General features: G+C 44.6%; 1 protein-coding gene across 1 annotated transcript; it reads left to right on the forward strand.

Annotated features, from left to right (window-relative positions):
- Nucleotides 1–21,550: 21,550 nt before the first annotated feature.
- LOC131481464 (MAGUK p55 subfamily member 7-like) lies at nt 21,551–106,472 on the forward strand. Its single transcript, XM_058670452.1, has 6 exons — nt 21,551–21,687; nt 40,107–40,225; nt 80,587–80,664; nt 83,055–83,135; nt 92,200–92,331; nt 106,344–106,472. Exons 1-6 carry the CDS (start codon nt 21,651–21,653, stop codon nt 106,470–106,472), a joined length of 576 nt encoding a protein of 191 aa, XP_058526435.1. The 5' UTR covers nt 21,551–21,650.
- The last annotated feature ends 37,707 nt before the right edge of the window (nt 106,473–144,179 follow it).

Consider the following 144,179-nt stretch of genomic DNA (forward strand, 5'->3'; position numbering starts at 1 on the left):
AAGGACAAGCCACAGCCTGGAAAGCAGGACCCACACCCAAGGACAAGCTGCCACCTCCCATCTAGACCAGCACTCAAAGACAAGCCTCCACCTCCCTAGCTGGATCCCGCACAAAAAGGCAAGCCGTCACCTCCCCAGCTGACCCTGCTCCCAAGGAAAAGCCGCTGCCTCCACAGCTGAACTGGCACACAAGGACAAGCCACTCCCTCCCAAGCTGGACTCGAACCCAACAACAAGCCGCCACCTCCCCAGGTGACCCTGCACCTAAGGACAAGCCACCTCCTCCCCAGCTGGATCCCGCACGCAAAGGGCAAGCCACCTCCTCGCCAGCTGGACCCCACACCCAAGGATAAGCTGCAAACTCCCCAGAAGGACCCGCAAACAACCACAAGCTAACTTCTTCCCAGCTGAACACAGCACCCAAGAACAAGCTGCCACCTCCCATCTAGACCAGCACCCAATGAAAAAACTGCCGCCTCCAAAGCTGGACACGGCATCCAAGGGGAAGCCACTGTCTCCCTAGCTGGACCTGCATCTAAGGACAAGCCGCCGCCTTACCAGCTGGACCCCACACCCAAGGACAAGCCACCTCCTCCCCAAGCGGTGTGTGTTTCTTTAGACATTCCAACAGCTATACATCCAGCTGCCTCTGAAGACCCCATCTCTCTCACAGGACACCTAGGCAGCACAAACGTACCTTCAGGGTCTCTGAAGCCCCTAGACAACAAAACTGAGAGGAGAGGAGCTCAGACTCACCCAGTGCTCCCACGTGACCCCCTGCCCTCTCTGGAGGACTGGTACTCCTGTAATAACCTCAACATGGGTGAGGCTGCACCATTACTCTGACTGCATCCCACTCATAGTCCCAGGCCCACCCTATCAGGGTCCATCCTGGGTTCTGGTGCACTGAAGGCTCAGGCCGGTTTCAAGGGCTTTCAAGGGCTGGAAGGTCCCTGCCTCTCTGGATTACCCCTCATTCCCAACACACAAAGAGCTACAGGTCCTCCCTAACCCTGCCTGAGTCCTGTTTAAAAGCTCTACAGCTGACCCAGGGCTTGGCACTTCTCTTTCCTGGGAGCATGGGGCCCTCCACATGCTAGGTAAGCAGAAAACCACTTTTCCTGTCAAGGACTGTGTCTCAAAGGAGGCCCCTTCTCATTACAGCTGAAGCCTCTCCCAACTGTGACTTCTCCCTTTGCCTTAGGCCTCTCTATATCCTGCTATTTCCTATAGTAACAAGGAAGTGTGATTCCAACAGTCCATATGTAGCAACCCCCCCCCCCCCACACACACACCTGGTTAAGATCCTGTTCTGGAGTTGGTTCCTTGGTGGTGGTGTCCAGGATGTTAGTGTCAGGAAGGGACCACAGCTTTGCACCCCAGCCCCCCTGGCTTCAGATCCCTCAGACTGACCTCTAAGCAGTACTCGAACCAGATCAGGGCTCTGCTACAACCGCTGCCGCTGTTGGCTGCATTGGGATCCTCTGCCCGCTCTAGGAAGTGGGCTGTTCACAGATGTTTGTCTCAATGAATGTGTGTCACTGTTGAAGAAACAAAAAATAATAGCAAACATGAATAATACCATAAGCATGGAGATGTAGAAAACTACAAGCAAAAAAGCAGAATAAGAAAGAAAAAAGGCATTTTCTCCATGAAGTTCTGTGAAGGGACTCTGTGTGTATGTGTCTCAGTTTGGGCCGGCTGGGTCGTCTCTGACCCTCCCCCCACCGTCAGTGCTTCCCAGGAACTCCTGAGTTGGCCTGGGGGGCCTGGGAAGTCCCCTGGGCAGGAGGGAGGCGGGACAAGAAAGCTACAGGATTTCTCACCAGGCCTGTGGAACAGATTCTCCCAAGGCTGTCAGATACAACCTGAGTCCACGCTGTGGTCACAGACAGTCCTGGCTGCTGGCTTCAGCATGCCAGTTTGACTGTGGGCCGGGGCCAGGGTCTGGGTGTTAGCCCAGATCCATAGTCCCAGATTCTCACATAGCCTCCCTCACCGTCGGTTTTTGTAAATATTCTGACATCCTTTGTCTCCATACACATGTAATTAATGAATAAATTTAATTTAAAAAAATGTATTACATAAAAAAATGACTTATTTACCTTTATATGGCTGTGTGTGAACCTAAGAAACTGCAAGCTTGGCCTTAACAGTCTTCACTTACATTGCTTTTGTTGTTATGATTTAATCCTTTCCTTTTTGTGAAAGGCATATTTAGGTATCTGTTTCAGAAAGTATTAAAACAATGGCAATCAATTTGTATTGTTTTGTTTTTAATATAAAATATAAATGTATATGCCATGGGTACATCTAAACACATGTAGGATTATCCACACATATAGTTTTACATTCCATATTTTATTGTGACCCAGAGATGTAAAACAAGGACCTACTGACAGATGATTAGGTAACTACACAAGTATGTATCGTCACAGTGGAATATTCTCCAGCAGTAAACAGAACAGAGGGGCATGGGGAGAAAAGGAGAAAGGGAAGAGGAGGAAGGAAAGAGAAAGAAGAAAATGAGAAAGAAAATGCAATGAGAACAATTTCTGCAAACTTCTTTGGTGATATTACCTGTGTGTGTGTGTGTGTGTGTGTGTGTGTGTGTGTGTGTGAGAGAGAGAGAAAGATTGTGGTGCCAGTGTGTGTGTGTGTGTGTGTGTGTGTGTGTGTGTGGCATTTTGGTACCAGGCTGTGTGTGGGGATGGGCAGTCATTGTGTGTGTATGTGTGTGTGTTTGAGGCATTATGGTGCCACAGTGTGTGTGTGTGTGTGTGTGTGTGTGTTAGGTTTTGTGGTGCCAGTGTGTGGGGGGAACATCACTGTGGTGTTGGGGTGTGTGTGCTTGGGCAGAGGCAGGCAGAGTGATACCAATGTGTGTGGAGGTGCAGTCACTGTGTGTGTGTCTGTGTGTGTGTGTGTGTGTGTGTGACGCAGTGTGGTACCAGGATGTGTGTGGGGGGCAGACATTGTGGTGCCTTGGTGTGTGAGTCTGTAGCAGGAATTTTGGTGTCACAGTGTGTATGTTTGTGGCATTTGGTGCCTGGATGTAAAGGGGGAGGCACTGCATTGCCAGGGTGTGTGTCAGGGGCAATCATTGTGGTGCGAGGATGTGTATTTCTAAGTGTTTATGTGGCACTGTGCTGCCTGGGGGTGTGTGTGTGAAGGACTGTGGTGCCAGGGTGTGTGTATGTGTATGTGCAACTGGAATTGTTATGCCAGTGTGTGTGTGTGTGTGTGTCTATGTTTGCATGTGCATGTGTATGTGTGTAGAACGTATCGTGGTGCCAGTGTGTGTGTGTTTCAGGCACTGTGGTGCCAGAGTGTTTGTGAGTGTGTCAGGCTTTGTGGTACACGTGGTGTGTGTGTGTGTGTGCTTGTACGTGTGTAACAGGCATTGTGGTACCAGGGTGTGTGTGTGCATCTGTGTATGTGTATGTGTATGTGTCTGTGTATGTGTGGCATGGTGGTGCCAGAGTGTGGGTGGGGAGGGCTGGCACTGCGATGCCAGGGTGTTTGTGTGTGTCTTTGTGTAGCAGGCATTTTTGAACCAGGGTATGTATGTGTGTTCAAGGCACTGTGGCGCCATTGTGTGTGTGTGTGTGTGTTCAAGGCATTGTGATGCCAGTGCTAGGGGTAAGGCATTGTGGTGCCAGGATGTGTGTCTATGTTTGAGTGTTTGAGTGTGCATGTATGTATAGAACTCACTGTGGTGCCAGGTTTTTTTTTGTGTGTGTATAGCAGGCATTGTGATGCCAGGGTGAAAGTGTGTGTGTGTCTGTATGTGTGCAACATGCATTGTGGTACCAGAGTATGTGTGTGGTCTGCATTGTGGTGCCACTGTATGTATGTGTGTGTGCTATTGTGTTACCAGGATGTGTGTGGGGAGGACTGACATTGCAATGCCAGGGTGTTTGTGTGTGTCTTTGTGTAGCAGGCATTGTCAAACCAGGGTATGTGTGTTCAAGGCATTGTGGCGCCACTGTGTGTGTATGTGTGTTCGAGGCATTGTGGTGCCAGAGTGTGTGTGTGTGTGTGTCTGTGTGTGTGTGTGTTCAAGGCCTTGTGATGCCAGGGAGTGTGCTCGCGTCAGTGTGGCTTACTGTGTGTGTTTGTGTGTGCGTGTTGTGTGTGGCATTGTGGTGCCAAAATGTGTATGTGTGTGTGGCATTGTGGTTCAGGGTGTGTGGGGAGGAGCAGGCATTGTAGTGCCAGGGTGTTTGTGTGTCTGTGTGTAGTAGGCATTGTTGAACCAGAGTGTGTATGTGTGGTGGAGGCACTGTGGTGCCAGGGTGTGTGAGTGTGTGTTCAAGGCATTGTAGTGCCAGGCTGTGTGTGTGTGAGGCTTTGTAATGCCAGGGTGTATGTGTGTGTGACTGGCATTATGGGGCCAGGCTGTGTGTGTGTGTATGTATGTGTGTGTGTGGCATTGTGTTGCCATTGTGCGTGGGGGGAACAGGTATCTTGGTGCCAGGGTGTGTGGGTGGCAGGCATTACATTGTCAGGGTGTGTGTGTGTGTTTGCAGGAACCTTGTGGTGCCAGGGTTTGTGTATGGCAGTGTTGTCAGTGCATGTGTGTGGCATTGTGGTGCCAGGTTTTTCTTGTGTGTACATCTGTATGTGAATGTGGCAGACATTCTGGTGCCTGTGAGTGTGTGTGTGAGTGGGAGTTTGCCAGGAATTGTGGTGCCAGGACTAAGCCACCAACTGTGATCTCCATATCCCATGCTGGTATGCCTGGGATGCAGCCCCAGCTCTACCTCTGAACCTGCTTTTTGCCATTGCACAAGTGGGAGGTAGCAGGTGATGGCTAAGTACTCTGGTCCCTGCCACCCAAATAGGGCACCAGAATGGAGTCACAGGCCCCTGGCTCTGGCCTGGTCCAGACCTGACTTTTCATGTGAGGAATGAAAAGGCTGTATATGCTTCTCTTGCTCTGTCTTTCAAATAAGTAAACAAAAACAAATTTTAAAACGGCAAGTTTCCAAAGAAAAATATATAGTACATCTTAGATTTTTAATGTTTGTGTACCTTCTGAAATTGATGCAGAAAATTAATAGTTAATGTGATAGAGCATGAGGATTTTTACCCACTTGGTGATAGTAATACTCTGTCTAATAAAAGACAGTTGATGTGGTTGGCATCATGGCTTAACCGGCTAACCTTTCACCTTCAATTGCTTACAACACATTTGGGCATTGATTGGTGTTCTGGCTGTACTTCTTATAGATCTCCTTATTCAAGGCATGACAAAGCAATAGAGGAATGCCTAAATCCTTGGGTTCCTGAGCCCATGTGAGAAACCTGGAAGAAACTCCTAGCTCCTAGCTTCAGATCAGCCTATCTCCATTTTTGAGAAATTTTGCGAGTGAACCAGAGATATAAAGATCTGTCCCTCTATATCTCTGAAAATCTAGATTTCCAACAAAAAAGTACATTTTTACCAAAACAGGGTACATTTATTGAACATTTGCACCTTTTGCCCTTACCCCTCTCTACCATCATGGCCTGGCACAGTAGCCTGGCAGATAAAGTCCTTGCCTGGCACACGTCAGGATCCCATATGGGCGCCGCTTTTAATCCTGGCTGCCCCGCTTCCCATACAGCTCCCTGCTTGTGCCCTGGGAAAACAGTGGAGAATGGTCCAAAGGCTTGAGACTCTGCATTCCCATGAGGGACTAGGAAGAGGCTCCAGGCTCCTGGCTTCAGATTGGCTCTGCTTCAGGCTTTGGGGCTGCATGGGAGATGAAGCAATGCATGGAAGATCTTTCTTTCTGCTTCTCATCCTCTTTGAATATGTGACTTTCTAATAAAATGAAATAAACCTTTAAAACTATCCCTTATTTAATGCTATCCCTTGACCTTCATCTGTATAAACACCTAACGTTATCTTTTAACTCCTACATATTTTTGCCATTAACTTCACGTTAGTTCCTTGTTTTCCACAGCCTCACAAATCAGCAGATAGAAGATCTTTCTGTCTCTCCTTCTCTCTGCAAATCTGCTTTCCCAACAAAAGCAAATAAATCTTTTTAAACATGGAGAAGTGAGATGGACATTGAAAATTCAGCCTTTATCTATATTCCTAAAGAACATTAGGTTCTTATCTTGGTTTTGTTTTCTATTTTCTAGCTGTTGAGAGTAGTATAGCTGACTGAGAAGTGAACTCAAACTATGCCATTCTAAAAATCTGTGAAAGAAAACAGTTGGGAGGGAGGAAGGAGAACACAGCAGGAGGGTCATGGGGAAAGTATCATGACGCTTCTGAAACTGTGCTGTGACATCTGCAGCATTTGTTCTGTTGATATGAATGAAATCATTTTTAAAAACCAGAAATGGAGAAAAACAACTCTTTCCACAAATGCCTACAAACGTAGAAAGACAAGAAAGAAAGAGACGACATAACTCCTCTAAAGGAACATGTCAATATCAGGATGTGAAAATTTAGAGACTGATGAAATACCTCAAAATAGGGCTCGGCAGCATGGCCTAGTGGCTAGGGTCCTTGCCTTAATCCCATATGGCCACTGTTTAATCCCGGCAGCTCCACTTCCTCTCTGTCTCTCCTCCTCTCAGTATATCTGACTTTGTAATAAAAATAAAAATAATAGATCTTTAAAAAAAAAAAAAGAAATACCTCAAAATAACTTCGGGGAAAAAAAAAAAAACCACTGAAACAATCCCGGGAAAAAGCCAGGTACATTCAACAAATGCTGTTGGTACAACTGGATAGCAGCTTGCAGAATTAAGAAGCAAGACTCGCACTGTCACACTGTACAAAAAATCAGCTCTAAATGGATCAAAGACTGAGATCTGCACTCAGAAACCAGCACACGGTTAAAGGAAAGTATAGGAAGCACTCTCCTAGAAATAGGAATGGGGAAAGACTTCTTAGAAAAGACAGCAAGGGCCTGGCATGATAGCTTAGCAGCTGAAGCCCTCGCCTTGCACACACCTGAATCCCATATGGGCACTGGATCCAATCTGACAGCCATGCTTCCCATCCAGCTCCCTGCTTGTGGCTGGGGAAAGCAGTGGAGAACAGACCAAGGTCTTAGGACCCTGTACTCACGTGAATGATCCAGAAGTCTTCTGACTCCTGGGCTTTTGATTGGCTTAGCTCCAGTCTTTGGCCACTTGCGGAGTGAATCAACGGATGGAACATCTTCTTCTCTATCTCTTCTCTTCTCTGTAGATCTGACTGTCAAAGAAAACAAAATAAAATAAACCTTCCAGAAACAGAAAAGATGCCAAAAGCACAGGCAGTCAAGGCCAAAATCAAAAAATCAGACAACATCAAACTAAAAACCTTCTGTAAAGAAAAGGGAACGAGTTAAAAAGTGAAGAAGCAACCAACAGAATGGGAGAAATTTTTTGCATCCTACACAAGTGATAGGGGACTAATACCCAGAATTTATAAAGAGCTTCAGAAATCCAGGGAAGAGAAAAAAACTACTTGTTAAAAATGGGCAAAGGAAATGGACAAGCATTTTTCAAAAGAATATATTCAAATGACTCACAGACATGTGAAAGGTCAGTTGTTGACCTTATTTCGTGGCTTCTCATTTAAGGGGATGTATAGTGATGGAGTAATATAGGCTACCATACCCAGATGTGGGGATACAACGCAATATGCATCCCTGCTTCCCAATCAAAGGTGGACTCCCAATGAAATTGCTGGAAATGTGTAAACAATGGGATGTTGGACTGTCTGGCATAGTCTGTACCAGCAATGTCAGGGAACACTTCAATAACAGACTGATGGAATGATGACTCCTTGTGAAAGACTATACTATGGAGGCAACAAGAGGAAAATCAGTCGGGGAGTGGGATTTGGGGGAAGGCGACGCCCAGTCTCCAGAAAATCATACCATTAAAATTCAAATGCTTAAAATAAAAATTCAGCAAAAAAATTTTAAAACATATGTTGACAGGGCCCAGCGGCGTGGCTTAGCGGCTAAAGTCCTTGCCTTGAAAGCCCCGGGATCCCATATGGACGCCGGTTCTAATCCCGGCAGCTCCACTTCCCATCCAGCTCCCTGCTTGTGGCCTGGGAAAGCAGTCGAGGATAGCCCAATGCATTGGGACACTGCACCCGCGTGGGAGACCCGGAAGAGGTTCCAGGTTCCCGGCTTCAGATCGGCGTGTATCGGCCCGTTGCAGCTCACTTGGGGAGTGAATCATTGGACGGAACATCTTCCTCTCTGTCTCTCCTCCTCTGTGTATATCTGCCTGTAATAAAATGAATAAATCTTTAAAAAAAACATATGTTGACAACAGGAAGCTGGACTGACATTATTACTATAATGTCAAGATAAATTTAAACAGCAGAATGCTGTACTTAGGACTTTTTGAACAACTACACTAAAACAATATAGGAAAATCCAATCAGGGCAGGGAATTTGAGGAGAGGAAACTAAAGGACACAGCTTATGGAACTGTATTAGTAAATACATTTTTAAAAAGTTTTCTACTAAAAAGAAGTTAAATGGAGCGTATCCTCCTAGATCAGCTTTCAAAACCAAACCAAAAAAGTCAAAGATGGAAAGACAGAAAACAGAAAGGGAAGTACACAACAATATGTCTTCTGAACACAGATGCAAAGTACAAAGATCCTCAACAATCTACTAGCTAATAAAATCCACCATCATGGGCTCACACAGTAGCCTAGCAGATAAAGTCCTTGCCTGGCACACGTCAGGATCCCATATGGGCACCGCTTCTAATCCTGGCAGCCCCGCTTCCCATACAGCTCCCTGCTTGTGCCCTGGGAAAACAGTGGAGAATGGTCCAAAGGCTTGAGACTCTGCATTCCCATGAGGGAGTAGGAAGAGGCTCCAGGCTCCTGGCTTCAGATTGGCTCTGCTTCAGGCATTGGGGCTGCATGGGAGATGAAGCAATGCATGGAAGATCTTTCTTTCTGCTTCTCATCCTCTTTGAATATCTGACTTTCTAATAAAATGATACAAATCTTTAAACAATAAATAATAAATAAAATCTAACATAATTCCCCTGGACCAAGGGATGGTTTAAAATAGCAATTTAATAAATGTGATACACAGCACTGATAAATGGAAGAATAAACACCATATGATTATCTCATCAGATGCAGAGATTGAATAATTTAAAACACAACATCCTTTCATTATAAAAACTTCATGTAAACTAGGTATGAAAAGAACACTCCTCCACACAAGACAAAATACAAAACTCCAAAACCATTACCATTCTGAATGGGAAACTATTGGAAGCAACTCCACTTAGATCTGGAACCAGCTAAGGGTGCCTACTTTCACACCATTATTATGCACAAGTTCTAGAGGTTGTAGAGAGAGCCATAAGGCAAGAAAAATACACGAGAATGTACATGCTTTTCCTTGCCATCTGAAAGAACACAAGAAAGACATGTAGATTGAACTCCACGGAACAATCACGTCACAGATGAACTCAGAGTGCCATTTCCACACCTTAAATGGGAACGCTAGAAGGTGGGAGGGCTTCCAGTGCCATAAAACGATAAAGGATGAAGAAAACCAAGTGAGCCTCTAACAGCCAGTTAGCCCTGCATATGGACTGAAATGTGGACAGTTTCCAAAGCAAAAGTCATGACTCAATCCACACATTTTTGTCTCCAACCACATCCTTCCCCATCGGAATGCTGCCAAGAATATGGTATAAAAATAGGTGTAGTTGCTAGATTGACACAAATTTAAAAGACGGTGAAACAGCAGTCTCTGATAATAATGAAAAACCCCTGGAATTCTCATTCACAGTCTGTGGGAATATAAAACTGTATGACTATGTGGTGAAATAGTTTGGCAGTTAAACATTTAAAATGTAAGCCACTCTCTCTGCTCTATTACCCAAGATGAATGAACAAATAAATGTCCTCACACAGACTTGGACACTCTGCTCGAAAGCTGAGTCAGTGTATTATGTATGTTTGTGTGGTGAACTGAATCAAAATGTCAACATGATTTGAAAATAAATAATTGTATCTGCAAGATTAAAGGCATAGAACCTAGTGCTTAAGTAAGTGGTTAGAATTCTGCATCCCATGAGGAATGTCTAAGTTTGCACGCTGCTTTGGATCCTGACTTTGCCTTCTTAGTGATGATAACCTTAGAGGAAGTAAACAATGACTCATAAAATCAAATCTCTACCAAACACATGGATGACCTGGATTGAGATCTCAGTTCCCCAGTTTGGCATGGCCCAGACCTGGACATTTTGGGCAATTGGGGTGTGAATCAATAGTAGGGAGTGCTTACTCTCTCTTGCTTTCTCCTACTATTTTTTAAGCAATGCAAGATCACAGATCCAGGCACTGATGCTGGAATTCTCTTTTTAATGCTAGATCACAAAAACCATGCGAGAAGTCAACCTAATGAAAGGTTTATATTGAACATGCTCCAGCTTAATTCAGTTCTAAGAGATGAGACATTCACCAGATAAAGAACAGGCTTATTATTTTTTTTGAAAGTAAAACAGCACAACACCTTAAAAGCTTCCATATTCAATGTTTGCAATGTACTAAAAATACACCCTTGGAGACAGTAAGCAATGGCTCAATACTTGGGAGCCTGACAATCACGTGGTAGACCTATTTGGGTTGTACACTACTAGACCAACACTGAGCATTCCAAGAACTAAAGGCAGTAAATCACAGAAGAAGGCCTCTCTCCCTCGCTCTCACATGCGCTCTCGAAATCGATCTTATTCTCTCTCATTTCCCTCCCCCTACACACACAGACACACACACACGTCCCAAACACACTAAAAAAGGAAATAAAAATTTCAAAAATTTAGAAACTATATGAAGACCTATGAATTATGCTCAAAAGACAGAAGGGTAGAAGTGGATATTTGGTACAGCAGCAAAGGTGTTAGCTCTGATGTTCACAAAACATATCAGACTGCCTGAATTCAAACTCCTGTATTGCTTTCAGTGCTAACATCCTAGTAACATGCACTTGGGGAAGAAGTAGGCAATGTCTTAAGGGGGCCCGGCGGCGTGGCCTAGCGGCTAAGGTCCTCGCCTTGAAAGCCCCGGGATCCCATATGGGCACCGGTTCTAATCCCAGCAGCTCCACTTCCCATCCAGCTCCCTGCTTGTGGCCTGGGAAAGCAGTCGAGGACGGCCCAATGCGTTGGGACCCTGCACCCGCGTGGGAGACCCAGAAGAGGTTCCAGGTTCCCGGGTTCGGATCGGCGCGCACGGGCCCGTTGTGGCTCACCTGGGGAGTGAAACATCGGATGGAAGATCTTCCTCTCTGTCTCTCCTCCTCTGTGTATATCTGGCTGTAATAAAATGAATAAATCTTTAAAAAAAAAAAAATAACTTGTGTACTGACACTCACATGGGAGAGCTGCACTAAGTTCCTGGCTCCCAGACTGTGCCTGACCCTGCCTTAAAAGATACAGAACAGATGAACAGAATAATAGTAATAATAATAATTAAAAAAAGACCCAGCTCTTTCTATGCACAAATAATACTCCTTACCAACAAACATGCCACAGATGGAAAGTGAAACGAGGGGAAATAAGATATTTCACGCTTAACTGATAGTGAAAACAAAACAGTGTAGCCATAAAATAAAGTGCAACACTCACTGTGCTCAGGGCAGGTACCTCCCTTATAAGCTGGTCCGGATCTTCTTCGTCCTGCGCAGCTCCAAGATCCGCAGGGCTGTTGCCTCCCAGCTCCAAGGCCGTCTGCACCGGCCAGCACTTCAGAGCTGAAGGCGCCAGGCAGACAGCGTGCGCTGGTCCGGAGAGTCTCTGTCTTCTTCCCGCACAGCTCCCGCACCAGCCGCCCCTCCGAGCTGAACGCGCCAACGCGCCAGGCAGACGGCCATGGCGCTGGTCCGGAGAGTCTTCTTCCTGCGCAGCTCCGCGGCCGTCTGCACTGGCCAGCCCCTCCGAGCTGAAGGCGCCAGGCAGATGGCCATGGCGCTGGCCCGGAGAGTCTTCCTCCTCCGCAGCTCCATGGCCGTCTGCACCGGCCAGCCCCTCCGAGCTGAAGGCGCCAGGCAGACGGCCACGGCGCTGGTCTGGAGAGTCTTCTTCCTGTGCAGCTCCGCGGCCGTTTGCACCGGCCAGCAACTCAGAACTGAAAGCGCCAAACAGGAAGCAGCTTGGGCGAGGAGCTTCCGTTCTGCAGCCTATCGGTTTAAACTAACTGACCAATCAGGACCACGGAGAAGGCGGGACTAATCTTTCTACCTACGGGTCTTCCCAGTGCCCATTCTTACCGCTGGCCTAGCCTCGCCTGGCCAGCTTTAGTGTGTGTTCCTGTGATAGGTGGACCACTGTGAGCGGGAAAGGTTAGTCCCGCCTCCTCTGTGGCTCTGATTGGTCAGGCAGCTTCAACCAGGGCTGCTGACAGGAAGCTCCTCATCTACGCTGCTTCCTGCCTGGCGCCTTCAGTCCCGAGGTGCTGGCCAGTGCAGACGGCCACAGAGCTGGGAAAGAAGGTCCAGACTCTCCGGACCAGCGCACGCTGCCGTCTGCCTGGCGCCTTCAGTCCTGAGGTCCTGGCCAGTGCAGACGGCCATGGAGCTGGGAAGCAACGGCCCTGAGGATTCTGGAGCTGTGCGGGAGAAGATCCAGACCAGCGTACGCTGCCATCTGCCTGGCACCTTCAGTCCTGAGGTGCTGGCCTGTGCAGACGGCCATGGAGCTGGGGAGGCAACGGCCCTGAGGATCATGCTGGAGCCCCACAGGAGGAGGTGATCCGGACCAGCCTGCAAGGGAAGTCCCTGCCCTAAGCACAGTAAGTGCCCTGCTTGTGGTTTTTCTGCGCTGTTCCAAGCTGAGTCCCTGGGGGTCCTTCCCTCTGATGTGCTTTTTGGGGTCCCTGACCAGTCCTCCTCACTCCGTGCCCACAGAACAGGGTCTACCCTCATGTGCTTGGTGTGTGAGCGTCCTGACCCAGCGTGGAGTCTGGCCCACACGTGGTCGTGGTATTTGGAGTCAGAGTCACTAGCTGAGGGACATGGTGTACTGTTAAGCATTGCTTTGGCTGGAGCTTGTTGGATTGCGGTGGGTTTGGCATCACTGGTAGAATAAAGCAGCCAGAGGGGTCACAGGGCAACTGTAGCTGTTTTGTGGAGCTTGAAAAGGCCTCCCCCTGGGGCCCTTTGTTCCAACTGTGGGGGTGCACCTGAGGGGCGTATGTGTGACTTGTATCTGCTACTTTTCTCCTTCGGATCCATCTTCAGAGGCAGATGCGTAGCTGTTTGGTTTTGATGTTTTGCCTGTTGCACTGTCTAGCAGGTTCCCCTATGCAGAAAGTTAGCTAGTTGATCCATTTTGGGTTAGTTTCAAAGGTGAAAAGTAGAGGGACGTGTTTAGCTTCAATGTTTCTAGCACCAGCTGTTAAAGAGTTAGTCATTTCCACTTGGCACCACAAAATTCTTTGCTGTAAGAAGCTGTCTCAAAAAAAAAAAAAAATCCTGTTTCTAATAATCTTGAGTTGGTGACAATGAAAGTGTGTCCAAAACGTACAAATGTCCATGGAGAGGCAAAATTTCCCCATTTTAAAATCAATTTGTGCAGTAAAATACAAATTTATATATATATATATATTAGGTTTAATATTATATTAAATCAAATTATTGAATCCATAGGTTTCTGTGTTGTCGTCTTCAAACATTAGTTACTGTGTAGGAAATGCTGGGTCCATGACTTAGAAAATGGCAGTAACATGGAGGGAAATAGAGTGTGAGGGGAAAATGGGGAGGAAGGAATTGGAGGTGGAGGTGGGTAATTTGTGTTAGAAAATCCATATCATGGAAATAGTGTAAATTAAAGAGTAACACACATCCCCACCCAGAAAAAAAAGATTATAAAGAAGAATTGCTGCTGATGGCACAAAACTAAGTTGCCTACCTCTATGTGGTTCTCAGGACTTAAGTGATAGAGTAAAATTTTAAAGCTTTCTGAATGATGAAGCTCAGAAATTGCCAAGAAAATCAGATGCTCTAGCTGGTACTTTTCAAACAGTGAGTTGTTACTGTTTCAGATGCTTGCTCTATGCAAAATTTGACAATGTACCCATCAAAAAGTAATAGACTAATGACAGAAAATAAAATTATTCTTAATGATTAAACATGTTTTCCCTTAAATATTGACTGAAATAAATATTTATATTGACTAAAAAAATCAGATAGTTTCTACTAGTGAGATAAGTTCTATACCAATATTCATATCTTTTCTAAATGGTAGAAATGATGTATTTCTGGATTGTAAGTATTTCATATACGTGTATCCGGTGAGGTATAAAATGATAGAAAAAAGAAAAGGGATGATATGTTGAGTAGAATATAGAAAGAACTAGCATTTAACTTCTGAGAAAATTCTGAATGAGGGGAGTAAGCCGTTGAAGAGAAATTGGTGAGGATAAAAATCTTTCCACTTCTCAAAGAGGTAATAGAAAATGCCAAAACCCTGAAACAAAAATGAGCCAGGTTTGTGGTGGAGATGGCAAATGACATGAACATGCCTGCTGAATAAGTAAAGGGAATTACATTAATTATCAATGAAGTACTGTTACATTTCGTGTGTTTCAACTATCATGCAGCCAACATTTTAATCAAGGCTCTAATAGATATTACATCCTTAAAAGAAAAATAAGTCTATTTACTTGTCTTTCAAAGGGAGATTTTTACAGAGAGAAAAGGAAAGATGCAAAGAGATGTTTTATCTGCCGACTTACCACACAAATGGCCAAAACAGCCACAGCTGAGCTGATCCAAAGCTGGGAGCCAGGAGCTTCTTCTGGGGCTCCCACATGGGTGCAGGGGCCCAAACAATTGGACATTTCTCTTCTTTCCCAGACCATAAACTGAGAGGTGAATGAGAAGTAGAGCACAAAAAATCAGAAAAAAGGCATTATAATTAGCATTAAATTTTAAATTTATGTTGGTGCTGAATGGGTGATGGATCGTGTCTACCTCAACAAGATCAGAGACAAATAACAAGGCTTAGAGTTCTATAGCACGAAGGATGATAGTGTCGCCTATAAAGTTGGACCTTTTTTGTCTTTTGCAAAGAAATGTATGTTTTTGTGTAATATGAAAAAATCTGATTATCTGTTATCTCGGTGGTTTCTGTGTCTTTGCTGTTAATGTTTTTAAATGAATCATTTATAATTAGATATATTTAAAATTTTTAGTGTGCAGGATTGAGTTTCACTCATTGGTGTCGTATGCACTTAACTCTGACAGAGTTAATTCCTCTGGTGTTTTTTATAAAGTAGGTCTTCAAGTCATAAATGTTCAGTCTTCATCTGTCTGTGTGTTTATTTTGAGGTTACTTTTGAAAGATGAGTTTCTGTATTGTTGGTGGACAATTTTTGTTGTTTTCTTTCAGTGTTTTTGATAGGACACCCTGTATTGTGTCCTCCATTACTCATGAGAAATCAGGTGTTAATCTGACTTGTGTTGAGAAGTCATTTTTTCTCTTGATACTTTCAGTATTGTCTCCTTGTCTTTGATTTCAAATCTTCAACTAGGATATGTATCTTTGTTTTTATCCTGTTGCAGTTTGTTGAATTTCTTGCAATGTGTGAAATTCTTCACATAACTCAAAATGATTTTGCCCTTTATGCTTTTTTTTATTCTGCCTCATTCTATCATGTCTCTCATGTTGCAATTGTGATGATACCTATGTCGTTTTGCCCGATTACTTTCCCTAAATTGTTGAGACATTCATTTTATTTTATTTTTTACATCTCAGATAAATGTCATGGTTTCTCTATATTTTTACAAATTTTGATCATATAAACTATTGTGTTCTGCATAAGGTTTTGGTTTCTGTTATTTTCAGTTGAAGAGCACATATTTGCTGAAATAATAATCCCTGTCCCTTTATTAATAGTTCATGATAATACCATTTTTCTTATTTAATAATTCTTTTGGTACTTTAAACATATTGACAAAATCTGATTTAAAGTGTTTGGATAAATCCATTAGCTGAATACCTTCCTTCAAAAGGATGCTTCTGTTGCTTACACATTTACTCACTGTCTGAATAATACATACTTTAACATGATATTCCCTACCTTTGAAAAGACTATTTATGTGAAAGGAAAGTGCATACAAAGAGATGGCTTGTTTACTTTCTAATGCTTCCGACACTAAGGGTGGGCCAGAAGAAGTCAAGACCTGGGAACTTTATCCGTGTCTCCCATGTGACTCTCAGGTACTCGGGTGTCTGGGTGTTTGTCAGCAGGTTTTGCAGGTGTGTGAACAGGATGTCGGATTAGAGGCACAGTGCCAGGACTCAAACAGGAACTCTGACATGGAAAGTGGGCATTGTAAGCAGTAACTTAATTCATAATACCACGTAACCCGCTACTGTTTAATAATTACAGACACACTAAATTATGTGTGTTACGAATCTCAAATGTGATCCCACTCTCAAGAACTTGTTGTGGTTCATTTATATTTTATATTTGTATGTTATATGTTAATTGTTCATTACAACTTTTGTGCATTTGTTTTGTCTACATAGTGTACAGAATTTGAAACATGTGCATACACATGTACATTTGTACAAACACATGTATGCCTGTGTTTTCAAGCCATCAAAAGTTAGTGATCATCCAGTGGTAGGTCAGAAGTTATGCTTTGGATAAACTTCCCATACTCTCCCAGAAGATCTCCATGTGCCTTTAGTTTGAATTTAGATGTTGAGCGTCTGCAAATTTTTTTGAAAGTGTTCCTTGTGCAATGATTCATAAATTCCCTTTTCTGTCGCTCGTTTCTGGACATAGTTCTGCAGAGGTACACAGTCTTTTATATGTACTTAACTAGGGATAATTGGAATCTTAACAGAGTACTTAGGACTATGTCTCCTTTCATTTCTGTCTGGCCTACTGTTTTGTTATATATTACTCCTCCAGTGTGTGAGTTAGGCTCCACTGGTTGATGGGTTCTGTGATTTACTGTTTTCAGTAATACTCCTAGAAGAATGTTTTATATTTGCTGCAAATAAAAGCAACTCTTTAACTATACATTTAGTTGGCTGCCTTTCACGGTGTGCACCAGCATACCTCTGCATCCTGGAGCTTGGAGCGATGGGAGCTGCAGGTTCTTCTTGGAGATTCAGCCGTGCTGTGTAGAACTTGTGTACCTTGTGGAGGAAGGTGTTAGTTTACCATGAAAATGTCAGATGATCTCACTGTTTTACTGAGGTTAAGAATATTATCCTGGTTAAGAATATTATCCCATATTAATAGGCCTATTGTTCAATTCCCAAGAATGTAAGTGGCTGAGTTTTTCTTTCATTTTATCTGATTTGGCCTCTGATTCTCTGAAGGAAAAACTTGCCAAATGCATCACAGAACAGTGCAAAGACTCTGAAACATACTTTGTCTAGTTGTAATGCACATAAATTTAAAATGCATAACACCAAAATGGCCATGCATTTAGTTGCATGTAATGTCCATTAAGTTTCTTTGGGGGTTTTAGTTCTGTAAAATATAACGTTTATGGTAGAAACATCTTCACTCCTTACTTCCATGGATTGCAGCATTTTTTTAAAAATATTTTTGCTAAATTTAGTATCTCTCTCATTAATGAAAGCAACCACCTAATCTATGAAGTTACTGTAAGCTTAATGATTTTCTTAAGCTGATAAAATGTTTAGTTTTAAATGTAAATAAATGTACTTATGTTAAAATAAAAAAAAAGAGTTAGTCATTTCTCCCAGTATTGATTTTGACTCCCTCGTAAAAGATTAGCTTAATGTAGATAGGTGGATTCATTTGTGGACTACCTAATCCATTGATCTACATGTTTTTGTGCCATTAGAGTTATGTTTTTTTTCATACCTTTTTTCTGTATGTTTAACACTCTATTATGTGATAGTATCCACAGATGCCAATTAGAAAGAATAAATTGTATCAAATGATGGAGAAAAAATAAGCAGACCAAAATTTGTAAAAAAAATTCTTGTTTTCATTAGGTGTGTAAGTAAAGGCTGCACACGTTATTCAGATCGCTGAGTTCCTCTCTCATATCTATAGATTGCTTTTTATGATAACTCTGAATTAATTCCCACATATTATGGCAGATATATAGTGTCGTTTGGAGACTATCTTTTCTCACAATGCATAATGGTTCCCAATTACTTCCACTGAGTTGTAAGTGACCAGATTTCATCCCTTGATTAATTTATTTTTAATGCTTAGTAGTCTTCCACAATGTTTATGCACAACATTTTCTTTTACCAGTCATCTCTTGGTGGATCTCTATGTTGATCCCATGGCTTAGCTGTTTCACCAGTCATCTGTTGGTGGATATCTGTTTTGGTTCCATGGCTTAGCTGTTGTGGGTTCAGCTGCTTTAAACTTGGTGTCACAGATATGCTGATTTCATTTAGTTTGGATAAATGCCCTGGAGTGGGATGTCTGGATCATAGGCTAGCTCTGTTTTCAGCTCTGGCCATTGCTGCCACTTGGGGAGTGAACCAGTGGATGGAAGACATTTCTTTCTGTCACTCTTTTTCTCTGCATCTCTTTTTGTCCGTCTCTTTATATAACTCTGCCATTCAGCTAAAAATTAAATCTTTTTTAAAGTTTTTGCTTTAATTAGCCAGGTGCCCTGGTATTATGTGTATGTATACACCTACTATATTCATATGTGCTGTTTGATTCCTTACTCATCACAAAGTCCTTCTTTGTTTCTTTTAAAAGTTTTTATGTTAGGGCCCGGTGGCATGGCCTAGCAGCTAAAGTCCTCACCTTGAAAGCCCCGGGATCCCATATGGGCACCGGTTCTAATCCCAGCAGCTCCACTTCCCATCCAGCTCCCTGCTTGTGGCCTGGGAAAGCAGTTGAGGACGGCCCAATGCATTGGGACCCTGCACCCATGTGGGAGACCTGGAGGAGGTTCCAGGTTCCCGGCTTCAGATCGGCGCGTATCGGCCTGTTGCGGCTCACTTGGGGAGTGAATCATCAGACGGAAGATCTTCCTCTCTGTCTCTCCTCCTCTGTCTATATCTGGCTCTAATAAAATGAATAAATCTTTAAAAAAAAGTTTTTATGTTACACTTTATTTTATTTGATATTAGGTTGGGCACCCTATTTTGTTTTCACTTTCTGTTAGCATGAAATATCTTATTTCCCCTCGTTTCACTTTCTATCTGTGGTATGTTTGTTGGTAAGGTGTATTATTTGTGCATAGAAAGAGCTGGGTCTTTTATTATTATTGTTATTATTATTATTACTATTGTTCTGTTCATCAGTTCTGTATCTTTTAAATCTAGAATTTAATCCACTTATATTCAAGGTTATTATTGATATGTAACAACTTGGTCTTACCATTTCTTGGAACGTATTCTTTTGTTTACTTTGGATTATCTTTGGACTTTTCCAAGCACATTGCACGCATTCACGGTCCTTGATAATAATGACTATCATCTGTTTCTGTGTGTAGCACATCCTTAAGAATCATTTGCAAGTCTGGACATGTGGTGACATTCTTTCCATTTCTGCTTGTTTTGGAAGGTTTTTCTTTCACCTTGCTCCATAGATGAGAACTTTGCAGGACACAATATTCTGAGTTAACTGTTTCTCTTTTCTTTTTCAAATAAGCATTTATTGATTTATTTGGTGTTGAGCTGGTCCAAAGTAAGGAGCTAGGAGTTTCTTCTTAGTCTTCTGCATTGTTGTCCAAGCCCATGCACCTCAGCCGCCTTCTGCTTCTTTTCCCTGGACGTTATCACAGAAGTGGATCAGAAAGTGGAGCAGCTGGGACTCAAACTGGATCAGGTTTAATGTCATCATCTCAGGCGACAGCTTGACCTGCTGTGCCACTACCCAAGTCCCAGCTGTCTCCTTTAGGGCTTCAACTATGTCTCTTGGTTGTCTTTGGTGTGGAACGGCCACCCTTTCGCGGGCCTGCTCTGCGGCTGGGTTTGCCTGTATGGCCTTCGGCAGGCTGCGAAAGCTGGGCTGCCACAGCGCAGTGCCTGGCCCAGGACAGGCCATTCCCGCAGCCCCCTGGGCAGGCAGAAAGCTAACTCAGAGGGCCTCCACAGAATCTGAGTCTGCAGTGTATTTACCTATTTGTTTGTTTGTTTTTCCCCCAAGCCTGGGTTGGTCTGCTCACTTTTCTTTTTTCTGTGAAGGGAACCGGCGACTTGCAGGCTGGGGGAACTGCTGCAGGCCAGCGTGCCCATGCAGGCTGCGTCTGCTTTCCTGCTAATGGGTGTCACAGGGTGCCTGCAGACTGCTGCTTTCACTGTGCTCAGATCTGGGGGCAGACCATTAGAGAGTGAACTTAAAGACTGTGTGGTTCTTGGCTTTTTTTTTTTTTTTTTTTGGAAAAACGGAGTGGATTTTCCGTTATTAGGCAGCAGAAAACCAAATTTAAAACACATGGCCGCCTTCTAGGTGTTAGGCTAATGTAAATTTTCATCTTGCCCCTTTCTCTTCTGTTTTTGTTTCATAATCTCATTACCCATATTTTGAAAATCCCAGGCGTCGAGCGAGGAGTTTTGGGTACTTGAAGTTTTGTTCTTGCACAGGCTATTGGTTACGAGTGTGCTCCAAGTGCAGAGAACTTGTCTCTCCGTATCCTTACATGCGCGTCTTTGGGTTGTTCAAGAAAACTTCTTTTTTAAAAATCCTGGTGCTACTAGCCAGTGGTAATTGCTTAGTTGCTGTGTGCTGCCCAATCTGCCGTATGCCTCACTTGCTGTTCTGAAGCAGTCTGAGTTCCTGGGCCCGCTGCTTGGGGGCAGGGATCTCGAGTGTTTAATGGTTTTATAACACCCTAACACTAACAGGATCAGAGCTGAGCCAGGTCCTCACTGCCTGAAGCTGATGGCTTTGAGATAAGCATTCGTCAGCATAGTAAATATATATAGTATATAGTAGTTACTATGCATTTTATATATATATATATATATATATATATATATATATATATATATATATATATAATTTAAACTCTCTGAGACACAGCAAAGGTTTGTTTTTCTGGCAAGACTAGACTTTGGAGTATCAACTTGCATCGTCAGGTGTCACTCGGCTGACTAGGACACGTGTGAATCTGGGATTCCATCCTGCTGCTTCTGCAGGTTCCTCCGTTAGAGACCTCTGCCACGCCCCGGAAACACGCCCAGCCCGTCCTGCGTGCTGCTGGCCGACGGCCGTCAGGGGCCTTGCTCTGCAGTGAGGAGTGTGGCTCAGCAACGGGGCGCTAATGGCAGGGAAAAGACTCCGAGACAGCACGGACTGTCCAGAAGCTCTTTCGGGTTCCCCAGCCCAGTCATCAGTCCCCAACCTTGCAGGAGGCCTGGGTACCCAGCGCAAGGTGCGGTTAGGGTTCCTGCGAGAAGTGCACATGTCAGTAGCAGAAGCTCTTCCATTCATTGAACTCTCAGCCTGCAGCCTGTAGGAAAGAAAATAGAAAGAGAAGAGACTGTGAGGGCCCAGGTGGTGTGTTGAAATTGGAACGGCGAATTTGTTACACAATGTCCTCTTAGCCATAACAGTTGTTAATGTAAATCTTTCTTTGCTTTCTAGCATCAGCTTCCAAGATCCGTGAGTCTTGGCAGCCGGCGTGGCTGTGGGCCGTGCATTGGACCCCGTGTGGCTCACTGAGGCTGGTGGGTGGAGCAGTGGCATCATGCCAGCCTTGGCCATGGGATCTGGCAGTGACACAGGTATGCAAGCCCCTTGACTGAAATTTCCTTCCACTGGAACGAGTGTTGTGTTGAGCACGTGTAGCCAGGGGTCCAGATTGTCTCGGTGTGGCTAATGGGAGGGCTGGGAGCTCAGCTGGACCTGCCCTGTGGATACTCCCTGCCCCCCTGGAGTCCCCCAGTGCTCTGGGGCACCTGCTGTCCCACCAAGCTGGGATGATGGTGTGTGTTTGAAGGGCAACACTTGAGTGTCTGCTCATGCAGAGCAGTGTGGCAGTTACTGTAACATGCACACGAGACCCGTTCCCTGCACATGTGGCAGTTACTTGTAACACGCACACGATCTGTATCTCCAGGCCTGAAAACTCTGCAGAAATGAATGTGGGCCATGAAGGGAGTCAGTTACAACTGAGCGACAGACTCAGAGATGCTGAGACTGAGTATTTCCAGAAGGGGGTGTTGTCCCGCACTTGCACACACACGTTGAGTGTGCATGGAGTCTCCTGCTGGGGCGGGGTGGGGAGAGACAGGTTGACTGGCTGTGTGGCCGGAGTTGGGCCAGGTGGAAGCCAGAAGCTGGAAGCTTCATCTGGGTCTCCTATATGGGTTCAGGGTCCAAGTACTTGGACCACCATCCATTGACCACCTAGGTACATTAGCAGGGAGCTGGATCGGAAGTGGAGCAGCCAGGACTGCAACCCACAGCCACATGGAAGGCTGGCTCATAGCAGCGGCTTTACCCACTATGCCCAGCACCAGCCACGATTCCCTTTCTACCAAGTTCTTGAGGAACCCTCTTCATAAGTCCAGACTTGGTAACACATAGGGAATGGTCTTCTTTTCAGCAAGGGAGTAGCTCTTATTTTTATTCTGGTATAATGCTGTGCTGCTGGTAATCTGATGGTGGACTGATTCCCTTCCCATACAAATGCCTCTTTTTAGTTTTATAATTTCATTAGGTATGATTTTTTCAAACATCATATAATGTGAAACATAATACTTGTGCAGAAACGCCTGTAAATTTTTTGTAAGCACGGTTTTGAAAGTGGTTGTAACACCCATGTCCAGGTGACCACCGCCTGGCCGAAGAATCAAACACCCTGAAAGCTACCCCGTTTTCCTTCTCAGTTACTACCTCTGCACCCCTTATAGGGGTAGCAAGGGCAGAAAAAGCGATTCTGGGGCCAATGCTGTGGCACAGTGGCTTAAGCCACCACCTGCAGCACAGCTATCCTGTATGGAAGGTTTGACACCCAGCTGCTGAGCTTCCAATTCAGCTCCCTGATAATGCACTTGGGATGGCTAAAGAAGGTGGTCCAGCTGCTTGGGTTCTGGTGGGGACCTGGGAGGAGCTCCTGGCTCTTGGCTTCAGCCTGTTCCTGCTTCAGTTATTGGGAACATCCGGGTAGTGAGCCAGCAGATGGAAGATCTCGCTCTGTCACTGTCACTCTTTTTGTCTCTCTGCCTTTAATGTAAACAACATGACCATGCAGTGACGCTTAATCTAGTTAGCATTTTGTAAGCATTGTTTTTTTTTAAGATCTGTTTATTTATTGTTTTATTGCAAAGTCAGATATATAGAAAGGAGGAGAGACAGAGAGAAGTGTCTTCCATCTGCTGATTTACTCCCCAAGCAGCTGCAACAGCCGGAGTTGAATCAGTCTGAAGCCAGGAGTCAGGAACTTCTTCTGGGTCTCCCACATGGGTGCAGGGTCCCAAGGCTTTGGGCCACCCTCCACTGCTTTCCCAGGCCACAAGCAGGGAGCTGGATGGGAGATGGGGTGGGGCCACTGGGATTAGAACCGGCGCCCACATGGGATCCTGGTGCATGCAAGGTGAGGATTTTAGCTGCTGAGCTACTGTGTTGAGCCCAGATTTTGTAAGCATTTTTAAGCAGAATACTTTAGCTTTGTTTGTTGTTGTACTTTATAAATAGAAATCCACCCATCTTTTTAATGTTTAAGTTGAATGGTTACTCTTTTTGTTTTGTTTATTTTGCACTTTTCATTTGTTTCTTTAGGAGAGAGCAAGAATGCGAAGTCTTGTGTGTGCTGGTTCAGTCTCCACATGCTCCGGGCAGTTAGGGTTGGTGTAAGCCAAAGCTGAGCACTGAGAACTCACTGAGAACTCAGTCCTGTGGTGTGGTCTAGAGTGTGTACCCACCGAAGCAGCAGTGGCATTTGACGAGGTGTGAGAGAAGAGTCCTCTGCCTGTGGAGTCATAGCTTTCAGGGAACAGTGCATGTTGGCTACCCCTTGTCTACCTGGCCCCTGTGCTGGGTGCAGCCCCTGGTCAACTCCATGGGCTGCTGTAGGGCTGCTGTAGTGGACTGGAAACTTCCCAGAAGATGCCTAGCAGCAATTTAAACACAGAACTCAGCAACTCTCTAACTCTAAGCCTCAAATCACCCGTCCTTAACTGGGCTCCCTGCTCACTGCCAGCAGCCCGTATTCTCAGCATGGTCCTCTGTAACTTTCCCCGCCCACAAGTTGCTGTTCCCTGTCCCCCCAGCATCTTTTTCCTTTGGGATTAGAGAGTTGGGCGTTTTGTTCCTGAAACATTTCCTTAGCTTGTGGTCGTGAAGGTCTTCCTTTTTGCCTTTTCTGTATTCTTTTTTTTTTTTTCTTCTTAAAATATTCTCCGGTAGGTTTTGTGTGAGATGTGGGCCAGGGTTCCACATTCATGTTTTCCCATGCCAACATCTGGTTGTTCCCCGTGGCATTGGGTAATGCCAGTCAGTTCCCCGGCTTGTGCCACCCCCCCGGGGCCTGAATGCCAAGGGAGGCAGTGGGCATCCTTGGTTTGGATCTCAAAGTCATTGTTTCAGCATTTCCTTCTTGTCCTGTTTGCTCTGGTTTTCCCCATTTATCTTCTTTATGAGGAAAGGTTTCCTGGACTCCTTGTTGTCTGTTTCCTCATCTCCCACTCCCCCTTTATGCTAAGTGCGTAGTCTTTAGCCTGTAAATCTTAATCAAGTGCATGTTTCAGGTGGCCATCCCCTTGGCTTCCCATCAGCCCCCTGACCCAGTAAGCTGCACTCATGTGTGTACCTTAAGCCAGCTCACCCCATTGGGTTGCAGTCCTGCACTGTTGTTTGTGGAGACTGCTCTGTTCTGTTGGGGATTGGTGCTGTGTTCATCAGTGAGTTCTAGCCTGCTTCCCACCGTTTTTCGCAAAGTGTGGTGAGCCTCTTCCCCTGTGTCGGGGAGAGGTCTTTCTTCCTCCATGAGCTACCTGGGCCTGGAAGTTTTTCTTTTTGGCAAGATTTTTGGCAACCAGTTCATTTAGTTTAAATATTCTTCTAAGATCACATTCTGTTTCTTCCTGAAGTCAGTTTTGATGATGTGTATTTTTCTTTTCTTTCCTTTTTTTTTTTTTTAAAGATTTTTATTGTTATCGGAAAGGCGGATATACACAGAGGAGGAGAGACAGAGAGGAAGATCTTCTGTCCGATGATTCACTCCCCAAGTGAGCTGCAACAGGCCGGTGCGCTCCGATCCGATGCCGGGAACCAGGAACCTGTTCCAGGTCTCCCACGCGGGTGCAGGGTCCCAAAGCTTTGGGCCGTCCTCGACTGCTTTCCCAGGCCACAAGCAGGGAGCTGGATGGGAAGCAGGGCTGTTGGGACTAGAACCTGCGCCCATATGGGATCCCGAGGCGTTTAAGGCGAGGACTTTAGCCGCTAGGCCACGCCGCCGGGCCCAGATGATGTGTATTTTTCAAAGACTCAGTTCATTTCATCCAAAATTGTAACTTTGTGGTGAAATAATTGCTCCCAGAATTTGTTATGTCCGTAGTTCCCACACTGTTTCTTTTTGGTTGGGGTCAGTGTGGATGGTTTTGCCTCCTCCTCTCAATTAGTTTTGTTATGGGTTAGTCTTTGTGTGTACAACTTTTAGTTTTATCAGTTTCTCTACTGTGCATGTATTTTTATGTCATTAATTTTTTGCCATTCTGTAATTCTTTGAAATACTGTTTTTCATAAATATGCAGTTTGTTTCCTCTTTTCACATTTAGGTATTTCAAAATTTTGTGTTGTGTCAGTTCATAATGTTTCTGATTTCGTTTAGTTTTTGCCCTATTTCATAGTTAATTAGCAATTGGATATTTGGGATGTTTTAAAATATCCAAATAAGGCTTGGAAGAATTTTGTTTGTTACTGATTTGTGCTTTAGTTGCTTTCCGTTCAGAAACTGTATTAGTATGATTTTAGTTCTTTGAAATTTTTGTGGACGGATTTTTTTTGCCAAGTATTCTGTATGTGTTTAATAATAGGTCTGTGAGAATGCTTCAGGAAGTTCACAGAAAACGTAATTAAGATTATTTTGTTGCAATTTAAAAAAATATTTATTTATTTGAAGGTGAGAGTGAGTGACGGAGCAAGAGCGGGAGTGAGAGTGAGAGCCAGGAGCCAGGCGCTCCTTCTTGGCGTCGAAGCACTTGGATTATCTTCACCGCCTTCCCAGGCACATGAGCAAGGAGCTGGATTGCAAGCAGAGCAGCCAGGACTTGAACTGGCACTCTGACAAGTGAAGATGCCTTGTGTGCATGGATTTCACTTTTTTTTTTTTGATACCAGAATAATCTTAGCCCTTAATTTAACTTTTTCACAGTTTTGCAACTTTGTAATGTTCTTGAGTTGGTCAGTGTAATTTCTGTCTGTATGTATCTGGGCATTTCTGTTTAATTGGATCATCTAAGAACATGTTTTTATTGTTTGTTGGTGTTGTTTCTGCCTGTTCTTTAGATTACCAAGAAGCATTAACCCTCCCCAAACAAACAAACAAACAAACCCCAAGACAAAAAACCTTGGTAATTGTGGATTTGTCTTGTGATTTTACCTGCTATGGGTTTTCATTTGTGATTTGCTGTGGAATTAGGGTTTTTGTTTTGTTTTGTTTTTTGTTTTTTGTTTTTTATGTGTGAGCTCACCTTTTTGTGTGAGCGCCATCTGTCCTGTCTCTCTGTCTTCCTATTGGGAGTAACTTGCTCCAGGGCACTGTGTGACTGAGTCTCCTCATAGGGATGGTTCTCTTTGTGCTGATGGTCTCTCTCCCTAGCCCCTCCTGTCTGTGTTGTGTGTATTTAGTGTGGTTTGCACCAGGGTTTTCCTCCCGCACATTGTCTTGGCATTATGGTAGTGGTCATCTGAGGCAAGGCCATGCAGAGTCTTCATTGAGACCCATTATTAACCATTTCCTTCTGCCCGCTCTCCTGGAACTGGAGCAGGCTTGCACCCCTCCTGCCCCCAGCCCACATGCAGCTGTGAGAGCTCTGACTCCTCTCTCTGGAAAGGCATCCTGGTACAGCTTTCTGCAGTCCGAGTGTCTGGTTCTGTACTTGTCTCCATCATGTTTGTGCTTGTTTCTCATTCCGTTTTTGTAGGGCAGCATTTTTATCACAGTTTTTTTCCCTCTGTCTTGAGTAAAAAGATCCTTTGCTATCAGACTGTCCCTGATGCTGGCTATCTGAACATGCGATCTGCTTTCCTTTCTGAACATTGCGTATAGCACGTCAGAAGCCGGAGGCAGTGTAGTTCTATATTCGGAGCTGCTTAGCGCACAAAGCTGTGTTTCCCTTGCTGCACTGGCCGCCTGAGACAATGAGGTTCCATACCCAGGGCTGCGGGTTCAAAGTCAGCTGTCCTTTCTCTGGATATGTAAGTTTTGTTTTGTGTTTTTTATTTGTCTATCTATTTATTTACTTCCGTGTTTCCGCAGTTGTACTTTGATGAACTAGTGCCCGTATGGGATGCTGGTCTTGAGAAGGTGGAGGGTTAGCCAGTTGAACCATCGCACAGTCCCTTGCTGGTGACTTTCATTCAGTGTACAGTATCTGCGTTGCATTTTGATGTTCATTTTCTTGTCTTTTTTTTCAAATGTCATGACTTCTATTTTTGCTGTAACCAATGCAACCTTTATTGATGTTTATGTAGTTTACCTTCCAATTAAATTTTAAACATTGCGCTCGCACTCTCTCTCTCTCTATTTATATATATGTTATACAGTTTGCCATTTTAGCCGTTTCTAAGCAGACAACTCAGGAGCATTGCTCACTCTTTTGACAGTGTCACCATTCTCTTTTCCAGAAGCTCTTGCTGTCCCAGGACAAGCATTGCATCTGTTAGGAGTCCCTCTTGCCTTGCCTGCAGCCCCTGGCAGGCACTGCTCTGAGCTGTCTGCAGATGTGGTCTGCTGCAGGCACTGGTGAAGTGCAGTCTTGTGACTCCTGTCCCTCATGTGGGCCGACTTGCACCACTTTGTGTATTTGGGAGGTTCCACCCAGGTGGTGTGTAGCCTGTGGTGTGAGAAAGTGGGTCCTGTTTCTGCTTAGAGAGTGCCCCGTGGTCTGTCCCATCCTGCTTTTAGTGTGTCCGTGCTTCTGCGACGGACATGTGGATGTTTTCCTCTTCGGGCCACTGTGGATGGCCCTACAGTGGACCTGGCTGCGCGAGTGCCCGATCAAGTCCTTGATACAGCTTGTTTGAGCCATAAACCCGGAGCTGCAGCTTCTTGGCCATTTGGGCATTCTGAGGTTAGAATTGGCATACTCTGAAATTTAGCATTTCTACAAGCAGTGTCTTTGCATTCTCATAAACATTCTTTTATTTCCCATTTCTTTCTAATGGTGTCCATTCTAGTAGGTACAACATGGGCCTGCATTTCCTTGGTGACCAACCACAGTGCATGTCTTTTCATGTACTTGCTGGGTGTTTGTCTTCGTTCTTTGGAGAAATGTCTGTTCAAGTCCTTTCTCCATTTTTAAAATAGAGTTGTCTTCTTGATACTGAGTTTTAGGAATTGTGTGTCTCTTACAGATATTAAAAGTCACATTTATAATTTGTTAGCATTTTCTCTCATTCTGTAGGCTTTTATTTTCTTGATGTTGTCCTTTGATGCACAAAAGCTTTTAATTTAGTGAAGCTTTGCTTGTTATTTTCATGTATTGCTTCTTATCTCATGTCTCAGGATCCATTACCAAACCCAAGGTCCTACTTAGCGTCCTCTGTGTTTTCCTCTGTTTCCTGGTTCTTACTCTCAGACGTTTAGATTGTTGGTCCAGTTTGAATTCCTGTTTGTGTGCAGTGTGAGGAAGGGGTCCAGCTTTTCAACCCCTGGACATCCTGTGTTCCATTCCCCTTCTGTAGTGCTCAGCTCTGTTCAGTGACAACTTAGAGGGCATTTACTGGTGTTTTACCTGAGGCTGTTTGCAGAGCCTTCAGGATCCTTTCTTTAGAATCACCAGAAAGTTTTTGTGGGCTTATGCCACTGTTGGTCAGCGATTTTTCACTAGCAGAGCTCTGCAGATAGTGGAAAACTGGTGGTCAGGTTAAATGAAACCTTATGCTCACTGTTGTGTTTTCTGTTTTTTACTGCTTTGGTAGTCTTTCGGTTGATGAGATGTGCTTCTGTTTCTACTTTTCCCAGTACAGGTAGATCCATACTGTGTTTCAAGGTTAGGGTCTTTGGCAGGTGTTTAGGTAGTGGCTGAGACCTTGTCTTGGAGGCCAGCGCAGTGGCACAGCACGCTTATCCTCCAACCTGTCTGTGGCACTGAATCCCATATGGGCACTAAATTGCATTCCAGATGCTCCGCTTCTTTTTCTTCTTTCTTTCTTTTTCTCTCTCTTTTATAAAGATTTATTTATTTTTATCTGAAAGATTTACAGAGAGAAGGAGAGACAGAAAGATTTGCTATCTACTGGTTCACTGCTCCACAACACCCAGAGCTGAGCTGTTCTGATCCAGCTGCCCGCTTGTGGCCTAGGAAAGCAGCGGAGAACGCCCTACTGCTTGGACCCTGCACCCACACGGGGGACCCAGCAAAAGTTCCTGGCTCCTAGTCTGGGGTCAGCTTAGCTCTGGCCGTTTCAGCCATGTGGGAAGTGAACCAGCAGATGGAAGGTATTTATATTTGTCTCTGTCTCTCCTCTCTTTGTAAAATCTGCCTTTTGCATAAAAATAGATAAATCTTTTTTGTATCCAAGCGCCTGGGCTCAGTATCCAGCCTAGTTCCCAGTTCTCGCTTCCTGCTAGTGTAGACTCATGGGGGCAGCAGTGATGGCTCACGTACTTGACTTCCTGCCATCCACACGGACACCAGAAGTTAGTTCCTGGCTCCTAGCTTTGGCCTGGCCCACCTCCAGCCTGGTGGTCATTTGGAGAGTGGACCAGTGGATGGAAGGTTCTCATTGCCTGCCTCCTGAGTGAATTACGAAGTTCATTACAAAAGCAGTGTCAACTTCAGTAGTTCTAATCATTTTCTCCTTTCATTGGTGCTCTCAGTTGGAGGCCCATGTTGTCTAATGAATTTGGATAACAGGAAGGGCTAAAGCACATGAAACAGGTTAGGTGAGCCTAGAAAATGAGGGGAGAAAATGAGGGGAGAACCATCAGCACTTCATCCAGATAAAGGAAGCAAAAATGTGATTGCGTTTTTAATTTAAATGGGATAGTTTTAGGTTATGGTTTCAACTCTGTGCTAAGAAGATACAGAGTGGGTGAAGAATGAAGAATGGTAAACTGTGTAAGCCGCTGTCATTTGTGTCCTTCCTCCTCCCTGCCTCCCTCCCTCCTGCTTGCTTTCTTTCTTGATTTATCTTTGTTGGAAAGGCAGACTTACAGAGAAAGGAAAGACAGAGGGAAAGATTTTATATCCCTTAGTTCACCCCACAAATGACCACAATGACTGGAGCTGAGCGGATCTAAATCCAGAAGCTGGGAGATTCGTCTAGCGGTTGCAGGGTCCCAAGGCTTTGGCCCATCCTCAACTGCTTCCCCACACCACAAGCAGGAAGCTGGATGGGAAGTGAAGTAGCTGGGATACGAACCAGCACCCACATGAGATCCCGTGCTTGAAGGGGTGGGATCAGCCAGCTGGAGCCATCGCACAGGGCCCCAACATTTTCTAGTAGCACTTTGGTTGGCTTCTCTGGCAATAATGGAATTTGTCTTTTAACGAAATCATTTGGAGACCTTGGTTTCTCTAGTTCTGCTAACTTTGGTATTCACAGTATTTCTCTTTCGAAGAGCAGTATGTTGTAAAGCCAGGTAGTTTTTTTCCTTGCTTAGTTAACTGGCCAAGCTCTTTCATAGACTAATTTGTCATCTTTATTTTTGCTTATGTTTGGAATTTTTTCAGCAGTGTTTTTTTTAAAGATTGATTTATTTTTATTTGAAAGGCATATTTATGTAGAGAGGAGAGACAGAGAGAGAGAGAGAGACAGAGAGAGAGAGAGAGAGAGAGCAGTCTTCCATCTGCTGGTTCACTCCCCAGATGGCTACAATGGCCAGAGCAAGACTGGTCTGAAGCCAAGAGTTGCTTTCAGAGTGGCACATGGGTCCACGCACTTGGGCCATCCTCTGCTGCTTTCCTAGGCACATTAGCAGGGAACTGGATTAGAAGTGAAGCAGCCGGGACTTGAGCCGGCACCCATATGGGATGTCAGTATTGCAAGCAAAGGCTTAACTTGTTATGTCATCATGTTGGCCACTTCAGCTTTGTGTGTGGCATCCCAGATAAGACTATGATGTTAGTGTAGTGGACCAGACTTCCATGGAACAAAATGATTGAGAGAGACCTCACATTTGAGCTGCCTAGGAAGTGAAGCAGCTAGGACTTGAACTAGAGCTCCTATGGGATGCCAGAGTTGTAGATGGTGGCTTAACCCACTGCGCCACAACACCAGCTTCTGTAATTTTTTTTTTCAGTAGATTGTTCTTTGTCATTGAAAAGACATGACTATTTTTCCTTCTAGAAGAGAACTCTAGGGTCACAGCAGGAGCTGTTCCAGTGACACTGGAGATCGGGGCTCTAGAGTGATTTAGTTCAGTAGCTGTTGTTCAGCTGGCAATGATCTGGTGACAAATCAAAGTATACTTGAGAACATTCACATTAAGGATTCATGTGAATGCTCTTGAATCTGTAAGAGTTCTTAAAAATCAGTTTATGTACTTGGGTCCCAGAAGCAGAGGGGGAGAGGGAGAGACAAAGAGAGAGAGAGAGAGAGAGAGAGAGAGAGAGAAGTAGAGAGAGAGAGGAGACAGACAGACTGACCTTTCTTCCTTTCATGTGGCCCGAGTGCTAGTTTACTGCCCAGATGTCAACAGCTGGGGCTGGGGCAAGCCACAGCTAAGAGCTCTGTTCGCATGGGTGGCAGGACTGCAGCCATTGGAGCCTTCATCTTGTGCCTCCCAGCCATGTGTGTGAGCAGGAAGCCAGCTCAGAAGCAGAGCTGTGGGCTCTTCACACTCCCGTATGAGATGCCAGCGCTGGCTACACTCATCATTCTTTGTATTGATTGTTGTTGCAGTCCTGGGGGAAGCTCTGTTCCCCTGTAGCGTGGTGTGCCGCCAGAAGGCTGCTGCGTGCTTCTGTGACATGGTTGCCGTTAATGTGTTACTTCCCACGTGACCCACCGTGAGCTCCAGGTTGCTCCCTGCAACGTCACAGCAGATCTAGATTCACTTTTCATCTGATCCAACTGCAAGATGTGCCAGATTTTAAACATGTAATGAAAATGGAGAAAAATGGAAATAAGTCTCAACTTACTGCTTACTGCCATAAGGCAAGTACAGTGTGTTTTTATTTGTTTGCTTTTTCTAGCCAAATATCAAGTCTAGTTAGTTCTAGAATTGATTTAATGTAGCATAAATGGAATCAGCTTTTGGGAAAGACAGCTCTAGGCCATCATTTGTTTGTAAGGATTTTAGGAATAGTTTTCTCTCTGCTGTGACTTTATTTTTGAGATGAGGACTGCTGAATACTAATATTCCGTCATACATTTGATAATTGCTTTTTGTCCCCTCCTCTCGAAAAAAAGCAAGCTAGACTAGTTGATTACAAATTGGAACTGATGTTTAAAACTCAGAGATGAAAATGAAAGTCACACCCAGGTATATCCACTTGCCTTCTCTTAACTCATTCTGATTTTATAGACTTTAAGGCACTTGTATAATGTGTCATTAAGCCAACTGCACTATTTATTTCAGTGATTTTGCACATTTCCCAACCCCACTTGCGAAGTGCTTTCACAAGCCGTTTGCTGTGGAGGGATGGTGTGAGACAAATGGTGCTTCTGTTGGGAGTATAGCTTCATTTGGAAGCCAGTCGGGCTTTAAATGAGAAAAAGCAAAGCTTGCTAGGAATGGCACTGAATACTGCTGATTATTTTACCTTTGACAAAGTGGAAAATTGAAAGCTTGCTGTATCCCGTTTTATTAATATAACAAAGTTTTATAGTGTTGTTCTGGGCTTCAATATATGTTCTGTAGTGTTTATTAGCTCTAGGTTACAGTAAAGTGTTTGGGCCCTAGGGCTGTCTGCATTGTACAGAACCTGAGTAACAGTAACAAAAAATCAGAAAAAGCTTCAGTAAATACCTTTTGATTTTTCAGCTTCTGGAGCCTCTTCCTCCGTCGTCTCTAAGTATTTGGTCGCTTGTGCTATCTAACGTGATTGAATGCAGACAGCGTCTTGTTTTATCATTGAGCACAGGTTTATGGCTTCCCCAGACTTGTCCTAATAACGAAGCTATGAGGGTTATGACAAGAAAGGTGGTATTCAGTTTCTCTAGACTTGCGGTAAGTTTTTCCATTCTGCTGTCAGGAATGTGGGGCATCCGGGATCTGCAGGCTGAGGAGTGTGCCTGCCTGTGGGGACACAGACTTTCCCAGGAGCAGCTCCTCTCTTTCTGTACGGTACCCTGGGCTTTGGGGCTTTGTTTTTGAAGCAGTTTTCTAAAATTGGAAAACTTTCTTCGCTCTTTTTGTGCTTCTGTATCTTGTTTGTTTGTTTGTTTTAGTGCTGTTGTATATTAAGTAGGTTTGGAGGAATTAATATCATAGGCATTATTTTCATTTCCCTAGATTCGATACCAATTTCCGTTTGCCCAGATACAGTGATAAAACAGAGAAAAGCAAGCTTTCTAACCAGAAGTTTCTTGTAACCCGTGTAAGTGGATACGCGGTCTTTGCTGACCATCTTCCCCCTTGGGTTTTCGGAGGAGGTACGTGTTGATGTGTGCACAAGGATGGGTTTCTTCGGAAAGGACAGTGGGGGTAAAGAGAGGGGAGTGGGTGCCGTTCCATGCTGTCCGTTAGTTTTGGTTAAAATATTCTTGGACTTGCATACTGCCTCATGTGAGTTTAAGTATAAGCTGGCATCTGTATCTGTGCCCTTTGACCCGAGTCTAGGCACCTAACTCTGGGGCTAAGGAGGGGTTTCCAGCACCCCCATGGGCACTGCCTCATGTCCTCACTGCTTCCCTCTGGGTATGGCCGTCCCTACCTTGGGCGAACCGTCTCTGCCATCCTCCAGAGCCCAGCAACCTGGTCACTTTCCCGGCGCCCCCGCCCCCCTCCTGCCCCACCTCGGATGCTTTTCAGAGTTCTGCCTTTGCAGTTCTGCTTGCGCTTCCTAATGCCTGTTCTGTCCCCTCCTCTCAGCACTGCCCCCCCCCCCCCCCCAGTCTCTCATGGTGCCCGGCACAGGGCCGGTACTGCAGGCAGAAACAAGGCTGGCTGGGAAGCATAGAGATCAGGGGTGCCAGCTTCCTGTGTGCACAGTGTGGTGTGTTATCCGGTGTGCTCAGCCTCAGGCCGGACTTGGGACAAGTCTGTTGGTTGTCTTTGGGGTCATCCCATGGGGTCCCAAAGGAGCAGCAGGCTGTGGCAGCTGAGGGGAAGCTGGTTGACGCCTCAGGGAATGCCTGGATGGGAAAGCTCTGAGTTGTGCTGTTGGAAAAGGGTTTATACCCAGTTAGGACCCTCCCTGCCAGAGTCATGTTAAAGTGATCAAAGTATTGTTTTAAATTGTATAGAAATGTGCAGCAACATTGTGTTCTGTCGCTTTGGGCTTCTGGATAAAACATAGCTAACTCTTGGGTGTCACACCTGCTGTGGGAGCACGTGGTTGGCACACAGTGCTGAAGCCTCCTGAGTTCCAGCTCTGCCCCTGACAGTTTCCAGCGTCCTGCCTATGGCTGCTGCGTACCTTGGGAGGCAGCAGACAGGGCGCAGGCACTCCAGTCTCTCCTCTCTTAAGTGGCTGGCCTGTGCTTTCTTCCTGGCCTGGCTCTCCTGGCACGCTCCCTCCTGATCTACTGCCTTCCTGCCTGACACCCAGGTGAGCTGCTGTGCTTTTTGTCCCGGTTGCACCTGCTTCCACCCTCCTGCCTGCCAAGGGGCAACTCTCCAGATCCACCCTCTGCCCCACACGTTCAGAGTTGCATCCTTGTGTTTGTATACTGATTTCTTGTTGTCTTCAGGAAGTGGCTTTCCCTGACTCCCTAGAGAAGTTTGCTTTCACACCAGAACTGCTGTGAGAGTTGGCTGTATTCTCCATCTCTCTTTGTGTCTCTTCCATGTAGTCTTCTGCACCTCTCCCTCTTCGCAAGTTAAATATACCCATTGAGTTTTCTCAGGACTTGGGGTACTTGCCTCACTTATCGTGTGGCATCATTGCCGTAGACCCATCACTCTTCCCTAACACCCCTAGTATCTAGGGCATCCCTATCACCTCCAAGAGGGCAGTGGTCCCTCCTCCAGTACTTAGCAGGGTCCAAAGCTAGGAGGCAGGAGCTTCATCCAGGTCTCCCACTTGGGTGAAGGCACCCAAACACTTGGTCCATTTTCCGTTGCTTTCCCAGGTAGATTAACAGAGTTGGGTTAGATGTGCTGTAGCCAGGACTTGAACTGGCACCCATATAGGATGCCAGTGCTTCAGGCAATGGCTTAACTCATTATACCACCAAATCAATCCCTAATCTGTTCTTCAGGATGGAACCCTCAGGCCAGTTACCTTTCCACGGTCCCCACCTGCCTGCACCGCTGTGTTAGGGTGAACTTTGGGCATATGCACTCCCACCCTCATACAGCCTTAAGCCATTTGCTCCAAGTTTTTCAAAGCCTTTCCCCAGCACGCTGTTCTTTGCAGCACTTCCCCCCAGCCTTGCCTGAGTGTGCTGTAGTGGCTGTTGTGCATCTGTGTGCACTGGCCTTGTGAAGTGTGTGCTCTTGTGGACAGGCCCCAGGGCTGCCTTGTCTTACTGAGTCCCGAGTTTGACTAGTACTCAGTCATCTCTGTCGGTTTCACCAGCTTAAAGGACTGACAGGACAATGGGGAGCTAGGTAGCTTAGGGCAAAACTCTAACAATATCCCTGGCTATCTAAACTCCCATTATTTGCATTTGCAAGTTGGATTTTCTGGTCCAGTTCACTGTTGGAAATGGAGAAATGGAATCTCAAAGAGTTTGAAAGCGCACGGCCCATTTTCTTGACTGGACTGTGGGGACTTTCAGAGCCTCTCTGATCTTTGTGTTGAAGTGGCTGCCCGGGGGGTCCCTACACTGTGGCTGTATGCCCCGCTAGCCTGATGGCTCTTGTAAACCATTTTGGTCATCACCAGTGGGCACAGTCCTCTGGCGACCTCAAACAGAGCTCCAGATGTGGCAGCTGAAGGGCAGGACCGCTACTGTTCCTAGAAGGCCGATCTGTAGTGGCTAATAAGTTAGGACTGCCTCAGAGTACTGCAAACTTAGGTTTGTGAGTGACCAGTGGCAAGAAAATCATTTTAGAAAGTTTAAAACCTACAAGGCTGCTTTGAGATTTTTCTGGAAAAGTCGAATTAAAAGGCTTATTTTGTTACAAAGCTCTTGAAATGCGTGTGTACTTTTTTACTTTCCCATAAGCATTTTGAAGACCCTCATGTGCAGGTTGCCCTTGCAGTAATGCTTATTCTCAGCAAGTGTAAGCAACACTTGGGGGAAGTTACCGCTTTCCGCATGTCAAGACGAGGGAGGGTAGCGTGGGTTATTTCAAAGTGTGGTGTTGGATCCACCAAAATGAGGGTGGCGTGCGTTACTCCGCAGTGTGGTGTTGTATCCAGTGGCGATGCATAGCTGTGCTACTGCATTGATATTGAGTCCTTGCAGTCAAGTGCTGTATTTGTTACCAAGGAAGTGGTATTAGGCAAAGGATAGCATAGCAGGACTTCTCACTGAGCTCCTGCCCAGGGTTGGCCTGGTGCTTGGCGCCATGTGGATATCCCGTTGGACTTACAAACAGCCGAATTCCTCTCAGATCCTGCTTTTACACCAGGACTTCTTCCCAGATCCCAGTGAGTCCCACACTGTGTGCGACCCTCCACAGAGAGGAGCAGTGTTGGGCTGTGGGCTGATCCTGCACCTCCCAGCTGGTATCCCATGTGGGCGCTGGTTCTGGCTGCTCTGCTTCCCATGCAGCTCCTTGTCTGTGGCCTGGGAAAGCAACAGTTTATGGCCCAAAGCCCTGCTCCCATGTAGAAGATCTGGCTCCTGGTTTTGGTTCAGCTAAGCTTCAGCCTTTTCGGCTGTTTGGCAAGTGAACCAGCAAATGGGGGACCTTTCTCCAGGTTTCTCCTTTTCTATAAGATCTGCCTTTCCAGTAAAACAACTAAATATTAAAAAAACAATAATACAGAAAAACCTTGCGTGGCGTTTTCTGCCTCCTGTGACAGGGACTTCTCAGGTGGCTGTCATGTAGAGTCACAACTGGGGAGCTATCGGCAGTGCCGAGCCCTGGGGTTCAAGGTGGCCTTCGGGACATTCACCTGCTGCAGCCCCTAGCATCGCAGCATGTCAGAAAGTGGGATCCCGTGAATGATGACTGGCTAACAGGGCTCCCCACTGCCTGCCTCAGTGAGGTCACAGTGGTGGCTCAGCGGTGGACTCTCCGGCGGCAGAGTCAGCTCTGCTTGTACCTTTTCTTGCTGGCTTCCCTGTGCTCCTGCTCCCTGCCATGGATGGTACAGGACACGGCCCTCATCAGCTGTGCCTTTAATGTGGGGCTTCCCACCTTGGAGACCCGTGAGCCACTTAGGCTTCTATTGTTAGTAAGGGATCTGTTCTGTGATACTCTGCTGTAGCTGCTTAGCACGTACTGCGTATGGCCCTCATTCAGATTCACCAGCTTTCTGTGTACTTATTGTGTGTATGCTTGCGTGTGTGCACTTAAAGTTCTTTCTTTAAAAAGATGTATTTTATGTATTTGAAAGTCAGAGTTAGAGAAGGATGGAGGGATGGAGTGTGGGAGAGAGAGAGAGAGAGAGAATTGAGAGATTGATTGATTAATTGAGAAATCTTCCATCTGCTAGTTTGTTAGCTGCTTATATGGCCACAACAGCCACAGCCTGGCCAGACCAATGCCAGGAATTTCCTCTAGGTCTCTTAAATATGTGCCAGACTCCAAGCTCTTGGGCCATCTCCCACTGCCTTCTGAGGTGCAGGGAACTACTCAGATGCAGAGCATCCAGGACTCAAACCTGCACCCATGTGGCATGCTGACATCGTAGGTAAAGGCTGTGCCACAGCACTGGCCCCTATATTTAAAATTCAGTGCAGTTTTACAATAAGTGTATGTTACCACTTCTTTTTCTTAAAAAAATGTTTAATTTTTTTTGGAAAGTCAGATATACAGAGAGGAGAGACAGAGAGGAAGATCTTCCATCCGCTAATTCACTGTCCAAGTGGCTGCAGTGGTTGGAGTTGAGCCGATCTGAAGCCAGGAGCCAGGAGCTTCTTCCGAGTCTCCCACATCAGCGCAGGATTCCAAGGCCTTGGACCATCCTCAGTTGCTTTCCCAGGCCACAGTCAGGGTGCTAGATGGGAAGTGGAGCTGCTGGAATATGAACCGGCACCTATATGGGATCCTGGTGTGTGCAGGGCAAAGACTTTAGCCACTAGACTATTGTGCCAGGCCCTACCACTTCTTTTTTAAATATGTGAGAGAGGCAAGGCTTGGATAAGTTTCATGCGGTGCTCTTTGTGTAGCTCTGACCCAAGTTTTTAACTTTTTAGTAAAAACATGATTAATAGCAATACTAATTAAAAACAGCATCTGAAACTCTCCAAGTTACATATATCAAGAACTTACCCTGTGGCTGGTACCACAATAATTTATCGATTCATTTAAGTCCACCCAGTATGTGTTCCATGGACACATTATGTCGCAGTTGAATTAGTCTCTTTAATTAAGCTCACATATTGCCAAGAAATAAGTCATTATCGTTACAGCTCCTTGAATCAGCTATAAAATGCTGAACCTCCAGTCTCTTTGTGCACAATTTCATGTTTTGAACCTTTGGCCTGTATCACTGATCTTGGCAGTTGTTGATAACTTTTGTTTATATAAAAATATAATGCATGATTACAGATGGAGTTAGGTAGAGATCACTTAAAAATAGCTTTATGAAGTTGTAAATGAGAGTGGACATGGGCAGACGGCCAGGAGGACTGGAGCGTGTGATTGGGGGACATTTGCATGTTGGTGGTTGTGGGGAGCTCAGTGCAGTGCCCAGGACTGAATCTCCCAAGCTGTGTGTCTCACTTTGATTGTGGCACCTAACATGTTTGGTGGCGACTAAGCAGCGATTAGCACAGCAGTAGAATTTACTCCTGGGGAAGATCACTGTGCAGCCAGAAGCCGGTAATTTGCCCTTCTCTGCTTGCAAAACCTCTTGTAAGGCTGTCCCTTGGGTGGACAGCAGTGTTCATTCTGATGGGACCCTCAGCACTACCAGAGTTCTGGTGTTTTCCTTGACAGCAGACTGAAAACAGAAGGAGTTCTGTTCTCAGTACCTCATGTGATCCTGCTGGGAAATGAAACACATGTTCGGAGTGGCTAGGACTCCCTGCAAGCCACCTGCTCTCAGAGTCTCAGGTAGCACACTGGCCTGGAGGCTGGTGGCATCAGTGGACACAGCTGGCTTAGGTGGCTGCTGCTGTGTGCCGGTGCACCCTTGTATGCCCCAGGGCACCTTGGCGGAGTAGAGGAGGAGCCCTGCCAGGGCCTCATAGCTGTCCTTCGACTCTTTAGGAGTACGCTGTTCAGGCCAGGCCAGCCTCACAGTGCGTGCGTGTGTTACCACTGCATGTCGATGGCTCGCTGTGTGTGTGGCTGACTTCAGCCAGCCATTCCATCGCGTGGATGTTTTTGGAGCTGCGTGTTCTGGGGAACTCTCTGGAAGCTACTCAGCCCTTTCCTGGACTACTCTATTGCATCTCTATTCTTCTGAGGAAGATTTTTCCTACTTATGACTCATTTTACTCTTTGGCTAATGCGGTGGGACATGTAATAACGATCAGGGGGAAGGAATGTCCGCGCCCCTCTTGTTTTGAAAACCTGTGCACCACTTTGTCTGTCTTGGGTTATGTAAACTTGGACGACCGCAGCATGTTGACAACTATGAAAAGTTAAAAAAAAAAAATCCCTTGAATGCACAGTTCTCTGGAATTTGCAAATCGAAAAGGCTTCCTTGGCGCTTCGGAGAAGGGTTTCATGTGGTGACTTCCAAGTGCGAATCCAGGAAAAACGGTGGGCTCCTGCCATCATGGCCACACACGTCCAGCGAGTTGAACGGGGTCCCTCTGTGATGACGCTCTGTGTTTTGTTTTCATTTTATAGGTCTGTATGAGCTGCTGGCTGTGCTGCCAGCACAGCTGCAGCCACACGTGGACAGCCAGGAAGACCTGACCTTCCTCTGGGACGTGTTTGGTGAAAAGAGCCTGCATTCACTGGTCAAGGTAAAGCCCTACCGATGTCAGATACTGTTTACACTAGCAAGCAATGTGGAAAAACACTGTGAGCGCCATCAAGTCAACCCGAGGTGGAACTGTCACTCTGCACACAGCCCAGCCCTGTTGCTCTCCCACGGGCAGGACACCATTCAGGAATCTCCCAAAAAGACCGAGAGGAGCCCACTTAGTGTGAGGCTGGGGGTCTGACTGTGCAGCAAGCCTGGATCACTTTGGTTTAGGGAAAGCCGCTGAAGGAGTCGAGCCCCTGGTAGGTCAGTGTTCATGAGCTGGGATCCAGCTTCCATAAATAAGTGTTCATGGCACAAATGAGAAGGAATATATTTTTTGAGGTCAAGAATGGCAGCAGTTCAGGAGCCACATTCATTTAAAATAATTTCCTTTAACAAAGTCAACTGAAATCCTAGCATGCTGCTCCTTTCCTTGGCACAACTCTCCTGAAATGGTGTTTTGTAGATAAATGACACCAAAGTGAAGGCTGAAGAAGAAAAAACTTTTTTTTTTTTTTAGACAGTGGTGAGCGAGCCTCATGCTTGGGTATGATCAGTCACCAGGAACCAGATCTGGGAGTCATCAGGCCTGTTATAGTAAAACGAGAACCAGCAGCTCCTCTTGCTTCTGGAAATAGGACCGTGTGGCTTTTCTTTCACTCAGGCTGCTTCCTGGGGCCCCTCTTGGGCACATGCCTCAGCCTCAGGCATCTTTGGGTTTGGGCTGAATTCAGCTCAGTTTGCGGTGGCTCAGGGCCTGCCCTTGAGCTGTAGCTGTAGTGTTGGAGAGTGAGCAAGTTCCAAGTCAGCAGAATAAGGGAATTCTTTCCCTCCTTTTTTCCTTGTTGTCAGGCTTTCTGAACTCCACGCGTCATGACATTTATCTGCAAGTGAAAGCGTCAAGCACAGGGGCCTTCCTAGTGTAACACACGGAGCGGCAGCGCGGTTGCCACCTGGCCAGTTGCTCATTTTGCCGTGATGGTGGAGTTGCCAGGGTGCTCTGTGCCTTGAGTGCTTTTAAACCATGAGTTGCTGTCTGGGGGTTGGAGTTGTCTGTAATGATGCTGGTGACCCGTGAGGTCAGCCCCGAAAGCAGTCCTGGGAAGAATGTTGAGAAGGTCCACAGCCATGGACTTATTTATCATGATTTGAGGTTTTGAGAAGAGGAATGAAGTTATGTGAATGGCTGCTGTCATCCTTCAGCCACCCCCTTCCCGCCCACATAGCAGATGCATGGTTGTTTGAATTAGCTACAGCACGGCTACTGCCTCAGTTTTCTTACTTGTAAAGTGGGAAGTTGTAATACCCCTCAGCAACATTGCTGGTGAGTTTAACAGAAAACAAGAAAAGATCTGAATTCTTTCCCCGTTACATGAGTTCAGAAAAGTTTAAGCCTCATTAAGTGTTGAAAATGGCTTGAAAATGCAGAAATGGTTGTTCTTATTCAGTGAATTCATTCCCCAGCTACACTGGCTGTTTCTCTCAGTGTGTCAGTGATATGTGGGTGGGACGTGAGTTGGAGGGTGTTGCTGTCTAGCTTCTTACAAGCTACAAAGCACATCAGTCGATGTTTCCAGGAGTTAGAGAATACACTAATATCCACCTGAATGTTTCCCTGTAGTTACCAACAAGTGTACTTGGAACGCTAGTTTATTACAGGCCACTAGTGCAGCCTTAGCTTTGATCAGAGATGCATATCAAGTGCATCTTGATTAACCCGTCTGTTAGTTTCAAATACGTGGAGTCTGAATGTGTATAGGAAGCAAGATTGGATTGCAGCGTGAAATAGCTGGAACAAGCCACTTAGCAGTAGTCCAGATGTCTCTACTTAAGGCTGAAGGATAGAAACCTTTAGGCTTCTGTGCATAAATCTTGTTGTAGAGCAGTATGACTTTGTTGGAGAAGACTTGAGTTAGAAATGTGCTTCAGTTCTAGGCCCTCCTGCCTGTGCCAGAAGCTGGGATATAGAACTGCGTGTGCAGATGCAGCCCTGGGTTTTAGGCTAGCACACATTTTCCATAGCCATCATATGGCTTCATTTGTATTTATGAAAAAGCAAATCATGAATTATCACTCAGTCTTAAGAAGTACTCTTCACGTAACATGAGATATGCTCAAAAAAGGCATTTGTGTGTGATGGTCAGGGTAACGGAGACAGGTGCACGGAATGCTTCCACTCAGGGCAACTCTGTCAAGGAATTGTGTAGCATACAAGGCTGCCAGTGGAAAGCAATGAGGAATGGGATTATCCTATAGGGTATTATCTGAGGATATTTTTTTAAAAGGAAACATTTCAGATTAAAAAATTGAAGCCTTTGAGAAGATTTTGGAAGTATCAGTGCTGAGAAAAAATTTTAAAAGTACATAACCATCAGTTGACGGAGGACAGAGAAGGTCGATCAGCCACCTCAGCTATGTGTTGGCAATGTAAGAGCTGGGCAAATGGAGACTCTATGATGGACTATGTCAATCAGTGGATTCTCCAGCGACTGCATTGTGCTTGGAGTGGTGAGACTGGCAGCAATTCAGATCCTTTGAAATGTCAAAAACACTCTACCAGCTCTACCTTCAGACCAGAGATGGTCTCTCCTAGGAACTGATGAACTTCTCTGGACAATAAGATGCTGGACTTTATGCCTGGTAGATGCTTGCAATGAAAGAATCTCAGCTGAATTTGAACTGTGGTAACGCAACAGGGTGGAGGAGTCCACCATGGGGGAGAGGCTGGAGGGTTTGAGGAGGGGTGGGGGGAATCCCACTGCCTATTAAACTGTGTCACATAATGCAATGTAACCAATTAAAAAAAAAAAAGTACATACTGGCAGGGCCCGGCACAGTGGCCTTTAAAAAAAAAAAAAAGTACATACTGGTGCATCTTTCGCGAACCTACAGGCCCATAACACATAGATTTGTATCAGTTCAGCCTCTACTTGTGCTTGTCCCTGCTGAGATTGCCTGATTTATATTTTATTTTGCTTGGTTGTGGGATAAATCTAGTGCATGGATTTCAAAATTTTTCATAGCAGAAATAAACTTACTGTTTTATTTTTCCCGTGACTTTTTTTTAAAGATTTGTTTATTTATTTGTTTGTTTATTAAGATTTATTAATTTTTATTACAAAGTCAGATATACAGAGAGGAGGAGAGACAGAGAGGAAGATCTTCCATTCAATGTTTCACTCCCCAAGTGAGCCGCAACAGCCGGTGCTGCGCAGATCCGAAGTGGGAACCTGGAACCTCTTCCAGGTCTCCCACGCGGGTGCAGGGTCCCAAGGCTTTGGGCCATCCTCAACTGCTTTCCCAGGCCACAAGCAGGGAGCTGGATGGGAAGTGGGGCTGCCAGGATTAGAACCGGCGCCCATATGGGATCCTGGCGCGTTCGAGGTGAAGACTTTAGCCGCTGGGCCACTGTGCCGGGGCCTTCCCATGACTTTTTAAAGTCTGTTTGTGTTTCCTTTTTTGTAACCTGGTTTAAACTTGTTTTAGAATAAGATGTGGCATAATGACTTGCTTAAATAATGAAGAGATGGTTCTGTTTGTGCAAGAAGCTTTTGTTGTGAACCCGCCGTTGTGTTGGATTTCTAGCATAAGACTATGAAACTGTTAGTAGGTGCTAAGTAGTTGTGTGTGTTTTCTACCTTGTACATACTTTTATCTGTGTTTGAGGATAGGAAAAGAAAAATAGTAAGCTGATTTTTTTATTTTTTGAATTTTTTAAGTATCTACACAAACAAAATTGATATTTTTGAGAGAATATTTCTCTTACGATTGAATTATTGTTTCCTTTGTGAGGTCTTCAAGCAGTAAATACTAATTGATTTGTGTAGCATTTGTTGCTCCCTGTACTGTTACTGACTGGAACCCTACAGCTAAAATGTGCAACATGGTAGGTTCAGTTCTGTGCCTTGTATGGTCTCCAGTTCCCTGGATGGAGGGAGCTGGGACATATTTAGAGCTGTTTGTGAGAGGCACGCACTGCCCCATCTGGGGCCTGTGATTCTGTTGTCTGCCTAGAACCTGACTGTGTAATGGATGGGACTGGGGGAGATACATAGGAATGAGCACAGTGTCTTCCTGGCAAAGGCACGCAGATTCTGGGGGCTGCTGTGTGCAGTGGGGAGGGCTACGGGCAGCAGAGTCTAGCAGGGAAGGTGAGCAAACAGCAGCCCTTCAGTGACACACAAGCTGCATTACAGGCACAGACTTAATCCTAAGAGAGAGGATGGCATTGGAGTGGAGGGCGTAGAGCAAGGGAGTGAAGAGAGCAGTTTTCCCTGTAGAAGTCAGTTGACTTGCTATCTCCTCTAGGGGCGTGAGCTGTCCAGGTCAGAGTGTTGGGGCAGGGGAGTTGGTTTGAGCTTGAGAGAGGGGCTCCGATCTTCAACCTGGGTTCATCAGTGTGTGTGTGATGATTATGAACATGTTGAACCACCTTGTGCTGGGAGAACCAGCTGGTGGTTGTGGGAAGCTGCTGGTAGTGAAGAGGGGGCTCCACAGAGACCCCAGAAGTCCCAGGGTTCCAGCTTCCCTGTGCTGACTCTGAGCAGAGGAGAGGACGGGTGACTTTAGTTTTCCTTATGTGTGTTTGTGATCTGGAGCATGAGTGAGTAGCCTGCTATGTAGTTGGATAAATCAGTCTTGAACTGAGTGTGATTATGTCCTAGGTTAGAGATAATGAACTCAGGAATAGGACTGCCAGGGGAAATATAGGGCATCCACTTGAATTGGAATTTCAGACACATGAGTTTTTTTAAGTGTAAGTATGAACTGCAAAATTGCTGTTATATTTTCAATATCAGATTTCAACTGTTCATTGCTGGTATATAGGGAGTCAATTGACTACTTTTTGAAAAAGATTTTATTTTTATCGGAAACTCACATATACAGAGAGGAGAGACAGAGAAAAAGAACTTCCATCCCCCCAAATGGCTGCAACGGCTGGAGCTGAGCTGATCTGAAGCCAGGAACCTGGAGCCTCTTCCAGGTCTCCTACGTGGGTGCAGGATCCCAAGGCCTTGGGCCGTCCTTGACTGCTTCCCCGTCCACAAGCAAGTAGCTGGATGGGAAGCGGGGCTACCGGGGTTAGGACTGGTGCCTATATGGGATCCTGGCATGTGCAAGGTGAGGACTTCAGGCACTAGGCTACCATGCCGGACCCAACTGACTTTTTAAAACAGATTCCATTCACTCCATAGGCACAGTTCGAAAAAAATAATCCTGTTTCCCTTGCTCTCCTGCTTCTTCCCCATGGCCTCCACCCTTCTTTCTCTTCTGTATTTACACAGTCATCATTTTTTAAAAAGTAATTAATTGATTTATTTTATGGTATAGATCCATAACTTTAGCATTTCTCCTTCCTCATCCACAGACCCCCTCCCCACCACTGATTTTCCCTATATTGTTGCAATAGTGTAGTTCTTCATAAACAGTCATAAACCCATCATTATGGACAATGACAGTCAGTCCAACATCCTATTTTCAAGATATATTTAACAGTTTCATTGGGAGTCCATCTTTGATTCAGAAGTAGAGATGCCTACCTCGTTATATCTTAACATCTGGATATGATAGTCCCTATTACACAGTTACTGTACATCCTATTCAATGAAAAGTCATAAAACAATCAACAGGAAGAAAAAGAAAATTTACAACATGAAGTTAAATGACATGCTACTGTGTGACCAATGTGTCACTGAATAAATGGAAAAAAAAAACATAATGATCAAAGGATCCATTCGGCAAGAAAAGATCACCACAGTAAATGTATATACGCCAAATGCCAAGGCGTATAGCTGTGTAATGGAGAAGTAAACTCCAGTACAATAATAGTGGGGGACTTTAATACCCCTTTAACATCAGTGGACAGATAGACAAGACAGAAACTCAGCAAAGAAACAACACAACTCACCTAGACTTAGTTGATATCTACTGAACCTTTCATCCTGCACACAGAGAAAACACTTTTTTTTCATCAGTACATGGAATGTTCTCCAGAACTGATCATGTCTTAGGCCACAAAATAAGCCTCAGCAGTTTTTTTTTTTTTAATCGTAATTATACCATGCATCTTCTCAGACCATCATGGAGTATAACTAGAGACCAAAAAGTCAAAAACACCTGGAAGACAGGTAAGCACATGGAGACTGAGTAACACGTTAGTAAATGAGCAGCTTGGCTGGAGCTGGCCTCCGGCACCAATGCCAGGATCATACTAAATGGGGAAAGAGTGGAAGCTTTTCCACTAAAATCTGGAACTAGACTGGATGTCCACTGTCACCATTACTCTTCAATATAGTATTGGAAGTCCTTGCCAGAGCTATTAGGCAAGAAAAAGGAATTAAAAGAATTCAAATTGGAAACGAGGAACTGAAATTGCCTGTATTTGCAGATGACATGATTCTCTACATAGGAGAACCAAAAGACTCAGTCAAAAGACTACTGGAACTCATAAGAGACTTTGGCAGGGTAGCAGTATACAAATTAATGAACACAAATTGATGACACTAGTGTACATAAATATTTCCATGGCTGAGAAAGAAATTTTAAGTACAGTCCCCTTTAAAATCGTGGAGAGGAATCTTAAATACCTAGCAATTATGCTAACTAAATATATGGAAGACCCCTATTAAAAAAACTATAAAGAATTAAAAAAAGAAATAGAAGAAGATACTGAAAAATGGAAAAACTTATCATATTCCTATATTAGCACGATCAACATCACCAAAATGTCAGTATTATCAAAAGTAATATACAGATTCAGTGCAATTCCAATCATAATCCCAACAACATTGTCAGAAATAGAAAAGAAGATACAGAAGTTCATCTGGAAACACAAGAGACCACAAATAGCCAATGCTATCCTGAAGAATAAAAACCAAGCTGGAGGAATCACAATTCCAGACCTCAAGACATAGTACAAAGCAGTGAGGTTCAAAATACTCTGGTACAGAAACAGAGAACAAGCTCAGTGGAACAGAATAGAAACACCAGAAGGGAGCCCGCACATGTATAGACAAGTAATCTTTGACAAGAAAACTGAAAATGATCCAGGGAAAAAGCCCGATCTCGTCAACCAAAGCTGTTGGAACAACTGGATAACAGCTTGCAGAATTAAGAAGCAAGACCTGCACCTGTCACAGTATGCAAAAATCAGCTCTAAATGGTTCAAGGACCTAAATCTAAACCCAGAAACCATCAAACTATTAAAGGAAAACATAGGAAGCACTCTCCAAGAACTAGGAGTGGGGAAAGACTTCTTAGATGCCAGAAGCACAGGCAAAGACAGAATGAACAAATGAGACTGCATCAAACTAAAAAGCTTTTGTACAGCAAAGGAAACTAAGTGAAGAAGCAACCAGTGGTAACAAGGAGTGATAAAAATCACAGCAAAATAAAATAGAATTGAAAGTATAAAACTAAAACTTCTGACAAGAAACAGCCTTTTTTTTAAGAAGATGAGCAAAACAAGATTTTTGCCAGACAAGCAAAGAAAAGCAAGAGAAAAAAAAAAAGTAAAATTAGAAATGAAAAAAAAAAAAAAGAACATCATAAGAGACTAGTATGGCAATCTCCTCTTGCTGAATGGATCCTTTGATATTGTGTGGTGTCCTTCAGCTCTCTGAAAATTTTCCACATCAAACTGATATAAGAATGACTACAGCAACTTGTTTTTCTTTTCCATTAGCCTGGAATATTTTTCCATCATTTGACTTTCAGTTTCTGCATATCTCTTTTGGTGTGGTGTATCTCCTGTTGGTAACACATCAGTGGGTTTTGTGTTTTGATCCAGTCAGCTAATCTGTGAAGCTTAATTGATGAGTTTAAACCATTTACATTCAGGGTTAATGTTGATAGGACCTATGATTTTAGCAATGGGTTGTTCATTGTTTGAATTAGTCTTTTTTTTTTTTTAAATTGGGTTGTTCGCCATGTCTGCCTTTGGTTTTGGTAGGTACTATTCAATTTGTCTATAAATAGAACAGCTTTTTTTTGTTTTTTAAGCATCATTTGTAGGGCAGGTCAGAAAGAGGCAAATTATTTGAGCTTTTATTCACTGTGTAATAGTTTTATTTTATTTTTGAAGACAAAGGAAAGCTTTGCTGGTAATTTATTCTGGGCTGACAATATTTTTTTTCTCTTAGAATCTGGAATATATCATTCCATTCTCTTCTGGCCTGTAGAGTTTCCTGAGAGGGCTACAGTGAGTCTGTTTGCCGTTCCTCTATATGTTAATTGATATTTTTTTACATGCTTTTAAGGTTATATTCCTGTGTTCAACTGAAGAGGCTTGAGTATCATTATCTGCGTGCCTCCCATATTTTGTTTCCCAGTTCTTTCTCCAAATTAGGGAAGTTTTCCTTTATTCCGTTGAATACATTTTAAACCCAGCTTCTCTTTCTGTGCCTCTGGAACTCCCATAACACTTACATTTGGCCTTTTAATAGTGTCCCTTAGTTCTTGAATACTTTTCTTAGCTTGACTCAGTTCCTATACCAGCCTTTTGATTTCTCCCCCCATTGTTAAAGGAAATGTCTTCCAATTCTGAGATTCTTTGTTCTACCTTGTTCATTCTATTTTTGAATTTTTAATTGGCTCTATTTGGCTTGGTTTTGTTTCAGTGTTGCTATTTCCTGTGTGACATATTCCTGAAATTCCTTGAACTCCTGTATGTTCTTCTTATTTGTTTGTTTATTTGTTTATGATGATCTTTACATAGTTGATTAGGGTGTAAAAGATCAAGGGCTAGAGGAAAGCAGGTAAAACCATTATTTCCAGATTCTCTTTCTGGGGGAAGAGAGGAGATAAAGGGAGAAGCCACACCCAGCCTCCCAACCATCCCAGGGTTCCCAATGTGGGGCGTGCTCCAAGGGCACTGATTAAGTGGTTTTGATAGTTCAGCAGTTGTGAAATGCTGCCTGCCTTGCCACTCCAAGCACAATGAAATCTCTCCAGAGTCCACTGGCTCACATGGTCTACTGTAGAGTCTCCATTTGTCCAGATACTCATTGCTAACGCTTGGCTGGGATAGTTGATCAATGTGCCCTTCCTTCATTCTCTGTTATGGTACCAGGTGTCCTCTGTAGGTTCTAATGTACTGTTGTGTCCTCATGTGCAACCGGATATGCTGTCTGTTGTTTTGTCTAAGCCACTGAGGAGGTCCAGCTCTGACAAAAAACACTCCATAGTCAGACTATGGAACCTGCAGTTTTCTCCATGATTGGAGTTCTGAGTCCAGTAATTCAGTTGGAGGATCCCCAAAGGAACCTCATCTGAGTTCATCCCAGACCTGATTCTTGTGTGTGCTTGCCAAGACAAGGTATGGCACAGTGTTATCACCCAAATCAGCTTACTCACACACTGATGGTTGCAATTGCTGGGTCAGTTTCGTCTCCAGCCCTGTCCTCTATGCAAACAAATGGGAACCCAGCCAGGTTCCACCCACCACATATTTGGCCACATAAACAAGTGGGAGCTGCAGCCTAACTGGGGCTATCCTCAATAACCCCCACCAGGCCTGGCGCTGCCATGGTTCGCATGATTGCCAACATGTACAAGCAGACTGGTCCAGTCTGTCATGCATCCCATGCAGCTCTTATACATGTGAATGGGCTTTGAAGCCAAGTTCAGCCCAACCAGCCCCTCTGTCCAGCCCACACATGTGCCAGTGGGTGACACTCTATGTAACTATGCCTGTCCCAGTCCTGGTTTTCATGCTCACCAGCATGAGTGGAAACCCAAGAGGGAAGTGTCCGCTGTTTCCCTATTGGATCCACTCCCACTCCCAGATCTTGCACTCTCCAGGTGGTTCTGCGGTTTAACTTGATGTAATTTGCACCCCATGCCAGCATCTGCCAGCTGATGCGGTAGCAGAGCCCAACAAACCCACATCCACTCTGGCTTATGCATGCACCAGAACAGTCAACCCAGCCTGGCTTTCCCCTGATCCAGTTCACATGTGGGCCACCATGTGTTGTATCCCTGCCCAGACTGGCCTGCCCCCAATCCAAGCTCTTACGTTCACCGGTGGGCATAGTATTCCAGCAAGGGAGCCCCATGCAGCTATCCTGCTGTGTTCACTCCCTACCCCCTGGGTATCATGTGTGCTGGTTGGGCGCTGTGGCCCATTCTGGCATGGCCCACCTCACCTTGACTTTTGCCAGTGTGCTATAGCCTGGCCTGACCCAACACTGCCCACAGTTCCAACTCTCTGCTGGGGGCTAGAGTCTAGCCCAGCCCAGCCCAGGCTAGCCCAGCCTAGCCCAGGCAGACCCCAGTCCCAACCATAATGTAAACTGGTATTGTGGCCTAACCTGTCTGACCTTTATACCAGTCTGACTCTTGGATTTGTCAGCCGGTGATATGAACTGGTCTAGGCTGGCTTGCCCCAGACTTTAACCAAATGTATGATGGTGGGTACTGTATCTTGGACCTGGTCTGGGCTGTTCTGTCTTGGTTCTTGTGCTCACCTGCAGGGACTGTGTCCCAACAGAGGAGTTGCCAAGCTCCTCCATCAGAACCTTTCCCAATGCTAGATCTTGTGTACACTGCTGGGTTCATGGACCAGTCCTACTTAGTCCACCTCCTGTACAAGAAGAGCAGTGACCTTTCCTGACCAGCCTGCACCCATTCTGGTTCTTGTTGGGTGCTACAGCCTAGCCAAGCCTGATCCACACCCAGACACAGTGAATGCATGGCTCTGCAGGGGCAGAGACATAGCCCAGCCTGTGCTACACCTACCCTGGTTCTCATGAATACTAGTGGGTGCTAGAGTCTACTCCAGTGTGGCGCATTTTCAGACCCAGTCCACACCCATGCCAAGGGAGACTGCAGCCATGTCCAGACCAGACTGTGGCCCCCACTCCAACCCCCCACAACCCAATGGGAACCACAATCCAGCCAGGGCATCCCCTTTGCTCCCCAACCAGGCCTGGTTCCAGCCACAAATCTTGTGCATGCCAGTGGTTGCTCTGACCCAGCTTGGCACAGATTCCCACCTGTCTTGGCCTTTGCCTTTGGATGCTGCAGCCTGGCCTGCTCCGGCCACCTCCAGTCGCAACTCTCACTGGTGGATGCTACAGCCTGGCCCTGCTCAGTCTGTTCCCATCCCTGGTTCTTGCGAACCAGCAGGTATGGTTTCCTAACCCAAAATGATCTGCACTCCAGCCTGCACTTTTCAGTGGGCTAAGGTCTGCTTGGCCTTGTCCATTTCACCCCCTTCCAACACCAGCCCACGCATTTGCCAACAGATAGAGCTTCTTTGACCAGCCTGCCCAACACCTGGGCCTGGACCATGTGCTTGCCTACGAGAGCTATGACACAGTGGGGAAGTTTCCCAAGGTCCTCCACTTGCCTCACTCCTAGGCCCAGATCTCAAGCATGCCAGCAAGTGCCAGGCTCCCACCCTGCACAGACTGCCCCCTTTGACCCAGTCTTTGTATGAGCTGGTAGATGGATACGACTTGAGTGTGCCCATGCGGGTGCTGCAGACTGAACCTGCCCAGCCTGTTCATAGCCCCAGTACCCATGAGTGTTGGCACATTCCATGGTCACGCCTAGCTCAGCCCCTCACCACCCCAATTCTTAAGCTAATCAATGGGACTTGTATTTCCACAAGGTTAGGCTCACATATCTTCTACAGAATCTACCCCGAGACCTGGTTCTGTTGTGTGGTGGTTCGTGTTATAGCCCAGCAGATTGTGACCTGTTCACTGTTCCGACACTCACTGTCATATACTTGAATCTGGCCCTGCCAGACAGGCCCCCAGCCCTAGCATTCGTGTGGGCTGGCATGTGGTGGTCAGCAATGTTCCATGATAACAAACCCAGCTCAGAACTCCCATGTGGGCTGGAGCATTGGTTTGACCCACAAAGGGCTTCTACTCTCTCTCCTTCAGACCACCAGGTCTCAGTCTCTCGCTTACCTGCAGGCACAATGAACTTGTTGTTGGGAGTCCTTCTGGAGTCATTCCTCACCTACATTTACTGTGGCTTTTTCCAGGGATGTTCCTCAGTACTAATTCCTCACCTGAGCATAAATGCATAGGTCATCACTCTCCCTCACCTGTGCAATTCCCCAGTCTCACTGTAAATCCTCAACCCCAAGTTCCCAGAGTGTGCCACTGGGTGGCCCAAGGGGTTGCACCCAAGCCATTGGCTCCCCAGGCCACCCAGCCCAGAGCCACCCGTGCTGCCACGCTGGCTGGGCGGGTGCAAAAGAACCCCTTAGCAGGGCCTCTGAGTCTGCCTGTGCTCCACAGCGTGCGGGGTCCAGGTGACCCCAGGCAGGCCCAGCCCAGAGTCACCCCTGCTGCTGCCAGCTGAGTGGGCGGGCAAAAATACCCCTGTATGTTCTTCTCATTGTTAAAAAATTTTATAACAAGTTTTTAAAATTCTTTATCCCTCATTTCTTTGATTTTTTTCATCAGTTAACTCTGAGGCTGACAAAGACTTTTGCTCCTTTGTGGTGGAGGCATCAGTAATATTCATTTTGCCTCTGTTTCTTCTTTTGCTCTTGGTCATTGTACTTCTAGGTAGCAGATTCTTCTTCTTAGGGGCAGTTTTCTCAGCTATATTGCTTGCTAGTCTACAGATTGATTTTACTGATTGTGTTCAGTACCTGCTTCTTTGTTTGCATTCACTGCTGTCACTTTCTTTCATGAGTTTCAGTCCCAGGCTCTTCTTCTAGGCTTCCGTGCACAGTATCCATAGCCCCAGCTCCTAGCTCACCCTCTCCTACCCCCTGTGATCCCATGCTGTGGCTGTGCCATTGCCTGCACAGCCTTTCTCCCACTCTTGATTTAAGCAGTGCCCAGGATTAGAGGGACACTAGCTGTCCTAAATCACTGGATTGTCAGTGGTGCTGGTATTATCAGAAGCTGCTGACCATCTGGAGGCCACACGGACCTATTTCAGATGGAACTTGTAGGATGCCAAGTCGGTACTATTTTCCCCTGTGAGACTAGTGCAACGCATTGAGCTGAAAGTGGGTTCTCTCAGCTTAGTGCATGTAGGGGTCACTGTTGTCCCACCAGATCCACCCCACCCTCAGTACACAAAATGGCACCTGGCATGGCACTGGTGAGGGTCTGGACCTGCTGGCTGCTAGGTCTGGGGGCCACCCAGACCTATTTTGAGTGGAACCTATAGGATGCCAAGTCAGTACTGTTTTCCCTGTGGGACCAGTGCAGTGTTTTGAACTGGAAATGAGAGCTTGCTCCTGGCTGAGCACATGTGCAGCTTACTGTTGTCCCTCCAGCTCCACAGTCTTTTCCTCAGTACACAAAAGAGCACCCAGTGTGGCACTGGTGGGGGTCTGAGCCATGAAATCCACCCTGTTCCTGCACCTGCCGGCTTGGGCTCTGCCGCTCTACTTCTGCTCATGACTGAATCAAGCACATCAGCAGGATGGGCAGTCCTAGGCCTGGGTTCCCTCCTTCAGCTCCTGGCGAATCCCCTTCTCACCTGGCTGCTGGTAGATCTGACTGCCAGTTGCAAACCATAACTGGGGTTTGTGGTCACTGCAACACCACTCTGCTATCTCTGCTGCTCCCCCGTGTCCACGGATCTCCAGGTGTCCCTCCGCTGTCAGCCTGCCATCTCCTATTTCCCAGAATCACAGGCTTGCTGCGTTACCCTGGCTGATGATTCTCTGTTTAAATGTGTTACTACCCTGTTCTGCCATCTTGTGTCTCACAGTCATCATTTTAATCCACTTGTATTCACACATGTGATTTGCCACTAATCATAATATTTTATAAATAAAAAGTAAAAAGACAGCAAGACCACATTTCCACTGGCATGTAAACAACAGCCTGGTCCCAAAGAGACTATTTCATTCCTGTCTTTTTTGTGTTTTATATTAGCTGTCACATATCAGAGAAGATATGATATTTGTATCTTTGAGATTCACTTATTGCACTAAGCATAATGGCTTCCAGTTGCATACATTTTGTTGCAAATTATAGGATTTTGCTCTTTATTTATGGCCGAGTAGTATTCCACAGTGTTTGTATACTGCGCTTTCTTTATTCACTCATCTGTCACTGGGCACCTAGGTTGATCCCAGTAGGTTAGCTATTGTGAGCTGTGCTAGACACAATTGTACCAAAATTGTGTGATAGACACAGTTGTACCAAGAACTGTTTCATATGCTGACATCATTTCGTTTGGGTAAATTCCCAGGAGTAGGGTAGCTGAGTCATAAGGTAGATCTGTTGTCAGCTCTCTGAGAAATCTGCATGCTGTTTTCCAAAGCAATTGTACTGGTTTACATTCCCACCAACAATGAATTAAGGTCCTTCCCCCCCATAGCCTTTCTTGCCTTTATTGTTTTCTGGTTTCTGTATGATAGCCATTCTAAGTGGATGATGTAAAACCTTATTGTGATTTTTGTTTTTGATTTCCCCTTGGCTAGAGATCTTGAGCATTTTTTCTCACATGCCAGTTGGCCATCTTTGTTTCATCCTTTGAAAATTGCCTGTTCTTGTCCTTTGCCACATCCTTAACTAGGTTGTATGTTTTGTTGTTGCGTTTCTTGAGCTCTTTATAGATCCTGGATATTAATCCTCTAGCAGTTGCATTATGTGTAAATATAGTCTCCTGTTCTCTTGGCTGCCTCTTCACTTTATTAACAGTTTCCTTTGCAATGCAGACATTTATAGCCTGATTGAATCCATTTGTTTACTTTTCTTTCATCGCTTGTGGTTCTGGGGTCTTTGCCTATGCCTGTGTCTTGTAGAGTGTCCCTGGTGTTGTCCACTAGTAATTTGGTTTAGACCCTGGATCCATTTTGAGTTGATTTTTGTATGCACTGTACAGTAGGGGGTCCAGTTTCGTGCTTCTGTACACCTACATCCAATTTTGCCATCATCATCTGTTGAACAGACTGTCTTTTCTCCCTGGATTCCTTTCAGGTAGTCTGTCAAAAGTTAGTTGACTGTGGATGTGTGAGCTAATTTCTGGGAGAGACAGAGAGATCTTCCATCTGCTGCTTATTCCCCAAATGGCTATAGTAGCTGTTGCTGAGCTGATCCCAAGCCAGGACCTAGCGGTGTTTTGTTTTTTCTTTTTTAGATTTTGTTTTATTGTTAAGTCAGATATACAGAGAGGAGGAGAGACATATTCCGTCCAATAATTCCACTCCCCAAGTGACCACAATGTCCGGTGCTATGCTGATCGAAAGCCAGGAGCCAGGAATTTCCTCCAGGTCTCCCATGCAAGGTCCCAAGGCGTTGGGTCATCCTCAACTGCTTTCCAAGGTCACAAGCAGGGAGCTGGATGGAAAGTGGAGCTGTCAGGAGACAAGCTAGTACCCACATGGCTGGAAATTGCAGGTTGCCCATGTGCTACTGCTCCGATCCTGGCAACTGATTTTTGTATACTACATTTATGTATGTTCATGATGCTGTTTCTCTTTTCTACTTTTAGTTGAAATCTTTTGATTCCATTCATCCTCCTCTCATAGCATATCCGTTTACTTTAGCTTATCCACTGGTTCGTTTCCCAGGTGCCCAGCGTGTGTAGCCCCCAGCTTGTCTCCCATGTGAATGCCAGGATTCAGTTACATGAACCATCACCACTGCCCCTCTGGTATGTGTCAGCAGAACCCAGGTGTCAGCAGCAGGGTTGGGGTTCGGGCATTGGTCTTTCAATGTGAGCCGCAGGCCTGATAGCTGGCATTTTAACTGCTAGACCAAACACCTGTCCCTCGATACACTTTTTAAGTTAAAGGTTTAAGTGTTTGTTGTATGTCAAACACATGTCCTGGGTGCCCTTTCAAACTACAGTCCACTGTTTCACAGGTAGTACAGCTATTGTTTAACAAAGTATTCTCCTATCCCTGTCATTCTTTTACTCCTCTATACTGTAGAAGCTCAGTACTTTTTTTTTAACTGTTGTTTTGAACAAACAGCTATTAGATCAATTAAAATAAAAACCGAAGAGTTTGTTTTATCTTCATTTATTCTTTTTTGATCTTCCATTCTATGTGTATCTAAGTGTTTGGCTTACGATCTTGTCTTCCTCTCTGGAAAAAAAAAAAACCTCCTTTTAACATATATTGAAAGGTCTACTGGCAGTAAATTCCTTGATTTTTAGTTGTGTAAAAATGTGTTTATTTGGGGCTGGCATTATGGTATAGCAGGTAATGTCACACCTGCTACCTCACACTGGCTGGTGTCATTAGGTCCCTGCAGCGCTACTGCCGGCCCAGCTTCTGGGAAAAGCAGCAGATGACAGTCCATGCCACCCATGAGGGAGACCTGGGGAAGCTCCTAGCTGTTGAACTGGGCCTGGTCTTGCAGCCACCTTGGAATAACCCAGTGGATGGAAGATTTACCTCTCTTTCTATGTAACCCTTTCAAAACCCATAAATAAATGTTTCAGAAAAACATTTTCATTGCTCCTTCATTTTCAAAGTATAATTTTACTGGACAAAGAGTTTCAGGGGAGTGATTTACTTCAACACTGCAAGTATTGCAGTCATGCTGACTGTTACTTTCTGATGAGACATCTAGGGTGACTGTCACTTTTTCAGAGGTCTCCCATTGGCTTCTGTTGAGACTTTATCTTCCTGTGTTTTGTTTCTTGCAGTGTGAATATTAGGCCAAGGTGTGGCGTCTCTGGCATTTACTCTGCTCGGCGTTCTTTGAGCTTCCTGGGTCTGTGACTTGGTATTAGTTGTTAACATTGGAGCGTCCTCAACCATTCTTAGCTGAGATATTTCTTCTGCTCTTGTCTCTCTTTCTGATGTTCCCATTCAGTGTATGTCACACTTTTTGTGATGGTCCTGTAGTTCTTGGGTGCTGTCTTTCCTCTTTGCATGACAGGGAAGCTTCTCTTAGCGCATCTTCAAGCCTGTGCAGGCTCCTGATTGCACATCCCCAACAGCCTTCATTTCCGTCACAGTGTTTTTTATTTCTCATACTTCACATTGCTCCTTTCTGGGAGTTTCCATCTGTCTGTGTTACTCCTCCTTTCTACCCATTGTCTGCATTTTCCATCAGAGCTTCCAGCATCCCAGTCCTACTTGTTTTCAACTCCCTGTTCCATGGTTTTAAAACATGTGTCCTATTGGCATCAGTTTCTAGGTTGTCTCTTCAAACTATATTTTCCTTGCTTTTTATCACAGCTGGTGAACTCTGGTTGAAAGTTAAGGTTTTTCTCCTTTATTCACCTGCAAGAACTTGGTCACCTGGAAGAAAATGTACAGGGGCCCTTCAAGGGTGGCCCCCATCTGCTCCTTCAAATCTGTGTTCAATGCTCCTGCTTCCGCACCTGCTGAACTGTCCTTGGTCATGCCCCATCCACCCCGCCCCCATTTCTCTGGGTTTCAGGATGTGGGTTTACCCTGTATGTGTTGTTCCCTTTCTATACCCTTGGCCTGTTTGCCTTGCCCATTTGGGGTATCTGCCTCATTACAGTTTTCAGTTTGCTTGGTCCATTTTGTTCCGAGGACCAGCATGATGACTTGAGCTGACTTCAGACGAATGCCTGAGCCAGCTTTCCTGTTTGGTTGTTTTTCCTCGGACTGACTCGTATGCTGGACATAACGTCTTCATCAGGTGGACGATTGTCAAAGATCCCTTCCCATTGTGCAGGTTATTGTTTTTCTTTTATGGTGGGTTTCTTTCTGAACTTGAAAACTCTGCTGGTTAAGCTACAAGAAACTTCATTGGCTTACTGTTTTGATCTACTTGGCTCAAAGAGAACAAGGAGGTTGCTCAGAGAGCTCCACTCACCTTCGTAGAAGAAATCATAGCCATGCCATGATTCATCTTTCTTTCCCTTGGCTGTGGGTAAGTTCTGTCGTGTGCTTACTAGCTTACTGTAAACCACAGGACTACACATAGCCACGTCCAGGTGACGCTTGCAGGTGGCATGATGTTGTCTTGGCACCAAGAAGAGTGCTCCTGGAGAGAGGGGAGTAAAACAGATTCCTGGTTTATTTATAAGGTAAATGAAGTTCCCACCAATTAATATCAGGGAGTAATTATGTTTGTGATCCGAATAGCCAGTTCTTCTGAAGCATGCCCTGAACTTTTCTGATGTTTCTTTGTTGATTTTTGTTTATTTGAAAGACAGATTGACAGAGAGATCTCTCATTCGCTGATTTACTTCCAAACTGCCTACAAAAAATGAAGCCTGGGGCAGCTCTAGGCTAGGAACCAAGCATGCTATCCTGGTCTCTTTTTCTTTGGAAGATCTCTTTTTCTTTCTCTTTCTCTCCTGCTGGGGAATGGTCTTTTCGGTGAAAGCTGGTCTGTGCTTTCATGAGTCCCATATCCTAAGACCATCTTTTTAATTTTTTTTTAAATTTTCAAATAAGTTTTATTTGTGTGGAAGAGTGAGGAGGAGGAGAGATACCTTCCATTTATTGCTGTGCTCCCTAGAAGTTTGCAGTATCAGGACCAAAAACCAGGGCCCATGAGCTTCATGCAGGTCTCCCCATGGTTAGCAGCAGCCCAGCACTTAGCTGTCGTACGTTGCTTTCCCAGGTGCATTAGCAGCAGAGCTGGAGTGAAAGTGGTGCCTGTGTGGGATGTCTGTATCAAAAGCAGCCACTTCACCTGCTACATCCTGACATCTTCTCCACGCTGTCTGTATGTCACTGTTAGAGGCGATGCGGTGACTGGCGCCTGTGAGCCTCCCTGGGACACCCCACACCTCACATGTAATCCAGCAGGGTTCAGCTGGAGCACTCTGATGGCCTGCCAGCCGTGTCAGCACTTGAAACACGCTGATTTTGGTTTGGGCCGGTGGGATCTGTGTGCAGGAGTGTCTCCTGGTTTCTGTTTCTATTAATTCCAATATCAGAGGCTGAGCATGTGTTTTGGGGCCCGTCTCCTTTCTATACCCTTGGCCTGTTTGCCTTGCCCATTTGGGGTATCTGCCTCATTACAGTTGATTTGTAGGAATTCCTTTCTATGTTCGGATCCCAAGTCTCTGTTTATATATCATGAATACCTGCAGGTGTGTGCTCATGCTTCCTCATTCTGATCATTTGCCGTAAGTGTGAAAATGTACATCCACACGGAAAGTCTGCTTTCTGTCTGGAGGCAGAAGGAAAGGCATGTCTGTAGCAAGACCCCGTCCAGCATGGGCTCCTTGGCTCGCTGGGCCTCCCCAAGAGCCTGTCTGAGAGGCTGAGGTATGTGTAGCCCCAAGCCAAGTCTGAGGTCTGGTTTATTTTTATATGCTGGCCCCCAGGGGCTCCTGGGGCCGATGCCCTGTTCTAATATTCCCCTTTGGTGGGAAGTATCTATAGAACCTGCTTTTAGCACCTGGTCTGATTATGTGTATGGTGGTTTGGAGAGTAAAGTTCTTCTGGCCAGGATGTGTTTGTGTGTGTGTATGTGAGTATAAGTGTGAGTTAGTATGAGAGAGTGTGTGGTGTTCTAGCCAGGGTGTGAGCGTGTGTGTTAATGTGTTCTTTGAGGCAGGGTGTGTTTGTATGAATGTGTGTATGTGTGAGTGTGTGTTCTGGGCAGGATGTGAGTATAACTGAGATTGTGTGTTCTGCTTGGGATGTGAATTTAAGTGTGTGAGAGTATATGTTCTGGGCATGGTATGAGTGTTTCACACTGTGTGTTCTGGGCAGAGAGAGAGAGAGAGTGTGTGTGTGTGTGTGATTTTTTCCTGCATGCTTTCATCACCTGTATGTGTGTGTGTGTGATTTGTGTGTGTGTGTGATTTCTTCTTGCATGCTCACATCGCTTCTAAATGTCCTGGTTGTTGGAGAGAGATTGCTTGATTAGCAGGAGGTGGGCATGTTTTCCACTCATGTTTTCCACTCATTTCACAAAAGCCCAAGAGGCTGCTGTGTGGCCCTCTGTTCATGCTCATACCCTGTTGGGGTTGTTTATTGAAGCATCATGGTAATGCATGGATAATGGATGGCTGTAGGCTGGTTTTTCAGCTTAGTTAGGTTCAGACATCTTTATGACATACATAGATGACAAAAAAAGTGGCCTTGTTAAAAAACCCAACTTATTTGAAGTGGAAAGTTACTGTTAGTTGATCAGTTAGTGCTGTGTCCTATAATTCACAGGCCAATGAAGGAAGGGGTAAGGGGTGTTGTGTGGTGATTATGGTTTAGAAGTGATCACACTATGCAACAAAGGAATTGAATTACATTGGTCTTTATATTTCTTTCCATTTTCACATAATATATTTAAGAGATCTTTAACATTTTCGAAAGTTTCAAAATGTTATTTAAATATTACATTATATAAAATTTTAGTGTAACTTCTGTTAATTATGAAAAACAAAGTGAAGTTATAGGCTTTTGTGGAAATAAAAGAAGTTCCAGGTGGTCCACTGTGAATCATAAGAACCCAAATTCCTGAGCCATCCTCTGCTGCCTTCCAGGCACATTAGCTGAAGTCTGGAGCAAAGCAGAGGAGCTGGGCTCCAGCACCGGATGTGGGATGCTGGTGTCGTAATCAATGGCTTACCTCCCTGTGCCACGGCACCCATTTTAAGGATAGTTGTTTTTAGGCAGTTACTGTTGATCGGCCCCCTGCCCTGTAAAAAGTTAGCATCCATTTCCTTATTAAAACTTCCTACCTTCTTTATTTCCTTTTTTGATGGGCATTACATCACCTACCTAGTTGCTGGTAAAGCTGAAGAAAGGGTGAAGTGTATGACAAGGTGTTGCTGTTGTGCTGGGCTAGCAGCGACACGCTAGCACAGAGGTGTGTTGTGCTGGGTTACACCTTCTTTGGATCCTGTTCTCTCTCATTGACAGTCAAATGAAAGGGCTGGGCATTATGGCCACAGGGGTCAAACCAGTGCTGGAGAGGCCTGCATCCATAGTGGAGTGCCTGGTCCAAGTCCTGGCTGCCCTGTTTCCTGTTCAACTTCCTGCTAACGTACCTGGGAGGCAGCAGATGGTAGACAAAAACCGTATCTGGAAGTATTCCTACTCTCCCTTGCTTTGTAACTAAATTTCACATGGTAGATTTTTAAGCCAGGGTTTTTAGAATCAAAATACTATAAACACACACACATCTCTGATGAAGAGTATGCCTAATGACTTTTCACTATACAAAAAAATGCTTTTGTCATATGCAATTTGTATTTTAATTATGACCTCATTTTTTTTTGTGCTTTGGCTTAGTTTTTCTGAAAGTACTTTTCAGAATTAAGTAGTGGTAACTGCTAACTTGAAAAACTTTGCTTATGAATTTGTCCTTTTAAATTGGTATGTTTTATTTTTTTAATTTTTTTACATTTTATTATTATCATTTTATGATACAGTTCCATAGGCTCCTGGCATTTCCCTTATCCCAGCCCCAATCCCCCCCCACCACTTAGTTCCTCTATATCATTACTAAAGTATACTTCTTCATACACAGTCATATGTCCATCATTGCAGGCATGGACAATGGCAGAGAGTCCAGCATCCTATTGTTAAGATATAGTAAACAGTTTCATTGTAAGTCCATCTTTGTCTGGAAGTAGAAATGCATACTGCATTGTATCCTCACATCTGGATGTTAGCCTCTGCTTCACAACTACTGTACATCCCCTTAAATGAAAAGTCATGACACAAAATCAACAATAGAAAGAAAAATAGAAATCTACAATGCCATGAAGTTAAATAACATGTTACCAGATATGACAGTCTCCATTACAGAGCTACTATACATCCCCATAAATGAAGAGCCACAAAATGATGCAGATGGCAAAGGTTTGAGCCTTTAGTGCAGTTGACATGTGTCTTTGGCCATCCCTTTGAGTAAGTCTGGAGCTGGCCACCCTTGGGTGCTTGATGAATTGGGGTGGTATCTCCAATTACCTTCTAGTCTCAGGTGCTTCTACTAGGCGGTGCCCATTGCTTTAGGAAAGCCCAGATGCACCTGAAGGAGCTTGTCCGTTCTGCCCCCAGATGGGTTAAAAGATTTAACCGGCAAGATACCATTCAAAATAACAGAGAAAAGTATGAAATATCTGGGAATAAATCTAACCAAAAATGTAGGAGACTTATTTCAAGAAAACTACAAACTACTTAAAAAAGAAATTGAACAAGACCTCAAAAGATGTAGTAACATCCCATGCTCCTGGATAGGTAAAATCAATATCATTAAAATGTCTATACTACCAAAAGCAATATATACATTCAACGCAATCCCAATCAAATTGCCAAAAACATTCTTCATGGAACTGGAAACAATGATCCAAAGGTTCATCTGGAAACACAAAAAACCACGGATAGCTAGAACCATCCTGAAGAACAGGAAGTTAGCAGGGGGAATCACAGTTCCAGACCTCTGGACATACTATAGGGCAGTGGTTATCAAAACAGCGTGGTACTGGCACAAAGATAGGGAGGAAGATCAATGGAGCAGAATAGAAACACCAGAAGGGAACCCAAACAGGTACAGCCAAATAATCTTTGACAAAAAGACAAACGACAGTCCAGGCAAATGGGAAGGTCTATTCAATAAATGCTGTTGGGACAATTGGTTAATAGCCTGCAGAAACAAAAAGATAGATCCACATCTCTCACCATACACTAAGATCAGATCTAAATGGATAACAGATCTAAACCTACATCCAGAAACCTTCAAACTTTTGGAAGAAAATGTTGGAAACACACTGCAACACTTAGGGGTAGGCCCTCACTTCCTAAAAAAGACTCCAAAAGCAATAGAAATCAAGACCAAAATAAACAATTGGGACCTCATCAAACTAAGAAGCTTCTGTACAGCTAGAGAAACAATCAACAAAGTAAAAAGGCAACCCACAGAATGGGAGAAGATCTTCGCACACGACATAGGTGATAGAGGGCTGATCTCCAGAATATACAAAGAGCTACAAAACAACCAAAATGTCAAAACAAACAAGCCACTCAAGAAATGGGCACGAGAAATGGGCAAACACTTCACAAAGGAACAAACCCAAATGGCAAATAAACATATGAAAAAATGCTCAAGTTCCCTGGCAATAAGGGAAATCCAAATTAAAACATCAATGAGGTACCACCTAACGCCAGTAAGACTGGCCCACATGAATAAAAGCACCAACAACACTTGTTGGTGAGGTTGTGGGGAAAAAGGAACCCTACTCCACTGCTGGTGGGGCTGCAGGCTGGTACAGCCTCTATGGAAATCAGTATGGAGAATATTCAAACAACTCAAATTCAACATACCGTATGATCCAGCAATAGCACTCCTAGGAATATATCCAGAACAATTGTTTTACGAGAAACCAACATGCACTCCTACGCTCATAGCAGCACAATCAGTAATTGCAAAAACATGGAAACAACCAAAATGCCCATCAACAGAGGATTGGATAAGAAAGCTATGGTTCATCTACTCCATGGAATACTACTCAGTTATTAAAAAAAACAAAATGCAGTTCTTTGTGGCCAAATGGGCCAAACTGGAAACCATAATGCTAAGGGGAATGAGCCAATCCCAAAAGGTTAAATACCACATGTTTGCCTTAATTTAAGATGATATGATGTTATATATAACATGTTATGTTATGAATGTTATATGTTGTATATAAACTAAAATTGAAGTGTAGGTGAGGTGGTCACAGAAGGTGGCTGGGAACTCGCATTTACTTTTAACATATTGGTTACTCATTACTATGTCAATTAATTCCATAATGATGTAAATTTTTGCTGATGGTATGTTGGAGCTTTCAATTGACTGGGATGATACTCTGCTGGCTCTGTCTTCAGACCAGAGAGGGTATACCTAAGAAGCCGTTAAACTTGACTGGACAATAAGATGCTGGACTCTGTGTTTGGTATACGGTTGCAATGGGGGAATCTCAACTGAACTTGAGCTGTGGTTATGCAACAAGGTGGAGGAATCCACCATGGTGGGAGGGTTTGGGAGGGGTGGGGAGAATCCCAGTACCTATGAAACTGTGTCACATAATACAATGTAATTAATGAAGTAAAAATAATAAATAAAAAAAAGATTAAGCTTAAAAAAAAAAAAGAAAAAGAAAAGGACAAAACTCAAGCCACAGCAGTATGAAAAGCACTTGTGAAATCTTATGTCCCATAAAGAACTTTGCCAGCAAAGTATTTATGATTAACAATTTATTCTACTTCCAGGGGATCACAGATATTATTATGGGACCCATCCATGTAGAATACATTAAATACACATTATATTGTTATCTTGGATGGTGGGCTTACAGCAGTGAAAGTATGCATATGGTTGACATTGTGACATTGTGATGCATTGAGTTAATGCCTGTCACACTTGCATTACATGTGGGCACCTGCTCAGTGCCTGCTGCTCCCTTCAAACCCCACCCAGCTCCCTGCAGATGGCTTGGGAAAGCAGTGGATGATAGTTCAAGTGCTGAGGCTCTTGTACCCACATGGGAAACCAAGCTGGAGTTCCAGGCTTCTGGCTTTGGCCTGGCTCAGCTGCAGCTATTGTAGCCCTTGGGAAGTGAACCAACAGATGGAAGATTCTCTTTCTCTCTTTCTCTGTAAGGCTGCCTTGCAAATAAATAATAACAACCAAAAAACTCGCATGGTATTCTCTCACTATTGGTCCTCAAATCATTGGTTGCAGAAGTGTAAAATTATAACTGAGATTCATACAGGTAGGTGTTTGTTGCTGGAACAGGTGGTGGCCTTTGCTCAGATCTGGGTGACATACCATCTCAAGGCTGCTTGAGCCTTCACCCATGGTGCTAGTAACTACCCATGGAAGTGATGGAGTGCTTTGGGGCTCCTGGTCTGCATCCCAGCCCTTGTAACCATTGGGTCCCAGCGTCCTTGAGCCCCTCCTGCCTTAGTGTCTCCTCTACTCTCCCCTGCTGCTGTGGACACCGTCTGAGTCACATCTTCTGTCTTTGTGCAACAGGAGTCTGCTTTTTCATCTTTTCCTTTTGCCTGCTGACAGCTCCCTTAGCTGTCACTTCTCAGCTGCTGGTTTAATGCTTAAAAACTTACTGTCAAAATGTGAATTCTCATCAGTCTGGGTGGGGTGCCTCTGTTCTTTTTTTATAACACTCTGCTAGTGTCCTGCAGAAGCTTTCTGAGAACAATTCAGATGAGCCCCTTGAGTACTGATGGATCTCTTGGTCCCAGCACCTTTCAGAGTTCCAAATGCCTTGTTGAGTGCTGCCAGCAGCTCTCAGAGATAGGCACCTATTTTTTCTTTTTCTTTCTTTCTTTAATTGTTTGAAAGTGTGTTTGTGTGTGTGTGTGTAGAGAGAGAGAGAGAAATGAGAGGATCTTCCATCTATTGGTTTGCTCCCCAAATGACTAACAGCTACGATTGGACCAGCCTGTAGGCGATTGCCCCTGGATTTCTGCCTGCTTAGCCTTGTGAGAGTCCATAGGGACAGGGCACACCATGTCCCCTAGGGGAACCCCTGACAGGAGTCTCCACTGAGACCCCCACCTGGCCTGTGCACTGGGTATGGAGCAAGAGCAGTGGGCTGCACCCCAGTCTCTCTTCTCTGTCACTTGAAAGGAGCTATGATAAGACTTCCTTGGTAAACAACTCTCGGAAGTCAAGTGTTGCACTCAACCTGTTTTTCAGCTATATGTAATGAGTTTGCCTTGAGGCACAGCTCCTGTATTGCATGCAAAAACATGATCTTTAACTCCATTGGAGGGTCTAGAGATACACACATGCTTACTAGTCAGTCACAACTTAGTTGTTAGGTGGGAGTATTGTCAGTCCGTCCTTCTGCCTGCCATCTTTTCCTACTCTGTGTGAGCTTGTAACTTCCCTCAAAAACAGACATCCCTCACCAGTATTGTCTTCTGGGATTCTGCTGCCAAGGAATGTGTTGCCTTACCCCTCGGTGGTCTCGGGGCCTGCTGGACAGAAGACCCCCCTCAGACAAGGCAGGAGTCAAGAGCTCCATTCAGTTTCCCTACATGATTGGCAAGGACCCAAACACCTGGATCATTTTCTGCTGCTTTTCCTAGGTGCATCAGCAGGGAGCTGAATCAGAAGTATGATAACCAGGACTTAAACTCAGGCCCATATAGGATGCCAGCATTGTAGACAGCAGCTTATGTCATTGTACCACAACATCAGCCCCAACATACTTCACTTTATTGCTACTGTAAAGCTAGAGGCACGCTTTGGCTGAATAAGTAATCAACTCGTTTGTGGGCGCTTTCTGTAAATGTCTTCTTATTCTTGGTCCTCTGGATTGAATCAAATGATGGAAAGACAGAGTTACAGGAAGAAACACCGAGGGAGGTATTCCATCTACGGGTTCACTGGTCGCAGTGCTTGAAACTGAGATTATTCAAAGCCAGGAGATAGAACCTTCTTCCAGGTCTCCCATGTGGGTGCAGGGTCCCAAGTCTTTGGTCCTTAGCTGGGAGCTGGATGGGAAGTGGAGTAGCCAGGACTAGAACCAGTGCCTGTGTGGGATGCCAGTGTCACATGTGGCAGCTTCACTTGCTATGCCATAGTGCTGGCCTCATTCTATTGGTTTTCATTTGTGGTGTGAGGCAGGGCAAGGATCAGAGTGCCTTTTTTTGTATGTGAGTTTTCAGTTTCCCCAGCACCATTTGAGGTAAGGTCATCTTTACCCACACCTGGTAGTATACACATTCTCACCTGCCTCATATTCTGCTTGCCTGTGTGTTGTCATTTTGACCTTATGGCTCAGTCTGGAATCTCTAGTGCAAGTGTGGGGTGCCATTATGATGGGGGGTTCTCTTTGTCTCTTTTGCTATGATTTCTTTTGGTCTTGTCATTATCCCTCACTTTTAGGCCTAGAGCCTCCTCTCTCCAAGGAGTCCAGAGCTGTGGCCTCAGAGTGGTCTCTTTCCATCTGGTGGCTCCTCTTGATATCCCTTTGCTTCTGTTTTAGTTATTTACTCTTAAAAGCACATTGAAACATTTTATTGTGGGGCTGCCACTGTGGCGTAGCAGGTACCTGTAGTGCTAGATTCCATATCTGCACTTCTGATCCAGGTACCCACACAGGAGACCCAGAAAAAGCTCCTGGCTCCTGGCATTGGCCTGGTTCAGTTGCTGCAGTTGCAGCCATATGGAGAGTGAGCCAGCAGATGGAAGATTCTCCCTCCTCTTTCTTTCTGTAACCCTGCTTCTTAAATATATAAATAAAATGTTTTTAAAAATCAAAAAGAAACCATTTATTTATTTCATTTCAACGAAACCTGTGATGAGAGGGCATCCAGTGGTGTGGAAATCATTGTAGTCACAGAGTTACTGAGAAGGTGAAAGGGATTGACATAGTATGGGACACACAGTCAATAGTTGCTAATTTCATAATTACTAGTAACTGGAAAGTTCCATGTTCATTCCACTCAACACCAGAAGTCATTATCTGAATAAAGTATTAAAATTGGCAGTGGTTAAAAGGAGAACATGGCAAGCAAGTTAATTTATCACCGTTGACTCAGGATTTGGCACACACAAGTAATTAGATACCCGAGAAGCAGTCAGCTTCTGGCGTGATTTCTATAGCTCAGAAAGCCTTATTTTTAAAAAAATTAAGTTCTGTGTTTCATTATATTTGTTTTTCTCCTTTGGAACTTGATGTAAAGTATTATTTTGTCTTCGTTAGGAAGTGAACTTTCTGCCACTGCTTTTTGACAAGTCTCTGCCAGGCCTGCGGAGTCTTGGTTCAGATGGTAGAGACGGAGTTGACTGTTGGAATTGCCACGTAGGAGGAGAGACTGGGGACATGGGTATACCAGGCTGAGCAGGTGTGCGTGCAAGCTGAGGCTCTGTACCTGTGCTCCCTGGTATCCCGGGCTGAGCAGGTGTGTGTGTGAGCTGAGGCTCTGTGCATGTGCTCCCTGGTGTCCCGGGTTCAGCAGGTGTGTGTGAGCTGAGGCTCTGTGCCTGTGCTCCCTGGTGTCCCAGGCTGAGCAGGTGTGTGTGAGCTGAGGCTCTGTGCATGTGCTCCCTGCAGCTGCTTAGTCTCCACAGAAGCAAACAGTGAAGAAGCCTGAATAACCTTCAGTGCTGTCTACCTTCTTTCCAGGTTGCTTGTTTATTTTGTGATTCCAACGGTGCCTATTTCTAAATCACACATTATAGCCTTAATGTATTGATTTCTGCCGTATTTGAAAAATCTATAGTATGTCAGATCCCTGGTTGACTTTGATGAAAGTCCTGAAACTCCGCAGGGCAGTTTGACTTGGCCTCTTGCAACTTCATGCCAGTGCAGTGGCAGATCCTGTGACATCATTGTTTTCTGCAGGCCATTGCATTGTCTGGAATCTGGCGGCGTGTGAAGCTGCCAGGCCCTCCACCCTTGCTCTGATGCAGCTGGCGCAGAGGGGTGGAGGAACCGACTGCATCCAGCGGTGTGCTGAGCCTCGGGGTACACAGAGCCACCGATCTAGAGCTGTCTGGTTTGGGGGTCATTGCAGGCACTCACGGAGCAGACACCCTCCCTATCCTCCTTTTACCCAAGATCCACTGTCCTACACAGGCAGAAAGACGAAACATAGCAAAGCGTTAGAGTCTGCTGGAGAGAAAGTGTGAATAAAGCCATGGGTGCAGCCCGCTCAAGCGTTTGACGTCCTCATTCAGGTTTACATGGAGATGTGCCTGGCACACTTAGAATTTGTTTATCCCTTGACCCCACACAATTCTAAGTTCACTCCGCATTTAAAATCTGGTATGCTAAGGCTGGCATTGTGGTCCATTGGGTTAAGCCACTGTCTGCAATGCCCATACCCGTGTGGGGGCTGGTTGAAGTCCTAGCTGCCCCACTTCTGATTCAGCCGCCTGATAATGCACCTGGGAAAGCAGTAGAGGCAGCTCAAGGGCTTGAGGCCCTGCCACCACATGACAGACTCAGAGGAGGTTCTTGACTCCTGACTTTGGCCTGGCCCAGCCCCAGCTGTTCTGGCCGGAATCACAGATGGAAGGCATACTCTATCTCTCTCACTGTGTCTTCCAAGTAAATGATAATAAATGAAATAAAATATAGTATGCTTTAAAAGTTTGCTCCCACTCGTAACTTTTAACAGCATACGTGTTACAAGTGTCAGTGCGTAGGGCCCGGCGGCATCGCCTTGAAAGCTCCGGGATCCCATATGAGCACCGGTTCTAATTCCAGCATCTTTACTTCCCATCCAGCTCCCTGCTTGTGGCCTGGGAAAGCAGTCGAGGACGGCCCAAAGCTTTGGGACCCTGCACCCACGTGGGAGACCCGGAAGAGGTTCCTGGTCCCAGCATCAGATCGGCGCATACCGGCCCGTTGGGGCTCACTTGGGGAGTGAAACATCGGACAGAAGATCTTCCTCTCTGTCTCTCCTCCTCTCTGTGTATCCGGCTTTCCAATAATAATAAAATCTTAAAAAAAAAAAAAAACAAGTGTCAGTGCGTGCGTGTATGAGAAGACCTAGCTCAATTATATTGCTCTATTGGTGTGACAGTGCTATTTTTTTTTATGTATGTTGTATTCCATTAAAAGGGTTTTTTTTTAAAGATTTATTTATTTTGTTACAAAGTCAGATATACAGAGAGGAGGAGAGACAGAGAGGAAGATCCTCCGTCCAATGTTTCACTCCCCAAGTAAGCCGCAACAGGCCGGTGCGCACCGATCCGAAGCCGGGAACCTGGAACCTCTTCCGGGTCTCCCACGCGGGTGCAGTGTCCCAAAGCATTGGGCCGTCCTCGACTGCTTCCCCAGGCCACAGGCAGGGAGCTGGATGGGAAGTGCAGCTGCCGGGATTAGAACCGGCGCCCATATGGGATCCCGGGCTCTCAAGGCGAGGACTTTAGCGCTAGGCCACGCCGCCGGGCCCAACAGTGCATTTTTACTCTTTAAAATCTCTGCTCATGTGTAGTACACACAGTACCACAGGCTGGCCTCATTCGCTTATTAATGCTAGATTCGCGGCTGTCCAAAATGTTAGATTCGCCGGCCACCAGGGAAAGAATAACTCAGCCGAATATATGAAAAGAATTTAGATGGCCTTTATTTCAGGGAGCCATGGTCACGGGCTTCCTTTCCCCGTGCAGTAGAAAGGACAGACGTGAAAGAGTGGCCTGCAGGGGAAGAAGAACGTGGAAGAGACAGGGAAGGGGCTTTTTAAACTCTCCTGGACACAGAAGCCAAGATGAGGGTCACTTCGGCCCTTATTGGTGGGGGGATATGGGTCTGTGCCCCTCATTGGTGCAGCGGTGGTCTCACAGCCTGAGGGGCCTGCCAGAATCCTGCCATCCATTCTGGGTTTGGTTGGAGCTCCACCCTCCTCTGGCCACCGTGGTAGCCATCAATTACCACCAAGCATAACTAACAGTTTTTTTTTCTTCAGCCATTAAGATATGAAATTGTAGGAAAAATAGGACCCAGTGCAGTAGCCTGGTGGCTAAAGTCCTCACCTTGCATACACCAGGATCCCTTATGGGCGCTGGTTCTAATCCCATTGGCCCTGCTTTGCATCCAGCTCCCTGCTTGTGGCCTGGGAAAGCAGGAGAGGACAGCCCAAAGCCTTGGGACACTGAACCCATGTGGGAGACCAGGAAAAAAGTTTCTGGCTCCTGGTTTCTGATCCGTGCAGCTCTGGCCATTGTGTCCACCTGGGGAATGAAATAGCAGATGGAGGATCCTCCTCTATGTCTCTCCTCCTCTCTGTATATCTGACTTTCCAATAAAAATAAATAAATCTGAAAAAAATTGTATGGAAAATAGACTTTTTCTGCAGCACAGAATTTTAAGGTTAAAAATATACACAAAAATTTTCTGTTTTTCCTCTGCTTTGCTTTTTCTTTTCTCAGACTTTCATTTCTTGCCTTTTCTTTCTTTCTTTCTTTCTTTCTTTCTTTCTCTTTCTTTCTTTCTTTCTTTCTTTCTTTCTTTCTTCCTTTCTTTCTTTCTTTCTTTCTTTCTTTCTTTCTTTCTTTCTTTCTTTCTTTCTTTTTTTCTTAGAAAATCAGTTAAAAACCAAGGCAGAAGGCCACCTAGGGCACTAGAATTCCACACCCCCATGTCAGAGTGCTTGGATTTCAATCTCAGCTCCACTCCTAATTCCAGCTTCCTGCTGATGAACACCCTTGGGAGACAGCACCCTGTCACTCAGTTGGGAGACGTGCACTGTCTGCTTCTGGCCCCACCCTAGCCATCGTAGACACTTGGGGAGTAAACCAGCAGATGGGAGAGCCCCTCGACCCCCCCATTCCTCCCTCTCTGTGTCTCTCTCCGCACTCTCTCTCTCTTTAAAATAAAGTTTTAAAGTAATATTTTAAAAAGCAAGTTAAAACAATGGTAAGTAGTTACTAAATGAAAATCTCCCCCTATACCCTAAGAACTTTGGGAGAATAGGGCAGTTTGTCTTACGTCCTTTGTGGCTGATGCTGACAGTGCATGTTTTTAGCACCTACGTAGTTATTTGTATTTATCTATCTAACATTTCCAGGAGTTCTGTAATTTGATGTACTTTTTGGAGGCACATGGATTGCTGGGAGTATGTAAATGTAATGTTCGCTAACTCAGTATGTGATGCACCTGTTACCAAGGGAGGTGAGAGGACCCTCCCCACCCCCAGTCATCTAAATCTTGCTCTGAAAGGGAGGAAATGATTAAGTATATTAATGACATAGCCTTGAGCCGAGGACCAGAGCTGGTTGGGAATGAATGGGCAGACACAGAAATGGAACTTTTAAAGACATGCTCATTGAAATAGAGAGCTCAGTTAACCAGTCAGATATCACTGAAGGGAATTCATGAACATGAAATTTTGTCAGTGTGTCCGAAGGAGACAGCCAGGGAGAAGGCATCTGTATATTACAGTTGCAGGAGAGGAAAAGTGAGCTGACAGGTGAAAGGGTCAGGATGAGGACGCCTGACATAGGCAGCTGGACACCCAGAAAACAGAGAGAGAGAGAGAGAGATGGGACATGTGAGGCAGAGTCACAACAAGCTCCTAGAACTGCAGAGAAACCAGTGCCATGGAGTCAGGAAGCTCAACACACCCCCAGTGGAATTAACATGCACATGTGTACACACAGGCAGCAGCACAGCATGCTACAGAACTAACACAGATGCACACGCAGGCATGAGGTACAACACAGCTGACACAATTGTGCACATTGCATGCAAACAAAGCACAGAGACACATGGCACAGCACACCCCCAGAATAAACACACACACTCACAGAAAGCACAGATGTCACCAACAGAATCAACGTGTTATGCACAAGTTTGTAAAAATGGAATTAAAGTGTGATGTATGTTTTATATGCGCATTTTGAAGATCCCTGTGATGTGTATGTTAGAGTGTGAGCGTCATATTTGGACATAGAAGTGAGTGGAGATGTAAGATGTTGTGAAAGCCATGTGATATTTGGGAAGACGGGAGAGGAAGGAAACATTTAATTCCAGAACTCAAGTTACATAGGCATGGAAAAGCTCAAGGTAGTCATTCTTTGTCCCTTGAGTGTGTTAGTCTTAGTCCACTGGGAGATGAGACAGAGAAAAAGAAACAAAATAATTAATCAGTAGCACTTCCAGTGAGATAGTCCATACAAAGACAGCAGGGAAAATAAAGAATGCAGTAGATGTAAAATGACAAAACTCTCAAGTTAGGAAGCACCACAGATTGCTAAAGACCAAATTTAGTTAGGAGAAAAGATAAACATAACAAGCCAAGCTTTCAGTTCAAGTATGCGAGCCACCGTTTGGAGGGCCTTTGGGTCAGTAGCTGTCACCTGAGGTGCTGTGCTCCACGTCGGAGTGCCTGGGTCAAGGCCGGCGCCATCCTGACTCCAGCTTCCCACTGGTTCACATGCTAGTGCCTACGGTAGCAGAAGTCATGAGTCAGCCTAGGTGTGTGTGGCACACAGAGTAGCCTGGGCTTGTGCTGCAGCTGTGGAGACTTGGGGCCCCCACAAGTGCAGAGTGAGTGATGCTCCCTGAAGCTGAGTCGGGGTACAGCAGCTCTTGCCAAAGTGCGGCCCTGTGGAACCCTGAGGCTGTATACCATGTTTCCATGGTAAGCTGCGATGACACTGTTTGCAGTTTCACTGGGTTAGTGGGTTACAGCTGTTGACACCACCACCGTGTAGATCCACACCAGGGCACCAGCACTGCTTGTTCAGGAGTCTTTCAAGTTCTTCACCACCATGCTGTCAAAGTGTATTCATACACACACACACACATATCCCCGTGTTGTAATGTGCTTTTTTTTTTTTTTTTTGAAGCAGGAAAAGTCATTCATTTCCTGAAATCTTAACCATTGAGGATATATCTGTACTTTTGGCAAAGCAAATTCTGATTACCAAGGGGAAATCATGATCCTGGCCTTGATTTGTGAACTTAGCTGTCTGCATTTTTCCTTGGACACCTATAGGAGTCATGTTGATTTAGGTTGAAACTGTCAAGTGATTGAAATGAGCCTAGCATTTCAAGGACAACTACAAATAATGTTTTTCAGTGATAAAACTCGGGATTCCAAACAGATGCTAGAATTTTGCAAAATGTATGTCTGCGACCTTGAGGTTGGCAGCTTCCCAATCCTTACTTTTTTTTCCCATAATTTAGTTGAGAGGCAGAGAAAACACTCCCATGTGCTGATTCAGTCTCCTCATGCCCACCATGCTGGAGCCTCCAGGCCAGGAGTGTGCCCGCATGTCCCCGGTCACGGGGGCCCAGGGTCTGCACTGCCTTGACAGGAAGCTGGAGTCGAACCCAGGCTGAATGCACTGCAGGCATCTCTCACTGCTGGGCAAAGCACTTGTTCCCTGCAGGCTTAGCTGCTTTGTTGGTGAGGTCAGCAGATGTGACTGCTGTGGTTATACTGTGAGAAGTATAAGTGATTGGGGGACCCACATGCACCAGTTTCCAAATGACCCATGCGCAGTAGTACAAAAGTCTACTGGGGCAGAAGAGCTGAAGTTCAGGGAGAGTGGATGACTGGTGGGTGGCCAGTGGATGATTCATGGGTGTGACTGTAATGTTCATGTGGCATCTCAGCTTTAAGGAACTGCCATGTGTAAATGCTGGTTTTGGTATCAAGGGATAGTTACAGTGACCTGAGAAGTCTTCTCACTTTACTTCTTCTGAATGCAAGCCTGCATGAGGCCGATCCGCTCCCTGTGCTTTAGCCAGAGTCAGCACATTGACAGATTGAAGGCAGAAGCAAAGGGGGTACCAGCTGTTTTCTTTAAAGCAGGAATGAGAGACATTGCAAATTTATAAGCTAGTTACAGTTTTCTAAAATGTTTATCTTGAAGACTTAATTTCCAGGATGTTGGTTTTTTTTTAAAAAAACATACCTGTTAACTTAAATAAATATATGTAGTTATTTAAATACATTTAAATTATCTGAATAAATTTGTTGTTTTTAATGAATCATTTTAAACAAGTCAACTTTTTAATTCCTGCTTTTATTTTCAGTACTGTATATATCAATACTGGTTACCCATCCCTGACCCAAAATGCTTAGAGCCAGAATTGTTTTAAGATTTCAGAGTGGGGCCCTGTAGGATAGTAGCTAACATCCTCGCCTTATATACGTCAGGATCTTATATGGGCACTGGTCTGTGTCCCAGCTGCTCCACTTCCCATGCAGTTCCCTGCTTGTGGCCTGGGAAAGCAGTCAAGGACAGCCCAAAGCATTGGGACTCTTCACCCATGTGGGAGACCTGGAAGAAGCTCCTGGTTCCTGGCTTTGGATCGGCTCATTTCCAGCCATTGTGACCACTTGGGGAGTGATTCAGTGGACGGAAGATCTTTTTCTCTGTATCTTTTTCTCTTTATATGTCTCCCTTTCCAATGAAAACTAGTTTTTTTAAAGACTTCAGAGTGGTTTTTAGGTTTGGGTGCTCAACCTTTAGATGAAAGCCACTTAAGGGCTCTTTAGGACAGTCTTCTAGCCAGTGAACTGAACGACTCAGTTCAGCTAAGAGGCAGTCTCACTTTTCCCCAGTTATAGGCACCAAAATGCGTTTGCCCAAAGCTGACTTTCCTGTCATTTCTAGCCCTTTCTCTCTCTTCCCCCAAACCTTTTGGCTGTTAGAAGATGAGTTCAGACTCTGGTTGGCACATCTGACTTAGAGCTCCCTTTCTCATCCCTCATGCCAGCTGGGGCAGTAGAGGAGTGGACATGCAGGACGTCCTTCTGGCTTGCTGTCTGCAACTCCCGTTCCCTGAGACAGGCCTCGAGACTCGTCGCCCCTCTCTTCTGTTCTAATTTCTTATTTTGTAAGTCTGTTTTCTTTTAGAGGTGTCTTTAGAACATTTGTGTAAATGGTGTTGTGTAAAAACTATGCAAGGATTTAGAAAAAAAATTGTAACTAAATAAATTTTGTTTGTCTAGGAACCCTTGGAAGTCCCGAAACATGTACACACACAGGGTAACTGCAGTTGAGAGAATGGGAATGGTTGGTGATCAGGCTGCAGAGAGGTGTGTGCTTTCAGTTATTAGATGTTTCCCTTAGAGTGTGGCACTTTTTTTCCTCAAGGCTGGGCACTTCTCATCATTTGGAGAGGCAAAGGAGAAAACATCCCACACATGTCCTGTCACACTGTGATCTTAAGGCCTTGCACACTGATTTACTCATTCCGTAACAGTTGTAACTTTGGAGCCTCTGTTTTATGGAGGTGTTAGGGTGTAAGCTCTTGGGAGATGGTGGTGAACTCGAGGGACGTTGTCCCTAATTAGGAAGTTTCATCACCTGTGGGAGCAGGTGTAAGCAAATGCAGAGTAGACTTACAGATGCCAAATCTGAGGTGGAAATGAACCAAAAGTACTGGGGCCTGCCATACCCGATACTGGAGGAACATTGATTTGGTTGAGCCTGTGTGCCTCAAGCACCCCAAGTAAGGCGAGTCTTCCAAGCCAGGGCCACTGACAGAAGATTCTGGTGTTGGGGACTTGGGGTAGTGATTTGAGATAGAAGCCAGCAGGTGCTGGGTTAGGCTGGGCACCAGAGCAAGCTTGGATTTCTAAGTCATCCATACGTACACCTTTACTCTTCAGTACTACAGTAGCGAGCTGTGGGAGGGCTGGTGTGAGGCAGTGAAGGCTGATTTAGGTTTGCTAGGTGTTTCCGTGGTCAGTCCTATTTTGCTGTCTTTTATGTTGGGGCACACATTGTGCTGTGTACCCAGATCTCAGCTCACCTGAAAACCAGACCAGTTTCTCAGCAGTGTCATGTAGTTAGAGCTGGTGGGCACAGGATCTCTAAATCCCCTTCTGGAGCAGAGAGTGGGCCATGAGAGCTGTCACTGATGTTCTCTCTGAACCAATTCTGGCAGTTGTTTTTCTCCAAGATTCCTTCTGTGGAGCTGTAAATGTGTTTCCCTGGGTGACGATTCTGTCTTTGTTCTCAGCAAGGAGCGCTTCCCCTCAGGAACCTGGCAGTGAGAGCTGTGTGTGTGCACCGTGTGTGTGCACTGTGATTTCATCCCAAGAGCAAGTGACAGGCATAGCCAGGCCATGTCCGTGCAGTGATGCTCTTTTAACACCGTGACAATGGTGTCAGAGCCACAGGTATTTCTCCTGTCCTTGTCCGTGTCGCCTCTTGTGGATAGCTTCAGAATCCCCTGAAACATAGTGGGGCCCTGAGTGCTCACCTGCGGCCACCAAAGAAAGCAAGAACTGGCAGGGCAACCTCTGCCTGCATGGAGTCAGCCCTCAGGAATGACCCCTGGAAAACGGGGGATTAGGAGGGAGAAGGAAGAGAGCCTTCAGCTCTCATGGGCACACCACAGTGAAAAACCCTTTAGGAATTTCTTGCCCCAAAGCCATCTCCCCTTATTTGACTTTCTGTTTCCAGCCCCCGTGTGGGCAAGCGAGCACACCCTGGGCCATGTCCCTTCTCTTCCAAAGCCTGTTCTTTTTCTCCTGCATACAGTCCAAGCCTTTTGGCATGAGTCACCCACCTGTGTTTTGAGTTATTTTCTTAGAAAAATACACGTAAACATTTCTGGCATGCAAGGACCAGCTGAGAGGCACCCCTGAATTCTCCCAGCCCCACGTGGACCCTGGATACGTGACTTGTCATGTTGTAAGACTGTTGGTTTTGTCTTTTATGGCTGTGTAGTTTTATTTGAAAACTGCAGTTAACAGGGCATGTTTGTTGAAGTGTAAAATGTGAACTTGTGTGTGATAGACTCCATGGCTATGGACACATGGGTGCTATAGCCTGTGTTTGTGGACATGTTACATCACACGTGTCCATTACACACGTCCTCAGCCACAGTGCCCCTCCTCATAGCTCCTGTTGAGTATTTTGTTTTTATACTCAACATTGCTCTAGTATTACCCCCAGGCTTTCTGTGTAGAAGGTGAGTGGTCAGTGTGTGTGTGTGTGTGTGTGCATGTGAATTTTAGATTGGGTGCTGTTATTACCAAACAAGCAATTTAAGCAACTGAGCCATTATGGGCAGGACTTTTTTACCCTTGGAAGCCAGGGCTCGTGTTGTGGCCTTAGTTTCTTTCATGTGGTTTGGACAGCTGTGGCAGAGCTGTCCAGTCTCATACCTCTCTGTCCTCTAGGCTTGGAAGCAAATGCATGCCCTGTGACTGGTTCCTCTGAAAAGCTAGCTCATCCTCTGGTGAATGAAGCTCCATTCTGCAAAGTCCTACCATTCTTGTAGGTGTCCGAGTCCAGTGTAGGCGCCACTGCCCTCAGTGAAATACAGCATTTATTTTCGGGAAGTAACGCTAGTTTGCTGTTAAGAACCAGTTGTAAATAGAAATGATTTCTATTTTAGCTGACTTTTTTTCATTACATATATTAGGAATATTTAATAGCACAACCTGTGCGTAGAGATTGAGGTGCGCTTTGTTTCATGGTGAGTTGTAACTGTTCCAGCATGTTCTTATGAGTAGGCACTTACTTTTGAGTGACTATAGTCTTTCTGTCATATGAAATGAACTTAGCAGGGTCTCTTCTCCTCAGCACACATCTGTATCCTTGACTCTGCTTTTCCTTCAGCTGCCTGCTCCTTGCTCCTTGGGTTGCTAATGGGATGGCTGAATCTACAAAGGGAAATGTTTAATTAAAATAAATGAGCTTTTGAAGGTTTGGCTATGTTTGGTGTCTAATCTGAGTCACTGGTTGATTACTGATATTTCAACCACATCATTGGTTTTGTTTTTATCTCCTGGCTCTGAAAATATTCCCACTCTGAGACATGTGCCAGAGTGCATCACAGTGGATTTTTCTGCAGTAGGTAAATTCTAGAATTTAATATAAAACTAAGTCATATTTTGTAACATGAAAGTGACTAGCCACATGTGGACATCCAGTCTAATCTGACTGAGGTTAAATGAAATAAATGCAGGGTGACAGCTAACAGTTCCTGTGCCCAGTGCTGTAGAACGTGGTGGATTTCACTGAAAATTCTCTTGGGCAGTCTTGGGGTCATGTCCATCCATGTTCCTGTTAATTAGGTTTTTAAAAACATTTTCTCTGGGTATGATGGGTGCTACTGCAAAACAGAGCTCCCCGTGTTTCTGGAAATAGTAAACAACTCCAAATGAAGAGTGTTTTTACTTTCCTACCTCTGTTCACTTTTGTGGTGAAGTGGAACATGTAGCAGCATAGGGTTGCCAGCACTTTGAAATCTTCAGAGGAAGTTATAAAACCTGTTGAACGCAGTGCAAAGTCCAGGGTGGTCACTGTAGTGTGGGCCAGTGCACCCACCTCCTGGGTGATGAGGAATGAGGTGCAGTGGAAGCCGGCTCTGGGAACTGGGCCCCACTCACAGGCGCCGTATGTTGGTAGGACAGTGAGGAAGCCAGGGTGCTGTCTGCTGAGCAGGCTGAGTGGGACCTGAGGGGGCTGTGGCACCAGCTGGAGGCTCCAGGGAGAGTGTGACCCCAGTTGTGCTACTGCCTGTGTGGGTGTCTCCCAGGGGACTCAGTCCCTGTGTGGCAGAGCAAGATGCTCACCCATTCACCTGTTCCTGGGGGCGGGCTCAGGAGTGAGAGTACTAAGCTCATAAGGATTCCATCCCCAGTATTCCTAACAGCTGTTTTGCAGGTGATAGACACGCATGTGTGTTTAGTAGGTGTTGGCCTGTGTGTTTGTTACAGTGACGAGGCAAGTTGTGTAGTCAAGTTAGACGAGGTTGCGAGAGGCTGAGTTTTGTGAGTGCATGTGGAGAATGCCCTCATTCTGGATGGTTATTTAAACAAAGATAATGTAGCTTAGTAGTATTGGTTTTTAAAATTCTGTTTCTCTAGTTTCTCAAATGAAACCTTAATTCTTTCTCCCTTTTTAAAAAGTTTGTTTCCTTGATATGAGAAGGGTTTACAGATTCAAAGATATGAAGTAAAAAGGTTGGCCTCATTCTTCTGGTAATGTCTTAAGTGTCTAGATCCTTCCCCTGATGCTAAACGTTAAATCCCTGGTTGCCTAGAAGGTAATAGAATCCTCTTTGAGCCATCACATCTGGCTCATCAGAGTAAAATCTATCTTCCAGACCTTTACAGGGGAATTTGGTTAACTTTGAGTATAATTGAGGAGTATACTACTTGGTACCTGTTAAGAAAAGGAAATTGCGACGTGCAACTGTTTTTCACAAATGCTGGGGAACGCTTTTCTTCATCTCTTCGGAAACTGGAGTTTGCAAGTATCAGATGTTAAGGACACCTGTGTTAGAGCTGAAACAGGTGAAACTTACAGGCTGACAGGTATGCTTCCGCCGCAGCGTCTCCTGGGGCTTCATGGGACAATGGCATGTGGCTTAAGGAACTTGGTTTTTCTCATATTGCATTAAAATAGGTGCTTGCTCTTGTGTTTCTCAAGGCATAGAGATGGTGTGTGATTTTAACAGAATTGTTTCTGCAGCAGAGAAGGGATATTATTTAAGCTAAACAGTTGTAAGAGTTCCTTTTGTTTAAAATTTCAGCTTGGAGGAAAATGGACAATTTGAAGAAAACACTTAGGCAGGAGGGGGAGGAGGAGTGGTAAGTTTGTTGAGTGCTGGTGGACTTGGTACCAGTGTGTGCCCCTCCTGGCAGCTCTTCTGTGCCAGTCTGTCACAATGTGACTGCCAATTTATGTTGCACTCTAATCATAATTCAATTCTGGAGCAGAAATATAAGCTACAGCTGTCACTTGAGGGAATGAAGCAGTGGATCTTAAAAATTTCACGTTAGGAAATGGACATGTTTTCCCAGTGGGAGAGCAAAGGTTTATGTTCTTATGTGAGTTATATACAGTGACTCCGTGTTGGACACACTGGGCCAGGGTAACAAATGAGTTTTGTGCACACATACGCACATATGTGGCACGTGCACACACAGGTACACGTGTGTGTGTCGTCCTCAGGTTCATGGAAGTGCATTGCCTTCATTAAGGATGTTGTGGGGAGTTGAGTTGAACATGTGATCTTGACAGTATTTTAATATCTGCAGTCACTTACCACAGGTAAACTGACAGTCCTTTACTTCTTTTCCAGATTCACGAAAAGCTCTACTACTACGAAAAGCAGAGTCCCACACCCATTCTGCACAGCGCTGCAGCCTTGGCCGGTGACGTAAGTTACTGCAGACCAGGAACCACCAGTGTGCCCGAAGCTTGCTTATCCCTCAGCTTGCTGCCCCCCCACTGGTTTCCATTCACTTTCCCGTTCTGAAGATTCTTGCACCTGCTAACATTCCTTGTCCTGCCGTGATAACCACGTCATAGAAAGTGTCTGGCTTCACGCTTGGCTGGGGACAAGCTCGTGACCCCTGCTGTGCTGGGAGGAAAGTCACAGCCAAGTGGAATGCTGTGGAAAATACACAAATGAGATCTTTGCGTGGCTGACAGGTGCTGGGATAGGAGTGAGGCGCATCAAAGACACGAAAAAGACAGGACTTGTTTTTAAATGGATTATAAAGCACCATAGTGATTTATGGATATTAGACCTTTCCAAATTACCTTCCTAACCAAAAATTAAAAATAAATTTTAGAGGCAGTTGGCATTGATGGAGTAGTTAATTTCCTATAGCTATAATTTTAAGTCTGGTTGTGGGTGGGGGAGGGGGTTAGAGGGTTTCTAATGTGCTTATCCTTGCTGTTCGCTGTGCGACTCGGATGAATTGTGAGCACACCTGGGTAAACTGAAAGGCCACGAGGCTGGCTGAGAAGGATGCTGAGTGTGAAGGCGGGTTTTAGGGAGACCACGCAGCTGATTTGCAGCATTTCCGTGTTGTCTTTCATTAGGGATAAAACAAAAGTTAATCAACTTAGTAAAACACGAGGGTGGTCATATGATTTTTGAAAGGATCACCTTCAGGAAGCTGATTTTCTTTGATGTATTTTATATTCTGTAGAACATAAAACACAGCCTAATCGACCATCCTTGTGGTGCACCCTATGCTTAGCCCACAAACATTTTTCTTCCATTTTTTTTTCTAGAAATGATGTATCTATTCAGCCTGTGTAGCACCAGCTTTCCCACTGGGCAAGTGTTTCAGCCGCATGGTCTTTGTTCCCAGGTTGCTGCGTGTGCTACACTTACTGCTTAAGTAACCACAGGGGTTTTATGGCTAGGAGGATGGGACATAGTGCATTAGCAAGGAAGCTGACTTTTTGTTTGAGAACCAAAGCTTTTGAAATGTGGGTGTTGGGACAGGCTCCATGGTGTAATGGTGATCACTCTTGTCTCTGAACCCAGTGAAATGTGGGTGTCTAGTTGCCTAAATAAGGGTGTGTGGCAACACAAGAAAAGCAGCTTTCAAAGGTAGATGGCTAAGGGTTTTTAAAAAGTTGTGTAAAAAATATCTGTGAGATGGACACCCAATCAGATTACAGCAACATTACTGTTAGAAAAATTAGAACCCACCATATAATACGCTGTAGAATTTTATAATTCATCTAAGGACTACGTTGAAATGTTAAACTGTATTATGATGCATTATGTGGCAGGAGAGCATTTTCTGTAAGCTAAAAATTCCTGGCACATAGTCCCTTGAAATGGGAAAAGCAGTCTTTGAAATGTAATGAGTTACTTATCACTACTATATTAAGTTTGGTGCAAAATTTATATTATGACCTGCTTTTAGAAGATAAGTTTGTTCTCAGAGATAACAACAACTATTTGTAGCCTGCCAGGAGTAGCAGAGGCAAGTGGATGTTTCGTGCAGCATTTTGAGAAATTTATTTTTCAAAACGGGAATGTATTTCTGTATTTTCAGTCATGTCTTCCACAGTAAAATTTAAGCACTCTCTTCTTAGAACCTGGCATTTTTACTTTAAAAACTGTGTGATGCTTCCTGTAGCCTAAAATCGGGTAGAAAGCCTTTTCTGATGGAAGCATGGGGTAGGTTCTAAATTCCAGGCCTTTCTTTAGATAGACCCAGCAAGTGGGAAATCTAGCCGTCGCGGTCAAGTGCAGTCAGTGTTTTTTTGGTACCTGGATAGCTGTCAGTCTCTTATAGGTCACTCTGGTTAGTTCATTAACATTGAACAGACTGCTCCAGGTGTGTAGGTAAACATAATAAAAGCTTCAGACCATTTGCTCCATTAGCATCCCTCTGGTTCTTTTCTACCCGGTTCTAAACACCGGGGCTCCCATGGGGTTTGGAAGCCCTGCGGATTTCACCAGCTCATTCAGAAGCCCCTTTCCTTGTATGTGCGTGTGCAGTGTCAAAGCTTGATCCAGTTTTTTTGCACAAGGGCTCTTTGTCTGTGGGCAGAAGACCATCTGTATAGATGGAGCTCAGGGTTTGCCCCGTTGTGATAAATCAGAAGGTGATCTGTCTGGTATGATGACTCGAGCTGAGCCTCAGCAGAGAGCCTGACCCCAGAAGAGGAGCAGCAATGGATGGGTCTGTTGTGTCCTCCCTGACTTCTGACACAGCAGTGAGCCTGGGCCTTGAGCACAATGGGACCTCGTGGCAATCACTTGAGGGGAACTGACCTATGTAATCTGCCTTGCAGCTGGCTGAGGAGCTCCAGGGCAAGCCATGCAGCCATGATGTCAGAGAGCTGTTGAAACTGCTGTCCAAACCCAGCGTGAAGGTGAGGACACGTCCCGTCCCGGGATGAATAGCCCTGACCAGGGTCACCTTCTGAGGCTGCAGAGCAATTTTGTTTCGGGCGTCAGTCTTCAAGCCAGTGTGTAGCGCACAGTATTTTAATAGCCTAGATCCCATTGAGATAAGAGTGGTGCTTTTGACTATGTTGTGAGAAACTCAAGAAAATACGCTCAGTGGGAAGCTCAGGATCGAATTTGGCAAACAGCATGTCACTCCAAGGTCATTTTCTTTTAAGAAAAGGCTAGAGTATAGAATGCAGAACCCTCTCATCATTTTGTTGAGGTTTGTTTTCCTGTACCCCTTAATGTATTCCAACATGTTTGACACATTGGTCTGTTTGTACATCTGAGTATTCCTCTTCTTCCTCATCCTACCCCCACCTCATCTCTGGTCCTCCTGCTAACTGATGAGCAGGCTAAGGGAGCAGTGTGAGCAGGTATGTGTGCTGTAGTGGAGATGCCACATGAGGCTCCTGCGTCCTGGAGCGGAGTGCCTGGGCAGAGTCCTGTCTCAGCTTGTCATGCCCACTTCCTGGTACTGTGTGCCTGGGAAGCATCTGGCGATGGCCCATGTGCTTGGGCTCCTGCCACCCACACTTATGGTTTAGGCCAGGCCTTGCTCTAACTGTTGCAAACACTGAAGTTCAAGTAAGCCAGTGGCTGAAATCTCTTTCTGCCTGTCTAGCTCTGTTTCTGCTTTCAAATATGGCTAGATAGATAGATAGATAGATAGATAGACAATATATAAAGTTAATATATAATATATATGTAAGTACCAATACATATATTTATATGTACATACCAGTTAGTGTTAGTGGGCATGGCTTCTATTCTCTATCCGTTTCCTCCAAAATGTATTACTTATTTTTCTTCCAAATGTAGTTAGTCCAGAGACAGCATTTGAAGATATTCTCTCTTTTATTCTCACATCATGAGTGCCTTGATTCCTTGAAAAATATACATTTTGTACTTCAATATAAAAAGTATGCATTGTTTTAGGATGCTAAATTTGCATCTGAGCTAATCATACAATTAAAGTGATATTTGATTATACTAATCCATAGTGGGAATGATTATAACAATCAAAAAGTAATTGAAATTGGGTCATTTAAATTATGCCTGTGGTAAGCATTCAGGAGGTATTGAGTGAAACTTCATGACTAACTGGAAAGGCTGATTTTATTCTTTGAGAAGTATCCTTTGAAATATGTTAAAATTGGTCTGGAATTAATGTTTTGAAAATAAGATGGTGTCAAATGAAAAGCACACATAAATTGCAGTGTCTAATCCCCTTGTGTAAGCAGAAGGTAGTATGGGGAATGTGTTCCTGTGAGAAATGAAGGGGTGGTTAACTGTGAAGTAACTAGAATGATCAGTTCAGAAGTTGATCGAATCTGTTCTGAAGAAGCAGGATCAGGTGAGAGTAGAAAGTTGCAGGAGAGTCAACAGGCGTGTGTGAGCAGGGGCTGAGAGTTTCGGGCCCAGAGCACTCAGAGAACACTGCCTTGGCACTCCGAGTTCACGTGAGAGCCCTGCCTTGGGTCTTCAACTTTATGTGGGAAGATTTCACGTGACAGCATTTACTGTCCGCCAGAGCGTGGTATATGTGATAACTTTGGTTTGAGAACATTGGAAATTAAAGAGATGTTTCAAGAAAAAGCAGAATTGATATTAATATCGTGTTCACTTGTGTTTGAAATCAAAGTGGCTAATAGTAAAGAGATTATAAATGGATTAAAACAGGTATTTAACTCCTGAATGAGGTGTGACTAAATGGTTCAAGAAGATGGAGTAGATAAAATTGAATAATTACATTATGTGGGAAATGTGTTAGATGGATAATTTGGTTATATAGCAGTGTGAGCCGTGGCGTGAAGTTTGTGTGTGTGTGAACTCTGTAGCTGGCCATGGTAGTTCATAGCAAGCTAGGCTCAGATGAATGTGTCTGTCTTCTCTTTTTGACATCACAGTTAACATTGCTCTGCTTAAAAAGGATTTATACAAACTGTTAATACCTTGAATCTTCTGTGGAAGTTCAGTTCAACATGCCTTTTAAACTGTTTGACAAGATAATCCACTTTTTTTTGTCCTAGAAAGGGGGTTAAGTGTTTGCTGCTTTCATGATGCTTACTTCAAACAGAAATACGGTTTGGCAGAATACGACATCTACCTATTGGGCTGATCATTAAAATATGAAAAGTGCAATATTAATGTGGTTATATGAATATTGTTTATTTTTAAGGGATAATGGAATTATTTGTGAAGATTGCTACTTTAAATTTTCAGTTTACCTTACTAGAAGCATTCAGTGTACAAGAAACCAAAGGTGTATCTTCAATGTAACAATACTTTTTAAAAATACGTGCAGATAAATGAGGGATATTCACAAAGTTTGCAGATAACGGATATTATGGAACAATGGTAAATTAAAAAAAAATTTAAAAAAATTACCAAAGTGAGCTTACCTTCTATTTCCATTATTCCATGAACTTTTTCAATCTTCTTGTGAACAGAGTACATCCACTGTAGGGAAGTAACTAGTGTGAATTCGACACACTTGCTACCAAGTCTGGATTTTTAAAACATGCATTCATTCTTTTGTTTATAAGGCACAGTGGCTAAGAGGAAACGTCTATGACTGACTTTGGTGATCTGTAACTGTCCTTCAAAGCAGACCTTCTTCTGTTCTTAGATACTTATTCCATGCCTACTGCATGCCAGGTTGTCTGGATACAACATTCAAAGAGAAAACCTTGTTGATTAATGCAGTCAAAAGGAGACATAATTGGACAAAGAAGGGCATATGAGGTGGACTGGTGTGGAATAGTTAGCCTACTACCTGCCACACCAGTATTCCATATGTGCTCTGGTTCATGTCCTGGCTGCTTCACTTCCCATGAGCTCCCTGTTAATGACCTGGAAAAGTAGCAGAAAATTGCCAAGTATTTGGGGGTGTTCTACGACATGGGAGATACAGAAGATGCTCCTGGCACTTGGCTTTGGCCTTGCCCAGCACTGGCCTTTCTGGCCATCTGGGACATAAACTAGTGAAGCTCTCTTCCACACCACCACCCCCCGCCCGCCCCAGCTCTCCCTGCCTGCCTCCCTCCCTTCCTCTGTAAGCATTTCAGAATAAGTAAATACACCTTTGAAGAAAATAAAAGGCAGGGGTAGAATACCTGAAAATACTGAGGAACACACAGGAAGCATCAACCCGAGAGCTGCAGGCTGTGCAATGGAGCAGATGGCATACCAACATAGAGCGAGCTGGAGGTGGCCAGAGGGAGCAGGAGACTGTGTCAGCACCAGCAATAGGCAGAATCCCACCCGGCAAGAGAAGGGGTTAAGTCTGAGGCCAGAAAGTGGTCCTCGTGTGAGGGAAAGGAGCTCCCCTGCCAAGCAGGGCCAGCTCCAGGACTCTGCACTGTACTTCTGGTACCGGTGTACCTCTCTGTGCCAGTCTTTTCCTGTTTCTGTGATAAACCACATGCTTCCCCACCCCCAGCTGTGGTGAACATATCTAAGCACAGGGCAAAGCTATTGAAGGGGCCTAGGTAGGGAAGTGGTAACCCCACTCCACGTTACCCACACAGGAGATTCTGAGGTAGAGGTGCTTGCAACAGGAGGAGTCTCCTGAATGCAGGAATGCCAGCAAGAAGGAAGCTTCTAGAAAGAACTCAGGTGAACCATGATCTGACCCTAATGGAGGAAAATGGAATGTGGGTGGGTTTGTGTGTTAACTGGCTAATCATTTTGGGAAAAAGTAACGGAGTTTCTGCTATTGAACTGTGGAGTGTCAGCAAGTAAATTTGATATGTATGAGATAATGGGTTAGAGGAAAAATATTCACACTAGAGATTAAAAACATAGACACGGCCATTTAAGAAAAGCTAAAAAAAAATACAACTAAATGAAGTGGGAAGCAATTTATTTATAGAAATGATCTATGATTTGTCTTTAATAAGATGTGACCATTTGTCATTTTCATCTACATTTTTTCTCTACATGATGACATGATAAAGACCTAAATCAAAATAACACTTTTTGATAATAGATGATTGTGTTTGAAGATCTGTTCATTTGTTTGTCTGAAACACAGAGCAAACAGAAGGAATGGAGAGAGGTCTTTCCTCTGTCAGTTTACTCCACAACAGCCAGGGCTGGACCAGACTGGAACCAGGAACCCATAACTCCAGCCAGGTCTCCCTCCACCTGGGTGACCGCGACCCAAGCACTACCATTGTCTACTGCCTCCAAGACACACGAGAATCAAGGCTGGTTCCATCCCAAGCACCTTGACATGCCAGTGTCCCAAGCAGTGGCCTAACCCGCCGTGTCACAATGCCCGCCCCCATAATTTTATTTCTGAAGATTGATTGATCCTTTTAAAAAGAAGAGTGACAGAAAAGGAGGGAAGGAGAGACAAAGAGAAATCTTGTATCTGATATTTGGCTTTTCTATGCCTGACTCGTCTCCCTCTATATAATGATCTCTAGGAATCCAGAAGTCAGGAACTGCATCTGGGTTTTCCACAGGTGTGACAGATACTTGGGCCATCATTTGCTGCTTCCTGGGCACAGTAGCAGGAAGCTGGATGGGAAGGATTTGAACCAGGCGCTCTGAAATAAGATGCAGGCGTCCCAAGAACCAGCTTAATCCACTGCATTGCATCACCTGGCTCGTGTATTTCTTTCTTGATGAGTGGGGCAACCATATTGGTCTCTAGACTATAACTGTGTGCTTGTAACATTATGCATCCAGTACATTGAGTTCAGTGTAAACTATCAAATTTTGGAACATTTCCCCCGCTTTAGTCTTTCATATCTTGGCAGCCTCTTCAGTCGTATTCTCTGACTCACAGGCATATGAAGTAGAGATTCTATTTCACCTCTGCTAGCAGCCTCGTGCTGCTGAGGAGTTCTGAGATTTTCCCTGTGCCACTTGTGGCCTCCAGGTCTTTAACAGTTAGGAAATAGGTTGTCATTCTGGAGTAAGTCTCCCCTGGGAACCATCAAAGTCATAAAACTTTTGTCCAGATTGAACGAATTTGTCCGTTGCCATGTTAAAAAATTAAAATTTCTCAAGTCAGTAATGTCTATGCAATCTAATCTTACTATTTAAATCTGTTTTTGAAAGATTTATTTATTTCAAGGTCAGAGCTACACAGAGAAAGGGAGGAACAGAGAAAGATCATCCATCTTCCGATAATCCATTGCCCAGAGGGCTGCAGTAGCCATGACTTGGCCAGACCAAATCCAGAAGCCAGGAGCTTCTTCCATGTCTCCCATTTGGGTGCGGGGCCAAGCACTCTAACCATCTTGCACTGCTTTCCTGGGCCATTACCAGGGAGCAGGATGAGAAACAGAGCAGCTGGGACAAAGCAGCGCCTACGTGGATGCTTGCATCACAGGTGACAGCCTACCTGCCATGCCATGATCTTAAAGTCTAGAAAAGCAATGAAGGATAAAAGAAACAACAGGTTGTGACCAGAGGGAAGAGACAGTGAGCATCCAGAGGCCCAGGCATGTGGAAGAGCATGTGCCCGCTTCTTCTGGTGTGGACATGAACAGCAGCATGAGTGCTGTCCAGGGGCCTTGATTGGGGATGTGGGCTTGAATCGAGGCTGTTCCTGGGAGAAGGAAGCAAGGCAGATTTGACCTGTCTGCATCATCATCCCTGGGCTTCCAGAACATGATGTGTTAGGACATCAGGAGTGATTTGTAGATTTCCAGAAAGATAATGAAATGAAAGAGATGTGTTGTGCTTTTTCATCTTCCTTTCCCAGCAGTTACTGCAGGAGCCTTCAGAGTGAACAAGGCTGCATTAAGCCTAAAGACCAGCATTAGGCATCCTGGAGGGATAAGTCAGGGTCGCTTGTGCTTGGAGTTCTGTGGCCCTGACAGATGCTCAGACCTTGGAGTTAAACAGGGGGTCACAGGTAGGGGGCTGAGCCTGATGATTTCAAAGCCTAGTTTCACTTAAGAGCAACAGGTAAATGCATCAGTTATGATTGGTACTTATGGCATATAGAAACACTTTTTTTTTTTATCTCAGTACAGCGCTTTGAAACGAAAGTGTTATGTTGAAGAATAAGGTCGTTGCATGTAGAACAGGAAGATGGAATAGAAAATGACTTGTAGCTGTCCCAAACATAAACATGTTGCTAGCCAGAAATATTTATAAAGCAAAGCTAATAATACCAATCATCTTGATACGTGTGAACCTGCAGCCATAATAATTGCATTATTTAAAGTACATATATTTACCTTTTATCTCAGTTGTTTGTACTGTGTGCATGACAGATGGTGGGTGTGTCTGTGCTTTACATTGCTCTATGTAGACCCATGTTCCCGTATGCTGTCATTTTCCTGTTGTCTAAAAGACTTCAATATTTCCTACAGTACGTGTGTTGCTAGTGATGTATTTCCCTCCACCTTTGTAACCTTCAGACATTTCTCAATGTTCCTTCATTTCTAAAAGAAACTTTTCTAGTTATAGAATTCTAGATGGACACTACTTACAATCTGAAAAATTTTGAAAAGACATTTTATTTGAAAATCAGTGACAAGAAAGAAGAGAGATCTTCCATCTATGGTTGACTCCCCAGTTGGCTGCAGCAGTTGGGGCTAGGTAGGCTGAAGCCGAGTCCGGAGCTCCATTGAAGTCTCCGCAGTGGGTGACAGGCCATCTCCTGCTGCCTTGCAGGTGTGTGAGCAGGGAGTTGGACTTCAACAGTGCTCTGAGAAAGGATGCTGGTGTCACAGGAGGCAGCGTTACTTGCTTCTCCGCAGCACCAGCCCCAGGACTTATTTTTGTCTTAGAGTGTTTTAAAAATACTCTTCTATTATCTTGTGGCTCGGGTGTTTTTTGTTTGTTTTGTTTTGTTTTGTTTTGTTTTGTTTTGTTTTGTTTTTTGATGAAAATGGGGCCGTCCTAAGTAATATGTTGTTTTCCTATAGGTGATTTCAACAGTTTCTAATTTCAGGCAATTTGCTCTTATTATGTTTTTTTATGCTTCTGTACTTTGAAATTTTGGAACCTAAAGGCTTATTTAGATGTATTTTTAAACCAGTCATGGAGTATTTTCACATTTTCTTTTTCTTCTGCTTTATCTACGTTGTGTTAATCTCATTCAGGGTGTGGTTTCATTTCTTACATTGTGGGTTTTTTTTTTTCCATTCTAGAACATTGATTTAAATTATTTTCTGTTTTTCTTATTTCATGTTCCCCTAGCCATTTTTTCAAGCTTTTAAATATAGTTATAAAAATCACTTTTAGGTTTTCTGTCTACCTTCTGTGTAATATCAGGGTTTTTGTTTTCATTGCTTTTTTCTTTATTGTGAGTAATATTCTCTGCTTTGTTTGCAGGTTGTGTTTGCAGTTATGAATTTTAGTTTGTTTGAGGCGGGAAGAATTTGTGTTTCTATCAATAATATTGTTGAAATTTTTTTCAGTTACATAGTTAAGTTACTTGAAAACATTTTGACCCTTCTTTTTTTTTTGAAGATTTATTTATTTATTTATTCAAAATCCAGAGTTAAAGAGCAAAAGGGAGAGACAGGGAGAATGATCCTGTCCTCTGTTCAAACCCAATGACTGTGATGGCCAACACAAAGCCAAAAGCTTCTTCCTGGTCTCCCACGTGGGGGCAGAGTCCCAAGGACTTGAGCCATCCTCTGCTGTTTTCCCATGCACATTAATAGGGAGCTGGATTGGAAGTGGAGCATCTGGGACTTGAACCAGTGCCCATGTGGGACACTGGCATTGCAGATGGCAGCTTATTCTGAAATGCCACACTGCTGATCCTGATAGATTTATTGATAAATTTTTTACTTGATTGCTATTAAACTTTATTTGGTAAGACTGATAAATTTACTCTTGGGCTGATATTTTTCCCTTTATTGAGGCCCCACCAGTTCAGTTACTCTCCACCATCCCATGGGAGTGCTAAGGCTTCCCCTCTCGCAGGTGAGAATGGGGCCGATTTCTGCACCTTGGGAGCCTCAGGGGTTGTTCTGCAGGATTTCTCAGTCCGGAGACTGATGCTGTTTGGGGATTGAGTTCTTGGGTGGAAACAAGGACCATCCTGTGTTCAGGCACATGCTTGGCCTCCATGTACCATGTGGGAATAGCACCATCTCCCCTCACCACCCTACCAATCATGACAGCCAAAGTTGGTTGCAGATGTGGCCAGATGAGATGACTTTTGGGTGCCACTTATCCCTGCTCTGGACCTGGCTGGTCATGCCCATCTGCATGCCATGACTTCACAGTGCCTTGCACAGATTGCCATAGTTCAGCAGGGTCAGGAGGGTGGTGTTTCACTTGGGCCCATCCCATCATCTTCCCTGAGCACTCTGCCCCTCTAATTCTCGGATTTCCTGCTTGGTTCCTCCCTCAGGGAGCCCACTGAGTCACACCTGGGTCCCCTCTGCAGCCCGAGCACTTAGCTTTGTGGGGACCAACATGGGCTGCCATCTTTTTGCTTCTCTCTGGAAGCGCAGTGTCCTTTATCTCCTAGTCCCTCTTTGCTGTTTTTTTTTTTTTCTGGGGGAGGGTCCCTGTTAATTTCATCCTGGCCTTCATTCTCATTCTTATTGTTATTAGTATTTATTTGTTTATTTGAACAGTAGAGTTAGAGAGGAGAGACAGAGCAACTTTCTGTCTACTGGTTCACTCCCCAAATAGCCACATTGGTCAGGGCTGAGCCAGGCCAAAGCCAGGAGCCTAGAGTTCCATCCAGATCTCCCAAGCACTTGGGCTATCTCCTCCCTGTGTTTTCTTCTCGTGGGGAAAATTTTAGGAAAGAAAATATCTATAGAATTCTCATGTTCCTACTGCCAGTTCTCGTTGGCAGTACACGCATAGCCCCCTCTCTTCGCCAACCCTGTCCCCACCTGCTGCGACTGCAGTCTGCCGGCCCTCCCTTCAACTCCATCCCGTCAGTCATCTTGGCAGGTACTGCCTTACTGCCACTGTCAGGTCACAATGGGGACACTGTTTGGGGTCTGGAATTTCCTCTTCTTGACCAGCCTGTGACTTCCGCAGGCCTTGCTGTCTGTCCATGACACTGTGGCTCAGAAGAGTTATGACCCTGTGTTGCCGCCCATGCCCGACGACCTTGAGGAGGAGGAGGACTCCGTAAAAATCATCCGCCTGGTCAAAAACCGAGAATCGCTGGTGAGTGTGTGTGTGTGTGTGTGTGTGGTGGGGGGGACTCCATTTCCAGCTGGGCTCTGAGAAGACAGCCTGACCAAGCCAGATCTGACAGCTGCATGTGTCATGCAACCTCCCTTTAAAATAGTGACTTCAAACTCTGTCACAAGGGGGTCATTCACCCTCACAGAATATGAGGTCGAGAAATGAAAGCCAAACCCCCATAAAATGGCAGACGTCCTCCTGGTTATAAGTAGCAATCGTTTTGATGATGTCCCCAGCAGACAGACAGGAACGAAAGCTCCATATGCAGCAAAGGTGGCTGATTGGAGCTGAAGCAGCACGGCTAACAAAAAAGATTACCGTGGGCTCTTCTGGCAAGCTGACTTATTCTCAGGCACTGGAGAGAGATGGATTAGGTATCTGATGTTACAGACTGTAAACAGAACTAGCTACTTGTGCAGCGGAATTTATCCCATATTGAAAAGGAGTCTCTGGTCGATTGGACCGTGCCAGTCTCCCCCCAACAGGAGTCTGTGAATTATATTCCTGGTCTTCAAAGGGAAAGGCCCTCATGCGTCAGTTGGCCCAATGTAATTGACACTATTCTTATGGAAGTGGAAGGGAAGCAGAGGGGGCAGGAAGTGAAGGGTGAGAGGGCGATGACACCCAGAGTGCACAGGTCTCTGGAGGGCGGGCATGGCCCGGGCAGTTTTCCTTGGAAGCAGCAGTCGTGTGTTTCATGAGACACCAAGGCCCAATAATGCCGGCCTGTGCTGCCTCCTGGGCCCCCTGATGCAGTAGACAGTGAACAAGACTCAGTGAAAAATGAGCCAATTATTAGTAGCACGATAGTTGTCCGCACCATGTTCGTATGTTACACACATGGCGTTTAGTCCTTCTGCTGGGTCTCATTTCTCTGTATTTGTAGACTATGGATAGCTGAGGTTCAAGGAGGCAAGGCAGCTCGCCCCCAGTATCACCAAACCCTTGAGCTTTCACTGCCAGTTTTTCTTCCTTCCTGTGTCTTTGTGCTTTGTCCCTTTTGATTGTTTTGATTTACTTGTGTGTGGTACATTGATAAGTGCACTCGTAGTCCTGCTCAGGATATCAAGAAGGTGACTTTATCTATCTGATGAAAGGGTCAACTGAACCCCTGATGTCCACTCGTGGGCATTGTAAGGCTCCTCATATTCCAGGTTAGCATGGATTCCTCTTAGATTATAAGGCTTGTGCTCTCCCTCCATGTTTGTGGCACTCAGAGGAGTAACCGAAATACTTGTGTGTTTTCATTATGGAGGTGGCAGGGCACGTGGGCTGCAGAGAAAGCTGTCTCCAGGGTTCAGCCGTCATGAGTGGCTCATACTTGGTGGATTCTGCACATCTTTTAGTAAGAAATAGTTCACCTAGTTAGGAAGGTAATTGAAAGACTGGCTATATTGAAGAGTTAGATAATGCATTAGTAACACGTTCTATTTTTTACTGAAAGATTTATCACATTTATTTGAAAGGCAGAGTAACAGGGAGAGACAGAGAAAGCAAGGGAGAATGGTTTACTCCCCAAATGGCCACAGTGACCAGGCCTGGGCCAGACTGAAGCCAGAAGCTCCATCGGGGTCGCACATGGCTGCAGGGGCCCATGTACTTGGGGTTGTCTGTAGCTGCTTTTCCAAGGGCATCGACAGGGAGCTGGATGGGAAATGGAGCTGTCAAGGCTCACATTGTGGTGTTTGGTACATTGGTGAAGATGCCACTTGGGGTGCCTGCTTTCTACATTGCAGTGCCCGGGTTCAGTCCAGGCTCTGCTCTGACTCCAGCTGCTTGCATAAGGTGCATCCTTGACACCCATGTGGGAGACTGGGATGGAGTTACTCCTTCCTGGCTCACGCGAGTGAACCAGCTGATGGGAATCCACTTTCTTTCTATCTGTCTGTCTGTCTTTCTGTCCCTCTCTCCCTCCATGTCCTTCAAATAAATAAGATCTTAAAAGAAGTTCCTGCAGTTCTCGTTATAAGACCCAGGAATAAAGTGGTGACATGAACTCACAGCTGGAACTGGGTGATCTCTGTAGGACTGAGGAAGATTAGTTACTTGTTTGCTCCCTGTTCTGCGGTGGAAAGTCACTTGCTGCTGAGCCGTAGGTTCGTAACAGCAAACCAGAAGAGACCTCCTCAAGTGCATTCTGGACTTGAGCTGTGATGCAGCAAATTTGAATGGCATTAGGAGTTCCGAAGCGTTCTCTGGATGTTGCCAAGAACAGGACAAGCTGAGGCCAGGTTCCTAATGATGTTAACAATGCATAAATTACAAAATGCTAGATTCAATCCTCATTCAAAATATGCTGTGGGATGTCAGTTTTTTTTCTTTTAAAATATATATATTTATTTGGAAGCAGAGTAACAGGGCAGTAGAGAAAAAGAGGGAAAAAGGTCAGGTCTAGGCCAAGCCACAGCTAGAAAGTCTGGAACTCCATGTGGGTCTCCCATGTGGGTGGCAGTGCCTCAAGCACTTGGCCACCATCCCCTGCTCTCCCCAGTGCATTATCAGTGAGCTGGGTCAACAGCAGATGCGCCAAACCTCAAACCAGCAGTCCTATATGGGATGCTGGCATCCCAGGCACACCTTCATGTGCTGTGCCACAGTGCTGACCCCAGGTAACTTTACACAGATCACCTGTAACATGCCTGTGTTATTGAGTGTTAATGTTATTATCACACACTATGTTATTCTAACCATCCATCAGGGAATGGTGATAATGGAGGTTTGGAAAGCAGCAAGGAAATAGTCTTCTCGAATGCAGGGGACACAGTGAGGTGTGTGTTAAGAGGCAGGATCTTGGAGGCAGTAGGGCTGTTTCTCAGTCTACCTTTACCCTCTAGGGCAGCAGAATCAACAGATGAAGCACCAGCACAGCCCTTGCAGTCGGAGTGCTCCTCACCATCCAAACCTTCTGAAAGTGTTTTTATCCTTTGTGGCTTACAAAAAAAGAAAGTTTGTGTGCCAGCAACTTCTGGGACTGTTCCTTTTCCAGCCCTTCCTTCTGATCTTTAAATTTGTGTATCCATCTGTCTGCTTGATTTTTACATTTGGATGACTAATAGATATTTCAGTGTTCATATATCCAGAAATAAACTGTTGATCTTTGTCCCCAAGTCTGTTCCATCCAGTGTCTTTCTGCCTTTCAGTTGATGGCAATTCCACCTTGCGGTTGCTCAGCCAAAACACATCCAGTTGATCTTTGTTTCTTCTCTTTTGTATCCCGTGGCCACCCCATTGGGAAATCCTTTTGGCTCTGCTAGTAGCACTTGTATTTCCAGACTGCTTTTCATCACCTGTACTCTTGCAAGTCAACTCCAAACCCCACCATCTTTCCCCTGGATTAGCATAACAGTCTCTGACGTGTTTCATTGCTTTCATCCTTGCCTTTTGCATTAGTTGGAATATGCTTTGGCCTTCAAACCATGCAGACATGTCAGCCCCACAGTCTTAAATTCATGGTACTAAGAGAGTGGAAATTAGGAGACAGTCTAGGAGGTAGACCTGGTGGGACAGCCTTATGTCCTTGAGGCATGCCCACAGGAAGGAGTTCTTGCAAGGAAGTTGTAAAAGCATGAGGTGAGCCCAGCTGCTGGCTCTGCATCCTGGCTCACCAGGTGATCCTCCGCACACACTCCCCCCATGCTTCTGTCAGCTACCCTTGCTGGGTGCCAAGCAGTGGGGCTGCGCCGTGATGGACTTGAGCCTCCCAAACTATGTTCTAAGTGATGCCTTCTCCTTGTAGAGTTAGTTGCAAAGCCAAGTTAACACTGCTTCCCTCAGTGTGGATACAGCTGGTGGACTCATCCTTCTGGAATCCACCTTCTACTCTTAATGCGCAAGATTTCCTTCAGAGGAAAACTGAATTAACTCACAGTGACCTCCTGAGCCTTCATAATCTGCACTTTGACCTCCACATCTATTGGGCTTTCTCTATCCAACCTGGCTGCCCTTCACCTCCTTCCAGTTTTTCCTTCTTCAGATGTCGTCATCACATTTTCGTGCCTCCTGGCCTGCCAATCCTCCTTACCTTGCCTTACCCCTTTCCATGCTGTCTGTTGTGAGGGCACATCATAAAGCTCATAGGAAAACTATTTTTGAAGTCCATGGATAGTTTATATTGGAAGAATTTTCCATGAGATGTTTGCAGTTCCTTCATGTCCATAGATTTTTTTTTTTTTTTGAAAGTCAGATATACAGAGAAGAGGAAAGGTACAGAGGAAGATCTTCCGTCCACCGATTCACCCCCAAAGTGGCCGCAATGGCCAGAGCTGAGCCAATCCAAAGCCACGAGCCAGGAACTTCCTCCGCGTCTCCCACACAAGTACAGGGTCCCAAGCCTTTGGGCCATCTTCAACTGCTTTCCCAGGCCACAAGCAGGGAGCTGGATGGGAAGCGGGGCTGCTGGGATTAGAACCGGCGTCCATATGGGATCACAGCACGTTCAAAGCGAGGACTTTAACCGCTCCGCTATCGTGCCGGACCCAAGCGTGGATTTTAAAACTATTTTGCACCGAAACAAACTTGTAAATTCTACTTGCTACAAACTTTTTGAAGTACCCATGTGCATTGCATTGCACCAAGGATAGTGGAAGTTCATTAAGAACCTGGAGGAACACATCTGGCTTCTGGTCATTTACCTTTTCCTTGGCTAACAAGATTGCCTGAGGGCTGAGTTTTATTTGGTTTTCTCTGTTCACACACCCATCACTCTCCCACCTTCTTCATGGGGTATGGTCAAGGTGAAAGGTGACAACAAGAAACATTCAGCTGTAAGGCGTGCGTCCAAAGGAAAAAAGATATGGGGCTCAGCTCAGTGACTCAGTGGTTAATCTCCTTGCAAGTTCTGGGATCCCATATGGATACTGGTTGTCTCCCGGCTGATCCACTTCCTAACCAGCTGCCTGCATGTGGCCTGGACAATCAGTGGTGAATGGCCCAAAGCCTTGGGACCCTGCACCCCTGTGGGAGACCCAGAAGAGATTCCTGGCTGTGGATTTGGATTGGCTCGGCTCCATCTGTGTGGCCATTTGATTAATGAACCAGCAGGTGGAAAGTGTTTCTCTCTGTCTCTCCTTCTCTCTATAAATCTACCTTTCCAGTAAAAATAAATAAAATAAAAAAGATATGGACATTTTTTATTTTCTATACTTTTGAAAAAGTTAAAGATTTGAAACTCTTTCAGTTGTGCTGAGGCCTTCACATAATACATGGAGCGGACTCCTTTGTCCCTGGTCGGATTGGTGAGGCAGAGGGCGTGTTTTCTGGCCCTCCTGTCTCACGCCGTCAAATTCTTGAGTTCACTTTTTCTCAATGGATGTTCTATTTCCAGCTCCCTGTTCATTCTACCCGGGACTCAACTTCATCTACAAAGCTTATTGATTTATTTATTTTTCTTTTCCTGGGGGCTGCCATCAAGAAGGATGAGTAGACTGGCACCATCGTGGTGGCTCGGATCATGAGAGGAGGTGCTGCAGATTGCAGTGGTAGGAATCTAAGTGACAAGAGCCATAGGCAAGTGGTGGGTGTGCTTCAGGAGTGGGTGCTGCATGGCGGGGTGCAGAGCATCCCAGTGCTCTGGGAGAACACAGTGATGCAAGTGCTGGGAACTTAACTCAAAAGAATGGTGAGAAATTCTCACTCCTGGCTTCTGGTGTTGCTGATGGGAACTGTGCTCCTTAGAACATGCAGCTTATTTTGTAAGACACTGGGCACCTGCATTACTGGGCCAAGACTGGGGCACTAGATTTGCTTGGCCAGCACTATCCCCTGGTGACTGGCCCAGCATCAGGAGCCTCAGAAGAATAAGCGCCTACTTTCTGCTCCTTCCCTGGAAGATGGGAGCCCAGCCTTGCGTGCATGGTGGACTCAGGTACAGATGACACCTTTTCATGTCCCAAATTGTCTGCATCACAGGGCTGATTCATGTTGGTGATGAGCTCCGAGAAGTGAACGGGATCAACGTGGAAGACAAAAGGCCTCAGGAAGTCATAGAGATCCTGGTTAAGCTGCACATTTGTTTTGAAGTTAAAAAGATTAAAGCCCTGTAGTTCAGATGCTGCAATTCTGCTTGTAGGAGCAGGAAAAATGCCAGAAGAGTCAGACTTCTGTAACGTATATTTGATGTTTTTGTCCAAGGTGTGTCCTTTTCCTTTTAGCTTTCCTCTGTTGCCCCATGTTCTCTGTCTTCCCTAAAAGCATTAAATGGTAATCACTACTTGTGTGGATAAATTATTCCCCTGTGTTGGACACCATACCTTTATTTATTTTTTTGTAAGATTTATTGTTATTAGAAAGCTGGATATACAGAGAGGAGGAGAGACAGAGAGGAAGATCTTCCATCTGATGATTCACTCCCCAAGTGACCTGCAACGGGCCGGTGCTGCGCCGATCCGAAGCCGGGAACCAGGAACCTCTTCCGGGTCTGCCACATGGGTGCAGGGTCCCAAAGCTTTGGGGCATCCTCGACTGCTTTTTCAGGCCACAAGCAGGGAGCTGGATGGGAAGTGAAGCTGCCGGGATTAGAACCGGCGCCCATATGGGATCCCGGGGCATTCAAGGTGAGGACTTTAGCCGCTAGGCCACGCCGCCAGGCCCGACATCATACCTTTATAATTCACAGATTACCATCTGTGCTGTTTTACAGCCAGATTTTACACCACTCAGCTTAGAAGAGACCCAAGAAAATCAGCTTGGAGGAGGGAAACTGGGGGCAAAGGGTAAGGGAAATCCCACAGCCTATGGAATTGTACCATAAAATTAAAAATACAACAGGAAAAGGAAAAAAATTGAAAAGAGACCCAAGAAATCAGAGCACACAGCAGTGAAATTCACATGAATGAATGTCGCAGGCTCAGGGAATATTAACTGATTCAGTGATAATTAAATATCAGCAGGCATAAAACTTCTGTTTATTGATGCTATTTCTAGCACAGTAATAGAAATCTATGATGATAAAGCAACTCAGGAATATAGTCATTACGTATAACCAAGTGGTTTTTTTATTTATTTACTTATTTTTAAAGTTTACTTATTTTTATTGTTATCATTATGTGAAACAGTCCTGTAGGCCCTGGAATTTTAAACATAAATACCACATATTTCCTGATTGGAGTCAATGCAATGTCCACACTTGCTGTCCGGAATTCTGTTCTCAGAGAAGGAAGGCAGAGACAGTCACATAGAAGATGCTTCGTATATGTCTTTCTGTTTTCAAGACTGACTTGTTTTACAGAGGCACAGAGGGAAAGACACAGAGCTGCTCCACCTGCTTGCTCACTCCCTAGATGGCTGCAGCAGCTAGCACTGGCCCAGGCTGAAGCCAGGAGCTGAGAACTGCAACTGGGTGGCAGGGTCCCAAACATGCAGACCACCTTTTTCTGCCTTCCCAGGAACAGTAGCAGGCAGCTGGACCAGAAGTGAGCAGCTGGGACTCAAACTGGTGGCCATATGGGTTGCTGGCATCACTGCACCACGGCCCAGGTTCCTATCAAGTCCACTTTTAAAACAACAGATTCTGGGCCTGGCGTTGTAGCTTAGCGGTAAAAGTCCTGACCTTGCACGCACCAGGATCCCATACTGGGGCCACTGGTTCAAATCCCAGAATCCCTGCTTCCCATTCAGCTCCCTGCTTGTCGCCGGGGAAAGCAGTTGAGGCTGGCTGAAAGCCTTTAACCCTGCACCTGCATCGGAGACCCAGAGGAGCCTCCTGGCTCCTGGCTTTGGATCAGCTAAGCTCTGACCGTTGTGGCAACTGGGGAGTGAATCAGTGGATGGAAGATCTTCCTCTCTGTCTCTCCTCTTCTCAGTATATCTGACTTTGCAATAGAAAAAATCTTAAAAATTTAGATTCTTTGGGAAACAGCACTTCAGTTGGACTCTTATTAGAATATGAAATCTGCTATGTGTAATATAAGTTAAGAAATGTGTATTTTTAAATGACTGCTGGAATTTTGATAGTTTTGTTTTCATGACAGTTTTCGTCATGATTTCCATACCACTGAGTTGCGGAGGTTTGGTCATATCTTGCTCTTATCAGCCATCAGACAGGCACTATATGCAGTAGTCTGCCCCCTCTCTGGGCACCTGCTGCTAGTGTTGTCACTCAGGTACCTGGGCTGGCTCACCCAGTGTCACTGAGTAGCTGTCTTCGTTTATAGTCATTTGTTTTAGGTGCTCATGACCTTAGAATTATCAAGAAACATGTGCATAAATGAACTTAAAGCACGGTTGGCTCAGAGCATGAGCCTGGTGGATAGTGATGATTCGTCATAGCTGCTCACCAACCATGGTGGTGTGGAACTGGCCCAGCTGGAGGACCCATGAGCATGTGGGAAGTGAACACACAAGCAGAATCCACTTTTCCCTGCAGAACCTGTGGCTGCAATTTCTTGCCCAAAGAGTGAGTCAGCAGAGGAACCCCTAGTCTCTCCTGCCCACGCTGAAGGCCTGTAGTAAAACTGGCTCTGCCTTGGCTTAAGGCCATATTTTTCTCCTTAAATTGCCAGAATTTTATCCGCCCTTCCTGAAAATGAGGCACTTAAGTCAAATGGAAATTTTAAATAGCTGAATTGCTATCTTCTTAGTAATGTAAGAAGTGCATAGGATTACTTGTTCAGGTTCCTTTCCTCTTGGGGCTCCTTGGCCATGCATACTCAATTGATAATCATCAGGATGCTGTGACTTTGAAGGAAGCTTTGGGGTTTTTTTAGCGCTTTATTATTTTTTTTATTGGACAGATATACAGAGAGGAGGAGAGACAGAGAGGAAGATCTTCAGTCCAATGATTCACTCCCCAAGTGACCGCAATAGCCAGTGCTGTGATGATCTGAAGCCAGGAGCCAGGAACTTCTTCCAGGTCTCCCACATGGGTGCAGGGTCCCAAGGCTTTGGGGCATCCTCGACTGCTTTTTCAGGCCACAAGCAGGGAGATGGATGAGAAATGGAGCTGCCAGGATTAGAACCTGCGCCCATATGGGATCCCGGTGTTCTAGGCGAGAACTTTAACTGCTACACTATCATGCTGGGCCCAAAGCTTCAGGGTTTTTAGTGATAACTGTTGCTGTATCTAAAATCCTGCCTTTTCCCTCCCTTTTTTATCATAAACTTCTTCAAAGTCTTGAACAGAATAATTTAAAAATGAAATTGTCCCATCAAAGTAAGTGTCTCTATTGAAGGCAAAATTCTCAAGGTTTTGTTGTTGTTGTTGTTTTGGTCCATTTTCCCTAGTTATTTAAGGTCTTTGAACATTTTGCATCTTTACAAAACCATCTGCCTTCTTTTTAGACCAGGTCTGCAGTGAGGTTTACCACGTGGTTCACAGATTATTATTAACTAATAATCTTGAAATTCATTTGTGTTTTTTTCCTCTCTTCTTTGGCTTTTCTAAGATGAGGAAACTGTTGAGTATGGTAGGTGGATTTTACTTTTCTTTGCCCCCTTGGTTATAGCATCTTTTTTACTTTTATTTTATTTTCCATACATTTAATCATTTCTTTTCCTGTTTTCTTTGTGCATCTCAGAGGATATCAAAGGTACATGTAAAAAAATTTCTCTGCATAGTCTAGTAATTTTGCTTAGTGCATATGCGTGTAGGATTAAATTGAAGCCAGCAAGCAATTTGCAAAACAAACCAAAACTTGCATATCCAACTTCCATCTCGAGATTCCAGCACCAGAGATTGTGGTTGGATTTTGTCTGGGAAAGAAATGCACGCTTTCCTTTTAGGCTTCATGCAGCAGAAGTAGAAAATACAATCTGAACTAGCACACTGTGTTTGATCTCTCTCAATGGTTTCAAATAAAGCTGAGTGAACAAAGCAGTGGTATTCAGATAAACTGACCCACTGATTAGTGCAATAAAGGTACCGGAAGCGGATTTTGTGTCCCCTCCCCCGACTATTAAATTTCTGCTTCATCTGCATTTTTTAGCAGAAGTGTACATGGATAAGAAAACTTGGAGGTCAAAACAGAGCAGTATCCCATGAAGTATGTAAGCATGCAGATCCCTGGGCCCAGTCCTCTGGCAGTATGTTGTGCTGTTCTACAGCCCTGCCCACCTGCTCAGGGCTCACACGTTCAGGCATGGGTCCCCAAACACTATCTGTGGGTGTCTGCCCCACACTTATCTTAAAAAAAAAATGACAAAACAAAACTGCAACTGGAATAGTTAACACATATTTTGCATAACCAGGCCCCGGAGGCCCGGCAGCTGTTGGCTGCTCTCCTCACAGCAGTGGGACAGTTGCCTAGGTACAGTGCAGCCTAGACAGTTGCCCACAGCTGAGGTGTTTTTCCAAACCTGAGAGCCATTCACTGGTGCACTGATGGCTCTTTTTTTCTCTGTGCTGTCACATTACGGTGCTGGTTTCTTTTTTTTTTTTTTTTTTTTTTTAAGATTTATTTATTTTTATTATGAAGTCAGATATACAGAGAGGAGAGACAGAGAGAAAGATCTTCCTCTGATGATTTATCCCCAAGTGAGCGCAACGGCCGGTGCTGCGCCATCCGAAGCCAGGAATTGGGAACCTCTTCCAGATCTCCCACACGGGTGCAGGGTCCCAAAGCTTTGGGCCGTCCTCCACTGCTTTCCCAGGCCACAAGCAGGGAGCTGGATGGGAAGTGGAGCTGCTGGGATTAGAACCGGCGCCAATCTGGGATCCCGTGGTGTGTTCAAGGCGAGGACTTTAGCCACTAGGCCACGCCGCCAGGCCCAACGTTGCTGGTTTCTTGATGTGATTATATTTCCATAAATTAAGAGCCCTTCGCATATTAGGCTCGTTGAATGATTTCATTTTCATCAAACTAATAAGAAATATTAAATTCCTGATAATACAGTGAACATAATAAGGAAGCTAGAAATAGACTTATTGGTTGTAACACAATGAAATTATGTAATTTTAACTAAGATTCTGAGTATACTAAACAAACCAAAGGCACATGAATGGCAAAAACACCTTCCTTGTTATAACCTCTAGTATGTCCATCACAGTGACTGTCAGCATTTCACTCCTGTGTGCACAGCCCTTACCCACGCCATTCATTTAGCACTTTCATGTTCTGTTTCCAATTGTGTTAGACAGATGCTGTGGTGAGGTGTTGTATTCCGATTCACTTGTTTATTTGCTTTTGAGAAGCCTTTTCTAGGAGTGGCTTTTCAGAGTCAGAGGGCAGGAACAAATTGATATGTGTATTGTTAATGTGCCTTACAGAAAACTAGTGGGATATCAGGAGTTCATTGTTAACCAGCAGTTTTAAATCTTTGCCAAAGTGCTAAATTAAATGCAACTTGAAATGAATATTATTTTAAAGAGTTTGTTCATTTATTGAAACACAGTGACAAAATGAGAGCTTCATCCTCTTGTTCACTCCCCAAAAGCCTGCTGTAGCATTGCCATTGCTGGGCCAGGATCCTGCATGACAAGGCCCACATTGTTGATCTGTCACTTGCTGTCTTCCCAAGCCCGTGAGCAGGAAGCTGGATCCTGCATAGCAGAGCTGGGGCTCCAGTTTGCAACAGGACATCTCAGGCAGCAACTTAACAGACTGTGCCACAGTGCCCAACCAAAGACGAAATAGATGAAATCGTTTAAATCACAAGTTGATTTTATCCTTAGTGTATTTATTATGTGTTTATATTTGATTTTTACCTGTTTGTGTCCCTTGCATTTACTTAAGTGAATTATGAGTTTGTGAGTCTTTTGTCATACATGATGTATGTATGTAGCTTTTTCTTGTTTGTTTTTTTGTGACAGTCATTGGTGTTGGTTTGTTCTGATGTTATTTTGTTTCCATTTGGAAATGTTCTCAATTTTTGTGTTCTCACATTTATCAAACTCTGCCTTGGAATCCATCCTTATTAAGAAGTCTTTCTCTAAGAGTCCCAGGGTTATAGGAACTTCTGTACTGTCCCATATACTTTATTCTAGTGCTTACTTGATTTGTTGTTTTGTTTTACGTTTGCAGTGGGGTGGCATTATGTGCTGGGAGCCTGCAGTGCTCAGCTGGTGACTTGGTTTTTGTTTATCCTGGGGAGAAGCTGACAGGAGCACTCTAGGGAGTTCACTTTGTATAAGTGTGTTGGGAGTGGAAGTGGAGAGGTGAAGAGTGGGGCTCAGGAGGGAGAACCCTGTCTGTGTTCACAGCGAGCATACACTGTCCCTGGTTTCATGCTGCTCTCTGCTGCTGTGTGTCTCTTAGCCGGCTCCTCAAAAGAGCCCTCTATGGTCACTGTTGATGCTAATAGGAAGCGGTAATATATGGATGTTTCAGTAAGTTAATGGGAAAAAATTACTAAGTTCATTTTACTTCAGAGAAGTTTGAAAGCATATCCAGGCAGGAATCTTTAAAATATTCCTGGAAAATGCATACTACAAAATGGATGAATTTTTTTTTTTTGGCATCAGAACAAATACTTTTTTAAAATGTGAGTTTTTACTTTTTAAAGAGACGGAGACAGCTCCTATCTGTTGTGTCAGCTAGGTCTAGGCACTGAGACTGGGGAACCAGGCACTCCATCCATGACATCTGAGTGTCACCCACTGCTAACCAAGTCTGCCTTAGCAGGAGGCAGAGCCAGGGCTGACCGAGGTGCTCTGTGGGAGGGTGGCATCCTACCTGCTACGCTAACACCCACTCCTCAACTTAGGTTAATCCCTCTTCTCACTAACTTTGAGGTACTCTTATACTAAGAACCCTTTGAAGAAATTGGTTTTGATGAGAAGATGGTAACTTGGATACAGCTAGCAAGAAGATGGGAGAAAAGATTAATTGGGAGATCTGTAACAGAGGACATGCTTGAGATAAAAGTTACAGATAACTTGGATGATTTGAAATTGTTGAGGAAAGGTCCCGAGGTGGCTGATGAGAGTAAGAGCTCACGTGGGAGGGATCATGAGAGAAAGAGGATCGGCTTGGGCAAGAGTTGAGGCGTGGAGAGGGTGTGATGTAGCACTAACCTCCATGAAAAAGCAGGCTCAGTGATTGGAATTTTGGAGCATAATTTTGAAATGCATGTGTCAGCAGATTCCAGAGAGGCAAAAAAAGGTGTAAGTGAAAGGACTGCTGAACAAGAGGAAGTAATTCTGTACAGTAAAACGAGTGTGTAGAGCAGAGTGAAGGGGCTGCAGCGCTGGTTCTTGGAAGAGAGAAGACTGGGTGGTCACTAGAAGTTCTGTTAAACATAGCAGTGTGGCATCTCATGCAGACTGAAAAACAAGTGAAAGCCAGAGGGAGTCAGTGGGCTAAGAGAATGGCAAGGGTTGAGGGTTTGGAAGTGAGGTGGCAGTGAGCATGTGTACTAGATTAAAGTGCAATAAGCAGCAAGAGGCATTGCCCAAGAGGGCCGTGCAGATCTGTGAGGAGATGAGGTGTGTGGGGCCACCTAGTCATAAGGCAGTGCAGCATAAGGGTGAAAGGAAGTGGACAGGAAAAGCGCAGCCAATTGCTTGGGTTACTGGGGCCAGGGGATGGGGTGCCAGAAAAGTAAGTTTGAGCTATACTAGAAAGTTAAAATTGAAGAGAGAGACTGAAAGCAGTTGATGAAGTATCTCTGGCTGGATTAGCTCCGGCATGCTGACGTGACGGTAGTGCAGTGGAATGTCACTGTATCTCTTAGAGGTCTGGCAGGGCAGCTGTGGGCCCCGGGACTGATGTGTGCTAAGAGCTTGATCCAGGAATTGAGGTAGAGTGTGCTGTGCTTGTGGAGCCTCTGGAGTGTGTCTGGTGACTGTGAAGTGCAGCGCCTGGCCTGTATGAAGACACCAGTTGTTAGTTTCCCTGTAAGCATGTAGTTGTTTCACCTAATTCTTGAGAATGAAGCGAATAAGGACTTCTTTGAGCACACAGTAGAAACAGCCATTATATAAAATACATTCCTTGGTTTTAGGTATAATTGTCTATATGTCAGTCTCATACTTGTTAATGAATATGGGATGAGAGAAATGATCATTTCAGAGTACGTGTCTGAAAGCCAGTCAGCTTATTTTTTGCTGTTTCTTATAGACCATTCGCAGGAAGAAGAAAGTTCAGATCCCAGTAAGTCGTCCTGATCCTGAACCAGTGTCTGATATGAAGAAGACAGTTATGATGAGGAAATCCATGAGCCAAGAAGTGGTCGCAGTGGTCTGGTGAACAGAAGGAGCGAGAAGGGCTGGGCAAGGGAGAGAAGTGCAAGTAGAGAGAGGAGCTTGTCTCCACGCTCGGACAGGTGCTCAGTGGCCTCAAGCCAGCCTGCCAAACCCACCAAAGTCACGTTGGTGAAGTCTCGGAAAAATGAAGGTATCTTCTACCAGTCCTTTTGTTATTTTCACATGGAAATTTTAAGATAATCTTAATAAGAAGTGAGATTGCTGTCTCATCATACCCTCACTTTGTTTTCAAGTTTCTCTTTTGTGTTTGTGTGCCATTGCTGTGAGTCAGGTAGGACACACGCCTGTTAGAGCAGGCTTCGGGGCTCATCCATTGTCTCTTGAATCATTTTGTTGGAAAAGGTTATACTTTATGTAGATTTGTCTGATAGTTGAAGTTTGGATTTGTTAGTGCGATGAAAGCAGATAGAAGTTACATGACCAGGGAATGTCACACCATCACCAAATGGAAATTTAGTATTTCCTCATAAAAGAGTATGAAAATATGGGAGAAACTGGGGAGAGGGGTTAGACTAATTTCAAGTGGAGAGATTGACAGTGAATGATGCCTTATGAAGGAATTCTGTAACTTTTTTTTTTAATTGAAGCCCAACCTTTTTCCCTTGTTCTTCATCAAAATTAGTATAAAGTGGATTTGTGGCTTCTGCCTTTTGTGGGCATGTATAGCTGATGATTTGGGTAGCAGGTGTTATGAAAGAATGTCATGCAGGCTTGTTTTGCCCCCTGATGTACCTACAGCCCCACTCTAGAGTCTGCTCCTGGTGTGCCTGCTTCTGCCGTCATGTGCTCCTCACCCTCTCTGTTCCGTGGGGCCTGCCCTCTCCCACTGCACAGCTGTTCATATTTTGTCTTCCCTTTTCAGTACCATTTCCTATAGTTTAGAGAAATTATGTCATCCTTTAGTGTCTGTGGCACTGAATCCCCCCCCCCGTATCCTTTGCAGGCTTGTTGTTCTCACACCCCTTTCATGTTCTGTGGACTCGGTCCTAGACCCCTTTCCCAGTTTTGTGCCCTTCTTGGGCAGTCTCAGCTATTCAGCACATTGACTTAGCTGTTCGTTGGGTCCTCAAGTCTCAACACATCTCCATCAGAACACATCTTCCCCTGCACATTTTTGCTTGTGTTTCTTCTGACACATCTGATACATTCCTATCCACCAGATTCCTCAAATCAGTCACGGAGAAAATGATAGTTTTCTTTGATGTCTGGTTTTGTGTTAGCTGCACGATGGTGCCCTAACTTTTCTAAATCCCACTGTTACCCGCCCTGTTTATGACTTTCTGTCCAAGCCACCAGCATGTGCAGTGGGCGCACTCAGTCTGGTGCCTGGTTCCTGGATCCCTCTCAGTGACTCTGCTATGCCACGCCCTCTGAGATGCTTCCTTGTCCTGTTCTCCTGTCCGTCCTTGTCATGCTTTTTCCTAGTCTCAGCATCTCAGTCTTGGGACTTTATCTGTCCTGCCAGGCACTTCCCTGTTACCCTCTCCATCAACCCCCGTGCTGCCTACCCTAGCTAACTTACCCTTCAGGTAAGTGTTTTGTATGTGAAGGTTAGCTTCAGTGTTCTCTCTGAGAGGCTTTCTCTGACCCCCTTGGTAGATGCAGAACCCTGCGCAAGGAGTCTACAGAAGGTTCTAGAAGATGCGTGTTATCAAAAAAATTTTCACAGATTCTAAATTTTGTGCAAAAATAACCTGATCTTTTAGTTTTACCTCAGTGAACCTTTTGAGGCACTCTGTTATCTGAACTCCTTGTCCTACTTGTAATTGCTATGGTAACATGTTTTTTTCTTTACTGACAAGGTAGATTGGCAGAGTACAGAGACTGTCTCATTTGCTGCTTTATATGGCATAGTATTTGGCATATTAGCTGGCACAGTTATATTCCCCAGGAAATGTTTGGGATAAGTGAATAGACTAAGTTGTAAATAATATTGAATGGTCATTTATAAATTTTTTAAATTAATTACATTGTATTATGTGACACAGTTTTATAGGTACTGGGATTCCCCCCACCTCTCCCCAAACCCTCCCCCCATGGTGGATTCCTCCACCTTGTGCATTACCACAGTTCAAGCTCACATGAGATTCTTTCATTGCAAGCATATACCAAACATAGAGTCCAGCATCTTATTGTCTAGATAAGTTCAGTGGCTTTTTGGGGAGACCATCTCTGGTCTGAAGGTAGAGCCGACATAGTATCATCCCGATCAATCAAAAGCCCCAACATGACATCAGCAACAAATTGTTACGTTAAGGAGTTAATTGACATAGTATTGAGTAACCTATATGTTAAAAAAAAAAAAGTGCAAGTTCTGAACCACATCCTGTGACTTCTTCATTGACATTTCAATTTTAGTTTATATACAGCTGGGTTCTATACACCTTAAAGTGGTTGTGGATTGCTATTCAGCTGTCTCATGTCTATTTTCATTATAGTATTTAGCATTTTATAGTGTTGAAGCATAATTTTGCTGAACCTGGCTTTTTTTCTGTTAGTCTAGACTGGCTTATAACTCTAACAACATATATGTCAACAGTTTAGGTGCAGAACAGTTTTAGGAGGGGTGTGCGGAGAGAACTTCAATACCCTAGTGAGGAGTAACTAATCTTTGTGTCCCACCTAGTAAGGTATAAGTGAATCTACGCTGACCATTTCCTGTCTGATTCTAAGCGTTTCTTGTTGTTCTCTATCTATTCTAGATTTTTTTGTTTGTTTGTTTTGAGGGGTTTCCAGAGCGATCCTGATGGTCATTGCCAGAGAGGGTGGGGACCCAAAGTTGGAGGTCATTTATAAATTTTTAATCCTGAATAGGACCAATCTTAACCAATACTGTGTCCCTCCGTGAAGTAATGACTATTTCCAAGACGCAAAGAACTGTATGCACAGTTCCTTGCTTACATTTTGTAAAAAATAAATTTCTTCTTTCTTTTTCTCCCACCTCTTTCCTACCTTACATGTTTATCTTAAGTTACATTGTAGCTGTGCTGTAGCTTTTGGGCCCTGAATAGTGGTCCACTATTGATCCCATGCTGGAAGCACTGCTCTGCCTCGGTGTTGATGTGTGTAATGAATGTAGTAAGCTCAGGGTCTTCCTTTCCCTGCTCACAGGTTCAAAGGCCGTTCTTTCCCTAGGGATACTGTGCTGAGCATCGTGGCCACTACCCTTGTGTTTCTAAAAACATCTTTTTTCCGCAGCTGTTGCCAGAACCTGTTGTAGCTCTGTCCTGGTGATGTCTTGATATTATTTGATTGTTGTGCACATATAGGTTGTCTGGAGGAGGGACTCCATCTGCCTGACTGGCTCTCAGGCTTTGGGCTCCCACCGGGTAGTACATCCGCTGCTCTGATTAGGTCTCCCCAGACCAGAGGTGTGCACAGGCAGGAGTGCTCCTGCTCCAGGAGCTGGGAAAAGCAAAACTAGTGTTTGCTTCACAGTAGTCATCCATGCAATTGTCAACTTTTGTCATGTGTTTCAAGCCTCAAGCAGTTTGCTTTTTAAGAGTCTTATTCATTATGCATTCTGAGAAGGTTGTATTCAGTACTGGGTGAGAAAGATGTTCTGCTTCAACTTTCTGCCTTTCAGGAAAACAGGAGCATAGTATTCCAGTCTTTTGTCTGAAGCTTGGACCCGCTTTGATCTCCGATTGACACTGTAGACTATCTGATGATTAGAAAGAGTATCAATTCATAGTTGCCAAGACAGATCTGATTATTGATGGTATTTAAAGCCTGTATTTTAGTTAATAGTGCAATATGGTATTTGGTTGCCCAGTCATATATTTGTGAAGGAGATTTCACAAGAAAGTTTGGCAGCAAGAGATGGCAATTTTCAAGAAGGTGATGTTGTATTGAAGGTATAGTCATATGCTTACATTCTAATGCATTAAAATAGAAAGCAAGTCCTGGAGGTCCAGTGGAGTGTTTGCTGACATTTGAAGCAGTGTGTTTCCAAAGAGAGTTGAAAGTCAGTGTTTGGGTACCAGGGACCTGGGTTACCTCAAGGGTTATTGTGTGTCAGTGCCAGCACAGATGTTCTTTTCAAAGAGTCAGTGTATCAGCCAATCACCCATCAGCAGGATTTTTTTTTTTTTTTGGTGGATAGGTGTGTCTTTTCTTACACGTTAAATGATTTTGACCGTTGTTCCAGATAATATTGAAAGACTTGTTCTTTAGTTTACTTATGAGAGTAATACAGCAAGATGGCATTTTGGAGGGGCTGAGGGGCGTTAATTTGGCTCTTTCTGACAAAGCAACAATATTGTTAAAGATGTTATAGTTTTAGGAAGATAGAATGCTGAGATCATTAGATAAAAGTGTAATGGGGATACTTGATTCTTAATATTTTGGGTAATTCTGTCTGTAATAGGCTGTTAACATTTGTGTCTTGTTTGGTGCCTAATTTCAACCTGCAGTGCTTTTTTCACGTTGCAGATAAATGGTACCGTGACAGAAAATATGTCATTGATTGATGCAAAAACACTGATAGAGAGGTCGAAAGGCAAGTTGAAAATGGTAGTCCAGAGAGATGAGCGGGCTACCCTGCTGAATGTCCCTGACCTTTCTGACAGTATCCATTCTGCTAATGCCTCCGAGAGAGAGGGTGAGTGTGGGTCTGTCTGCAAGTTTTTTCTTGAGAAAAAGCAATGATCTGAGAAGCAGAGAGCAAGAGCTTTTCCACCTACCAGTTCACTTTCCAAATGTTTACAGTGGCTGGGACTTGGCTGAGGCCAAAGCTGTTACCAGGAACACAGACTAGGTCTGTTATGTTGTGGGGTGTGTAGGGACAAGAACTCAGTTGTTTGATTTGGGGTCTGTGTTAGCAGGGAGCTGGAATTGGTATCCTGAACCAAGATTGAGTCCTGTTTTCTCCAGTGTGTCCTGGGTGTGTTATCTGACCACTAGGCTAACTGCTTGCTCCCACGTGACACCTTGAACATGTCTGAGGGAAATGATTCTTTCCTGTAAGCCAAACATGTTTCTTATCTAAGAATTCCAGATATATATATATGCCCTTTGCATGTAACACCACTGTTATTTAATCATTGATGAAATGAATGATTGTATCAGCCATTTTTTAAAGATTTATTTATTTTATTACAGTCAGATATATAGAGAGGAGGAGAGACAGAGAGGAAGATCTTCCGTCCAATGATTCACTCCCCAAGTGAGCCACAATGGCTGGTGTGCGCCGATCCGAAGCCAGGAACCTGGAACCTCCTCCAGGTCTCCCACGCGGGTGCAGGGTCCCAAAGCTTTGGGCCGTCCTCGACTGCCTTCCCAGGCCACAAGCAGGGAGCTGGATGGGAAGTGGAGCTGCCGGGATTAGAACCAGCCCCCATATGGGATCCCGGGGCGTTCAGAGCGAGGACTTTAGCCGCTAGGCCACGCCTCCGGGCCCTGTATTGGCCATTTTAAATGAAATTAAATTTTGTAACTTTTTTTCAGTGATTGAAGGACTTTATTGTAACTTTTTCATGGGAAAATAAAGAGTACCTTCTTATTCAACAGATATTTCAGAAATTCAGTCGCTAGCATCAGATCATTCCGGCCGGTCACATGACAGGCCTCCCCGCTGCAGCAGCCGGTCTCGATCTCCTGACCAACGATCCGAGCCTTCCGATCTTTCCAGGCGCTCTCCCCAGCAGCCCAGCAATGGCAGGTAAAGCACTCTGTTATTTAAAATAAGATGATTGTGCACGGGATGCTGGTTTCCGGATGTACTTACAAAGTAAATATGAGAGGTTTTCTTTTTATTATGCATGATTAGTTCTGTTTCTCTTTTTCAGTTTAGGCATGTTTTAACAGAGGACAATCATACTTTGTTGCAACAGTCCAGACATGTATGTGTTTTAGGCACACAGGCCATGCAGTCTCTGTCACTACTCATTTTTGCCTTTGTAGCACACAAGCGGCTGTAGACAGTATGTAATGATGGGCATGGTGCTGTTGCAGACACACTGTTTACAAACACAGCTGTCCGCCAGTTGCTCTTGGCTAACCCATGGCATTAGAAGATGTCCTCAAGCATTGACTGTTGGAGAAGCTTAACTACAGTAGAAGCCCTTTTGATAAAGACTAGTCCCTTTTCATAAAATACACTGCCAGCTTAGCCAGAGGATCTGATAGGCTGTGGTGTGGAATCTGTGCAGGTTGACTTTTTCTTCAGGATCCTGTTCTGCATTTGGGAATCTGAAGAAAGTCAGGACTCTTCATTCCAGAAACATGTGTACGTGCACATCCTTGCAGCATGTTGCCTGGTTTCCAGAGATCCTTGGGGTTCCAGGGGCCAGTCGCTGACCTGCGATGAGCAGCAGTCTGGAGTGGAGCTCTAGAGGCCCTAGCCCTCACTCAACAGAACATCCCGAGAGAGAAGGACCCTTACACATCATTGGTGCGGATATTCATTGGTGTCACCTTTATGGTAAACACTATCAGAGATTATCCAAGGCATTAAAAATACAGCCATTTGATAATCCAGCAGGCCCCCTTCTGGATCTGCATCCAAAAATGTCTGCACGCTGCTGTTCACTGCAGCATTGCTCGCAGAGCCAAGGTTCCTGATGAGCTGCATCTGTCGGCAGGAGCAGTGCATGAATGTACATGCCGTGTAATGTACATTCACAGGGGAATAGTGAATCTCCAGTCTCTCACAAAATGAACTTAGAAGATATTATGCCTAAATAAAGGCTGTTAGACACAGAAGGGCAAATCCTATGTATTTGTCTCATGTAACCATGGAAACTAAGAAGGTAAACTCAGTAAGCCTAGATGGAAAGTATCAGAACTCAGACCATAGCGGAAACCAGGGGCTGTTAGTCAAAGGTTCTGAAGATTCCATTGCAGAATGAGTACGTTCCGGAGCCTGCTGTGCAATGCAGTGGCTATAGGTAATACATTCCTGAGATTCTCTAAGAGTACACCTTACCACACACACACTGAAGACTCTGAGTGGATGTGTGAATTCACTTGATTGTGGTTTACACTTCATACGTATGTATCAAAACACTATTTAGCCCACCTTCAGTCTGTACCATCCTGGCTTATCACTTATGCCTCAGAAAGCTTTCCAATGCAGAGCTGAGAACAAGTTAGGGTGATGTTGACGTGGGCATACTCGTGAGTGGTATTTGCTGAAACCAGAGAAGTCACTCATGGCTCAGAGCAGCAGCAGGGAGAGGTGGCAAGAGCTAGAGACACTTTCCTGTGGGAAGGGAAGTCGCAAGCAGAGGAAGGGGATCCCAGCCAGGAGGGGGGTTCTTTGAAGTTGCTCTAAAACCAGACTTGTCAACAAGCTATGGATTCACAGTTTGGCTTTGCACTACAGTGGGACCCAGGAAGAGGAAAGGAGAGCCGCGACCAGCTTTGAGTGCAGTTGCTGTTACTACGTCTTTGTGGTTTTTAATTATATGCGGAGCTGAATCTTCCAGCATCTCAAATTTTAGGCTTCTAAATTGTATCAAATGTCAGTTGCATCATAACGATTTTAAGGGAATCTTATGTCATGTGTAAAAGTATCCTATAATTAATGATTATCTTTTTTTGACTGCTGCAGTTCAACATTAGTTCAGAAAAGAAATCTCCCTGACGCAGCGAGGGTGTTATCGTGGGAATGGTTACTGCCACAGCATGTACCTTTGATGAACCCTGGAGCACCTGTAAGCTCTAACATCACTTTCACTTTGCTAGGCTGATGCTAGCAAGCAACTTGAGCATGATTTTTCTCTTTTTTAAAAAATAAGGAATCTCAAAGTTTTGACCATTTGGTTTTATTGTAAGCAAATTCTAAATTGAGACTTTTTTATCTACAGTTTTCGTTTAGTTTTTTAAAACATTTGGTGTGTGTAACTTGAAATTATGAAGTCTTTTTTTTTTTAACAACATGCTGGGATGACTAACCTTTCTTGGGAACTGTTCTCATGGATAACACATTAGGTGAAAGTTTCTAAACACAGCACAGCCTGGGCCTGCTTTCATCCGAGACAAACAGGACAGGGAGTACAGTTTTTTAAGCTCCTGGTATTTTCTTCTTTGTGCTACTAGATCTACACACCACTGGCTAGAAAACGTAACATTAAAAAAAAAAAAGATGGGGGAGGGGAGGGTGGGTAAGTACGGGAAGATCACAGGAGCATCTTCAGATTGTCTCCATGTTATTGTGATGAGAATTTAATTTCTGAAAATTCAGCAACTTGCCTGTTGGAAGGCTGTAAATAGTACTAGCTGATGAACAGTTTCATTTTTTTCCCCTTAAAATCTGAAACTGTGGAGTTTGAAATTAGCTATCTTGAGTTTTGAGAAATATTTATTACATTGTAAGAGTGAAATGCTAAAATTAAAAACACTGTAACTCATTTAACTTATTTGTGTACATGTCTTTATGAATGTTAAATTGTTTAAAGAAATTAGTGCTGATAGAATCTGAGAAAAGTTTCAACAATGTGTAAAGAAATCCTTCTTGTTCAACATCAGCTGTACCCATTTCTCAGATGCCCAAGTACTCTTGTGTATCTTGAGAATATACAGCCGTCTCGGGGAAGTGTAACAGTGTCATCTGCCTAATGTGGTGTCTTTGACTTGCACAGCCGTGGGGCCTTTCTCTGGCTCAGCCCCCATGTGCAGTGAAGCAGGCAGGGAATCCGTTGCTTCAGACATGGCACAGGTGTGCACTGTTGTGCTGCAGAGTAGGCACAGGGTCTGAGTGAGAGTTTTTAACGTGCTCTTCTGTCTGCTTATATTTAACCATTTCTTAGAAATACTTTGCAGCTGTAAACTAAGATAAACAGGTTGGGAGGCTGTGATAAAGTCTGATAAAGGTTTGCAGTTGACATAATTTATGATAGTTATGAAATGGATAGGGACCAGGATTTTTTTAAAAAGAAAGATGTACTCTTAACCTTTAGACTGAAACCTTTGACCTTATTGTGGTAGACAAGGAAAGTAGGTGAATTACCTACTTAGAGAAGTTAGGGAGGTTTGTCATACTCTAGAGAGCAAACCTTGGGAGAGGATGCTGACAGCATGTGCAGTTATGTGAGCAAAGTACCTTCACTGCTGTCTAGTCACGGCTCAGCGGATGGTAGCCTGGGGAGAGATGCAACTTGCAAGATAGTTTTGTAAGAAAAATTGTTGAAGACCTATCCTACAGTGTTAGACTTTAGAAGTTATGACAGAAACTGGCCAAGGGAGCCATTTAGAAACACTATCAATACTTAGTGTGGATTGTTAAAATAGTTTTGTTTCACAGGATGTATGCACGGAGAGACTAGTTATGGTTAATTGCCTGACACCTATATGTGCATTGCTGTTACTGGCTTGCTGGTTGGTTGCTCAGTGGGTCTAAGGTTTGCATTGCAGAAGGCTCACAGGTGCTTGTGGCACTGCTTCCCAGTAGGTGTAATTGGCAAGGCTGTTTCATGTATCTCATAGCAGTCTTTTTTGCTGTGCTGAGTGTGTTCAGAGCCTCGGTGTGGTTACGTTGTACTCGCTTGTGGTGGCAGTTAATTTCACAGACCTGTGTTATGATTTCTGCCCCTAGGAGAACAATGTGTGCTTGTCTTTCAGGTGAAGGTGGTGCTGCTGATAAATCAAAAGCAGTTGCGACATTGAGAAAAGTTTTCCTTGTCCTAAAAGGTCAGACTAATTAGAATCGGAGTGACTGTGAAAACACTGGATTGTCAAGTTTTACATTTTACATTCACTGAATCTCTCCATCCAATTGATACAGTTCATCTAGGCCCAAGCTTTTGTCTGAGACTTTGAGGTAGTGTCAACAAATAGAAAAGTGGTCTGTTTAGCTGTTGGTGTTAAGGGAGAGGCTTATATTCTGAAAAAAGTTAAAAGTAGTGTTTTCAGACAGTTGAAACTTTGTCAAACAGTATTTTCTTTATTTGTTGTTATGCCTGAGAGAAATGCCTCCACTGAATGCTAAATGTTGTGGTATCAGCACTGATAAAAACTTAATGGTCCTCCTCCCCTCATTTAAAAGATTATTTGTTTGAGAGAGAGAGAGGGATATCTTCAGTCTGCTGGTTTACTTCTCCAAATGACCACAACAACCAGAACTGGGCCAGTCTAAACCAGAAGCTTCGTCCCAGTCTCTGATAGGGGCTGCAGGGGCCCAAACACTTGGGCCATCTTCTGCTGCTTTTCCCAGACAATTAGCAGGGAATGGGATAGGATGTAGAATAGCTGGGACATGACCTGGTGCCTATATCTAAGATCATTTTTCTAGAACCTGTACATAAGTGAGATCATGCTGTTTCTTTCTGTACCCGTGTCATCTCATGTAGCATCCGTTAGTCTGTGTTGTCACAGATAACTTTTTAAAAAAGATGTATTTGGGCCCAGCACAATAGCATAGCAGTTAAGGTCTCGAGGAAGTTCCCGGCTCCTGTCTTCAGACTGGCTCAGCTCCAGCCATTGCGGTCACTTGGAGAGTGAACCATCGGAGGGAAGATCTTCCTCTCTGCCTTTCCTCTTCTCTGTAATACAAATAAATAAATCCAAAAAAAAAAAAAAAAAAAAAGATGTATTTGTTTGAAAGGCAGATTTGAGAGAAAAAGGGAGACAGATTCATCTTCCATCCACTGGTTCACTCCCCAACTGGCCACAGCAGCCAGAGCTGAGCCAGTTTGGAGCCAGTAGCTTTCTCCAGGCCTCCCACATGGGTGCAGGGGCCCAAGGACTTGAGCCAGCCTTCATTGCTTTCCCAAGCCATAAACAGGGAGCTGGAGCTAGTGCCGTTCTGGATGCCTCCACTGCAGATGGAGATCAGCCAGTTGACCAGCTTGTGCTATTTTAAAATAATTTTACACCAGTAAGTTTGGCAACTTATGTGAAGTACACATTTCTTCCAAACAAAAGATCAGAACATTGAGAAGGAGTGAAAAAATTTGGGGGTCGGGGCACAGCTCTGTATGTATCTAGGAAATTTAATTTCATGTTGAAAATCTTCTCCCAGTATTGACCAAAAGCCAAAATGTTTGAGTACCATTGATGAAAGAAGGCTTTTTTTTTTTTTGGTACCTAAACTCAGACTTCTGATTGCATTCTGTACAAACCTTTTGAAGTGCTGTTATGGGTACCCCTTTGCCAATAGGCTAGAAGCTGCTTTTGAAACATCTGCATGTGTCAATTGGACATTTATTACTATTTCAGATGTGGAGAAGTTGTCTAAAACAAAATCTGATGGCTGTAGCTGATAGGGGCCTTTTTTTAAAGAATAATTAAGGTACTACTGTATCTTCATTTTCAGACACACCATGAAGTCTTTAAGCTTAATGTATTTATTTTTACCTTCTCTCATGTGCCACTACAGAGAAAGTGTTTTAAGTGCTATCAAGGAAAAACTTGAGTGTGTGAACAAACAAAATGACACAAGGTGTGGAATGTCAAAGCTTAATTTACTGAAAACATTTTCAAGTCAGGGCTATTGGACTGAAATATTTGTCAATGTCTGAAGACATTCTTGATTGTCACACTGTGGGTGAGAGAAGGTTAGGGAAGGTAGGTGCTGTAAGCTTTGAATGGCCAGGGCCACTGCTGATCACACCACCGTGCACAGCTTTCCCTCCCCTGGGACTTGTCTGGAATACCAGGGAGTGCAGGAGTCTGTGTGGGCGGTCCGCGTGGACAGTCTGCGTGTGCCTTTTTGTGTGTGTGCGTTAGAGCCTTTTAGATTGAATATTCAGAACTTAGTTTCTCAGCATATGTCAGTTACAGCCGAGTCCATATTTTTCTTAAAGTACATGTGTTGTTGATACCTACCTTTGCATAATAAATGAGCTCCTGGAAGGTGTTCGTAAGGCAGTGTTTGTTGGATGAGGGTAACCGAAGCTGTGTTTTATAGAAAGGTGTTTAACTAGAATGAATATTCAGCCTCAGTTTATTTTCTGTGTTAAGATTATTTTTTAGGGCCCGGCGGCGTGGCCTAGAGGCTAAAGTCCTCACCCTGAACGCGCCAGGATCCCATATGGGCACCGGTTCTAATCCCGGCAGCTCCACTTCCCATCCAGCTCCCTGCTTGTGGCCTGGGAAAGCAGTCGAGGATGGCCCAAGGCTTCTGCACTCGCGTGGGAGACCTGGAGGAGGTTCCAGGTTCCTGGCTTTGGATTGGCACAGCACCGGCCTTTGCACTCACTTGGGGAGTGAATCATCGGTTGGAAGATCTTCCTCTCTGTCTCTCCTCCTCTCTCTATATATATATCCGCCTTTCCAATAAAAATAAATAAATCTTTAAAAAAAGATTATTTTTAAAGTAAGATGCCATATCTCCTGTATTAAGATTATTTTTAAAGGAAGGTGCCATCAGTCTCTGAGATGGTGTTTGAGTATTGAATGTGGGAATGAGGGAAATCTTCCTAGTGTGTCTGTACCAGCTGATCAGGAAACAGCTTCCATGAGCAGCAGTGTAATGTAACGAGGGTTGACTGTGTGCTAAAGCAAGAACCTGTGATCCAAGAGGCAGTCGCTGCCCCCTGGTGCTGAGGTGGAGTGTGGAAGGAGGAGGCATGCACCTGTTCTGGGCTCAGCTGGGCTCAGGGCAGGGCAGAGGTGTGTCTTGTGTTTGCTACCAGCCTGACTGGCATGTTTGTCTCCGTAGAGCATGGAGGGGTCATTCCTGGGGGTGTCTCACGAACACATGAGTGCACATCACAGAAGAGGCCTGTGACCTCAGGCCCTCTCTGCGGCAGGAGCACGGGCGGGGCACACTCTCCTCTTTCGGCCCTCACTGACAAGCCCCCATGGTTGTGGTTTCAGCTGATGTATTTCATCAAGAGCAGCCTTGCTGCTTACGCATCTAGATTGTGTGTCAGTCTCCTGCTCTGATAACATAAGACTTGGGAAAGGCTCTTCTCACTTGTCCAGATATGTGAATTATCAACCCTTCAGAGGCTTGGCCCAGCCTCACCTTTGACAGCTGGACTGCACAGAGCCTCTGACCAGCCCAGATTCCAGATGGGCAGATCATTGCCATTAGGGTGCCATGTGCAAGTTAACATTTTAAAAAGTGGAGCAGGCCTCCTTATCCCGGGGGAAGCAGGAAGGCACGAAGCCTGCATCTGGTCATTGGGAAGCCCTCCCTGACCAGGAGCAGAAGTCTATCTCAGAATACACAAGGTGTCATGTGAGCCCGACTTTCTTCAAAATAGCAAAAATGTCTTTTGTCCTAACAGCATAAGTTTGAGAATTGTTTTGATAGAATTATAAGGAAGGTTTGGGCAACATTTCTGTTTGCTCCACCTCACCAACTTTTCACAAGTTGTCACTGATTTCATGTGTGCAAATTGAGCTCTTGTTTTAGTGATCACATTTATTCATAATAGAACATTCCTCTTAAAGTTTTGGGGAAATTACCTATTTTGTTCTAGACTTTGACTCTAGATCTGTACAGCCCAGCCTGTTGGTCCTTTGCAACACATGGCGAGCATCTGACATGTGGTCAGTTGAAACTTCAGTGTGCTGAAATTATGAAATATATGTTGGGTTTTTAAAAGAATATAAAATGTGCCAATAATAGTTCAAATTGGTTACATGATGAAATAGTAGCTGGAGGGAGCAATGGCTATATTGGCTAATTCTCTTCCTGCATGCGCCAGCATTCCATATGCATGCCAGTTTGAGTCCCGGCTGCTCCACTGCCCATCCAGCTTCCTGCTTGTGGCCTGGGAAAGCAGTGGAAGATAGCCCAAGGCCTTGGGACCCGGACCCATGTGGAGACCCAGAAGGAGCTCTTGGCTTCAGATCGGCTCAACTCTGGCTGTTCTGGCCTTTTGGGGAGTGAACCAACAGAAGGCAGATTCTTCCTGTCTCCTCCTCACTATAAATCAGTCTATCTTTAATACAATATTGTTCCAGATGATAGTGTTGGATTAAGTGCAGCCTTTACCTCTTATTTGAATATAGATTAAATTTTGAATTGTGTGACTCACTTTATAATTGCAGCATTGCTCTAGATCTTCATGTATTACTGAATAATGCCCCCATCTTTTGGTAGATAATGGAAATACACTTGAAAAACATACATTTCTCAAATGTTGAAAAATTCCTGAATTTTGAATATGAAAAATGATGCAAAGTCCATCTATCCAATTTTTTAAAAAGCTGATTACTTGTAAAGTCATAATAATTATGTTATAGGACAAGAATATATTAGACATGAAAAATAAGAATTTTCCAAAGGAAAGAAATACTAGCAACTCTTTTGAATGAAGCAGAGTAAGCACCCTAAATTAGCAAATTACAGTCTCCTGTCTTACTAGATAGAGCATTTGAGTAAAAATACTGTATTTGATTTTAAGTTCAGTGTCAAAGCAGCAATGTCAGTCGTTCAATTTTAGAAGGCTTTTTTTTCTTTTCAGCTATAAGCAGAAAGTTAATTGAAACTGTTTTTGTTTACCTCTTTTAAGCAGATAGCTGAAGTTCCTGTTGGCAAATGAACAGAAATCTGTAAAACTATAAGTAGTTTTGAAAATTTCATTTTAGTAGGTTTTTAGTTGAAAGGCAGTGTTGCAGAGAAGAGGAGAGACACAGAGGTGGAGACCTTCCATCTGCTGGTTCACTTTCCAAATGGCCACAATGGTCAGAGCTTTGCCAGGAGCCAGGAGCTTCTTCTACATCTCCCACATAGGTACTGGAGCCCCCAAACCTGAGCCATCCTTTGCCATCTTCCCAGGTCACAAACACAGAGCTGGGTCAAAAGTGGAGCAGCCGGGACTCGAGTTGGTGCCTGGATGGGATGCTGGTGCTGAAGGCAGAAGCTTACTGTGCTGGCCTCAACAATCTCATTCTTAAAATGTTTCCATGTTTTTATTTGTATGGATATGAAAGCAGGAAATCAGGCATTGTGTACACCTTAAAAAACAACAACAACAACAACAACACTGAGTTCATCTAGAAAGCAGAGAGAGAAAAATCTTCTCCCTGATGGCCCATGCTTCAAGTGCCCACAGCTGTTTGGCCTTCACCAGGCTGGAGCCAAGAACTCTACCTGGATGGAGCACACATGTGGGTTGTAGGGACCCACGTACTTGGGCCATTACCCGCTGCCTTCCCAGGTGCATTAATAAGGACTAGCTTGGAAATGCAGTAGCTGGGACTCTTACCAGTACTTACATGTGAGAGGTGGATGTCCCCGGTGGTAGTTTAATCCACTGTGCCACAACGTGCATACTTTGTGTAGTACATGCATTATAATGGGAGGAGCAGATACAAATGGCAGTTGAAGCTGATAGGCCACAGCACCAGCCCCAGGACGAGTTTTCTTTCATGGAGTTTAATGTTGACATTCTATAGAAAGTGGACTACCAGCAATATGGATTTGGGAGAATTTGTCTAGCTGATCAATGTCGCTATGACTGCTCTATGAAACAGAATGTTCGTGTGGTTGAGAGTTAATCCTCTGTCTTATTTAGAAAGCAAGATTTTTCCTGCAATAATTTATAGACAAAATATTTTATAGTCTCCTATAAGTGTAGTATTTGTATTGTATACACACAATTTGACTCCTGAATTTTCTGCTGATTTGGAAAAGCAATGACATGTTTGCAGATAAAAATGTAAATCACATCATTGGAACAAGAACCAAAAGAAAGAACAGGCAGGGAAAAGAAATACAAATTTCTTACAATTCCAGTAGTCTGAGATGAGAGCGCATTCTAGGGCATGTCCTTTCAGGCAAACACACATGTATCATTAAAGCCAGGGTTATATGTACTACTGAGTCCTTGTAATTTGCTTTTAAAAAAGAAAAAAGAAAAGAAAAGAAAAAAAAAACACCTTACAAAGGTCAATGCTGTGGTGTTGTAGGTTAAGCCATTGGCTACTGTGCTGCCATCTCCCTAGAGCACCTATTTGAGTCTTGGCTGCTCTACATCCAATCCAGCTCCTTGCTATTGTGCCTGGGAAAGCAATGTAAGATGGCCCAAGTCCTTGGGTCCCTCCACCCACGTGGGAGACCCTGGTGAAGTTTCTGGCTTCTGCCTTCTGTCTGGCCCAGCCCTGACTATTGTAGCTACTTGGACAGTGACCCAGTTGATGGGAAATCTGTGTGCTGCACGCCAGCACACAAAAACTCTGCAATAAACAAAACCGAAAGATGAATGCTGAGCAAGCGAGAGCCTGCCGTGACTTGAGAGTAGCAGGTACCAGGTGTTTCGAAACACCAGAGCCGAGAGCCTTACTCTAACATCCTATTTTTATGGATCACATACAGAGTTAGTGTCATTAGTTAATCATTACAGCTTACGAGGAAGGACATCAGACAGCAGATTTCAACACCATGTTTGTTTCCCACATATGCCTTAAAAACAATCTGATTAATGCAAGTGTGATTTACATTTTTGTTTTCAGATCCTGGACATGTCCACCTAATGTCGTAATTGCCGGCTTATCTAACTTTCCATCAAATAACTTTGTAGTTGTGGATTTTCATAGAGACAAAAGCCTTAGACGCTGGCAGGCAGTGCGTCTTGCTTTGGCTTACCCGTGGCTTGCACATGTAGACCCATCATCTCCTTTGGAGCTACCCAGCCCACAAGTTTCACGATTAACTTTTGGGTTCCTTCCAGCATCGCAGCAGCTGTGGCACAAGCCTTTGGAAAGATCACAACATCTGCCTCTTTTCTTACTGTAACTCTGTCTTCTCCCCAACCAAAAAAAAAAAAAAAATCTTGAAACTCTACATCACCAATGGTTCCCCATCAAGCAGCTCTTGCTTGCAACGGCTGCCTTGCACTGTGGTCCAATCATGGTATCCCCTGTATCTGGACATTTCCCCAGTCATCAGAGTACGTTTCCTTTGTGCGCATGCTTCTCCATGGCCACTCACACCTGTTCCTCTGATGCATGTCTGTTCTGCCTCTTTCTGCAGTCAGCAACGTTGGAATGCTGCCGAGCCTCCTCCCCACACATTTCCTTAGTGCATCGGATGAGATCCAGGAAGGTAGGTCTGGTTTCCACTCACCCAGGTATGGGGCCCCTTCCAATGTGCCTCCATCTGGTTTGTCACTAGAGCCTGGGAAGTGGTGATGGGAAGCAGGTCTGGCCAAGACTGAGTATTGCTCAGATCATGTCTTGCTCCCCCACTGCTCCTTGATACACAAATGGGGACCACATCCAGGAGTCACTAGGTGATTACCCAGCAGCTTGTCCTTCTGGGGCTCTATGCTGTGCGCTGTGAAAGGTTGGCTATGCCTTACAGATTCATCTCATGGAGGCACAGGGAGAAGGTCACCTCTGTGGCTTTCTCTTCTCTCCCAGGTAATGACATTTGTTCAGTGGCTGTAGCAAGTGTGTGACACAGGCTGGGGCGGGGGGACTGGGTGCTCAGGAAGCCTGGAGGATGCACAGCAGAATGGTCATTGTTGGTGGAGAGAATGTTCTTGGTGAGTTCCATAATAGGAGATGCCAGCTTCGAAGGAAGTTCTTAGTCCACACCGTGTGTGCAGAGCACCATAGACTGGACATCAGATGTTTGCAGTGCACACCTGCTGAAGCTCCATTCAGACCTGATTTTGCAGGCTGAGTGAGTGATGGAAGCGCTTTGATGTGCCCATTTGCCACTCTCTGGTCTCTGGCATTGCCTGCTTTCCAAGAGAATTTCTCTAATGTTTGGTCTGATGAGTATTATTGTCATTATTTATTATTTTTTTTTATTACAGGGCTTCATCCATCGTAACATCACCTCAGTTATGAAGGTATGAAATCAACGCATGTGCTAAAGGGCCAAAGTGTGGCACCTGGTGGAACTGGGCTGCTGTAGAAGTGCCCCCTTTCATTGTAGAGGCAGATTGGTTCAAGTGGAACTGGACCTGATGGGGAGGTCGTGGTGTGGTCTCTCCATTGCCCTATTCTATTTCCACCGGGAAGAGCTGGTTGTGGGTTCATTCTCCCTAGTGTCTGGGTCTTGTCTCTAGGGCAGACAGCAAATGCCTTGGCACTGGCATGGTTTTATAAGCAGGCTGGTGTGTTCAGTAACATCCTGCACACCACTGTTGGGTATACACTTTTTAGTAGGTGGAGTCATTTGTGGCTCTTTGCACCCCATCCTACCCTCTAGCAGAAGTAGTGCAAAGCTGCTGAGCTGTTGCGCTGCGTTTTATGTCATGGTCTTTCAGTCCTGGGCCTTGCGATCCCAGGCTTTCCTTCATGGCTGGGATCATCCCCGGGTCTTCAACAAGAGAAACACCTTTGTTCGTTTTTTTTTTTTTTAAGATTTTATTATTATTGAAAAGCTGGATATACACAGAGGAGGAGAGACAGAGAGGAAGATCTTCCATCCGATGTTTCACTCCCCAAGTGAGCCGCAACGGGCCGGTGTGCGCCGATCCAAAGCCGGGAACCTGGAACCTCTTCTGGGTCTCCCACACGGGTGCAGGGTCCCAAAGCTCTGGGCCGTCCTTGACTGCTTTCCCAGGCCACAAGCAGAGAGCTGGATGGGAAGTGGAGCTGCCGGGATTAGAACCGGTGCCCATATGGGATCCCGGGGCTTTCAAGGCGAGGACTTTAGTCACTAGGCCACGCCGCCGGGCCCGCCTTTGTTCGTTTTTTAAAAAGTGGCACATGTGTGGACCCCACACTCCCTAAGCCACAGGGAAGCCTTCAAAGGAAGCCCCCGGACATGCCATGAATGCACCACGCCCTGCTAACCATGCCAGCTGGCAGAGCGGCTGGCACCTGGGACTCACCTGGAAATGCTCTCCATACGCTCCCTCAGGGGCAGAGACAGAAGCGTGGGCCTGAGGCAACAAGAGAACAGGGCAAAGCTCTGAGCCGGGCCTACCCAGTCCAGCCCTTTCTTTGAGTTGGGGTCACTCTTGTACACAACCGGAAGCCAGGGCAGGTGGAGGTAGGTGTGGGGTATGGGGACTGCACAGGTGTCCTCCAGAAAGGCGCCAACAGAAGCTGACTCCATCCTCAGCAGACCCTTTGTCCTTCTTCCTTGAATGCCAGCATTTCAGAAGAAGGCCCGGGGATTCTAGAAAGTTCTGCTGCCTTGTTCCTACTGCCTCCTCTCCCATCACCCCCATCCCTGGATCTGGAGGCTCTCTGGGGCCTGGCCGAGGACAGGTGAGCAGTGCTGGTTGCTGAGGGGTTCCCTGGATGAGAAGGAACAGGCAGGATGCACCTGCCACCCTTTGACCTCGCCCCTCTGTGTTAGGATTAGGTCTGCATCCTTCAGAGAGCATCTCAGCCCAGGCATGTGCCCCCTTCTCTCATTCTTCACACACGTGCTCTTTAAATGGAGTATCCCAGCTCTGGAACTTGCAGGCAAGGTCTGTTTCCTTCCCCCTCACTCCCCAGGGAAGGGGTTGGTGTCAGGTTGGGCCACCACCGTCATCCTACGGGGCAGGTGTCACGTCTGTGTCCACTACCATAGCCCACCTGTAGGCCACATGAGCTGCTGGTCTGCTGAGGTGACTTTGAGGCTCTGGCCTTGCACCCGGCATGCTCCTTGTTCGTGGGGAGGATTAACTTTGACTTTCTCTTGCAGATGACACAGCTCGTCCTAAAATACATGGAGTCGAGGTAAGACATGGCAGAGCCACACGGCCACCTGTGCTCATGTGCAGTGGAAAAGAAAGCTCCAGAAGCCAATCTGGGACCTAGACCATGTTTTGCTGATTATATTATTATATTATAGTTATATTCTTTTTTATTATTAGTTGGCTTTGTTTTCTAATCTATAGCTCGCTATCCCTGTCTCCCCAGCCCAACCTTCCCCCACTCCTGTCAACAACTTGGGAAGGATTAAGGACGTTGCCAGGGGGTATCCATGTAATCAAGCACCGGACTTTCAAATTCCTGACAAGACAGGATTCCATGCTGGATCATCCACCCTCCAGGGGTCCAGGTGTCGAGACAGGAGGGACCTGGAGCTCTTAGGGGGGTTCCCCCAAAGGTTGAAAGAGAACCCAAGCCCCATCTGAGCCCAGTGCATTATCTTGATTTCACCTAAGAGATTGACAGGCCAAGCCCTGGTTATCACATGCAGGTGGATGAGCCTGTTTGGGGTCTGGTGCCAGTCCTAGTCTTGGGCACCCAGGACTAGGCAGGGATCAGGTTGATGGCCTCCTCGGGAAGCAATTGGCACACTCCTGCCTGAGCTTGGGCAGCAAAGCAATGGGGATATGGCTTGTTTGCTTTCTAGGCGGAAAGGCCTCATCCTAAACATCTCCTCGGGGTGGCGCTGTTCCCTTGGCCTCTCTATCTCCTCTACTCAGTGTCCAAGGTGAGACACGTGGTCCAACTCTCTCCCTTCCTCGCTCCTTTCTCCCACTTTGCCTTTGGATCATTCTGGCAAGTGGATGGAAAGGTTTGAGCCTGCATGCTTCGGGGACACCCCTCCTCTGCAGACGTTTCAAAAAGGGTTTTGTACCCCTCTCCCACTCCAGTACGCTGATCTTTTCAGTTTCCACGAACTTCTCAAAGTTTCCCTGGTTACAGCAGAAGGCAAAAGTAGACAGGGGGGAATCTGTGCTTAGTAGAAACACCTGGGTGCAGGTGTTTGAGGGCAGTGGCTGAGATGCCCCTGGGGCTGAGTTCTGGCTCCGTTTGCGCACACACTGGGAGGCAGCAGGCACTGCTCCAGTCCTTGGGTCTCTGTCATCTGCCGAAGAGTCTTGGGTTGGACACCAGCTTCCTGATTTCCACTCACCAGCTTATTATGGGTGTTTGAGGGGTTGTGGAGTGAACCAGTATTTGGAAGATCTTTATTTGATTCTGTCTCTCTCTGTGTCTTTCTGCCTTTTTCATACATGCAAATAAACAGATATAAATTAAAAGCAGGCACTCCCTCTAGGAGGCTGTGTGCAGGTGGCAGTGCGCAGGACTCCAGCAACACCTGCTTCGTAGGCTGACACTCTGTGACTTCTTTCTAATCCTGAACCAGGAGTTCCCAACAGTCTGTGGAGAAACAGATGAGGCTTTCTGTAGGTGAGCCTGTGTGTCATGGCAATGAGGCCTTTTATTCTAAAAGGTGTGTCCGACTGATGGAGTGAGGCGGTAATCTCCATCAGGATAAGCTGTCCCTCCCTTATCCTCACTTTCCCCTCTCCCAGCTTGATTAAGGTATAATTGACAACAAAAAGATGTTGCATAAGACACCTGCATCCTGCATTCTGCATCTCAGAGGATCTGGGTTCAATGCCTGACTGGCTCCACACCAACTTCCTTCTTTTAAAGAATTATTTTATTTACTCGAAAGGACGAGTTGCAGAGAAAGAGGGACACACACACACACGTGTCTTCCAACCACTGGGTCACTCCCTAAATGCTGTACTGGTCAGGGCTGGGTCAGGCTGAAGTTAGGGGCCAGGAGTTCTTTCAGGTTGCCCATGTGGGTGCAGGGGTACAATCACATGAGCCAATCTCTGCTAGTCTCTGAGGTTCATTAGCAGGGAGCTAGATTGGAAGTGTAGCAACTGGGATTCTAGCCAGTGTGCTGCAGGCTGCGGTTTAACCCACTATGCAACAGTGTTGTCCCCTTCTAAAGCACAGCCTGGGAGGCAGCAGTGACAGCTGTAGTAGTTGGATCCCTGTCATCCGCCTGGGAGACCTGGATTGAGTTAGCAACTCCCAGCCCAGCCCCAGCTGACAGATCTTCAGAACTCCCTCCCCCACACTGCTGAGGCTTGGTCCCCTTTGGCCGACAGCGGTGGAGCCTTTACGGTGACCTCGGAGAGAGTCAGCTGAGGACAGCAAGTCCAGGCCGGTGAGCTTGGGGGCCTGATGGGTTTTTCCTTCTTGCCCTAGGCTTTTGTGTGCACATTTTCTAAGGCACTTAGAGCTGAATATAAAGAAAAAGGAATCATTATTCAGGTGAGTGTTCCATGGTGGAGACTCAGGATGGCTAGTGGTGGAACGAGGGAGCCAGAGACCTCCTGACCTCAGCAGGACTGACTGTGCAAGGGCAGCCCACAAGGAGACCCCCATGTGGGTTCCAGTGACTGTGGCTGGGGCAGTGGCAGCCATGGTGGGTCCACTTGTTTCCCTGGCATTTGTTGCTCTTTCCATGCACTGGGTACTGGCAGAGAACATGGCATGGGGGCTGGTTTCTCAGAAATGCCATGGGCCCTTGTGCAACTGGAGCTGTATCAGGTTGGAAAATCATGGTTTGCCTAACTCCTCCGACCCAGATACAGGGACAGGCTTTTGTGGGGGGACATCTGCATGAGAAAACTGGGCACACCTGGTGCATACGGGGTTGGAGGACCCTGTACCTAGGAAGGCGCCTCTTTGGGCACCCCACATTCTGCTTCAAGGGCAGTCGGGGAAGGGCTGCTCTGCTTCCTTGGTGATTTCTAAGCAGGAATGGTTCCCACAGACACCTGCTACCTAAACATGTGGCCCTTAGCAGTATTGGTCAGCAGAGATGCTCTGGCTGCTGAGGGTCAGCGGGGGTCGGGAGCGGCGTCTGCTCTTGATACAGGATGCTCAGTCTTCTAGCAAGCAGGAGAAGGGGAGCAGGCTGTGACCTTGCAAACATCAACTGGCCTCTCTAAACACCTCCTCCCTCTGCCCTAGTTCTGGTGATGCTCAGTAACTATTCATTAAATGAATGCAAAGAGAAAGAGTGTGGCTTAGTCCTGGGTGCATCCCGGCTCTGACCCTTGCTGTCCAGTGGATCCTGAGCAGCTTTTCTTTTTAAATTCATTTTACTGTAATATTAGCATTTGTTTTTTTTATTTCATTTTTTTAATTAATTACATTACATTATGTGATACATTTTTTATGCACTGGGTTTCCCCCACCCCTCCCCACACCCTCCCCCCATGGCGGATTGCTCCACCTTGTTGCATTTCCATAGTTCAAATTCAGTTGACATTCTTTCGTTGGAGGTATTTACCAAGCATAAAGTCCAGCATCTTATTGTCCTGGTAAGTTCAATGGTTTCTTGGTGAGACCATCTCTGGTCTGAAGGTAGAGCCGGCAGAGTATCATCCCAATCAATTAAAAGCCCCAACATAATATTTCCAACCACTTACAACATTGTGGCATTAATTGACATGGTATTTATTCACCAATATGTTAGTAGGGAAATGCAGGTTCTCAACCACAACCTGTGACTTCTTCATAGACATTTCAATTTTGGTTTATATTCAACCGTGTTCTATACACCTTAAAATGGCTTAGATTGCTATTCAGCTGTCTCATGCCTATTTTAATTTTAGTATTTAGCAGTTTATAGCATTGAAGCACATTTTTGCTGAACCTGGCTGTTTTTCAGGTGATCCTGAGCAGCTTACCGAAGCTCTGTGGACTAGTTTTCCACCTGTTTGAAAGGTTACACCTGCTCACTTCTCTGCATATTATGAAGAGCTAATGAATAAATCCACAAGTTTAAACTGTGTTCATGGTGCCCCTGTTTTGCATGTGAAGGTGTTTTGCCAATCAAAACTCACTGCTAGAATGAAAATACTTGCTCTTACTTCCCTAGCAGGAGACTGGAGTTGAGAACACATCTTCCTTTTATTTCCCAGGAAGTAATATGTCTGAGGTCCTGGGAAGAAAAAATTTCATTATAGCACTGATTTCCATTAGAACCAATTCCACTGGATTTATTGACTTCCATCTGAATTCAGCTGTGACACAGCTGTCATTTCTAATGTGAGGGGAAGAAAAATAAAACCAAGACAACTACCACGATGTTTTTCCTTCTCCAACCCCGCGGTACTCCTCACACCAGACCAGGGTGTGCGGGTGTGGTGCTAGATTTCTGGAGCATGGTATGGCTTGCTACATGTCTCTCCATGAGAGGTGTGATGGTGCAGGGTGTGGCCCTCTGGGTATTTCACTTAGGTATGAACGTGGGAATCCACAGAGCTTCCCGCTGCTCCAGCTGTGGTCATGTGTTACACTCAGATTCTGAGATGGGGTTGTAGGATGATACCTTTCAATGTAGCCAGATTTCAATTTCAAGTGAATATGAAGAGTGTTTTAACTCATCCCATGCTATCCATAGGACAGAATTATGCTAGGTTTTTTTTTCATGTGGCCAATATGAATTTCACCCCCCCACACAAGACTTATTTATTTGGGGGCTGGTGTGGTGGTATAGCAGGCCTCTATCTATGGTACTTGCGTCCCATATAGGTACTAGTTCATGTCCCAGCTGCTCCACTTCTGATCCAGCTCCCTCATTAATGGCCTGAGAAAGCAGTGGAGGATGGCTCAAGCCCTAGGACCTCTGCACCCAAATGGAGACCTAGAAGATGTTCCTGGCTCCTAGCTTCATATGATTGATCTTCCATTCACGGGCTTACCTCCCAAATGCTTACCACTGCCAGGGTGAAGCCAGAAGACTGGAATTCTCTCTGGGTCTCCCACAAGCATGAAGGGACTGAAGCCCTTCAGCCATCTTATACTGCCTTCCCATGCCCGTTAGCAGGGAACTTGATAGGAAGTGGAGCAGCTGGGACTCGAACCGGCATTCATCTTCATAGAACTGTTGTTGTATTTTTTGTTTGTTGCATCTGACCATCTTGTTCCAAGCACTAACTAACTAGCTCATGGTCCCTGAATCATTTGAGCTGTCCAATATTGTGTGGTTGAGGTTTCATTTCCGTAGCCCACATGCTTTGGTCCCCAGCTCTGGGCCAGGTCTTCACTTTTAATCGCCAAGGAGCTCTGATCTATTTCTGAGAAGGAGAAGGCGGGGAGTGGGTGCTGGTTGCCCAGAGACTTCCCTGGTCTTTTTCCTGTGGCAGGTGCTTACACCCTATGAAGTCTCCACTTCCATTACAAAGCATCTAAACATCAACGCGATCACCAAGACGGCTGACGAGTTTGTGAAGGAGTCACTAAATTACATCACAAGCGGAGATGCAACCTGTGGCTGCCTTGCCCATGAACTCTTGGTAATTGGTCACTTCCTTCTTCCTTGGAGCCCAAGAGGCAGGCTGGTCTAGCCCTTCTTTGCTACTGGGAAGCTCAGAGACTGTCTTAGGGCATGCTGTCCAGCGATACAGGAAGCTGGGAGTTCAGTCCGTACATAATGCTCAACAGAGCTGATCCCATTCTGGACCGTCTCCCTTCTTCCTTCTCCCTTCAGAAAGCAGTTTGCTCCTAGAAGTTCTTGGGCAGGGAAGAGCGAAGTGCCATGAACTTCCCTGTAGGAATTAGTCTTGCTTGATCCACTGCCTGACTGAATGTTCAGCTCTCAGCCCTGCACGGATTACAAAAAGATTCACTTAGATGTGTAGCATTTACAGGGCCCAGAGTGGTAGCCTAGTTGGCTAGTCCTCATTTTGCATGTGCCAGGATCCCTTAGAGGTGACGGTTTGTGTCCCCGCTGCTCCACTTCCCCTCCAGCTTCCTATTTGTGGCCTGGAAAAGCAGCAGAGGATAGTCCAAAGCCTTGGGACTCTGCACACACAAGGGAGACCTGGAAGAATCTCCTGGCTCCTAGCTTCGAATAAGTTCAACTCCAGCTGTTGCGGTCACATGGGGAAGATCTTTCTCTCTGTAAATCTGTCTTTCCAATAACAACAACAACAATAATAATAATCATAGATTCACAAATCCTAAGAAAGACCTTTGCATCCAGTAACTTGAGGTCTTTAGTGGAAGACAGCACAGCGCCAACTCCACAGGCTCTGCCTCCCTCAGGTACCTCTCTTGTTAGTCTTTCCTGTGCAGTTTTCCCAGTGATGTAGACTGAGTTACACTCCCTTCAGTTTTGCCCAAATCACCTGCTGACGTCCTAGTCCCCAGGGTCTCAGAACTGAACAGTGGTTGGAGACCACTGAGGCTGTCGGGTGTTGTACTGATAGGATGAGGGGCGTCAGTGAGAAGGGACCGCCTGTAAGCTGAGGAAAGAGGCCTCAGAAGAAATCAAACTGACTATCAGCTTGACCTTGGCCTCGGAGCCTTTTGGAGTTAGGAGAAAGGCGTTTGACACGTGCCAGGCTTCCAGGAGCTGAACCCCACTCTTCCTGTGACTGTAACAGAACCCCTGCGGCCTCATGAGGGATGTCCTATGGACGAAGTTGGGAAGGAGGCCGTGAGGGACCCTGGGCTGCCACACCAAAAGCCCCAAGCTCAGAGCCAGGAAGCAGTGTGCTGAAGTTCACCATGCCTTCCACACCCCTGCAGACTAGCTGCACGCACACGCAGCCACAGCACCCTCTTGTGGCCGACAGACAGATGGCGGCATCCCATAAGAAGTAGAGCAGGATGGATGTAATATTGCCCTCATACTGTGGGGTTGCAGGCCCACATGCAACCTGGGCTCAGGGCCGTTGACTGTCCCCAGATGTTTTTGAGTACGCCCGGGTCTCTATCTGAGTCAATGTATTTTTTCTAATTTCCACATCCACTTATAAAAACTGACCACCCGTGTAGCAACAGTGCGTTTCCTTGAACCTCTTTGGGTTCTGAGAGCTGCATGGCTCATGAGGTGGCTTTGTGTAGACCAAGTTTATCCTGTCTAGTTTTTCTTTTAATATATCCTACTTAAAATTTCCTTTTTGAAATCAGGGGCCCAATTGGCTTCAGTATGACCTCATTCTAGCTTAAATACATCTGCAAACAAAGTTGTGTTCTCAGACACTGCGGTTAGAGCTCCCAGTTTTTGGAGTAGGCACATATGAACTTGTAACTGTAAATGAAGTGAAAGGATCAATTTATTGAAATAGTTTAGGCAGAGAAAATGCTGTGCAGATTTGTTTAATAATTCTAGTCAGTGAGATTTTAAAAAATGGATCAAAAGAGACAGCCACTAGTTCTGACCTTAAAGCAGACACTTGGTTGTGGACGCAAGGACAGATTCTTAACATCCGAGTTTAAACATCAATTAAATCAGAATATTAGAAGCCTGCAGTCAAACACTGCTGAAAACCTATTTTTCACAGCATTCTACATAGTTCAGGGAAAGGCAATAGCATGCCTTTCAGTTCACTCCTATCTCCAGACATTTTATCTTGGGAACAAAATATACAGATTTGGCAATCATATTGCAGCATTTTTCCCCCTGTGCGTCTGTGATACATTTAAAGCTTGTTAAGACTGTTCTTCGGAGCGTGTGAGAATGTAATTACATGGAACTACTAGTATCTACTTTTGTGTTACCCATTGGTTAGAATTTCTGTTTCTAATACTTTTCAACATAAGCAATTCCTTGGAAGATGACTCTTCATCCGGTTAATACTTCTCTGCTGTATACAGAATATTTTTCCAGGTAGTCAAGCCTCTTTGAGGTTGATGCAAGATGTATTTTTTTTTCAGAAAAAATCTTTTAATCTGATTTGAAAAGCAGAAAGATTTTCCAACTGTTCATTTGCTTTCTATTTGCCTCACTTGTTCACTGCTACAAGAAATTACCATTCTGAAAGATGTGTATTTTAAAAAAAAATTAAAGATTTATTTATTTATTGGAAAGGATAGATTTACAGAGAGAGGGAAGGACAGAAGAAGAGAAAGATTTTCTGTGCGCTGGTTCACTCCCAAGTGGCCACAGTGTCTAGAGCTGAGCTGATCTGAAGCCAGAAGCCAGGAGCTGCTCTTAGGTCTTCCACGTAGGTGTGGGGTCCAATGCTTTGGGGTGTCGTCCTCTGCTTCCCCAGGCCACAAGCAGGGAGCTAGATGAGAAGTGGAGTAGCTGGGATATGAACAAGCTCCCATATGGGATGCTGAGCTTGCAAGGTGAGGATTTGGTCACTGAGCCATCACCCCGGGCCCCAAAAGATGCGCTTTTAGCAACAAAGAGTTGTTCTAGGTCACATTGATGACATTTGAGTCACGTGGCAGATTTAGCAGGCTCAGATATCTTTGTACTTGTTCCTGTTCGGTTAATTTTCATTCATGTATTATGTATTTATGGTTGAATAAGCAGGTGTGTGAAAACAGGTGTGTTGAATCCTAAAATATTTGATGGGTGGATTTCTTTTCCATACTAATTGTCTAGAAGAACGTCATCTACAATTTCTGTAAGTACTTCATAAAAAAGTTTTGAAACTTTGTTTTCTTCGCTTTTCTCTGCAGTTCTTTGAAAATGCAGTAGACCCTGGAGCTGTAGTAGACCTTTTAGAAATAGTACATTCAGAGATGAAGATTATTTGTGTAATACATAGCTATAAAATTTTAATGTGTTACAAATGTGAGGCTTCCTTATCTGAGCCCTATTTATATTCAAGAGAGTGTATGTTTTTGTTTCTATTTGATTTTATCACGAGTGCTTTTGTAAATATAGCTGTGAATTTCTGCGCGGTCCAATGATTTGACTATAAAAATAAAGCAGTGTTTTTATGTTCATGGAGTTCATCACCGTCTGTTGGAAACTTTGTATCCATTAGCAGTCACACTCCATTCTTCATTACCCATCAACAATAGATCTCCTAATCATAGACATTCATCTTTCTGGTTCTATAGATTTGCTTGTTCTGGAGATTTCACATAAATGAGATTATACAATATGTTTTCTTTGTGATTGGCTTATTTCATTCATCATTGCGTTTTCAAGGTTCCTCCATGTTTTTTAAGTCACCAGTTTATGTGGCAGCCTTTTTGGTACCTTCAGCCTTAGAGAGCACTGGTAAATCTGTTTTTCTTTACTTTTTTTAAAATTGCAAATAAATGCAGTTTTTTTTTTCTTTTCATTGTAAAGGCAGATTTACAGAGAGGAGAGACAGAATGTTCTTCTGTTTGCTTGTTCGCTCCCCTAATGACCACAACTGCTAGAGTCTAACTGATCTGAAGCCAGGAGTCAGGAGTTTCTTCCAGGTCTCCCACATGGGTGCAGGGTCCCAAGGCTTTGGGCTGTCCTCGACTGCTTTCCCAGGCCACAAGCAGGGAGCTGGATGGGAAGTGGAGCTGCCGGGATTAGAACTGGCGCCAATCTGGGATCCCAGCACATTCAAGGCGAGGACTTTAGTTGCTAGGCTAACACACTGGAATCCCCAAGGATTTACTTTTTCTAAACTGTTTTCTAAATCTCAAAGAGAAATCTAAGATTTCCAGTCACTGTACAAGAATTGGGATCCTTTCATTTCAGTTCTCAATCAATAATCCTGGGTGGTGGCCTTAGCATTAAAAGATTTTGATGTTGGTTTCTGCACGGTAGTGTTTGGACTTCTTCCATCCCCTGTGGAAGCTCCAGTTGGGGGTGGGTGACCTCAGAGTACTCAGCCTCCAAGGGCATCCAATTCCCTGTGGCCTCCTTGGCAGTTGGGGTATAGTCCTTGTTGCTCATATTAATAGTTTGTGGTGAAGGTCTGGGAGTCTTCATGGTTGGGATCCAGGCTTTCTCCTTACCACCTACACCACTCTGGAGTGCCCCCCTGCTCCACGCACATGACCTCCTGTTAAGAGGTTGTCAGGATCACACCTGATTCCCCCCTCATGCATTGGTATAGTAGTTTTACTATTGTTTAGGGTTAGGGTTATCAGAAAGACAACCAGAAGCCCTGAGCGGTCCGCAGAAACAGAAGAACAATAAACGTCCTTCGGGACCAGGGAGGAGAGCTTTCTCTGGTCTGAGCCTGGCTCCACCTCTGGACCCCCACCTTCCCTCACAATGACCATCGGGATTGCTTCGAAAACCCTCATAGCAAACAAACAATCATACAAACTAAAAAAACCCTAAAATAAATAGACAAACAACAGAAAGTAGAGCTTGGAATCTGACAGGAAAGAGCTGGCATGGATTGGCTCATGCCTCGCTGGGTGGGACACGAAGATCAGTCACTCCTCACCATGGTGTTGAGGACTTTCCTGCACACCCCCCCCCCCCAAAAAAAAATGTTCTGCACCTTAATTGTCGACAAATGTATTGTTAGAGTTACAAGCCAGTCTAGATTATCCTAAAATCTGCCAAGATCAGCAAAATTATACTTCAACACAACAAATGGCTAAATACTAAAATGAAATAGACACGAGACAGCTGAATGGTACCTTATAGCCATTTTAAGGTATATAGCAGCCGGTCCTGTATACAAATTAAAATTGAAATGTCAATGCGCAAATCATAGGTTGTGGTTAAGAACTTGTTTTTTTTTTTTTTTTTAACATACTGGTTACGCAAAACCATGTCAATTCCATAATGTTTCAAATTGCTGTTGATGTTATATTGACTGGGATGATATTCTACCAGTTCTAACTTTGGACCAGAAATGGTCTTCCCAAGAAACTGTTCAACCCATCTGGACAAAAAGTAGCTGGACTCTATGCTTGGTATACGTTTGCAAGGAAAGAATCTTGATTGAATTTGAACTGTAATACTGCATCAAGGTGGAGGAATCCACCAAGGGGGAGGGGTGGGGAAGGGGTGGAGGGATTCCCAGAGCCTATGAAACTGTCACATAATGCATAATAATTAACAAAAAAAAAATTTAAAAAAGATCTTGAGAAATGGTTTTGTCAGTCATTTCATAGTGAGTTACTCTGTCCTTAATATTTAAAGTAAATTTAAAGTAGGTTTTAATATTCTAGAAGGCAATTAAAAGCCCTAGGCATTTTATACAGCATTCTAATTTGCTTATTTTGGGGGATTTTTCAAAGAAATAACTTATACAAGCCAGGCTCTGGGATCAGACTCCTTGGGTGCAACGACAGTGCTGTCACTGGTCCCACGGGACCTTACCCACAATTCTATTTTTTTTTTTCCTTTAAGATATAGTTCCCTTGTTCTTAAAAATTAGGGTCGCTCTTATACTGGGCTCATAGAGTTGTCATGATGGTTGGCACACTGGCTAGCAACACTTGGGATACTTGAATCCCATGTGTATTGGAGTCCCAACTCTGCTTCCAATTCTAGTTTTCTGCTGATGCTTACAGGTAAAGACCTAGATGGAATCCCTGGCTCCTGGCTTTTGCTTGATCAGATCCTGGCTGGATATTGCGGCATCTGTGGGGAAGTGAACCAACAGATGGAAATCTCTGGCTGGCTGTCTTGTCACCATTCCAACAAATAAAAAGATACAGGGGCCAGGGCAGTGACTTACAAGCTAATCGCTGCTCTTGTGGCACCAGCATCCCATACGGGTTCTGGTTCATGTCCTGGTTAGTCTGTTTCCCATCCAGACCCCTGCTATGGGCCTGGAAAAGCAGCAGAGAATGGCCCACATCTTTGGGCCGTTGTACCCATGTGGGAGACCTGGAATAAGCTGCTGATTCTGGCTTTGGATCATCTTATTAAGGAATGTGGTGGCCATTTGGGGAGAAAATCAGAGGATGGAAGGTCTCTCTTATTTCTCTCTCTCTGATTCTGACTTTCAAATAAAAGTAAATATTCTTTTTTAAAAAAGACATAAATGGTCAAATTAAAAAATGCTTGCACTAGGTGATGTTCTTGGCATTTAAAGTGTTATCTTTATGAATTCGTATATTTTTCAGAAGTCTAAAAAGTGAGAATTTTAGTATCTAAAGTGTTTTTATTTTCAGTAATTTTTTTGGAGTTTTATTTATTGACTTCTATTCTTATTTAACTTATGTTAACTTTGGGATTTAGGTTTTATTTTTTATCATTATAATTTGTTTCTGGAGTATTTTCAACTCAGAAAATATTTTAAAAGTTTTGTTCCAAATCTAATTTGTGATCCTAAAGCATATTTTTAAAGTAAGATTTAGTGTTAATGGCTAAAAATTTGATTGTGAATTTTGAAGTTGAAAGGTTCCAGGTTATTTTAATGTTCTGCAAAGGTACTTTTTTGGTGAAAGTACTTTTAAGAGAAAATATTGCATTACTTACGTCAATACTTTTTCAGGTGGCAAATGTTACTTTTATTGTTCAGTTACTTCATTTATATTTATTAAGTCTTACATTAGTGATATCATTTAGGATTATTGTTATTAAAGCAAATGGAGTGTTATAGCAGTTTTAGACTCATTCGTGAGAAATGGCAGTCTTCCGAAGTATTAGAATACATTTTTTTTTCGCTTTTAGGCTTTCTAATCAGGTTTGAATTAATTCAACTAGTGCCTCCAGGTAAGGTGGCATTCAACGTACAAGGCACATGTGGAATTGTTGGGTCTTATGGTTAACTGTTTTTACCTCTCTGAGGAACTGGAAAGATGATTTTAGTTTTTACCTTTTTAAAAGGTTGTGAAGGTTTTTAAAAGAATTACGCACGGTGGCCTACTTTATGTATTTAACCATACTTTATAGCCTCTCCTTTTTAGGTTTGCTTTATGATCACCTTGAGTTTAAAATTCACTTCTTCAAAACTTGGATTTTCCCATATTGCTCTGTTTTCTGTTTTCTGTACCAGGTGACTGCCAGTGTCCTTTGATTACTTGTGGAATGGTGTTCGGATGTAAATATTGCATCTTGTTATACATTCCTGATGTTTTTACTGACATGTCTACTCAGTTTCTCTCTCTCTGCATATATGTGTGAGTGTGTGCGTGTATCCCCCTGTTTTTTTGCATGGTTCTGGTATTTTGTTGTATGAGATATTCTTGTTCTCAGGAGAGCATGGTTAAGCAGTGTGGCAGGTGAGGCCTTGGAAAGAGTTACAGCCCCGCAGGTGTGGGTCCCACTGGAACAGGTGCAGTACTCCAACAACGTACAATGTGTCTGGGCATCTGCCATTGTTTTTGTTTCTTGGCTCTTTGGCACATCAGCCCGTGGAGACAGACACAAATCATGCTCCCCGTGAGTCTGCAGAGAGAAGCTCTTGGCTGATGTATTGCTTTCTTTGTAGCTAGAATAGAGAAGGCACCTTCTAACAGCTTTTCAGAAATTCCCATAAGGCTTTGCAGCCTACAGAGTCACAGACTAAACTAGCAGGCCATTAAGGCTTTTTTTTGTAAGTTTTTTTTTCCTGTTAATTTGACCCAATTTTGTACTCAAATATTGGTAACTATTAACTATTAACTATTCAACTATTAACTATTAACTTGTATTTTGGTGTGCTAATTAGAATAGATGTGTGTCCATTTCGGTCTTACTTCAGTGTGCATGAATTTGTAAAAAGTGTCCCAGTATCTAAATAGTCTCACTGTAAACATTTTAACTAACACAAAAACAGATAAAATAAAAGGTGGAGAGGTAGCTAATAGAATACAAACAAGTAATATATAGGAGTGAAACTGACATTGTGAGATGTGGTGACTATTACAGCCCTTGTTGATTCTCCAGAGTGGAAGTGTTTTTTTTTTTCTCTTGCTTGTTTAATAGAGATTATGCCTGTCATTTGCAAGGTCAATTGAAAGTTGGTCACCACAAAAATTAAAACAAAACTAAGAATGGAAGAGGGAAAGAGAATGGGAAGTATTGTAATGTTTTCAAAATGCGTAAAAGATAAAGCAATTCGTTCATTATATGATAATCAATCAAGAACATAATAAAAATAAAAAACCTCATTCATCCGCAATCCTGGTAGATATCTGCTATGAACAACTTGTGGAATAGCTATTTAGACCTTTAAAAATACTTTCAACATATATACTAAATGATATGAAAATGTATAGTATGTAATACTATATAAGATTATATAGTGTGTATATTTTAGGATTAAGTAATATACTAAATTTTAGTTGTCTGATAATATGAAAAGTATATAATAATCCAAGCTGTATTAATTGCTAAAACACAAGCAAGTTGCAGTATATGTATATTTAACATAGATATGTTTATGTTTATAACTGTTTACTTAGTTTTTCAAGATTTATTTTGTACATTTTTATTTGATAGAGTTACAGAATGAAGGAGAGACAGAGAGATCTTCCATTCGCTCATTCACGCCCCAAATGGCCACAATAGCCAGAGCTAAACTGACCCAAAGTCAGGAAACTGAAGTTTCCTCCAGTTCTAGCACATGGATGCAGGAACCCAAGGACTTGGCCATTTATCACTGCCCTCTCAGGCCATAAGCAAGGAGCAGGATGGGAAGGGGAGCAGCTGGGACGTGAACTGGTGCCCATAGTGATGCCAGCACCACATATGGAGGCTTAGCTTACTATGCCATGATGCCCCCAGTCCTCCAATCTTGCTTTTTAAAATGTAGCATATCTTGGGGGCCCTGCGTGATGACCCAGTGGCTAAAGTCCTTGCCTTGAATGCATCGTGACCTCCTATGGGCACCGGTTCTAATCCTGGCAGTCCCACTTCCCATCCAGCTCCCTGCTTGTGGATTGGGAAAGCAGTCGAGGAAGGCCCCAAACCTTGGGACCCTGCACCCACATGGGAGACCCGGACGAGCTCTTGGCTCCTGACTTCGGATTGGCTAAGCACCAGCGGAAGATTTCTCTCTCTCTTCCTCTGTGTATATCTGACTTTGCAACGCCGCCGGGCCAGATGATGTGTTTTTGAACAGTGTTTATGCTATAGCGTTCTGCCTAGGAACATGGCAGTGGCTAGGAGCTGTCACCTGTTGCCAGTCCTAAATACTGACAAGTTGGGTTCAAGTCAGGTGGACAGCACGTTGGGGCCACACGGACCATGCTGGACCAAGTTTCTTCCCTGGCTGAATTGTTGTATTTTCATTATTTTGTAGTTTTGCATCACTTGTTTTTAAATTTTTTATTGTTTTCCGCAATACATTTTTTAAAATTTATTTATTATTTTTAATTCATTAATTACATTGTATTATGTGACACAGTTTCATAGGTACTATCCGCAATACATTTTACATTTTTAGGTATAGGGATTCATCCTGCCCTCTCCTCTTCCTCTCTCCCCATTTTTCCCTCTTGCCATTTTTTTGCCCATATTATCAAAATAGTATAGATCCCAGATGGGCACTGGTTCTAATCCTGACAGCCCCTCTTCCCATCCAGCTGCTCGCTTGTGGCCTGGGAAAGCAGTCGAGGATGGCGAAAGCCTTGAGACCCTGCACCCGTGTGGGAGACCAGGATGAGACTCCTTACTCCTGGCTTTGGTTTGACTGAGCTCAGGCTGTTGTGGCCACTTGGGAAGTGAATCACCAGGCAGAAGATCTTCCTCTCTATCTCTCCTTCTTTCTGTATATCTAAGTTTAAAAAAAAGTACAGTCCCTTAGCACAAGTTACAAGATTAACTTTCTGATATTTAAATGTATTATGACAAGTACAGGTAAAGGTAGAAAATCTAATAAAATATTAGAGTTATGTTTAAACATTTTATTGAGAGTCCTACTTTATTTGAAAGTAGTTGCACATACTGTATGATATCTTTACTTTCCAGTGTGCTAGTCTCCCTTGGGTAGTTCATGTATATATGTATACATATATAGCTGTTATGTGTACATATATACTTTGTACTTTGCTTATTGATTGCCTTGTATTAGAGATAATCTAAGATATTTGGCACTGGCTTATTTCACCAAGCATAATGTTTTCCAGGTGGGACCATTTTGTTGCAAACAACATAATTCATTTCCCTTTATGGCTGAGTAGTGTTCCATCTAAAAGATGTACCAAAATTTCCTTATCCATTTCTCTTTTGATGGACATCTGGGTTGATTGCATGTGAATTGTGCTACTCTGAATGTAGGGTTGTAGGTCACTCTTCGAACACAGATTTCATTTCCTTTGGATATATTCCCAGGAGTGGTAGATGAATTCTTGGTTGTCTAAGCACTCCCCATTCTGACTTCCCAAGTTGTCGTAGTAGTTTACATTTCCACCAGCAATAGATCAATGTACCTTTTCCCCCACGTCCTGACCAACAATAGTTTGCTGCTTTCTGCATGTAGGCCATTCCCACTGGAGTTAGGTGACCCCTCATAATGGTCTTATTTTGCATCTCCCTAATACCTGGAGAACCTGAGGATTTTTTCATGTGTCTATTAGCTTTTTGAATTTCATCTTTTGAGAGGTATCTGTTCATCTCCTTTGTCCATTTGCATCACTTTTAAATACACTATTTCACGCAGAAGACTTGATTGCTGTAAAGTTAATAGCATAGGTGACTTAATAATGCAAGCAAGAATATTCAAAGATTTGATGGCCTTTTACTTCTTTTTTCCTTTTCTACTTCTATTTTTGCTTTCCTTTCCTCTTCTTTCTCTTCCTCTCCTCCATCTTCCTCTCCCTCTTCTCCTTTTCTTCCTTCCTTCCTTCCTTCCTCAGTCTCTCTCTCTGTGTCTCTCTCTCCCCCCTACAAAATGAAGAATTCTGAGTTCTAAGGATTTTGCTTCCAAGGAATAAGGATCCCTTTGACTCTTCAGTTTACAATGGTGAGGAAAAGCAGTGGACACAGGAGGGCAGTGTAGTCCTGTTTAACAGTAAATATGATGCTTTCATCTTAACACTGTTGGATACATGCCTCCACTTTGCCAAGTCATACTTATTCAGCTGGCAGAATTCTTTTAATGGTGCCCATTCACTTAAGCCAAATGTACCAGGCATCTGTGTGAGAATTTCTGCCTCAAATAACTTGGGTTTGAATGTCTCCTTTGTCATGTGGCATCATGACAGGTATCTTAAATTTTCGCATCCTTGGCTTCCTTATCTGCAGAGAGGGAATCAAATGAAATCCCATAACTGGCATCATGTTGGAAATTTAGCTGTGTTCTATAAATGTTAGATATTTCTCTAGCCAGTGTGATTAAAATTAGTTCTGTTGAAGTCTCATTTCTTTTTTTTAGGGGAAAATTGTTCATGGATGGCATTGATGACGTCACCACCTATGCCATTAGACCGTTCAGAACGCTGAGTTCTTTCACACTTCATTTGGCATGTGAGACAGGCTCAGCCCATGAATTTGATTATTGTTTATAATGAGGCTTTGATGTAACATCCTGTTGGTGTCCTGCCACTTTCACCCTGCGTGGCAATTTAGATCTCCTGAAAATGACCAAATCAGAGAAGCCTTATTGTGTTGGCAACACCCGTGTCGCCACGTACCCCGAGCCGAGCGGAGGGACTAGGGTTACACAAAAGACAACGCAGTGAGCCAACACAAGACAACACGCAGTACACAGAATGCCGATCGATGACAGATTGATCTTTATTGCAACTCCAGGCTTTCTTTTATACTCTTCCTAGCTCCTCCCAGTGTTTATCCAGTCCTCAAGTGGCCACCCTAAATCCTCGAGTTCCTCCCAGTAGTGGCCACCCTAAATCCCTTGAGTTCCTCCCAGTGTTTATCCAATCCTCTAGTGGCCACCCTAAATCCTTTGAGTTCCTCCCAGTGTTTATCCAATCCCTTGGCAGATAACTTGATAAATAGGAAGCAGGAACTTGCTGTTAAGCCAGTGGCTAGATGTATCAGGCCAAAATTGCTCATCCTGTTACCCTCTGAGAAACAAGCTAAGCTGTGGAGTTAATCCTTGGGAGACCAGGGCCTGCATTATTGAGACGCTTCACCACCTTTAATTTATTTGTTTCCCATCATTTCGATCTTTTTATTCTTGGCATTTTAAAGAGAATGGATGAGCCTGCTTCCAATTCTGTGACCTCTTGTGTGTTTTTAAAAAATTCTTGTCGAATAATGGGATAGCAATTTGGAAGTTATTTACTTTTGGGATGCAGTGACAAGAGCTAGCTAAACACATAGGAAAGAGAAAAAGGAAAGACAAAAAGAAACCTATTGCATATCCCACAAGGGTAGGAAAAAATAGAAATTGACAACTCCATGAAGTTATCAAGAGGTTTTGATAGTTCAACAGTCCTGAATTGCTGTCAATCCTACCACCCCAATTGCAATGAAATCCTTCTAGAATCCACTGGCTGACAGTCTACCTTAGAGGCTCTGCCCAGATATTCACTGCCAACACTTGGTTGGAGTAGTTGTTCAATTTGTTCTGACCTCCCTCCATTGCCATGG

The sequence above is a fragment of the Ochotona princeps genome, chromosome 11, assembly GCF_030435755.1.
Source record: "Ochotona princeps isolate mOchPri1 chromosome 11, mOchPri1.hap1, whole genome shotgun sequence".
NCBI lineage: Eukaryota > Metazoa > Chordata > Mammalia > Lagomorpha > Ochotonidae > Ochotona > Ochotona princeps.

What these genes read in the sequence shown, in the direction of transcription:
- LOC131481464 (XM_058670452.1), top strand. Translation starts at nt 21,651, where the DNA reads ATGCCAGCCTTGGCCATGGGATCTGGCAGTGACACAG. An exon ending in GGGATCTGGCAGTGACACAG is followed by an intron (nt 21,688 to 40,106) that starts GTATGCAAGCCC and finishes TTCATTTTATAG; the next exon opens with GTCTGTATGAGCTGCTGGCT. An exon ending in GCCTGCATTCACTGGTCAAG is followed by an intron (nt 40,226 to 80,586) that starts GTAAAGCCCTAC and finishes CTTCTTTTCCAG; the next exon opens with ATTCACGAAAAGCTCTACTA.